The sequence below is a fragment of the Ictidomys tridecemlineatus genome, chromosome 1 (assembly GCF_052094955.1).
Source record: "Ictidomys tridecemlineatus isolate mIctTri1 chromosome 1, mIctTri1.hap1, whole genome shotgun sequence".
In the NCBI taxonomy this organism is placed as follows: domain Eukaryota; kingdom Metazoa; phylum Chordata; class Mammalia; order Rodentia; family Sciuridae; genus Ictidomys; species Ictidomys tridecemlineatus.
This window is the reverse complement of record NC_135477.1, coordinates 2411185-2554224: the sequence shown is the minus strand read 5'-3', so window position 1 is coordinate 2554224 and position 143040 is coordinate 2411185. Positions and strand designations below refer to the sequence as shown.

General features: G+C 47.8%; 2 protein-coding genes and 1 long non-coding RNA gene across 4 annotated transcripts; 1 reads left to right on the top strand and 2 right to left on the bottom strand.

The window, feature by feature from the left end:
- Window positions 1-39346: 39346 nt before the first annotated feature.
- C1H10orf143 (chromosome 1 C10orf143 homolog) lies at window positions 39347-75603 on the bottom strand. Of its 2 annotated transcripts, XM_078024114.1 has the most exons (5): window positions 74801-75603; window positions 73687-73881; window positions 54109-54273; window positions 53941-54003; window positions 39347-42218 (listed from the first exon to the last, which is right to left on the bottom strand). In XM_078024114.1, the coding sequence occupies exons 2-5, from the start codon at window positions 73711-73713 to the stop codon at window positions 42189-42191; spliced, it is 285 nt and encodes a 94-aa protein (XP_077880240.1). In that variant the 5' UTR covers window positions 73714-73881; window positions 74801-75603; the 3' UTR covers window positions 39347-42188. The 2 variants fall into 2 exon arrangements, with proteins under 2 accessions (XP_077880240.1, XP_040129468.1); XM_040273534.2 differs by lacking the exon at window positions 73687-73881 and having other exon boundaries at window positions 74801-75244.
- A 14073-nt stretch (window positions 75604-89676) lies between these two features.
- On the bottom strand, window positions 89677-90934 carry LOC120885779 (uncharacterized). Its single transcript, XR_013426965.1, has 2 exons — window positions 90540-90934; window positions 89677-89893 (listed from the first exon to the last, which is right to left on the bottom strand). It is a non-coding gene; the product is annotated as an uncharacterized LOC120885779 (long non-coding RNA).
- Window positions 90857-117424, top strand: Glrx3 (glutaredoxin 3). The gene is made up of 11 exons (XM_078024109.1): window positions 90857-91014; window positions 97399-97507; window positions 104137-104211; window positions 104885-105086; window positions 109615-109787; window positions 109997-110058; window positions 112091-112148; window positions 113815-113867; window positions 114954-114993; window positions 115082-115174; window positions 117173-117424. Exons 1-11 carry the CDS (start codon window positions 90917-90919, stop codon window positions 117221-117223), a joined length of 1014 nt encoding a protein of 337 aa, XP_077880235.1. The 5' UTR covers window positions 90857-90916; the 3' UTR covers window positions 117224-117424.
- The last annotated feature ends 25616 nt before the right edge of the window (window positions 117425-143040 follow it).

Genomic DNA, 143040 nt, shown 5'->3' with positions numbered 1-143040 from the left:
TTGTTTGAAGTGTGATCTCATGGAACCTGGTAAGGGCAGGTGCCCATGTGTGATGATTGCACTGTGCCCAGGTGATATCAGGATTCCAGACCATGGCTCCCAGAGCTGGCCAGAGGCAAAGGCTTGGCTGGCTGTAACAGGCTTCGCGAGCAGTCACAGCAGGGCTGGCATGCTTTCAGAACGAGCCAGGCTGGTGACTCTTGCCTGAGGGTGAGTGTACCAGCCCAGGGAGGGATTGGGGCACTGTGGTGACAAGACAGGAAGGTCTGCATGCAGATGCCGAGAACCAGTCCTTGGATCCAATGGCTCTCCTTTTACCACCATCATCACCCCCTCTCCTCTCCTGGGGGCCGTCGGCCTGTCAGCACCCCCCCACCGCTGCTGTATGAGTCAGCTCACCCTGCACAGGCCCCATCGCATGGCTCTCCCCATGTGTCAGGCCTAGCCAGCCCTTTTGGTCTGGGAGATTCTGAGTGTTCCACCTGAAACAGCCTCAGACCTGGTGTCAGCCTGTGGAACTTCAGGATATCATGGATTAAGGAAAGATATCGGGGGATTCGAGAGAGAAAACCAGGCCAGCTGCAGAACGTCTGCTAGTAGCACCCTTTCATCAGCCACAGTGGGAGCAAGAAGACAATGGAGCCGAGCTTCAGAGTTGTGAGAAGAGTATTTAGAGCACAGAATACATGTCCAGCCAACCATTGAGGGTTTGGGGTGGATTCCTGGATGTTCGAGTCTTGTGGGAATTTTTATCTTTTGTGCTCTTTCTGAGAACTTGCTTGAGGATGTGCTGCCATAAAGCCAGTGATGACCAGAGGAGTATAAGAAAAAGAGAAATGGGATCCAGAAAACAGTCGCATTTTCCCGAGTGCATTATGAGAAAGATTCTAGCCTGAGAGCCTGGAGAGCTGCTGTTTTCATAGACGTCAGCCACTCTAGCAGCACAGGAAGAAGCTGGCTTCCTGCCTCACGCAGCAAGGAATGCACGTTTCTTCCATCAATATGGAAAAACAAAGGCAACTAGCAAGGCCAGGAGAAACAAAGAGTTATGGATGCCATGGTCCTATGGAACATCCTGATGTGAGCCTGAGCAGCTCATAGACACTTAAAAAGTCCACTTTCAGGTGGGCTCCTAGATTGTCCCCTGCCAGCTGCCAGGCTGGGTGGCATAATATTTATATTTTTCTGTATTATTCCTTCAGAAAGAAATAATTCAGATGGTTTCCGGCATATGATGGTTTGACTTATGATCTTTTGACTCTACAGCATTCAGCAGACACTGTACTTCAAATTTGACTTTTGATTTTTTTCCCAGGTTAGTGATGGTGAGTCCAGTACTATAAGCCACAGCCACACAGTGATGGGGAGCAACTGACACTCCACAATTGGCTGTGTTGCCAGCATTTTTTTTTTTATTTTAGGGTGTTTTTGTGTCCCATCATGTGTGAGTATATGAGATAATCCATATTTTATTGTAAAATAGCCTTTGAGTTAGAACATTTTGCCCAGCTGCGTAAGTTCTCTGAGCACATTCCAGGTAGGAGAGGCCAAGCTGCACTCTTCGGGAGGTCAGGTGCGCGGAATCAGACACCTTCTCCACTTGTGGTGACCCCAACTTCTGATGGGTTGACATGCCCCTCATGGGCCAAGGAGATCTGAGTTTACAGAACCATAATATGTGCTTTCTTCCTTAGAATCACAGCGCAGCACACTGGCGATTTCAGAGGAGACTTCGTCACGGGTTCCGGGCAGAGGGTCCATCGGTCCACCGCGGCCTCGCTTTTCTCTGCGCCTCCCTTCGTTTCCTTCTCCGTCCTGGCACCACCGACGACAGCACCTCACTTACTAGTTCTGTTCATCTTCTGCCTCCCCCAACAGGGAAGACTCAGTAAGGCCTGGGTGCTGCTCTGCTCCCTGCCCACACCTTGCTCTGGGGCTCGAAGGTGCTGCTACTTCTTGGTGGGCGAAGGATACTGAGCGATGTCAAGCTAAAGGATGGCCCGGGACATCTGAGCAAGCTCAGGCCAAGGGGACATGACAGGCCTGCCCAGGTGGGACCCTGAGCAAAACTTGGCCCTGCCCCTGACACAGAAGGGGTGGTGAGATGGGAGGTGGGACAGGAGGGGAGGCCTGTGCCGTGACTCCAAGCTATGGGTGGAAAGATGAAGGAGCTAAAAATAATACAACTAACACAATTAAAGAGATGATGTGGGAAGTGGAAATGACTCAAATGTCTCTCATACTGGGACATCAAGTGGAAATTGTCTAAAATTGATCAATCCAGAAACAGAAGTAAAAGCATTTTATTTAGAATTATGGTGGTAACAACAAGATCTGAAAACATAAACTGTTAAAATGGTTTTCTCCTGAGAGTGGGACCAGGGGTGGGAAACTTTCCTTTTTCATTTAATATCAGTCTACACTGCTTTAATATTTTTACTTGGTGTGTTTATTACTTTTATAATTTTAAAAAATGTGGGGAAAAAGCCACGTACATAGACTTCAATATCCTTGTTTCCTGTAAAAATGTCTTCACTTATTTATGATTTAGTATTATGCCACTGGACTTTATAGAGGGTCAATATAAAAAACAGCCATCTGAAGAGTATATCCAGACTGTTTGAAAACTGCAATAAAAGACGTTCATGTCCATTATGTCACCTAATGTCCCTTACATGAGGATTCATGCTGCAAACCTCCAGAATTTCACACCTGAACCAAGTTTGTCTCAACGGGGGAGAAATATTTGCCACAGTTATGAAGGACAAAGGGGTTGACATTCTTCATGTAGAAAAACTTTTTCAAATTAACATGGAAAGTTCCTAAATACCTCAAAGGAAAAAAAGAGAGAAGAGACACAAATGCTGTCACTAAAGAAGAAATTTAAAGTAGCCTAATGGAGTGGTGGAGTGATCTTCTTACCTCCAGGAAAACAGGGGGGGCGGGGAGAGGATCCCTAGCATGGGGCTGCAGAGGCCTGCCCCTGGGCTCTGCCTGGCAACGGGAGACACCTGAAAACCTGAACAGAAGACACCATGGGCCTGGCAGTTCCTCTGTCAGAATCTGGGCTCAGAGAAGACTTGGGCAGGCCGATGGCACAAAGGGCCAAGAAGTGGGTGACCCCAGCAGCAGGATGGCCTTTGCCGTCCTGGTGTCCAGGGTGGCCTTGTCCGTCCTGAGGTGAGGGCCACCCCTTCTTCATGCCCCCGGAGGCTGGGGCACGCTGGCTGCTGAGGTTTCCTGGCTCACAGCCTCTGACTCTGTCCTCCACGTGTTCCAGGAGACCAGTGGACTGGCCCGTCCAGTGGCAATCCCCACGAGTGCCACACACCCAGAAGGGTCCTGCTGCAGCTCAAGGTGCTGTCCCTCAAAATGGCAGCCTGGCTTAGGGGACACCTGTGGGCTCCAGGACAGGGGACTCCCGGCCACGTGGAGGCCTGTGCCTTCCTAGTGTTTCCAGAAGTCGCCACGTGACGCGCGAGTCCTTGGTCTTCACAGCACCTTGGCTAGACCAGGGCTGAGCACCAGTTTACCTACTGTGCATGCCCAGGGCTCGCCGCGGGCTGCCACCATCATCCATCCACCAGTGATGGCTAGACACAGCGACTGCGGAGACCTCGGTTCTTGTCTTGGTTTTCCTGTGCTGGATTTCCTGTGTCTTCCACAGTGAACACGCATGGCCACTTTCATAATGAACAACAATGACAGGCTCTTCCCTTTCAGGTTCATGGTGGTCCGTTTCTCTGGGAGAAAGATCAGCTCCCTGTAATGCGCTAGTGTCTGGAAGACATCTGTACTCTTCCCTCTCCCTCCTCAGGGTTTAGGAGCATCCATCCACATCAGAGGGCAGCGGTGGGTCTGAGCCTCCCACCTCGAGAAGCCAGTATCCTAGCATCCTGGTTCCGATGGTCCAAAAAGGACTTTAAGGCCTCCAGTGGGTCAGAGACCAGGTGATTTTTTTTGACGTTATTGTTTTAGGGTGCCTGCAGAACAGGAGGTTGAACTCGGGTGCTTTACCACTGAGCCACATCCCCAGCCCTGTTTATTTTTTATTTTGACACAGGGTCTCACTAAGTTGCTCAGACTGGTCTCAAACTTGCCATCCTCCTGCCTCAACTCCTCAGGAACAGGGATTACAGCTGCGCCCCTGAACCCTGCAGGATCCAGATATTTTTAAAAGCGAAAAAACTTCCGCAATGTTTCAGCTTCTAACATGTTGTGAGTTACATCTAGTGGGTGAGATTTTGGAACTTTAGCTAGAGGAAGGTCCTTGGAGAACAGGGAAGTAAGGGGAAGGCTGACCATCCCTGCTGGACCAAGGGAAGAAGTGGACAGCAGCTAGCCAAGGCAGAGGAGGGACATTCTGACCCAGACACCTTGACCTGGACTTGAGAGGAACATTGGGAGGTACTAGAGCACAGGAGCATTTACCCAAGTCCAGCTGCAGGGTGTGGGACCCCTTGGTGCAGGGAGACGAGCCCCCCACCCACATCTCAAGGGCAGAGTGGCAGGATAAACAATCCTCTGGACCCAGTGGCACCAACCAAGGCCTGTCATGGAGGGGATAGAATATTCCCTGCAGAGGCTGCACCTTCTGGGCCAGAGACTGAGGAGAGACAAGGCAGAGACTGGAGGGTCCTGAGGGTCCTGTGAGCATGTGCGCTTTTTTTCCCCCCTGGTAAAGATGCCTCATTTCCTGAGTTTGCCCATCTTCAGTTTATGACATCAACTCCAACCCCAGGTCCAATTTGCAGGGTTGGAGGCAGCAAGATTGCCACTGTCTTTCATTTCCACTGGCCACTGTGTTAGGGTACAGGTTATATTGCTGTCACGAAGGATTGGCAATTTAAATGAGATGAAGTTTGTGTTTCTCGCCCTGTACTGGATTGCATAGTATTCCTGCAATTCATGCCCATCTGAAACCCAGAATGTGCCCTTACTTGGAGATAGGGTCTTGGCACTTGTAAGTACTTACAATGGGGTGGTACTGGGTTAGTGTGCCCCCTAACCTAGTGACTGGTGTCCTTATGAGAGAAGATACATGCAGCAGAAGGTCGTGTGACAAGGAAGGGTGAGCCAGGAGCGCTGCCGCTGAGAACTCCAGCCACCGCTGGAAGCCCGGAGAGCCGCGAGGCAGGGCTCTGCTGGAGGGCCTCACGGGGAGCCGCCCCTGCTGACTTCTGGCCTCAGAACTGAGAGGGAACCCAGCTCTGTTATAGTAATCCCCCTTATCTGGGCTTTTGCTTTCTGTGGTTTCACTGACTGCATCAACTTTGATCTGAAAATATTAAATGGAAAATTCCAGGGAAAAAAATGCTTCTTAAGTTTTAAGTCACATTCCATTTTCAGTACTGCAGTGAAATCTCTGCACCATCCCACCTGGGACGTGAGTCATCCCTTTGTCCAGGGTATCCACTCTGTATATGGTACCCACCTGTTAATCATTTAGCAGCTGCTGTGGTTATCAGACTGACCATTACAGTATGACAGTATCTTATTTTACTTTAAAATGGCCCCAAGGTACAATTATGTACTGCAGTATATTGTTATAACTATTCTACTTTATGATTGCCATTAGTCCCTCCCTTGCTTAATTTATAAATTAAATATTATGTTAGGTATGTATGTATAGGAAAAACAGTATATAAACAGGATTTGGTGCTATTTATGCTTTCAAGCACCCTCTGGGATCTTTTTTTTTATTTTTGGTACCGGGGATTGAACTCAGGGGCACTAGATCACTGAGCCGCATCCCCAGCCCTATTTTGTGTTTTATTTAGAGACAGGGTCTCACTGAGTTGCTTAGCACCTCACTATTGCGGAGGCTGGCTTTGAACTCATGATCCTCCTGTCTCGCCTCCCGAGCTGCTGGGATTACAGGCGTGCACCACCACGCCCAGCACCCTGTGAGATCTTGAAACATCTCTGTCAATAAGGGGGGACTACCTGTATTATAGGCCACAAGCCTGAGGTTCTTTGTCCTGAAACCCTGGGAAATGGTTATGCTTCCCCAACAGTCCCAAGGTGGGCAACAGCTTCCACTACTGCTCTCATCTCTTGGTCAACAGGTAGAGAAAGAGGATGTTGTTTGGGTTTTTTTGGTGTCAGGGAATGACTCAGGGGGCCTTAACCACTCATACATCCCAGCCCTTTTTAATTCTTATTTAGAGATAGGGTCTCATTAATTTGCTTAGGGCCTCACTAAGTGGCCGAGGTTGTCTTTGAACTTATGATTCTCCTGACTCAGCCTCCGGAGCAGCTGGGATTACAAGTGTGGGCCACCGTGCCCAGCTAAGCTACTTTGACTTTAAGAGCCTGCTCAGGAGTGGCACTTCACTTCTGCACAGTCTCCATGCATTGACCCTAGTCACTCCAACTGCTGGGGACTGTAAGGGGCAGTGTCTGCTGAGACCGTGGGCCCACAGGGACCCACAGGTTTCCATTCTGCAAAGGAAGACAAAACCTAGGGTGGTTTGGGGCAGTTTGCTCCCTCTCCCACGAAGGCCTGGGAGGTAGGTCAGGTGGCTCCTGGGGTCTAGGGGGCCGGGTCAGGAGGCTGGGTCCTCCAGGAAAGAGGCCTTCCCCAGTCCGCTGCAGCAGTGAGCACAGAACACGCACACCAGGACAGACTTCGAAGTGGCTGTGGTGTCTTAAAACCATGGTGTCCCTTTACTTCCTTTTTTTTGAGAAATAGGCCATAAAGGAACTTCGTACCTCATAGAAGGTGATGCATTGTTGTCCTCTGCAGCAAAAAAAGGAGAAAAAGGCCATCTGACTGTCTCTCACTGGAAGCTACCGCATGTGCCAGCACCAAAATGTCACTGCTGCCCAGCGGGTGCCCCAGGGGATCTGGCTGATTCTAAGCAACCTTCCAGGCTCAGGTGCAGGCATGTCCCTTTGACCTTTGACCTGGCTGTATAAGGGTGACTTGGTCCCTTCGTCAGTAGGGCCACAGTGCCATCGTCCAGCCCCTTTGCTTTCTACCTGCAGATCGGGCTGGGACAACTGGGCTATTTCCAGCTGCTTGGAATACGTAGCCCATCCCACAACGGAAACAACCTGAACCAAACCTCCGTCAGCAGAGGAGAGGTAAGTCAGGACTGCCATGCCCACGCAGAGGACCCAGAAGGTACGTCAGGCCAGGGTGGCAGGCAGAGGGCTCCTCAAAGCTGCTGTGCCACAACCATGCCATGTGGGGAGGGTTCAGGTGGCCGCCTCCTCCCAAGTTTGCAGAGAAGTCAGACTTGCAGACTGCACACCCCGTGCAGCCCTGGGGCAGGCTGAGCAGCCAATGGTGGCACCTGCCTGTCTCCAAGACGGAGGTGGGCATGGAGGGGCTGCCACGTGGCCAGGAGAAGCAGGGGGTTGCCTCTCCGCTTCCCGGCAGGGCTAGTTCCCCAACCTGCCAGGACACACGATCCCAGGAAAAACATATGTCTGTCTGTCTGTACGTGGCTGCACTCACAAACTGTGGTCGGGCCACTCAGGGGAAGACGTTCAGCCATGGAAAGGGCTGCAGCCTGATGGGCCCAGAGGACCGTCTGCGCGACCCAAGAGTGCACAGCCTGCACGGGTCGTGCTGTGGGACGTCCCCAGTGGGAAGATCTGAGGAGAGAAACAACACGCCTGTGGTGGCTTAGTGGTCAGGGTGTGGGGAGGTGATGGCTGCAGGGTGCTGGTTTGCTTCTGAGGTGCTAAGAGTGCTCTGAAATTGGCTGAGGAAATGGTGAGCCATGAATACACTGAAAACCACCGAGTTGCGTGTTTTGAACGGGTGAGCGCCTGTCGGGGGAACTGTGTCTCAACAAAGCTGTTCAGAAAGAGAAGCACGTGTGTTGGTGCAGACTCAGACGAGAACTGCTAAAGCCTCTGCCCAGTGATGGGCTGGAGTTGACAGAGGGGCCGTCACCTTGTTTCAGTCTTAGGCGAAATCAACAATGCCTGGACTTCTGCAGTAAGCAGCGACTCTTGTTGCTTTTTAAGAAGAACCAGAAGAAATAGACACATGATGGATTTGTGCCCGTGTGGGGTTCTGTGGACTCACTGACACCCTCTTCCTGGGGTTTGGAACAGCGCGGGCCCACGCGGGTGGCTCTCTGTGAGCACCTCACTGTCTGCTGGCCTGGCGGGGAGAGGGCACCTCCACTCCAGCAGGGCGACAGGTACCTACCTCCCTGTCTCCTAAGTAAACAGGCCAAGTCCCCTTTCTGCGTGTTCATCACAAACCGAGTCAAGCTCCACATCAGTCGCAGCATTTTGAAAGGAGCTGATGTGGACCCAGTCCTTGGGAAGGATAATTAAGACAGATGAAGCAGTGCCGCTTCTTTTTCTCCGAGCAGAAAGCTCACATGTGGGGCTTGGTGGCAGCTGGCTGGAAGCCTGGGGACTTGGGGGTCTTGGCAGGATGAGAGCTGCTGGAACAGAAGTTAATAGCGAAGCCGGCTTGAAGTCGGAAAGGTGGCAGGGTCTGCGTAGGCACTGCTCTATAGGAATGCAGCCCTGTCTCCCTGTGGTCACCCCATCAGGCTCCGAGGAACGCAGATGGGCTCAGTCCACCTGAAAGGACTGACAGCAGGACAAGCAGGAGACACTGACTGGCAGTGCAAATGGGGTCTTGCCAAGGCCTCTCTGTGCCCTCAGGAGGGCTGGGCTTCCATGTCTGCTTTGCTCTTGCTTTTGGAGTTTAGGGAGAAAACAACTGCCTGGCATATTTGTCACCGACATCCAGCCCAAGATAGAGGCTGAACATGTTCCGGTGACTCCTGGGGCCTCCTCTGGTGAGGCCCCTTGAAGGCCCTGGCTGACTCCCAGTGCGGGGCGCTCCCGGATCAGGGCCAGTGCTCAGGCAGATGGGTCGACATGGAGGGTGGTGGGGCAGCTCTCTGGCATGACCAGCACAGGCCACCAGGCCCTGGATAGGAACGGGAACTGCTCCCAAATGCAGCTGCTCTGTTGAAGATTCCAGGTCCAGCCTCTCGGAGCCCGGGATGGAAATTCACGAGCCAAGCGATGGGGCTTCTCAACTGGCACAAAGTGTGGGCTCAGCAGAGCAATCACCGTGTCCCATGGGAGGCTGACCCAGGGACACAGGATGTCTCTGCCCTGTCAGCCAGCTGCCACAAATGGCAGGCTACTGGCCTACCAGGGAGCCTTCTCTTGCATCATGGGCTGCACATGACAGCAGCTGTGACAACAATAACCCACCTTGAGTGACTCTGTGGGGTGCTCCCTTGCTCCGAGAAGGGACAGCTCCTCTCCACACCTCAAAGACACAGGCAGAGGTGCACCTGCCCACAGCTGGAATGTGGTGGGTGAGACGCACTCAGGATCTCCACTGTGGACGCCACACTGTCAGTGGTCATCCTGAGCTGCCTCCCCGAGTTGGTTTAAACTTATCACAATAAGTGCTTCGTTAGAAGACTTGCATTTATACTCAGTTTTGGTTTTTTCCCATTACTTGGTGTGTTCTTAGATGTGAATGGAAGCCCTGTGTCAGAGGCCAGAACTGCAGAGAGGAAACCCTTCTTGCTCTCCGGGCTGTGTGGTGCGCAGAGAGGGTTCAGACTCCACCCCGGCCGCCCAGGGGCTGGGGAAGAGGCAGCGCCTGGGCAGTGCGCGGAGACCAGGGCCGTCTGGGGTGCTCTGCCATTCCTTCCTCCAGACTCTGCCCCCCCCATCCCTCCAGCCCTCCCTGGCCCTGGTGGAGACTCCCATGTGCCCCAGAGGACGTGAGCAACCTGCCAGGGAGCTGGACAGCGGTCAGTGTCCCATTTTCGTGGGTGCCAGTGCTCCTCTCCTGGCCCCAGAGTCCTCAAACTGGACAGGGACTAGGAAGGCAGGAGGCCACACCTGGGCATGAGGACAGGGTGGCCGACAGGTTCCACCTGGAGCCAGACCCCTCCTCCACACACCCCTCCTCCATCTTCCGACCCTCAGAGCCGTTCAGGTGGGGCCACGCCTGGCAGCCAGATCTGTCTGTGGCCTTCCTGGGGCAGTTGCCACAGCAGAGCAGGAGGACTTTAGGAACCTGACAGTCCCACAAAACCCAGCGATGAGCTCATCTGCAGCGGGAGCTGTGGAGGTAGCAGCCCTCGGGGGCCCCAGCTCTGTGAAGGGGCTTGAGTTCCACATCTTCTGATGCATAGGTGGATTCTGACGGATTTTCCCTGTGAGGTCTAAATCTCTCCTTTGTGTCATACCATGCGGTGGGCACGAGTGGCCCACATGATCAAGGGGGCGGTGACACATGTCCACTTTCCAGGGGGGCTTTTCAGCTGGGCTGTAGCTGGCCGACCTCTTCCCAGGCGGAGCCAGGGCCACAGCTAGAGAGCCAGACAGGCCGCCCCTCCCGAAGCCTCTGGCCAGGAGCTTGCTCAGGCCCATCCTAGATGTCATGGGTGCCATTCTTCAGACCTAGCCCTTTCCCCTCCACTGAGCAGGTGAAAGATCCGAAGCCAGAAAGGAAATGACTCTTCAAGGCCTGCCTCGCTCACCATGCTAACGGCAGCTAGGGCAAGACCTTCTGTGTGCCGCTGCTGTGCCCCTTAACCCCATAGGGTCGTGGCGTTACCCCCTGGGGGGAGGACACGGAGGCAGGAGACAGCCAGGCGGGTGGAGAAGTCTGCCTGAGGCCTCCGTCCAGCAAGTGAGGAGCTGCGTCTTGCCCCAGGCCGCCTGGGCTCCTGCTCACCTCCTGAGCCCTCCAGGAGATCCACAGGGACCCTCCCTCCTGCCCCCCCAGGGTCCAGGGCAGCCTCTCAGCAGGGCACAGCTCCCACCGAGGCCAGTCAGGGCATCGCAGTTAGGCTCCAGGGGTCCCTGAGAAGGCGTCCTGCGGGGACCTGTGCTGCCTTGGAGCAGCACTCTGAGCCACCCAGAGCCACCCAGAGCGACTCAGTACGTGGGCCTGATGTCCTTCATCAAGCTGCCACGTGTTTGCTCTTTATTGATTTTGTTGTCTTGCTACGTGAGACTTTCCTAGGACTCTACCCTAACAGTGTTTTCTAGTCAGGCCCATGATGTCTCCCTTAAGGGGCATTAATATTCGAATAAATTGTTCTTAAGGTGCACCTACTTATGAAATAGACTATAATAAGCGCACTAGAGTGTTCCGTGGAGCATAGTATGCATCATAATACACAGAAAGCTATCGAATATTCATAACTTTGCTTTAACTTCCCGACTCAGTCTGCAGGGAGCGGATGCCTTCCAGAACGATTTCTATCAGAGGAAGCTCACCAGAGCCTCTTCCAAGGCAGCAACGTCAGTGGCCAGCTGGGTGGGGGCAGCTGTGGAGGCCGCGGACGCCAACTGAGAGAGGGGCCTCTGTGCAGCCACAGCTGAGGTGCGTGTCTGAGCTCCTCCCCCTGGTCTGGACGTCTCCCTGCCTGGCCCGGGGACTACTGCACGGGGAGGACTTCACTGTGCCAGAGCTCCCCTCTGGGGTAGGTGTCAAGTGCATCGCCTCCAGATAGTGTCTTTACTGTGTATCAAACGTCTGCTCTGAACGACGCTTCAAAGTGTGTATCAGACCTTAAGGTAAAATCTGGAAGCCACCCAGGCCTTTCAACCTCAGCCTAACGCCCCTTGCCCAGGGCTCACCACCAGTGTCACGGCTCCACAGACTCTTCCGAAGAGTCACAGCATCCAGGTTGTGGGGCCTCCTGGAAAGATGGGAGGCAGAGGCAGGAGGATGGCAAGCCTGAGGCCAGCCTCAGCAACTTCATGAGACCTGTCTCAAAATAAAAAGGTCTGGGAAAGAAGCTTAGTAGCAGAGTACCCCTGGGTTCAATCCCCAGTAATGAAAAACAAAGAGAAAGAAAAAGAAGGAAAGAAAGGAAGGGAGCAAAGAAGGAAGGAGAAAAGAAGAAAGCTTGGGCTGGGGTGAGAATTGCCAGTCACCCAGGGAAACCGAAGACAAACGTTGCTTGATTTGTGCACCCCAAGAAAGCGAGGTGCCCAGTTCAAAAGAGTCTCAGGCTTCACCACCTCGTAAGCCCCTACCCCCAGCCTGAGGACTCAATGGCTCCCACAGCCTGGGGCAGGGCAGGGTGGTTGAGACCTGTGGGTTCCCCAGGCCAAGTAGGGACTTGCAGAAAGGACTTCCAGGCAGCAGGGCCCCCTCCCTGGGCTCCAGGAGGTGGACCCACCATGCTTACCTGGGAACCCTCAAAGCCAAGGAGACACAGGCTGGCCAGAGTCCGGGAACCCATCCTTCTCCCTACACAGGTACTCGGAACCATGTCCACAGTCTCTCTGCAAAAACATGAGGGACACCTGGGCCTGGGCACAGAGGAGCCTTGGACACACTGGGCAGCAGTTGGCTGGTTGGTAGGTAGCTGTGTTCTCGCTCCCTGGCTGGTCTGTCTCCACCCAGCCTGTCTCTGCAACCACGTTACCTCTCCGCTGTGCACTCCATCACGGACACCACCTTTACCCTCCATGCCGAGTGTGCCAGAGTTGGCACTTGGAGGGTTCCAGGCCCTCCCCATGCCCACCTTCTTGCCCTCCGTGGCTGCCTGTGTCTGGCTTGTGGTAGATGCTCACTAACTTTTGAACAAGTAGCGCAACACAGGCCTTTAAGATAATCCCTGAGCTGTGGGCCCAGAGACCACATCCCACCCTTTCTCCAGCCAAAAGCAAGTGGCGCATGGGTGGAGACTTTAAATTCACTTGGTGGGCCACACAGAAGGCGGCTCTTCCCCCTGCCAACCCTTTCCTGCCTGCTCCTGAGGTGGGTGCCCGGGGCTGACCTCAGGGATTGGATGGGGAGTGGCACATGATTTGGCCTCCGCCTCCTGAGGCCTCGGGGTGGCTGTTTCAGAGCACTGCAGAGGCTAGGACTTGTCACTGGGAGCGTTTCACAGGCATGGCACCTCCTAACTGTGTTTTGCAGAGTCTGCGCTGAGAGTGCGTTGACATGGACTGGTGCTCTCCGTCTACGTTGACTTACTCTATCCCTGTGCTTCGCATCACTGGTTTGCTGTTGTTATGTTTGTTTGTTCGTTTCGCGGTACTGTGGATTGAACCCAGGGCTTTGTACGTGCTATGCAAACACTCCATCTTGTCACCTTTTAAAGCATCTCTGAAAACGTGCTCTCTTGCAATTGAGCCTGCCTGGACAAAGGGTCACCGTGGGCTTGGTAGGAACTTGGCCACAGCTAAAGCCTTCTTCCTTGCTAGAGATGTGCCTGCTTTCAGTGCCACACGGGTGGAACTTGGACATTGTTAATGCCTTCCAGGAGACTGATTTGTACGAGGATGCTGCTATGCAGAAAGTCAGTGAGCAGAAATCCATTAGTGAAGCAATATCCACCTCTAGTAGAAGGACCCCGAGGCCCTGTGCCTTTTTCAGAACCACCTCTAAGTGCTTTATGAGCAAGGAGAGGTGATGGGACACACAGGATGAGGTTCATTGTATTTGGTGACAGAGACGTGTGCAAAGATGAGCTCCCACGTACCCAGCAATGCAGCTGGAACAGGAGCAGAGGCCAAGGCCCTCACAACATAGGAGAAGCTCAGCAGGAAGCTGCTGGGATGGATCATGTTCTGTTTGAATGCTCTGCAGGAGGGCTGTTCTCTTCCCTGTTCATGAGGTCATGTACATCTTACAACTTATAGTGCTTGTGCATGAAACATGCCTAACAGACACCGAATTTGTGAGCAGCACCTAGCTGCAATGTGCAGTTCATGCTGAACATCTTCATTCTATTTCATTTTATCGAAATTACAATCATGGTCTACTCAATAGATTTCCTGATCTGCTATGTGGTCTGTGACCTGCAGTTTGAATAAGAAGGTATGGGTGCCATCAAGTGCACCTTGTAGAGGAGCCTACTTGGAGGCATGGCAGAGGACAACGCGATATTTTTAAGCCAGCACTGTCTAATAGAAGAAGACGCAACAGGATTACCTTGACCTCAGCTTATGTCACCCCCAGGGCAGGGGCCAGCCAACCGTGCGTCTAAGGGCTAAGACACAGATACCTTGGGCTTTGTGAACCAGTGGTCTTTGCTACAACCAGTCACTCTGCCATGGGGTGGGAGCAGGTAGAAAATAGTGGACCAACTATCTCTGGCTGTGTCCCAGTGGGCCACAGATCAGATCTGGCCAGGGGTCCATTGTTTGCTGGCCCTCCAATGGTGACTCCATTTCTAGACTCCAGTTCCAACCAACAAATCCTCTTTTCAAAAATGTTTAAGATATCATAAAAAAATTCCCACTTAAGACAACCACGTTTGATCTCTCGGAGATATGCGGGCAGTTTCCTGGGGCTCTCTTGTTAGCTCCTGGCTCCTTCTTGGCCGGCGCCTGTGTTGGCCCCTCTGCTCCCTCCATCACCCCTTCGCTGTTTATTTCTCTCAACTCCCGAGTTGCTGGCTGGGTCATCTGCTATGATGAGCATGTGGGGACGTGGCGTTGGCTTCCCTGAGGCTGGCAATGTCGGCTCACAACCTGCCTCCCCAGGAGTGGGGCAGTTGTCAGCTGGTGGAGGGCAGGTGGCCAACAGGCAGAAAGGCCCTCCAAGTGCATGGCTTTTGGGGTGCAGAGGAAGCCTTCCACAGCCCCCTCTCGGGTGGAGTGGCCCCCCAGATTCCTGATTTGCTGGTGGAGCCAGCAGGGGGCGTCTCCCTCTTGCAAACCCAGCAGGTGTCAGCCAAGCTCCAGCTCCAGGTGAGGCACTCGCCCAGCCCTGCAGAGGAAACTAGTTTCAGATGACAAATACTAGCCTACTGGTGGCCAGATGCCATCCCAGGTCAGATGACCTCTGTGTAATGGCAGTGTGGATGGACCTCAAGGGTTTGCCTGCCTGTTCCTCACCTTCTTCTGGGGACTCTGTTCCAGCTGGTCTCTGCTGATTCACACCTGACAAATGAGTCACGTCTCTGGGGGTTTTGACCGTGGAAGGGTGTGGCAGGTTGAGTCCCTGGTGGGTGGCTGTTGGCAGCCATTGGACTTGGAACCATCCTAATCCAGTAGGTCTTCAGTTCTCCCTCCAGAGTCCTTATATCACACAACACATTTGGAGGGGACATGATTCAGGGACACTGTTCAGCCCACTCCACTTGCTTCAGGAAGTCGCAATAAAGGGAAGCCCCCAACGCCCCAGCTTAGACCTGACATTCCTCAAGCCTGGTCTCTCATGGCCCCAGAACACCATGTGAGGCTATCAGATGTCACCAGTCACTACAAGCTGATTTGCAGTGAGAATGCAGAAGTCAATTGTTGAGACGGGCACAGTGGTGCACGCCAGTAATTCTAGTGGCTCAGGAGGCTGAAGCAGAAGGATCGAGAGTTCAAAGCCAGCCTCAGCAAAAGCAAGGTGCTAAGCAACTCAGTGAGACCCAGTCTCTAAATAAAATACAAAATAGGGCTGGGGATGTGGCTTACTGGCCAAGTGCCCCCAAGTTCAATTCCCAGTACCCCCTCCACAAAAAAAAAAAAAAAAAAAAAAAACACAAAGGATGTCGTTTGTTGAGGTGCTCGCGGGAGGAAGTAAAGAGGACAGCAGGCGTGGGCATTCAGGACCTGGAAGTGTGGTCTGTTCTTGTTTTTCTGAAAGTGCTGAGGCTCTGAGAGACTCCTGCAAGCTCTCTCGGTGGGTTCCCTTCTGATCTTGCTGGTTCCAACTTTGTTTCTTCCATTCCAAGCATGCACATCCTGTGAAGTCCCACTGAACAAGTCCACTCTAGATCAGGTTGAAGTTCCTGAAGGCAGGTGGGAGAGCAAGGGCCAGAAAGGAGAGTCTGGGGACACCAAGGGCTCCGTCCTACAGCTGGAGCTGACCTGAGGCCAGCAGCTCCCGACCTGCCCATTGTGCATTCTCTTGGGGTTTAGTTTGCGCTGGTGAGTGGGATGCTTGCTGAGTCACAGAAGGGGGCTGTGTGCCCAGGAATTGAGGGGTGACCAGCAGGAACTCTGCCCACTGAGACCATAAGCCTGGATGGATTCCTTTCCAGGAGAGTTTTCTTTGGGAAACACTAATGACAATCAACAAGATCACGTGATGCTTTGGTGACATGAGAGGCTGGTCTTGGGGAATGGAAATCTAAGGCCCTGCGAGCTGGAGCACTGGGTACTCTTCATAGTAAACTTGCTGAAGGACTGAAGTCGGTTGGACAGCGTCCCCCCATCATATCCACCAGAATGTGGTGTGGGAGGCAGGGATCCTGTAGGTCTAATGGAGGATGTGCTGGATTAGGGTGGCCCTAAGTCCAAGGCTGGTGTCCTACAGAGGAGAGGGCACCCACTGGGGGACAGCCACACACGACAGGCAGAGTGGAGTGAGGCGGCCTTGGATGGCCAGCGAGCTCCAAGCCCCTAGAGGGGGAAGGCCCTCCCCAGACACCATGAGCTTGGGCTTCCGGCCTCCACACTGTGAGAGAATGCACTCCCGTTGTCCTAGCCAGTCGAGGTTGCAGCAGCCTGTCATGGCACCCGAGAAGCGAACACAGGAGCAGTGGACACAGTGAGCTCCCAGGCCAGCAGCCTCCGCAGCCCTGCCCTGCTGCCAGCCCATCCTGCTACCAGCCCGTCCTGCTGCCAGCCCCACCCTGCTGCCAGCCCCGCCCTGCTGGGTCTTCCTTTCTAAGCAGCAGGGGCTATCCCTGGTCCCAACACCAAGCCCTTGCTCTGTCCTTGTTCTCTGACAACTCCCTGCCTTCCAAGAAGATCCCCCCTGTCACCCTGAGAGGCCAGCCCTGCCTGCCTTGCTGGACCCTGCCCCTTCCTCTGGTCCTCTGGTCCTCTGGTCCCTTGCACTGCGGTCACACCACCTGTATGATGGTGTCAAAGAGGCCGTCATCAGTGTCTGTGTCTGCCCCTCCTGCTGGTCCAGCTCCTGGAGGTGCCAGGGCCAGGGCTGAGTCCACCCTGAGGGAGTTACCATGCAGGATCTTTCAGCAGAGCCAGACAAGCACTGAAAGAAGAGCCCCCGGGCTTTGTTGGCAGGAATTTGAGAACCAACCATTCCAGCCTCAGGTCATGTCAGAACTTCTCTACACTCTTACTGCCGGGAGGGTTTGTTTCTCCCTCCCCAGCCAGTGGGGAGATGATACAGGCCTGCTTGATGGCCCAGGGTGTCAGTAGGCGGTCCTGCCAGAGGGTTGGGACAATCCCCTAGTGTCACCCCCAACTTTGGTCACACCCCTGCCTCTCAGACCACATCCAGCCTACACCAGAGGGATGAGAAGGCTCCTAGCGGTTCTCCTCTCTGGGGTGCCGGGGAGCTATCTCACTCTGCTAATGAGACAGCTGCTTCACACCTACTCATGCCAACAATTTCTAAAATTCTGACATAAAACTCGATTTACCTAAACTTGAGTGATTGCATACTTCTGAAGCAAAATTGCCCAGCTGTAGACCAAGATGGCAACACGTGCACTTAAAGTCACACTGCTCCCTCTTCCCAGAGGTCCTGAGTGGCTCCTGCGTGGAGGGCAGCATCAGGGCTGGCAGTCCTGGGAGCCTGGGCAGACATGGGGTGCAGAGCTGAGCAGGCAGGACAGGACCAGAGCTGGGAGACTCCCGAAGGTGTGGGGTGAGCAGGCCTTGTTCCCAGGGCTCACTCCCCACATCTGATGTGGCTCATCCCTCTGCCTCCTCCAAACCCAGCCCGGCCAGTGGCCCCTCCTTGGGAGGTGCCAACTGTGGGGGCAGGCTTCCTCAGACCCCTCCAACCTTAGAGTGTTTCCTTCACCTTCTCTGGCTGCCGCTGCCTCTGCCCATCTCCTGCAAAGTCCTGAAGTGATCTTACCTCCCAGATTCACCTAGGTCTCCTGATGAGGTCAGCAAGTGTTTGTGAAGAACAGAGGTGAGAGGTGGCTGGAGGCGCCCCTTCTCTCACCTCCATCACGTGACATCACAGAATGTCTTCTAAAATATTCCAACAATGCCGATCGGAGACAACATGTCACATGAGGCTCCTGACACCCCCTTCATGCCTGTTAACGTGGCCGTTCAACACAATCCACAGGACTCATGAGGGCACTGTGCTCACCTCTCCTGCTGGACAAGGCCACAAGCTCTCTAGCCCGTCTGCCTCCAGGGCCTGGACACACTTGATGGGCCTTGGGCAAATGGCCTCCTGGAAGCCCAGTTCCATCCTCTGAAAATAAAACCGTCACCCCTGTCTCATGGGTGCAGGAGGGCCAGAGACAGTGGGGGAGACCCTCACCGCTGTCAGACCCTCAGCTGAGTGCAAGGTGAGTCTCTCTGCAGGCTTTGTACAAGTCTGTGGCCAAATCAAACCAAGATTCATGCCAGCAGAGAGTGCCAGCAAGCCTTCTAGAGGGGTCTCGCCCTCGCTCCAAGTCCTAGATCGGAGCTTGACCCCTAGTGTGGGGCTAAAGGGTACATAGGGTGGGCCTTGATCCAATAGGTGTCCTTATAGAATGAGGGAGAGGCACAGGGACGCATGTGCACAGAGGAAAGGAGGAGAGGTGGAGGTGGCCATCTGGGCCAGGAGGAGTCCTCTCTAGCACCTAACCCGGCCAGCACCTGTGTCTCAGACTCCCAGGCCCCTGCACGGCGAGGCCAGGAGAGGCTGTCATCTAGGCCGCACAGCCGTGGCATTTGTTAGGTCAACTTGAGCAGGACTGGTACAGCAAGCCTCGGGGCCTATTCATTTGTCCTGGAAACTCTGTGTTGACTGTTTTGTTGATGGGGCCCTGCCATTTCCCAAGATGGACGTGAACATTTTAAAATCTGTGTTTGCAGTTAAATGACCGTTGGCAGGCAGCACGTGAGCGCTGCAGTACACGTGGTGTCTGTCGGTGTCGTCAGCCCTCACCTGCCTGAACCACACAAGACGGAGGGCTGTAGTCTCCAGGCTCTTCAAATCCTCCCTCCAGAACTTGGGATAATCCACGTGCCCCTCCAGAGTGTTCTCTGCCAGGGATTTCAAGGGATATTCACAGAGAGTAATTTTTTCTCTCTCTTTGAAATGTGTTTGGGAATGGCTGTGCTGGTGGGGCTGGGGATTGCAAGTGCTCCCAGTCACCAGGATGTTCTCCCTAATCTGAAATGTCTCTCCTCCAGCCCCTATTTGCACTCTATGCAAACGATCCCAGTGCTCAGCTTTGGACGAGAGCTCCAGCTCTGGCTGGTGCGGGGAGAGGAAGAGCAGGTGATTTGGGCAACACATTAAGGCGATGAAAGCCTCTCTGTGCACATCAGCACACATAAAGGAGCGGGGCCTGGGCGGGCAGCAGCACGGGGCTGTTTGCTTGTGGGCTGCAGCAAGAAACAGGTCTGGTGGTCGGCTGGATGATCCATGGGCCAGGGCTGACCTGCAGCAGCAAGTGACCCCAGGAGCCAAGACTGGGCCAGCCCCTGGCCCAAACACCTCCCACAAAAGTGGGAGGCTCCCTGTGTCTGGGGCTCCTTGGCCATAAAGAAGGACCACCAGCTAGGGACAAGTGCCCGGGGCAGGACCCTGTGCCCAGCTGCCATGGGAGTCCCACCTCCTGTGTGGAGGCAGGGGACTGATGTAGTGAGACACCTGCTGGCCTCCTGGGCCACACGTGTTGCCCCAGCAAGGCAAGGGCTCCCTGCCCAGAGGAGGACTGAGCGAAGGCACTGCCACCACGACAACAGGCCGCAGGCTGCTCTGGGTGAGGAGAGGCGCCCACCTCTCTGCTCGCTACACACCTGTCTGTACCGCGGTGGACAGGCTCCTGGCTGGAGAGACGCACCAGTGCCCTGTAGCCCGCAGCCCACTGCCCTGGGCCTGCCCTGGAGGCTCAAGTCCTCACACTTCCTTTCCCCTGTCTCACTTCTCTCTGCAGACAGCCCACATTGGTGGGCCTGACACGGGGCGGGGGGGACCCTCACCCCACATCACGTGCCTGTCTACTCCCCACCCCCACCCGGGGTCGCACTCTAAGGCTGAGGCCTGGCCAGTGGGGGGACAGGGCCAACCCTCTGCTGCTGAGGCCTCTGGGACAGGGAAGGAATGCCACGTTCCCACCCGTGGGCCTGGTCCTTTCAGGATAAAGGTAAAGGTGGAATTGTTTAGGATTCAGCAGGAGCCAGGGTTAGAGGGGGGTTAGAGTTGGTCATGGCTAGAGCTGAGTCTCTAGTAGGTTCCATTTCAGATCTGGATGGTGCTGCTCTGGGGGCACCCTGAGTCCCTCATGCCCTCCCCCAGTCCTGGACAGAGCTGCCCCCTGACCTGTGGTTTTTATTTGTAGGTATTTGGAGTAACCAGAACATCCCTCACAGGCCTAGAGGACACTCTGGGTGCCTCAGGGCATTTCCCACGCCCTGGGTGTCCTGTGGGTGTCACACACAGCTTAACCTGCATTTCCCTCCCCAGACTCATCTTGGCAGAAAGCCCTGGCAAGGGTGTTGCTGGACACAGGGTTCCAGGACCTCTCTCCAGCTGCCTATCCTGTTGAAGGGATGGCCCCCAGGGAGGCCTGAATCCTGGACAATGGTGTCTTCACAGTAAGGGCCTCTGCCTCCTGAGGCCTTGTGTCAGCCTGGCTCCACTCCAGTGTGTTGTCCCCAGAAACTGCCGACCAGGACTTCCCCTTCAGTCCTGCACTTCACTTTGTCTCCCAGGCAACAGTGCCAGGACCCGCCTTCCTGGGTGAGCCTGGCCAGCAGGGTGCATACTAGCACCTTCCACCCTCCCAGGAGTACCCGGCCAGGGTGAGAGGGGGCTTCTGGGCCTCCCCACCAGTGGGCCAACCAGAGCAGGGATCTCCTTAGGCAATAATGTACAGTGCATGTGCAGCTCTCTCTGGCCTGGCAGGAAACCAAAGAGAAAGGGCAGACACTGCCTGTGGATGGCAGACCCAGGGCACAGGCCCAGAGTTCATGTCCCCACGTCTGCGGACCCAGGTGACTTGGAGGTATAAGATCTGATGTGGCCCTGATCATGACGTCATTCATTCCCACAGGTAAGTTGCTCTAGCTCCTGGTTCTTGGGGCCACCAGCACGCAGGGAGAGAATGGGGCTGGAGGCTGGGCCAGCTCCTGGGCTGGGGATGGAGCGAGTCCAGAGAAGCACAAGGAGGAAGCAGGTGTGAGTCCAGGACCCGGCTCCTGCCAGCTGGCCCTGGCTCAGCTTTCCCTGGAATCCTTGGGCACCTGCTTCTGGCTGTAATAATTCAAGCCCAACACTCTGGGCATATCAGTTTCCTGTGACTTAACACCCAGTGAATGTATTCCCTCACAGTTCTGGAGACTGGATGTCTAAAATAAGGGGTCCCAGGGCTGGTTCTTTGGGAGCCTCTGGGGCAGCATCCATCTCACAGCTCTCTCCCAGTTTCTGGTGCTGCTGGCCATCCCTAGTGTTCCCTGGCATGTGGCCATGTCACTCCAATCCACATTCATCGTCACATTCCCTCTCTGTGTCTCATGACACACTCTCATTGGATTTAGAGTCCACTAGTCCATTATGGTCTCATCTAGATCCTTGGATTGCATCTGCAAATCCACATAAAGTCCTGTCCTGAGGTTGAGTGGACATGGAGTTTTGGATAGACCCTCCACAACCCATGGCACTGGGTTTCAGGGATGCTTGTCCATCTAATTGTGCAAAGTGAAGATTGCTGTCCAAGGCCCATCCAGGGCCAGCGTGGGATGCACGGCAGGAAACAAGGCTCTCTCCTGCCAGACGGACACACTGTCAGTTGCCTGTCTCTTCGAGTTTTATTTTTAGTTTACTCTAATTGTTGAAACAACCCTAGTGAACTGAAACTGGGGGTTGCTTAAATTCTCTATTGCTGCTGTAATAAATTACACAATGTTTTAAAGCAACCCCCAATTTATTATTTGCAGTTCTGTTACATTGGAGGTCTGAGCCGGGTCTCCCTGGATGAATGTTTCCCCTGGTAGCTCTGGGGGGGACCCCACTCATTGCCCTCTCCGGCTACTGGAAGCGGCTGTGCTCCTTGGCTTGTGGCCCCTTCCCAGTCCCCAAGGTCAGAGCTGGCCCCTGGAGAACTTTTCAACCACAGCTCTCAGCCTCCTCTCTTCCCTTGGCCTCTTTAATGGACTGGTGATTTCATCACCCCCCACCAGATAATCCAAGATAATATTCCATCTTACAGTCAGCTGATTAGCAGCTTTAATTCCATCCACAATCTTTATTCCCCTTTGCCATATCAGGCCACATATTCACAGGTTCCGGGGATTAGGATATGGATCTCTTGGTGGGGGGGCCTCATTCTGTCTACCACGGGGGTTTTCCTGGATACCTTATTGTTATTGATTGCGAAGTTAATTCCGTTTTTATTAGAGTACACTTTCTGCATTATTTCAATCCTTTACATTCATTATGGCTTGCTGCCTGGTCCAGCACACGGCAGCCTACCTTGCAGAACACACGGTGAGCTCTAGGAGTGGGCACTCTCAAGTTGCAGGGTCAAGGTCATAGATGTTTTCATATCCCCGTGTTTTAACTGAATTTCTCTCCATTGGTTCTATCAATGGCTGAGAAATGGCTGTTAAATCCTCTAAGATAGCAGAACTGTCTATTTCTTCTTTTACTAGATGCATATATATTTATGATTGTTATGTCTTCCTGATAAATTGACTCTTGTCATTATGAAGTATCTCTCCCTATCACTTTTAATGCCTCTGTCTTAAACTCTATTTTTGCTGATATTAAGGTATCCACTCCAGCTTTCTTGTGCTTACTAGGTGCGAGGTATATACCTTGTTTCCAAGTATTTATGTTCAATGCATTGAAAGTAATAGACAAAATAATTATAACAGCTACATCTTGCTTTTTTAAAAAATTAATTGTGGCAGAGTACACATAACATAAAACTTACCATCTCAGACATTTTAAATGCCCAGTTCAGCAGTTTTAGCTGTATTTACATGATGGTGCAACCAATCTCTAGAAGTTTTTCATCTTGCAAAACTGAAATTCTCCCCCAGTTAAGAATGCCCCCTTTCTCTTTTCCCTCCCTGGCAACCACCAACCTGTCCCCGTGAGTCTGGCTGCTCCTGTGCGTGAAGTCTTGTGTTGGTGTCTGTGACTGCCTTACTTCACTCATGCAGTGTCCTCAGGGTTACCAACCTGGAGCATGTGGCACGACCTCCTTCCTCACTGAGGCTGATTATCTCACTGCACACACACCGCACTTGACTCACCCTCTTGTCTGTCCCTGGACACATGTGTTGCTTCTGCCTTTGGGGATGGCGAATAATGCTGTTATTACCATGGATACAACTGTCTTTATGTCCCGGCTTCAAGGTCATGGGATACTCGCCCAGGAGCAGAACTTCTGGACCATACATTCGATTTCCCATAGTGACTGCACCATTTTACATTTCCACCAACAGTGTGCAAAGGCTTCCAAGTTCTCCACATCCTCCCTGAGCCTGTTACTTAACTCCCTCTTTTCCTCTCTCCCTTTTTCTTCCCTTCCCTTCTTCCTTCCAAGAGCAGCCATCCTAATGACTGTGAAGTGTAGGTCTTTTTAAAAAATAGGTAAAGACAAACTGCCTTTTGGTTACAGTGACCTGACCACTAACATTTAACATGATTATTGATATGGCTGAAGTTACCAATTGATGTGCTATGAAGTTACTAATTTATTGTTTGTTTTGTTTCTTCCATGCTTTGTGCTCCTTACTTTCTGCCCTTTAAAAAATTCCATTCTGTTTAGTTGTTTTAGTCAGCTTTCTCACTGCTGTGACTAAAAGGACCCAACCAGAGCAACTGTGTAGGAGGAAAAGTTTATGTGAATGCTCGCAGTTTCAGAGGTCTTAGTCTACCACAGAAGACCAGCTCCACTCTTTGGGGTTCCAGGTGAGGCTGAACATCATGGTGGGAGAGTGTGGTGGAGGGAAGCAGCTCACATCACCATCAGGAAGCAAAAAGAGACTCCACTCAGCCAGATATATACCCCAAAGCCACACCCACAGGGACCCACCTCCTCCAGCCACACCCTACCTTCCTTCAGTTACCAGTTAATCCCACCGGATGATTGATTCATTGGTTGAGCTCTCGTAACCCAATCATTTCTTCTCTGAACTTTTTGAATTCTCACACGTGAGCTTTTGGGGAACACCACATCTAAACCATAACATTAGTCCACTGTGTTTTAAAATATTTCTTTATACTATGCTATCAGTGACTGCTTAGGAATTAAAATATACATAGTATATATCCTTAACTTTTCAGCTTAATGAACCACTTTATATAGAATACAGAAACCTGAGAATGTCTTTTGCCCATCCATTCCTTGTCATAGTTGTCATTATGTATTCTATCCGTGTACATAATAAACCCCACAAGGCAACATGGTGAGGTTTTTTCACTTTCTTTCTTTTCCTTTAAAGAGTTTTGGTCTTTCAAGAAATTAAGATATTAAAAGTCTTCTATAACTGCCCACATCCTCCCAGTTTAGACACTATCCATTACTTCCTTAAATTTGGATTCCAACTGGTATCATTCCCCCCCCCGCCCCCAAAACACCTCATAAATAGTGACAAATTCTCTAAGCTTGCTCTCATCTGAATCCCAACTTCACTCTGGAAGGATACTTTCCCTGGTTACAGAATGTAGTCAGCAGCTTCTTTAAGAACCTTGATAAACAGTTCCATGGCCTCTGGCCTCCATAGTCTCAATAAGAAGTCTGCAGTCACTCAGTCAGATTCCTCCCTGGATAGCAAAAAAGTCTAGTTTTTTTTTTTCCTTTCAATGTGCTTAAGGACATCCTCTTTATTTTTTAGTAGTTTGATTAAGATGCTTAGGCATCTTATTTGTCTCATTTGGGATTTGCTGAACTTTTTGAATCTCAAATTAATATGTTTCACCAAATTTGGGGAAAATTTTGGCTACTATGTCTTTAACTACTTTTTCTGCTCATTTTGTTTCCTCTACACCTGGAATTCAAATTGCATATATGCTATACTCTTTGATATTGTCCTCCAGGATCCAAAGCCTCTCTTATTTTCCAGCTATTTTTCCTTCTCTGCCTCAGATTGGATATTTATTTGTATTCAAATTCACTGACTCTTCCATCCATTGAAATGGAGATTCTGCCAGTAGACCAATCCAAAGAGCCTTTAGTTTTACATGTGTTTCAGTTCTAGTATTGCTATAGCTTCTGTTTGGTTCTTTATTTTTAGTTTCTATTACTTGGCTGAAGTTTTAAAATCTTTTTTCATATCATGTTTATTATAATAATATTATATATAATTATATATATTATAACATATTTTCTAAAATCCTTGTCTTCTCATTCCAATCTCTTTGTTATCTCAGAATAATCCTTGAAACCAGGGTACATGTCCCTGGTTCTTCATCTGGCAGGTAGTTTTAGATTCTACTCTGAATATTGGACATGTTATGAAGACACATTGGTTGGGATATATTGCATTATGCTGCAGAGAATCTGTTCTAATTCTCCAGAGCATATTAAATTTTTCATTTTCTACAGATAGTTAACATGTTGGACAAAACTACAAATTTGATTTCCTTATTATTAACTTGAATCACAGTTCGGGTTTCTCATGCTTAGCTAAACTGCTAAAAGCGTGTGTGGTTCAATGGTCAGCCAGAGCCATAAGTAGAGCTTATGTTTCTATTTTTCGTCCAGAATTTATAGTTTTTATTTGCAAGAGGGTCAGGTCCAGTAAGAGTTACTTGGCCATGCCCATATGTATTTTGTTACCTGACACAAAGGTGGAGACCTGTGAGAAGGTGATTCAGTGATGGAGAAGGGCACTTTCAGAAAAGGTGAAGGAAAATAGAGGCAGCTTTAGACTGAGGGCAGAGGCAGCTATGGCAAACTCGCCTGTGCAAGTTTGCTTAGGCTGCCATAACAGAGTGCTGCAGACTGTGGGAATTAGCCAAGAGTCACTTATTTTCTCCCAGTTATGGAGGCTGAGAGTCCAAGATCAGGGTGCCAGCAGGGCTAGTTTTGGTGAGAACTCCCCTCCCTGGCTTGCAGACACCGTCTTCTCATTGTGTTCTCACCTGGTGGAGAGAGAGGTGAGTGAGCACCCTGGTGTTTCTTCTTATAAGAATATTAACACTATCATATCAGGGTCCCACCCTATGGCTTCATCCAACTCTAGTTATCTCCTTGCAGGCGCTTCTCCATGTGTGGTCCCACCAGGGATTAAGGCTTCATCACATAAATTTGGGAGACATAATTCCATTTATAGCAGCTCCCATGTCTCTGCTGAGTTGAAGGCATAGAACCGTTGACTGGCACAGCTGGGTACCCCTTTCCCACCCCAACCATTCTGCCAGGAATTCTGAGCTCTGTCTTCTGAGTGGGCCATGGACTCTGGGATCTCCTGAAGTCAAGGTCCACAAATCATAGGACTACAATAAGGGAAGTCTCCATGATGGCTGGTCAGAGGGGCAGACAGTTCTCTGGTTCATCTGAGGCTCAGCATCAACTCCTGTAGCTCCGAAGCCCAACCTGGAGGCAGGCAGCTCTGCCCAGATCCCAGGCACCAGGGCCCTGTGACACTTTACAGTCCCTAACAGGGACAGTCCTACCCCCACTCACTGCTGCTTGGCTGCATGGCTCCAGAGCACCCAGGACCTGCAGGTCTCTGCTCAACAACCAGAGGGAGAGGCCCGTGTGGCCCCATGGTAGCTGTGATCCTTGTACAACAAGCCAGGTGCATAGCCCACCTGTACACACACAGCCCTCCACTCCCGGGGACTCTTAAGTAGTCTTATCAGGGTCCTCAGAGTGTGGTCTGAATCACCCTGGGGCACCAGTGTCCCACTGGGGCCACACTGGAAATGAAAGCCTATGCAGAATTATGGCCCATGTGGAGCGGGGCTGGTGCTTCTGGGATACACATGGACATAGCAGCAGATGGAATGAAAAGAATTGGACTGTTTGGGAAAGTTTGGCCTTAGTGTCACATTAGAGTGTAGGTGAAATGGAAGAATGTTCTTGAGCCACCAAAAAGCCTGGGTGGAGACTGGGGCCAGGCAATGCCCTCTGCACATGGAGCGAGTGGGTGGGCAGAAAGCCTTCCTGAAGCCAAAGTTCCCCAGCACCAAGCTGCTGGGCTGTAGCGTGTACATGTCAAGGGGGTTGTAACTTGGCACTGCCACTTTCCCCTGTTGAACTCAGCCACACTAGATAACAGCCCATAACCCATTAACTTCCTGATGAAGTATTTGATAAGCAGACAAATTTAGAGAAGGATCACTCACCACCCTGCACCTCAGCTTCCTGTGTTGTGAGGGGCCCAAGGGCCCAGCTAGAGGGACAGGTGGTTGGCTGTCCTTCCCACAAAGGGAGATGCAAGCTGTGCATACCCTGGGAAAAAATGAGGGTGGGTGTACCTCTTGACATCGGGTAACTATAGCTCACACGCAGCCAAGGGTAAAGTCGCAACAGCAAGATGTGCAATTACAGGGACAAAAATACCCCAAGGAAATCAACACGGGACTTATTAATATTGGACCCATAGGTGACAACTGTCAGACAATCGGTCAACAAGGGGCCTTGTGTCTGTGTGATCCCGCTAACCCGTTATGATCTTTATGAAGTGTCCTTCTGGGGGGTCCAGATCTTCAAATGCGAGGGGAGACCCTTCCCTTTTATTAGCAGCTAAGCTCTTCATACTTTTACTATATTGCGGCAGGTTAGAAGTCTAAGCTTTATTGTCTTATGTTATTGAAAATCCAGATTCCGGCAGGCTTCTCCCTCAGGTCAAGCTTTGTCTGAGAATACATTCTCATTTTCCATGTACAGAGACCGTCTGGAGAGGGGCAGAAAAGATTATGACTGTAATATACTTAAATCCAATTTATTTGCCTGGCCAGAAACTTCCACCCTCCACAATTGCTTCCTACCCAAGATGTTGTCTTTAATTCTTTGATGACAGGGAGAACATGCATCCCTGGGCTTCCAGCTGATACAGGCTCAGAGAGAGACCTGGGTCCCACAGCAGCTGGGCCAGCGGTGACAGGTGGGCCAAGAGAGGGGTCCAGGCACTGGCCAAAGTTTCTGGTTCAGAACTTCCCATTTGTTTACGAGGAATGGATCTTCAGCCTCACGCTGCTGACTGGAAACATTAGAGTGTTGCAGGTCATTGGCCAGGAAACCATCCCCAGCCTGGAGTCCCTGCTGAGCCTGTGCGGGTGGCCTGCTCAGCTCCTCTCTCTGCCTGGGTCAGGGCAGTCTTTATCAGCCTGTGGACATTTCCCTCCAGTCCTAGTCTCAGAGGGAAGTTGTTTGGAGACTGTTTTCTTAATTATTCCCGGTCCATTGGAATGATGGGATACAAAGGCACCACCAGGGCAGAAGGAGGATTGTAGGTAGGGCTGCCAGGAGGGTGCCCTCTTGCTGCCAAGCTCTCTTCTGACCTCCACCCCGACCAGGTGGAGGGATGCCTGGTGCTGGCCTTGGCCTTGGCCTTGGCCTGCCCAGCTTATGAACTTGCGACTGTGGCGCCCTCTTGATAATTATCTGTGGGCCCTGCCAACAGCCGCTTCAGTGGGTCACAGGGCACACCATTTAGCCCTGACTGTGTGTGCTCCTTCCTGCTAGGATGGGGAGGGAGGAGGCTGAGATGGCAACTGGAAGGATACCTGGGGCTACTGCCTGGGTGTGCCCCCAGCCTGCCTCTTGGCTTGGGCATGCACCAGGATTGGGGCTGGAAGAAGCGAGCAGAGGCTGACTGGATTCCAGAGAGACTTCCTGTGGCTGGCCTGAGTGGACCCACGGGGGCATCTGGAGAAGAGTGTGGGTGGGCTGGGCCTCTGGCCCACATCGCAGACCTGGCCATCTTGGTAATGGGAGTCCTAGAAATTCTATTTTTCAGTGGGTTATGGCCGGCATTTGGGAAGAGTTTTAGAATTGACATGTTTGTATCTAACCAACTGATAACCCTTCTAATGAGTTTTAATATTTTAACAAATCAATTATCTTAGATTTCCTCAGAATACCAAAGTTTGTAAATGTTGATAATCTATTTTAAGTTTGTAGACTCCTTAATTTCCTCATTTTAAAAAGTGTCACTGTTGGCAGGTGCTTTAAAACCTTCCGTTTGTACGTTTGCTCTGCGCTCACAAGCAGAGACCAGGAGGTGAGCCCTGTCTGCTGCACCGGCCACCATGCCACTCTCCTGGCCTAGGAGCCCCTGCCTGCGAGCAGGAGAACCCACGCGTTGCTTCAACTCATCCTGAGGACGTCGGCCTGCGTCCTCAACAGGTACGGAGGTCGCAGCTGCCCTGCGCGTCAGCACCCTACCAAGACTGGCAGCAGGCCTGGCGTGAGAGACCCCAGTTGTCACCCACTCTCCTCCAGGTGCTGTGGTCGCCCTCTTTGCTGAAGCTTCCTTCCCTGCTCCTGGTCTGCTTCCTGCCTTCCCGCATTGCTGCACCTGGCACTGGGAAGTTTTGGTTGGAATGCCGGACAGTGTGGCCTTGAGCAGCTACGGGCCTCAGCACCACAAACAGTGAGAACAGGTCTGCGATGTCCTCAGCCCTCGGTGCAGCAGAGGATGATGTTGAGGGACGACGGAAGGGCCGCAGTGTGGAGCCTCCCATTGAAGGGGCCGGGCTTGGGGGCCTGGAGCCCAGAGGGCCAAGGCTCCAGCTCAGACACATGGGCCCCTAATTGTCTTAATTGTTTCCTTCTGCTAGAACACAGGTGGTGTAATCAGTTTCTTCCGAAAAAGTGAGCCAAAGGAACTTATTTATCCATCTACAAACTCTTCTAAGAATGTAAACATAATCAAATTAGCAGAGCTTTCATTTTCTAATATATTTCCTTGGGTAATTTAGCTACTTCCAAACTGTTCTAAAGTGGCTGATGTTTGCAAAACGATCTTGATCTTCCGTCTGCATGGCAACTCAAGTGCTGGCCCAGCTCTGAGATCCAGGAAGCCACAGCCTCCCTCACAGGGGCTGGTACAGTGTTCGAATTCCCACTTCATGCTACCACCTAGCACAGGGGTGTGTGTGTATGTGTGTGTGTACACGAGTTAAAGTGCATGTATGTATAGATGTGTGTGCACATGGGTGTATATGGGTATGTTTCTGAGTGTATGATTATGTGGCGTGTGTATGTACACGTTCAAGTGTGTGCACAAGCGCACATGTATTATGTGTGTATATACCCTATTAAAATTATAAACTAAAGCCGGGCACAGTGGTGCATGCCTATAATCCCAGTGTTCTGGGAGGCTGAGGCAGAAGGATCACAGGTTCAAAGCCAGCCTCAGCAACTTAGCAAGCCCCCAAGCAGCTTAGCAAGACCCTCTCTCAAAATATTTTTTAAAAAGCTCTGAAATTATCTGTCCCTGGGTTCAATCCCTGGTACCAAAAAAAAAAAAAATCATAAACTAAGTTTTGCAAATTAGTACCACCAAAAAAAAAAAAAAGTCAAAACAAACAGAGCCAAAAAGGTGTCAGGCATCCAATACAAGGCCAGTCATGACCACACTATTGGCCAGGAGGCCACAGCTCAGAAGTCACATCATGTCCAGTGCAAGTGGTGAGAAACGGCCAGTGTGAATGCTGGCACCTCTTCAACCATCAATTGCTCTCTCCCAGTTGAGACCCTGCCAACCGTGGTTGGCCCTAGATGAGATTCTGGAAAGCACATTGCCTAGGAAATCCACTGCACCTGCTTTGGTTTCTGGGCTGGAAAGTTACCTGCTGGGTGCTGGGAAGTGGCACTCCTTCCTCCCTTAGGCTGGGGCACCCTTGCATTCCTGCTGGCCAGGCAGTCCACCCACTGCCACTCGCCACTCACCCTGAGGTCACCTCCCTTGGGACGTGCTTGGGAGGTGCCAGCTGCATATGGCACATGGAAGGCAGTCACTTGGTGGATCTCACCGCGATTCATTTTAATTATGTGTGACATAAAAAGACCACCTACAGATGAGACAATGCTGCCATCAGAGTCTCAAGGTGACTTGGGGAATACTTCATAACGGAAGTGTGTTTTCCCAAAGGAATTGTACACCATTTGATTTAATTTTTAATTTTTACATTTTAATCAAAAATAGATCAAATGGTGGTGGTCTCTCTGGGGAAACATACCTCAGATAGGAAGCCGGCCATGCTCCTTTTAAATATGTAAAGCAGCTATCTCCCTGAGTCACCAGAGGCTGCCTGCGCCCCCACCTCCCCTGTGTGTGGTTCCAAGGGGCTCAGGCCCAAGCAGCTGTACCTGCTTCACACAGCGGATGGGAGGCTCACACAGTGCACTGGGACCCCATCTACCCAGAGACACCTGACACCACCCCCCACCAGAGTGTCCCTGACCCCTGGAGCTAGGGCGGGGGGTGGGCAGCATGGGTCCCGCAGGCATGTGTGTACACCTGAGCACACTGACTCTTCCACGCTCTGTGTTCTAATCAGTAGGTAACACACGCTAAGTGGCATGTAAAGGCGCATGTCTGCCCAGAAGAGATGTCTCTCCCGTTCTCAGGGCTCACCTGGCTGTCACTGCAGCTCTGAGTTTGGCCCAGATGCCTGCTGATGGCCAGTGGGCCCTGAGGCAGACATCCACACCGCTGTGCAGCCTTGAGGGCTTCATGTTCTCATCCTGAAGTGGGGACCAGACTGGAAGGCCCCGCGGCATAACGGTGAGGAGTGTCTTCCCCTCAGTACACTGCATCAGAGTGCAGTGCCACAGAGCTGGCTGCAGGCGGGACGTGCTCAGCAGGTGCTCTGGGTTCCCGACCTTGCTGTTGCCCAGGGAGTACTGGCAGTCTGCACCCTGCTCTCACCCTGGGCATCAGGTGCCAGTCACGGAAAGGACGGGAAGCTCCCTGGGAGGCAGTCGGAGCATGTGCAGGCCTGGGCCTCGAGATGCCCCACCAAGGCTGCCTTCTTGCCCCGACAGTGCCCACCACTGTCAACCTACAGCTTCCTCCTTGGGTACCTAGATCTCCTTCACCAAGTAACCCAGGACCCCACAATCCAAGTTGCCCCCAAACCTGACTACAGAGCTAGGCAGCAAAGCTGGTGGAACTGAATGGGGTGGGCAGGAGACAGAGAGGAAGGTCAGCCATACCCTGGCCTCTTCAGCCTGGACCTGAGACATGCTTTCAGATAGGTACATGCTACTATAGGAGAACCCAGGCCAAGGATGATACCCTGTGTTGGTCAGCTTTTCCTTACTATGCTAAGTGCCTGAAACAAACAACTCAGAACAGGAAAGGTTTATTTGGGCTCAAGGTTTCAGAGGTCAGCTGGCTCTACAGTTTGGAGCCTGAGGTGAGGGACAAGAAATACACTTTCAGAGGGAGGGGGCATAGGGTAGAAATGATGGTGGAATGTGATGGACATTATCATCCAAAGTACATGTATGAAGACATGAATCGGTGTGAATATACTTTGTATACAACCAGAAAAAAAGTGTATTGTTATCCCGAAGATTTAATAATAATTAAAGAAAGAAAAAATGTATTATTAAAAAAGAGAGAGAGAGAGAGATCCTCCAGGGGCACACCCCTACTTCCTCCAATTGGACCCCACCTCATAAAATTTACACCATCTCCAATAGTGTCATCAAATTATTAAAACATCAGCTGATGAGTCCACTGATGAGGTCACCATGCAGTCACCCCCTAAAGCTCTACCTTGGGACACTGCTCAATCTGGGACTAAGCCTGCAGCACATGAGACTGGGGAACACTTCAGACTTACAAGAGAACATCCCCAGCTCTCACCAGCGTCCAGATCTGGTGGAAATTCTGACGAAGCACCAGGAAGAGCCGGGTTCTCTCCACGAGCACTGTGCTCCCTTCTGCAGGCCACTCATTCCCACACTGGGCTGTTGCTGTTTATGTCTTAGAAGCCCAAAGACAAACAGAATGCCCAGCCTGTGTCCTGGGTTTTGGCTCACTCGTCTTCCCCTCAGTACATTTTAGTGCCTCGTGCCTCTACCTCTGTGGTCATCAGTGGTCATTTGAAGTTGGCTGGCCCCCACTCCTGGAGCTTTAAGACAGGAGCAGTTAAGGTTGGCTGGGCTATGCCCTCCTGGCCCCTCCTGCCAGGGCCCAGGGTAGAGTCTGTGTCTGGGCACCCCACTCACTAGCCAGATGGGTGCAGGTTGCTAGGAAGCAGGTACCTCCTTCCCTGGCTCAGCATCCCCACCTCCACCTGCACCATTACCTTGGCCAGACACATTAAGTCCCCAGTGCTCCTTAGCAGAGACATAGGTCCCTCCATGTGCCCTGGCTGGGGCTTTGGGACAGCTGCACCCGTCCTCAACTCCAGATACAATTACAGACTCACAGGGGTCCAAGGAAGCGAAGACTGCCAGGACCTTCTCTCTCTTGCTCCAAGGGCCACCCACTAGCCCCATGTTTACACAAGTCCCAGAAGCCCTTTTAAAGCTCATAGGAGAAAGGGACAGCTGAGAAGACATTTTCTTAGTATACTTCATTCCTGATTTGGAGGCCCTGGAATGTGCTAGCTGGAGACTCCTGTCCCAGATGTGTCTTGAAGGTTGGGGGCAGGGGTGGATACCATCCTGGCTTGTGCTGCAGCCAACCACTGCCTGGGCTTCACTTGGCAACGTCAGGAGCAGGTGCTGGGGCTCACTCAGTGCCCCTCACATGTTTGATCTCAGCCCCAGGAAGTCATCCAGGAGGTCGGGGGAGCAGGCATCTCTCAGCGAGTAGGGCCGGGGCAATGCTTGCCATGGGGTAGAGAGAGAGCAGGTGGTGGGTCTGGCACAGAGCTCTCTTTCCACGGTCGTGGCTAGTTCATCCATTTGAGGACCAGAACACCAAACATGGCTTCCCAGGTAGAGCCCTGCACCTCCAGGGCAGGACAGGCTGGTGCCAGCAGCCTGTGCAGCTCCTACGAGGCTCAGCTCTCCTCTACCCGGAGGGCCCTTGTCCCACCAGCTCCTGGAAGGTGCTCAAGTACCCCTTTAGTTCAGGGCAGGACCTCGGGCACGGGGTGCTCAGCGGGGCATCCCAGGCAGAGAACCTGGGCAGCTTTCAGGCTCATGCTAGGGCCAACGTGAGGCAATGGGCATCGCAGTCACTTTTTTTATTTTGCTGCCACAGTTCCAACTCTTTCACTTAACATGTAGCGAGAGCCACCTCCACCCCCAGTAGAAGAGCTTTCCACTGGCAGGGTCAAGTGCTGGGCTTTGGAGATTTGAGCACGTAGAGAGTTTTAAAAGTCACAGGACGTGCTGAAAGAGTGAACTGAGAAAATACGCGATGTGGAATTGTGCCTGTGATACTGCTCAGGAGTCAGAGGAAGGCAGAGCAACGTTCCCCAGGCAGCCGCCCCACTGGTGGCACGGGCTCTAGATCTCACCTCCGCGGCGTCCCTGTTCCCAGGGCTTCTACAGGACAAAACCTTCAACCGTGGGAGGGAAACTGAGCTGCGACAGGACTTGGAAACAGGAAGCAGTGATGGGACCTGCCTGGGAGCACCTTCAGGGAAGCTCAGGCACCGGGCCAAGAGGCAGAAAGCAGACCCAGGCGCCCCTCCTCTGGACGGCCAGCACCTCTCACCCCCGCCCCAGCCGGCCCTGTCAAGTGCACCGTGTGCCAGCTGAGCAGGCCGCGGCTCCCCAGGCGCTGGAGCTCTGTAAAAGTAAGTTCTAACCGACCTGGAAGTAGGCGTGGGACTCTCCTGCTGGGGTCACCGCCTGGTAGGGCCCTGTCCTTGCCTCCCATTGAAATCCAGTGCCCAGATCTGCAAACCTATGGAGCTCTGAGTTCAGTTTTCCTCATCCCCCAAACCAATGGCTGCTCTAGAGGCCCCAAGGCCACACTGCTCTGCAGAGGCTAAGCTCTAGAGGCAGGGGGTCTGCGGTTGGCACAGGTCCCACTGTGTGACTTCAAATGCCACGGGCAACCTCCAGAGAAGGTCGCATGGGAGTTGACACTCAGAAGTGCCCGTCACATTGACTGCCCCGGATGATGCACCCAGGACAGTGGGATGTGCTGTGGGGCCTGATGCCCCACTGGCTGCCCAGCATGTGCAGCCCACAGCAGCAGCTCCTGGACTCCACTTGGCGGGATCTTCACACCCCTCACCATCCGAGTTTCACTGCGCCTGTCTACTCACACATCCAAGTTGCTGTTCCAAAGTTAGGAGCTATTTTAATAAAAATACAGGAGGAAGTAAGAGCTTAGACCAGGATGCCAACAGATTAGACCAGTGGCCAACGCATCTTCCATGCTTTCTGGTGAGCTTCAACAGCTTTGTGGATAAATAAAATTATTAGTAGAGCATGTCAAAATTCTTGTATTAACTTTAAAGGAAAATTCATGTTCTAAGAGTGTTTTCTAGGTGTTGCTCACTATTGTTAAATATTGGTGGACATCATTTGCATAACTCACCTTTGAAATCAAATACACATGCCACACCTGGGATAGTCTTACACACTTACCTGACTGTGTGCAGAGAGGAATTGCATGGCAGCGGCGGCGGCAAATAGGGCTTTTGTCGTGCCAGAACCTGAGCTTTCCAAGACCGACATGCGGCACACAAGGAAGCAAGGAACACCTGAGTTTCAGGACCTGTTACCATAAGGCAGGGCCCCGGTCAGCCTCCTGGCTCTCACATGGCTATGGCGCTGCTTTACAGAATGAGGCCCAGCACAGAAGGGCCTCTCAGGAGATGGTCACTTGTGCAGAAGTTGCTGCTGAGCAGGGAACTGAGAGGACAAATGGCTCATTGAGGGACTCTACACAGCTTGGAAGGAGCCCGCAGCCAGCAAGGCCTTCTCTAAGCCTCGGCTTTTGGACAGAGGATCTCAAGTGCATCTATCAGTCACTCCAGAGCCAGTGGGACCATCCGGAGAGACAAGCAGTTCTGCAAGGACTCTCCCACTACAGCACAGCACTGCTCGATTCCTTCCAGGAAGAACTGGTGGCCTGGGGGGCTACAAGACCTTCCCAGCAGCCACCAAGGAAGGGGTCTTCCCGGCAGTGGCCGAACCGAACCCTGGAAAGAACTAAGGGCCGTGAGGCCTTTCCTTCCAAGCGCCACTGGGGGCTACTTTATTTTAATTTTGTGCTAAGGATACTAGCCATGAGCCAGGGGCAGTGGCATATGGCTGTCATCTCAGCTACTCAGGAGGCTGAGGCAGGAAGATGGCAAGTTTGAGGTCAGCCTGGGCAACTTAGTGAGACCCTGTCTCAAAATAAAAAATAAAAAGGCTGAGGGTGCAGCTCCGTGGTAGAGCACCCCTGGTTTCAATCCCCAGTACCATGGAAAACAAAGCAAAACAAAAAACCCAAACTCTAACCGTGGATCCTCCTCACACATTTTTTTAATATTTATTTTTTAGGTGCAGTTGAACACAATACCTTTATTTTGTTTATTTCTATGTGGTGCTGAGGATCAAACCCAAGGCCTCACACGTGCTAGGCGAGCTCTCTGCCACTGAGCTACAGCCCCAGCCCCCCTCACACACTCTGAAGTGTACAACATGTTAATGTTACCTATAGACAGGACAGCGGACCTCCCGATGTCCTCGTCCTGCAGAACTGCAGTGTTACCACTGACCCACCACCCCAGGCTATCTTCTGCCTCGCCCCAGTCAGCCTTTTGTGCTCTCTGGCCTGTTCTGGGAGCTTGCAGCACCCCATGCTCTATGGGCTACAGGGGAGTAGGGTCTGGAGGAGGCAGAAACGGAGGCCCAGAGGTCAGGCATGGACCCAGTGGTCTGACTGTGACAAGTGGCTCAGCCTCTCTGTCCTTATTAGTACAGAGAAGGAAATTCTCTCCAGGGTTTTCTGAGAGTGAGACATGATGAACTGTGTAGAGCACGCAGCACAGGCACTCTGGGTGCTGCTCAGTTAAGATGGGCTGCCTAATCTTCTCACGGGGGCCAAGGTGCTCCTAAGTTTTAAACAGCAGTTTTGGGAAATGGCCTGGTGTTGATCTTCTGTTACAAACAGAAGGTGTCATGGAAACATGTTATCTGAGATCAAGCTTAAAGAATAGGACACATGGTAAGGAAATAAAGAAAAAAATGACCATTGTAGCCAAATGCGCCCTGTCTGGGTAGTGCTGTTATTGTAAAGCTACCTGTGTCCTGCAATCAATCAATAAAGGCAGCACCAACCCAATCTTTACTGTGGCTTTCGTTTTCAAAATTTGACAAAACAGGCCTATAGTTGACCTGGAAGAACCAACACATGAGAAGAGCGGAACATTATGTCAAAGAAACTAATGAGGGAGATGGAAGTAGCCTCACCAGCCATGCACGCTCACTAGACCTGGAATTCACCTTCCATTTTGTGCATGCGTGCTGTGCTTTGATAAAAAGGCTACACACATATATGTGCAATTGTGTGTGTGCACATTACAGCCACTGAATGAGAAGTTCAAAGAACAGAAAAGTGTAGAAACTGTCCCACATATGGAAACACAGATCTCATAGTCAGTGGAGTAGGTAGGCTAACTGGTAAATATCTGGGGATGAAGTTAGATCCATTGACCTTTCCCCTAGGAGACTGTTGTGTTATTCGGAATCATGCAAAATGTAAACATTTAATTCACATTCACACAATGTATATGACCTTGGGGAAAGGAAGGCCTTTCTTAAAATGATTATAAGGCTAGAAACCAGCAAAAAGCCTACATAGAAGAGTAAAAAATTATCTGTGGCAAAGGACAGGAATATCACTGCACACAGAAAGTGAAAAATAACAAACTGGGAGAAATATTTGCAACATATGAGGAAAAAAATCAGTCTTGATAGCCTTAATATATAAAAAACTTTTCAAAGTAAATAGCGAAAACACATCCCCAATGAAAAACTGAGCAAAGATGAGAAGTTCACAGAAGACACACATGGTCCATCTGAATATCATAAATGTCATGCATGGCATGCAAATTAAAACAGCAAGTCAGTAGCAAAGGTCATCCTGGAAAGAGTCAAAAAAGAAGTGTCCCCCCGCAATGAATCTTTTCAAGCTTCTGGACCAGGTACCAATGTACAGGAAATACAGAGGTCAGAGCAGCACACAGAACATGAGAGAGATACCATTAACAAAATCTTAAACTAAAGTTACCAACTAGTTTCGAAAAATAAACTGTTAGGAGAAAAGATGCAGGGAAACCCCCCACCAGGAGACTTGGGAGCATATCCACTGGCCACAATGTGTGCACCGTGCCTGGGTCCAGATGCAAAAGCTGTAAAAAGTAACGCAAAACAATCTTTTGACAAAGCGTGTGAAATCTGCTCAAGGACTAGACATTTCACGACAAAAGGAATTATTGCAAATTTATGTGAAGAATGACGATCATACTGTGGTTATGCTTCCTAAATGTCTTGTGGGACACACATTAAAGTGATCATGGATGAAATAATATCACATCTGGTATTTGCTCTCAGTGTAGAGGGGAGATGTAGGTGCAGAGTGGCTGAGCAGGACTAGTCATGAGCTGACTGGCCGCTGCTGGAGGTGGATGAGTTCAAACTACTTAGAAATATTAGAAAGATTCCCAGTTTAAAAAAAAAAAAATAACAACAACAAAAAACTCTGCCCAGTGCTAGAGAAGGGACAGGGGAAGAGACATGGGTTCTTGGTATCCCCTTTCCAGAGGGCAGAAACCGGAATATACCTTCTAGCAATTCTACTTCTGAAATGCTTTTATAAAACTTACAAAATGTGTGTAAGAAGGTTTATAAAGCAGTTTTTGTACTAATAGGTCAACGGATACATCATACAACCTAAAGAGGCCTGGGTAAATAAACCATACATTTCCATTCAACGGAATACTATGTAACCATTTTAAATAATATTTATTGACATAAACTATGCTCATGACCCTAACAGTAAAGTCTATTTGTGGGAAAACATGTTAGATGAAAAATTTGTGAGGATGCACCTTAAGATGTTAACTGTTATGGTTCAGGTGGGAGGTGTCCCACAAAAGCTCCTGTGAGACAATTCAGGAGTTTTCAGAGATGAAATGATGGTGAGCTGCGACCTAGTCAGCAGACAGAGCCACTGATGTGGATTAACTGGGGGTGACCGCGGCAGGCGGGTGGGGGAGAAGGAGGTCGCTGGGGCGTGCCTTTGGAGTTCACACTCTGTCCCTGAGAGCGCTATCTCCACCTCCCGGCTGTCAGGCCTTCCGCTGTGATATTCTGCCCCTCTCTGGGCCCAGAACCGTGGGGTTAATGGATCTGGTGTGCACCTCTGAAGACATGAGCCCCCTCCTCCCCTCCATTGCTCTTCTCGTGACTTTTGGTCATGTGACATGAAAGCTGACTAAAACAGCAATGTTAGTTATTTTTCGTAATGAGGTTACAGGAGACTTATTTTTCCTTTTCACTTATCTATAATTTAAACTTTTTCTTTAATAAGTATGGATTTCGGGTACAATGTTTAATGTTTATAAACAAATATGGAAATAAACTTTTAAAAGGAGGCGAGATATTTCAAATGATGTTAATAGGTCTGTCTTTATTAACTTGGCAGGCATTCAAATTTTCTGAAATGATTTTTGTTTTATAATTTGTTGGTTTAGAAGCAGCTATAAACATTTTGTAGAATTATCAAAAGTATACTTTGGTATTTTCAGCCCCTCCACAAACAAAACAATAGTGACAGATTAGAAAGAACAAATTGAAAATTGATCTAATGGAATACAAACAAAAATGCCTATCTGTTTCCTCAGGGTGTGAGAAAAGGTCTTTTTCTTTTCTTATCTTTTAACAAGAAAACAGAGAGGAAGTGCTTTAAAGGGATAATCAGATTTCATGCTTGTCATGGGCAGCGTCAAAGCCTAATTTAGCAAAACCCATGCAAGTTCTGCCTGTGAGCCAACCTGCTTTGGTACCTGGGGTGTTGCCAAGTCAGTGTGGCCAGGAGAACGGTCCAGGGTGAGGACCTGCCCTGCCACAGGGCTGACCAGGCCACCCCCGCAGGGTGCAGCCTCGTCACCCAGCACCCAGCCTACGGCAACTGGGCAGCCAGGGAGAGACGGCCAGGTGACAGTCTACTCAAAGGTGGGACTTTCCTACTCAAAGGTGAAACCTTCTGCCACCTTTTAAGATGACTTTTGCATAAGGTGGTGTGGGAAGGGTTCGGTACATAGCAGCACTTAAGGACCAAAACAGAAGTCCATGTTGGGAGGGCCTGTGCCAGGAGGCCCGTGGTGGCCGTCGGGGAACAGTATGCTGCTTTCCTTTCTGTATTCTCTCTGTTTGTCCACAAGGGCAGGGGTTATTTGTAGGAAGGTGAGAAGGCACTTGAACAGGAATCCACCCAGGCCTCACACCATTTTGGCTGTGGGGCCTTAAAGAGAGAAGCTGATTAGGGAGCAGACACTGAGCTTGTGGCTAGGGTGACTCTGGAACTGGTAAGGTGGGCCAGAGGCCAGGAGCATCTGTGACAACCAAGCAGGTAGAGGTGGGCTGGGGGTCGTGCTGCCAGACTGTCAAGCTGCCAGCTTGAGGACAGCATGGCCAACGGGGATCCTGCTGCGAGACAGGCCAGAGTCGGAGGGTTCCGAGGGGGCACCAGTGAAGGGAAGATGGGTGGCAAGACTGGGGTTTCAGAGCATTCTATTTGTGACCTGACCTGCACTGAAAATGCAGACAAAATACAGACGTCACATCCTTCACTGGCTGTCACAGCTCCTCTGTTCAGGGCTCTTTCTACCACCTGAGACATGCAGGTGCTGCAGTAAAACTGGCAGGCCCCCACTTCTGGCTGGCCTCTTTGCCCGCTCTGGTCATTTCCATGCTGTACCTTGCAGGACCTTGGGCCCTGTCAGAGGGAAGGCTGCTTTGCATCTGGAGGGCTGTGCAGCAGGGAGCAGCCACGCCCTTTGACTGTGCTCTCATCTTCAACGCCCAGGACAAATCCTGCGGCTTCCACCCGCACCACACAGATGGGAGAAATCACACAAGCCTTATGTGTGACCCTGCAGATTCTGGCATGGGGGTATCTTCTATGGGGCAGGATGATGCCCAGGGGCTGTTTCATCCATTCATATCAACAGCCAAGGTGATTTCTGTGAGGCTGCATTTGCCAAAATACACAGCCATGGATATAGGGGCATCTCTGTAAGTTTGAGGGAAAAGGAAGAGTTTACACACAAGAATAATGTGTTTTTTCCCCCCCATAAACTCCAAGGTATGTATCTCATTTTGAAAAGACAACAAACTACAACTCTTTGAAAACATTTTGCTTAAAGCACAAATCCCAACACCTTTTCCTGCTCTGACAAGGAGCCATGGTTGTTTGGGCATGGGCTGGTGTTCTCCAAGCTGCTCTCGGCCCTGGCACCTTACTCAGGGTTAATGGCACTGTGTCCTGTGATTCTGGATAATCCAACTGCAAGTGGCACTAGTGTCCCCCCGCTGCTGTATCTTCCCCTGGTCCTCTTGGCACCACTGAACTCCCCCCAGGACTGCACAGCACGGCATTTATGGACTGGGCTCTTCCAATGTCAGTGCTGAGGACGTCCCTGACAGGGAGCATGGCCTGTGGAATAAAGTGATAGAAACATGGAGTGTACCAGGGACTCGGGCTCTCCTCCCGCTTTAGAAGGTTTATAAGAACTTGAGATCAATTCTCTAATCCAGTGATTTCTTTAGGAGCTTGTCTATCATGCGAACAGGCCATCTTGGGAAGCTTTTAAACCTGGAGAAAATAACACTAGTCTCCACAGTTCGATGATACATCCAAAACCCAAGAGAAAATAAGCAATTTCCATTTTAATATGGAGTGGGTCCTGTCCCTGTTAACTTCAATTGTAGAATTACATAGAACAGATTGGATACTAGCATTTAATAAAATCCACTTCAAGATTATAGAGCATTTTAAATATAAAAAATAAGTCTTTTAATTAAAAAGAGTATGTGAGTAGCCCTGGATACATCTACAAAACAATCCCAAAGTATAAAAGCAAGGCAACATCTGGATATGATTCCCTGAGCCACAGGGCTCCCAAACCTCACAGGGGGGTCGATACAGAACTTTTTAAACTTTTAAATAATGCAACTGATTTCCCTCTCCAGCAAGACACGTTTGAAAGGCAGCTATAGTGAGTCATAACGACTTAGGGGCTCTCTAGAAGTAACGCAGGCTCTGTAGGCTCTTGTGCAGAGGACGCAGGGATTACCTGAACGAGAGGGCAAACAATCCCCCAGCAGAGAGCGCCAGGCTGCTGTTTGAACAGGTGGGCGCCCAAACCCATCTGCAAGGGATTTACATTTGCTGTCACACAGAGGATTCAGAGCCAAAATTGGAATCTTCCCTTTTCCAGTTTGCATCTTCTAACGGTTCTCAGTGTGGTTAAAATGCCCCTGCAAAGATAAAAGAGCACATTGTGCAAATTAAGTGACCTTGGCCAGACCCACACACTTTGGCTCTGTGTTCACTGACACAATGCACTAACCCTGGTAAACAATGCCTTAACTTCTGTGGTGACTGTATATTTATAGATGTATTAATAGACATACATCGCAATTAAGATATTTAGAGCACTTCCAATAATGCCTGGCACATGCAATGTTCTCAATAAATATCACACCCCAGTTCTCCTACAGAGTGAAAATGAAAAATCATTTATCTAATCACAAAATAAATTTTAAAAAATGATGTTGCCTTAAATGATGGATCAGGATTCAAGATCAGAGAAGCAGAGCATGCTCCTTACCAGGGACATCTGGAAGGGGCCCAAATGCACAGCCACCCTGTCAGGCCACGCTCTCCCCCTCTGCAGCAGGCCTCCCACTTCTGCACCTTCTCCCACAGGAATAACTGGGAAACCAGATGGCTGGGATGAGCTGGCCAGAGGCTGACCGGCTGCACAGGGAGAGGACTCGCCAGCAGCCAGCAATCTCTGTTACACTTGGCTGATACGTCAGCACACAGCAGTGTGGCTCCTGGCCCACAGGCAGAGGCAGGCTGAGCATCCCGCCTGCAAGGACTGCCCCAGAATGGTAATGAGCTCCCTGGGCTGGCTGAGGCCCAGGAAGGCTGGGACAGGTCAGGTGGTGAGGGGCAAATCAGGCCAGTCCACAATGGCACCCATTTCCCAGAAGGCAGGTGTTGCCCTGAGCCCCAGAGGCCCGACAGGAGACTCAGGCCTTGCCTGGGAGACTCACAGGTGGCAGCATACCACTGCACACTGAGGGCTCATTTGGGCAACCAGAACAAAGAGCCAGGGAAGGACGCTCAGGAGTCCACCTGACTGGGGTGAGGAGGGCTTCACACAGGAGAGGTGTCTCGGATGGGCCATGACAGAGCAAGAGGATCTTACACGGCCAGAGGGCCTCCCAGGCAGCAAGAACAGCATGAGGTCAGAACATTCCAGAACTGGAGAAGCCCTCACAGTGACAAGGGCCAGCAGTGCTAGCACATGATGGGGACAGGACCCGTCATGATGTGCTGAGGCCGTGGCGCACGCATCCCGAGGAGCACGGGTGCTGCACCAACGCCAGGCCAACTCCCACGCCACTCTCACGTCACCAAGGACCTTCGGAGACAAGCTTCTTCCCTGCAGTTCTCGAGTCATTCACAGACCTGGCATTGTCCCTGAGTGGGCAGAGAACACAACACTTCCTGGACTTCTCCACCAGAGGCTCCTCAGCCACAAGGCCCTCAGGGCTGTGAGGATGGGGAGAGGAGGCTGGGAAGTCACACGCAGGTGCACAAGAGGGGAGTGGCAGGAGCCCAGTGCTTTCCTACAGAAGAGCAGGGTCAGGGCCGGGGACGAGGGACGATGCTTTTCACTTAATTTCATCCTCATCACTACCAGGGCTCAAAAAACCATTTTAAAAGGTATTCATTGAGACCTGTCACTCTGGCCCCTGCCCCTGCCTCTTCCTGTCCAAGGAGGAGGACATTTGGAAGACACGCTAAAGGCAGAGACTTGGGGACCAAGACAGCTGCATCCACGTGAGGCCTGATACCTACAGAACCTTTAGAAATGTTGGTCTAATCTCCCCCGTCTCTGTGGCCTCTTCCCTCTGCTTCACACATGCAGTGTGCTGTTGTCTCTCCAGCCTGGGGCCCACAGGGACACCTCCAAGCAGCTTGATGTCCCTGATGGATGTGGGTGGTCCCATGTGGTCTGCAGTCCTGGGGTGCTGGGGCCCCCAGGCGACACACACCAGCTACCAGAGGGGCATCTGATGATGCCTGTCAGAGCACAGGGTCCAGGGAAGTGCAGGCTCACTCTGCCTGGAGTGGACACTCACTCCAGAGCACAGCACCTTGCCCTGGCTGGCTGGCCTTCCGCAGGGATCTGACAGCAGCAGCAGGAAACATCGCTTTTGGTAAAATGCAATTCCAATGTTTCACCACCAAGCAGGAGAGAAAGGCGCTTTGGGAAGGAGTTTTCATCTGCTTCTGATGTGGGGATGAGAGGGCTCAGGTCTGGCTGCTACCAGCCATGTTCCCTGCACAGCCCACCCTCTCTGCTTCCTCAGGGCAAACTTGTGCAGCCTCAAGGTCTCCTCCTGCTCTGTGGCAATCTCACTGGGTGCTCTCCACAATTAACACCCCTTTCAAAGTTCCCACTTTGTGTTCTAGAGACTTGCCTTCATGGGCTCCCCATCCCCAAGGGGCCTGCAGAGCAAGCAGGGCCAAGAGGAGCTCGCCTTACCCCATATGGCACTGTCCCATGAGGTACCCATCCTGAGACCCCATCCATGGTAAGTCCAGTTACACTGTGACCTGTGCATACTGGGAAGAGAGGCTTTGCCACATACCATTTTGCCTGTTTGCTAAGGCCATTTTTCATTAATATGCAGAACACTGGCTTTAGGGTTTCCACCTATCCCTGAATAACTATCAATGTGATAAAACAGCAGCATTTATTTGTGAGTTAAAACTGTCCATGATTCCTGCCATTGCCTGAGGAATCATTTCTTTCTTTAATAGCAGATTCGTCTTTACTGCCACAGAACAGGTCTTTCCTCAAAGGCTTGGACAACTTCAAAGGCTACAAAGAAATCTTGGACTTCTAAGATAACCATCCTTATTTTGCTGGCATGAGCCTTTGTATAATGAAATATCTTTATCATACCCCTATCTGTCCATGCTAAGTCAGCATGCATTATGCACCTGTCCCATCTTCCTCCCTTCCTTCTTGGAGGGAGTCGCTGCTCTAAGACAGCACGCATGCATCCTTCTGTATAAGGAAGTAGATGTATGTGAGAGCAGAATCACCACAAAGGGATTAGCCACAAAGCTGTAGAAGAAGCCACAAGAGACCATGTAGGCCTAGATCACAGGGAGATGAGGAGCAAGCAGTCACCAGATCTGGAAGACGATGTGTTATGGATTGCTGGCCCCTTGAAAGAAACAGTGACATTGGCCGTGGCACACGTCAAGCACCCTGCCCTCCCTCTCCAGTCTTCTGCTGCCTTCCCCTAGGGTCCCCAGTGGCTGGACTCACAGACAAGTCAGAGAGCCCAGCTATCCCACTGATACGGACCAAACAGCCTGGCTCTGAGTAGAAGGCAGAGAACAATGGAAAATGGATCTGGAGAGGAAAACAAAATAGAAATCTCAGTCGTTGAACATACAGGACAGATTTTAAATCGGCTACTCTAAGTATGTTCAAAGAACTAAAGGAAACCATAATTAAGAATTAAAGAAAAGCAGAACAACAATGTCTCACAAAATAGGGAAGAAGTATCAATAAAGAGACAGAAGTCTCTCTCTCTCTCTCTCTCTCTCTCTCTCTCTCTCTCTCTCTCTCTCTCTCTCTCACACACACACACACACACACACACACACACACACACACACACACACACGGACACACCAGAAATTCTAGAGTTGAGATATATAATAACTGGGATAAAAAACTTACCAAAGAGAACTTAAGCAGACACAAGAAAGAGCCAGTAAACTTGAAGTCAAATAAAATTATCTAGATTGAGAAACAAAGAAAAAAGAGGGGCTGGGGTTGTGGCTCAGTGGTAGAGCGCTTGCCTGGCATGTGTGAGGCCCTCTGGGTTCACTCCTCAGCACCACATAAAAATAAATAAAATAAAGGTATTGGGTCGACCTTATTTTATTTAAAAATAAGCTTTATTAAAAATAAATAAGCTTTATTAAAACACTAAAAAAATTAAAAAAAGAAAAAAAAGTGAAAAAAAAAAGAAGAGAGCCTCCGAGTGGTGGAGTGCCATAAAGTGTGCCAACACGTGCACACACAGGGGCCTCGGAGGGAAGAGAGGGGACGGTGCAAAATGACATTTGAATAATGGCTCCAAATTTACCAACTTCGTTGAAATGCTTACTTATATATTCATGTCAATGAATTGTAACTAACTTGGGCTGAGATTATGGCTCAGCAGTAGAGCGCTCGCCTAGCACAGGCGGGACCTGGGTTCGATCCTCAGCACCACATGAAAATAAAGGCATTGTGTCCATCTACACTTAAAAAATAAATATTAAAAAAAAAAAAATAAATAAAATAAAAACTGATGTGTGTTTAAAAAAATGAATTGTAGCTAGAATAAACCAAAAGGCATTCATAATCAGACACATTATAATAAAATTATCAAAAATCAAAGACTCTTGAAAGCAGAAAGGGAGAAATAACATATCACATACAAGTGATCCTCAATAACATTAACAGCCAATTTCTCACCAGAAATCATGGAAGCCAGAGGCAATAAGATGACATAGTTCTGAAGCACTGAAAACCTGTCAGCCAAGAATTCTATACCCAACAAAACTATCCTTTAAAAATGAAACAGAATTAAGACATTCTTAGGCAAACAAAACCAGAAAACATACCACTAGTAAAATTGTAGAAATACTTAAGGGAGTCCATAAAAGGACATTAGGTAGTAACTCATGTCCACTTGAAGAAATAATATGAATGAGATTTTTCTACTTAATTATCACCAGAGAATAGGTTTTTGTATGTGCATCTTCTATTCAACAACCCTGCTGAATATATTAGTTCTAATAATTCATCTGTACATTTTCTTGGATATTTTATGTAGATAATCATATCATCTGGAAATAACAATTTAGATTTTTTCCCCTTATTTCTTTTTTTTTGTCTTATTGTGTTAGCTAGGAACCTTGGTATATAGAGCAGAAGTAATGACAACAAGCATCTTCTCTTTTTCTCTCCCAACAATGGCAATATTGCAATAAGTACCTTGTTCCTCAACCTTTACCAGGATAAACTCTTCTACTTATGGTTTGCTAAGTTGTTGTGTTGTTGTGTTGTAGCTGCCATTCTGACTGTAGTGAGATGAAATCTTCGAGTAGTTTTTATTTGCATTTCTCTAATTGCTAGAGATGTTGAACTTTTTTTTTTTATATTTGTTGATTGATTGTATATCTTCTTCTGAGAAGTATCTGCTCAGTTCCTTGACCCATTTGTTGATTGGGTTATTTGGTTTTTTTTTTTTTTTTTTTTTTGGTGTAAAGATTTTGAGTTCTTTATATATCCTAGAGATTAGTGCTCTATCTGATGTGCATATGGTAAAAATTTATTGCCAAATTGTAGGCTCTGTATTTAATTCATGGGTTGTTTCTTTTGCTAAGAAGCTTTTTAGCTTGAATACATTCCATTTATTGATTCTTGATATTAATTCTTGCACTATAGGAGTCTTATTGAGTAAGTTGGGGCCTAATCCCACATGATGGAGGTTAGGGCCTACTTTTTCTTCTAATAGATACAGTATCTCTGGTTTAATTCCTAGGTCCTTGATCCACTTTGAGTTGAGTTTTGTGCATGGTGAGAGATAGGGGTTTAATTTAATCTTGATGTATATGGATTTCCAGTTTTCCCAGCACCACTTGTTAAAGAGGCTATCTTTTATCCAGTGTATGTTTTTAGCATCTTTGTCTAATATAAGATAACTGTAATTATGTGGGTTAGTCTCTGTGTTGTCTGTCCTGTACCATTGGTCTATGCATCTATTTTGGTGCCAATACCATGCTGTTTTTGTTACTATGGCTCTGTAGTATAGTTTAAGGTCTGATATAGTGATGCCTCCTGCTTCACTCTTCTTGCTAAGGATTGCTTTAGCTATTCTGGGTCTCTTATTTTTCTAGATGAATTTCATGACAGCTTTTTCTATTTCTATGAGGAATGTCATTAGAATTTTGATTGAAATTGCATTAAATCTGTATAGTTTCTTTTGGTAATATGGTCATTTTGAAAATATTAATTCTGCCTATCCAAGAACAAGGTAGATCTTTCCATTTTCTAAGGTCTTCTTTAATTTCTTTCTTTAGCGTTCTGTAGTTTTCGTTGTAGAGATCTTTCACCAAGTTGATTCCCAAGTATTTTATTTTATTTGTGGCTATTGTAAATGGGGTAGTTTTCCTCACTTCCCTCTCGGAGGATTTGTCATTGATATACAGAAATGCCTTTGATTTATGGGTGTTGATTTTATATCCTGCTACTTTGCTGAATTTACTTACTAGTTCTAGAATTTTTCTTGTGAAATTTTTGAGTCTTCTAAGTATAGAATCACATCATCAGTAAATAGTGCTAATTGAATTCTTCTTTACCTATCCATATCCCTTTAATTTCTTTCCTCTGTCTAATTGCTCTGGCCAGTGTTTCAAGAACTATGTTAAATAGAAGTGGTAAAAGAAGGCATCCTTTGTTCCAATTTTTAGAGGGAATGCTTTCAATTTCTCTCCATTTAGAATGATGTTGGTCTGGGGCTTACCATTGATAGCTTTTATGAAGTTGAGGTAGGTTCCTATAATCCCTGGTTTTTCTAGTGTTTTGAACATGAAGGAGTGCTATAATAATACAGCTAATTTTTAAGTAGTTTTAGGATACCCAAAGTCCAGAGAAAATATTTAATGCCAGATCCTGTCAGAAGCAAGATCTAAAGATTTATCAGTGGTCTCTTCATACTTGCATAGCTTGGCCTCATTTTTGACAGAGTGACACAGCCGAACTCCTCCGTGACCAGCTTTCTCTCTTAGTTTAAACAAATCAGCCTGGGTCTTCACCAAAGACCTCTCATTTGCCTGGGAAGGAAGTCTGCTAAAATTCATGATGTGGCTGCTACTACTCTCAGTGATATGAGGTGGGCTGCAGGATTGCCAGTATGGGCAAGTGACGCTGGCATGCTGGCTTGTGCAACCAGCAGCCAAGAAAGCCCAGCCCTGGCTGTCCTGTGGACCATGGGCTTGCCAGGCCACCACTTAGCCCCAAGGATCACATCCTTCTTATCTAACTGGCAGGTTAGACTGATGAACTCGTGGCACATGGCACAATTTGGTTCTTGCGCAATGATCAAGTGAAAGTCCTGCTGATCCCTCCATGACTGTTTTCTGCTCTAGGGACATACGAATAAAGGACTGCCAAGAATGAGTTATCACTGAAATAGACCCGAAGAGTAAACCACTGTGCACTGATCCTCCTCATCTATGTCAGAATGCTACAGCTCATCCCTGGTCTGATCCCAGACCTGATGCTCAGCCTGCTGCAGGAGGCACAGGCAGCGTTTCTGAGTAGCACGTGAGGAAGGACAGCATCCAGAGGCTGGAGAGTTCCTGTCTGAGGGTGGTGTGCCACAGTCTGGCTGGGCACAAAATAACCCAGCCGCCACACAGCATTGTAGGTTCAAAACAGGAACTCCTTTATTCTCGGCACTCCCTCCAACACCACACACAGGAGGCCACACCACACACCAACCAGAAATCCTTCCTCCGGAAAATCCCTTCTCCGGCACTTCCCCAACCAATGGGAACTCTCCGGGAATCCCCACAGAACTCCAAAGTGGCAGGCTGAGGCGGACAGCAGGGGTCTAATATGCAACTGAATACACAGCTTAACATAACCATTATCATCTCAATGGCTTGCTGGAGTCACCTCTCAACCACTCTGTTCTGGCAAAAATGCCATGGGACTCAGCTATGGCTCTCAGCAGTGGTGATTGTAGATGGTATAGATGTAGGAAACCATCACCAGTAATTTACAGATATGTAAATGAAATAAATCCAAATATCTGAAAGTCACACACTTGGAGGTACAAAGAAAGAAAGTGGCCATTCAGAATTAGAATGATCATCCTTTGGCACCTCCTGCTGACCCTACAGCAGAAAACTGAACCAACAATGGATTTGTCCAAACACCTCCCTTCCTTTCCCTCTAGTAGTCCTTCTATATTTCCCTCCTTTCTGCACTCAGGCACTCCACAAACACACACCACACACACGCATGTGCATACCTCACCCCCACCACAAACAGGTACACACACACACACACACACACATACACACACACACACACACATACACACACACACACACATATACACACACACACAGTTGTCAGCAATGGATTTCAGTGTCAGATACTGAAAGTTAAAAGTACAGAGCCCTTAGTATTTGCACTTAAATGAGAAGGAAAAAGGAAAAAGCTCGATAACATTCATGAATAGGCTGGGCAGAGGCAGGGAGGTCCACGATGCCTGGAAGCATCAGGCTTCGAGTGCTGGCTTTTATATGACAATTCACGCCAGTATTATACCCCTAACCCAGATACAAGACAGTGAAGGAACCCAGGCAGAGCACAGGGTGGCCTGCTATAGCCTTGTCTACACGGCACGTAACTGGGCTAGGCTCTACCTGCACCTGCCCCATGCTGAACTGCTGCACCAAGGACCTGAGCCCCGAGGAGGGATAACAAGGCCCACAGGCCCACAGCTCTTCTTTACCCCAGGAGAATCTGCCAGCTCATTAGGACTCGCCCAGGCAGGTACGGTTCAGTCTGAAAAGAGGGGCCCACCTAGATATTTCCAACAGAGGGAACTTAGCCCAGAACTAGATCCCACAAGTGCTGGAGCTGATGAGAAGCCACACGGGAAGGTGAGCCAACCAATGCTTCACCACAAGAGGAGGGCCCCACGTCCTGGTGGTGGGGAGGAGAAGGGAGGAGGCAGTGGGACCACAGGGCTCTGTGACCAGGCACCAGTAAGAGGGGACCACTGCAGTACTCCCTACAGGAGCCAGGGTACTGGAGGGAGGGCTGAGGGGACTAGGGAGAGGGAGAGGGAGAGGGAGAACTGCCTTGCTTCAGAATTTTTAGAAGAATTCAGAGGCTAGATGGTCCCCACAATACAGAATTGGGCAGGGAAAAGGGGGAAGGACAATAAAATGGAGAACACAGCTGACAAAAAATAGCAGCTGACTAATAAAGTCTGAGGGTGCACCCCAAAGGAGGCCAGCCCTGAGGCGCTGTGGAGCACCAGAGACCAGAGGCCCCCTGGAAACACGGTGCTGAGCGAGCATCACCTCCCCTCTCCACTTGTCCAATCTCTTTCTCCTGGCCTTCTTCCTCGTAAGGCCCCCCTCTCCTCCTCGAGGCTCGTCTGATTATTCTGGAAGGCTTTGGCAGTTTGGTTGGGTTTTGTTTAATTGGTCTGAATTTGCAGAGAACGGCCTAATTTCCAGAGCCAGGCTGATCCCAGAGAGGAGGCCTGGTGCCTGGCAACACCTGCTCTGGGGCCATTTGTGAAGGAAGGTCAGGGCCTCACTTACACCCTCAGCATGTGCAGCCAAGGCAGCGCAGCCTGTGAGAGCAGGCAGCCAGGCACCGGGCAGGGCACCCGCCATCACTCTGATCATCAGAACATGAGCAGGGTGCTGCCGGGCTGAGAGGAGATGCTCCTAAATATTGCATACCCTGAGTTGAACCTTGATAGCAATTAGTGCAAGACAGCAAAACCTGAAATAAAACAGTGTAACAGTGAGCTAGACTGGAAACAGAAGAGAGGGAAATGCAAAGTTAGAAAATGAGTTTGTAAGGTCTCCAGAAAAAGTCCTTTCATGTGAGAAATAACTCAATGATAAGAAATAAAGAACAGAAGGGCCGCAGGAGCTCAGGCACCAAGGCAAGACAGTGATACGGAGAATCTGAGCAGAACCCATCAGATCACTGAGGTCCCAGTAAGGTCAGGAAGACCAGAGGGTCAGGGTGCCAAGGAGCTTTCAGGAAGCCTCCCCAAATAAGCTGAGACTCACAGGCCAGCGTCCTGATAGGAAGTCCTCCGACCACCACTGGCGAAACCTTGGCTGCTCTTTGATCCACAGCAGCTGCTCTGAGTCACCTCGGGAACTAAGGCCAGGAGGGGGACAAGCCCACAGCAAGTGGGCAAGTGACTATGCTGGGAGCCTGAGGTTGATGAAGTCTTCTGAAATTTGGAATTGCTGCCCATTGGTGACTTATTGTTAAGTACTGCTCCCTGGGATCTTGCATTTCTAAAAATACTATTTGCTTTTTATTTAACACTGAACCTTTGATGTTTTAGAATATAAAAATAGTGTCTTATTATTTTAAAAGCTTAGGAGAGAAACTAGCCGTATTATTAGAAAAAGAAGATATACGCAGCTATAGTCTGTTCAAATATCAAGAGGTGTGACTTTTCAAACCCACATTTCAATCTTTATTTACATAAGACTTTTAGAAATAGTGGGTGTAAATATTAAAACGCCTGAGCCTGGGTGAAATTTTATTGAGAATAACTACAAATAAAAGGAAACTGATTTTTTAAAGTCAGTTTCTGAAATTTAGATGAAAAGAATATTCAGCATTAACCAAAAATGATATTTACATATCAATGTAGTTTTTCTGCTCATAGACTCATTTCCTATGAAACTAACAGAGAGGCAAGCTCGGGGAATTACAAAGGAAGGAAAAACCCTAATCAAACAGGTACTGTTGTTCTAACAGGATATCAGCCAAAATGATCCAATCAGTTGCTTGAGCTAAATTTTTTTCTTTGAGCCATTCATGCCAGAATACAACCTCTGAGAGCATTAGGAATCCACACTGCATTCCAAGTGTTCGTCTCTAACAGATGGGGGGATTTGAAAGATACAGTCCATGGAAATGGGGCAACAAGGAAGGGTACCAGTCAGTCACTAGCACACAGGTAATTGAGCTATAATGGGGTCCTGCTTTGTATTTATTTGTATTCCAGGGTATACTTGGCAGCCATATGAATCAACCTAAATGCTAAATTCAAATTGCTAGATGTTCAATTTCACCACAATTCAGAATTATGCAATATAACATGAAAATTTTCCCAAAAAGCACAAAAAGAAACAAAAGTACACCTTGAAGGAAAGAATTCTACATTAAACTTTGTTTTGGTATTTGTCTAATGACTTAGCATAATCAGAGGTTCACTTGAATGACAGCTGTCATGGTGTTAGGTCTTCATTTAAACAGCATCAATGTGCCTCTGTAAAACAGCCTGCAACATGTCAACTAAATCTCCATAACTCACAGTCTTACTCTCTCACATACCAAAAACAGAGTAATGCACTTCTCTGAAGATCTTTAGGGGGCAATCTCAGAAATACACACACACACACACACACACACACACAAATTCCTGATTTCTGTGTGGAATTTAAATACGATTCTATTTTATTACAATATTAAGATTTCAGACTTAAAATAAAAAAACCCAAGAATTATAGAGGTTATCAAAAACATATTAACTTGTTCTTAGAGTAAGTTCAAAATTAATAACAAAGGTATTATTATGCTAATATATACTTTATGATATTCTGCCCCATAGAGGAGACTGAGAATTGAATCTGGCAATTTTTGACCTCCCTTTACTTTAAATTTATGGTGTGAACACTGTGTTCCCTTCTGAAATATATGATTTATGTAAAGTTTATAGAAACACGCAAGGAAAACTTAAAAAGAAAAGAAAAAGAATAACGTTGATTCCTAATTTGGGCAGTAAATAATATGGTCAGGCATGTTCTTGAAGATGTCATTATAGGACTCTCTATTTCAGCCAATTAGAGTAGCTCTTCCCTTCCTACAAACTGCTATTTAGGAAGAATTTTAAATGAATTTGTAATTTCTACCTCTGAGCTGAAGCTGGAAACAAATCAGCTTGTTCCCCAATAGAATGCTAAGAAAAGCTCAAATCCACCATTACCTTTATTTACCTCCCTCATTCCTCAGACCTGCGGCTGCAGTTTTTACTTTGTTTTATGGATCTAATATTTAAGAAGTCTATCTCTTATGTCACAGGAGGTTAGTGAACTTACAGATTCCCCCGCGATACATCTTGGGCAAGGCTGGGCTGAGCTTCTTCCACCATTTTGAGAAATCTATTTAACAAATCACAGGCACAAATGGATCAGAACAATGATTATTCATAATTTTTATTAAAATATTTAAATGGGTTCAAAACTGGTTGGGTCATGGGAACATACCACTGAGCATGGTCTGCCCTGGGCACCTTCTGGCCACAGTGCAGAGGGGCAACCTCTTGATTGAGGCCCCTGGTCCTCTGTGCTCCAGGACGCCAGGGTGCATGTGCTCTCCTGGTGGCAGCCAGGCTCCTGCCCGCTGGCTTCTGACCTCTGGCATGCCCGTTTCTGAAACAAACAGAACTTCACTTGAGATGGCCTCATAAAGCACACAGCACTAATTGAATTTGCTTTCAGAAAACTGCAGCTCCAAATAAAGACCCCTGTGGAGCCGGAAAACTTTATAGGACATTTGAGGAGATGACTTTAAACTTTATCTGCTCAGGAATAACAACTATCAATTACATTTAACCTTATTATTTCTAGCATTGTCTGATGGTTACTTAGCCTCATAGATTTAACATAGTCATTTTAAACAATTTTGGTCGAAACTCTTATAATAAACTATTGTGACTGGTTTATTGAAAATGTGCAAAACCTATAAATTTTGTTCAAGAAACTAGTTATATGCTTCAACACATTTTGTTTAGAATCAAGTTATGTACTTCTTAACACAATATGAATAATTCACATGTGAATAACTCTCTGTCTTACTGGCACTGAAGAGCAAATTAATTTTATTGATTTCAAAATCTGCACACACAGTCCATAATGGGTAACCTTGGGGAAAGACGGTCTTTGGTTTTTGCTTCCACATAAAGTGAAGAAAGTAATTACAAGAGTAATCTTCCAATGCTAATGAAAACAGTATTCCACCCAGTGTCCCAGACTTGATGTGTTTCCAGGGTCACGAAGTTTTGATGGACACAGCATTCCAGAGGGAGGAGGACCTCTGTAAACAGTTACCCAGTCCCCTCATGGTCCAGTGCCAATGTCCCCCTAGGGAGCAGTGGTGGTCACCCTGGAGGTCTGCTGCTGGACACTTCTCAGGTGCAGTTTGCTGGTGCCACCCCAATATCTAATTGCTCGCAAACCACCGTCTTTGCCAAATTTGGTTTTCACCAATGTTGTTTAATATCTATAGCATTATTTATTTTATACAAATATATTACATAACATGAATAATTACTTGTTGCACTTAATGGATTTATTCAACAGAGAAACCATATATCATGGGTCTAAAGTGCTAGTTTTACCATTTTCTAATATGCTCTTAAGGAAATACTTAAGGATTGAAATTAAAAATGCTGAACTCTGAACCACCTGCATTAAATCCTTGGCATAGGCAGACCCTGCCTCCCAGGAGGTGGGGAGGACATGGGCAGCTGCCCAGCTTGCTGACCTCCCCACAGTCCTTACAAAAAGGACATGAAAAAAGACAGGGGGGAAGTGAGTTCGGCACCCAGGCCTACCCTTGGCCAAGCTGGATGATAAGGAGTGCTGAAACCTGACAGGACTCTGGCGCCAAGAGAAACACCACCAAACCCCAGTGTGCGTGTTCCCTCGCGCTGTCGGCCCACACCCTGCTCAGGCCTTGGGGTCAGCTGGCAGAGGCAGAAGCACGGACCTAAGCTGACCCCAGAAGGTCTACCCACAAGGATGAAAAATAGAGAGGCTACTCCAGACAGGCTTAAATACAAATAATCACTAGAAAATACACCCAAAATTTTTAAATTTCAATGAAAGAGTAAAGAATATGCATCTCATAGAGAAAGAAACAGAAAATGTAGCAAAGTATATATGATTATAAAATACAGGGTTGCAAGTACACCTGCCAGTTATATCAATAAACACGAGCCGCCTGGGGGCTGGAGTGCAGTCAGTACTGGGGGCTTGCCTAAGCCCCTGTTCAATCCCCACTACTGAATCAGAAAGTTTTTAAAAATAGGTGTGTGTGCGTCTACATATGTGTGTACATAGGTGTGTGTATCCACACATATCGATACTGAAGTGCGTGTGTGTGTGTGTGTGAAATAGGCTTGACTCACCTGTGACATGAAAGGGCTTCTCCTTGGGCTCACAGAGTGGACCCAGCACATGCTGCCTCCAAGGAGCCCACTCAGATACGTGGCACTGACAGGCTGAAGATGAAAAGACGGACAAGCCTCCAGCAAGGCACGCAGGAGGAGCAGCAGCGGACCCTTTTTAATACTAGAAGCCACTATTCATGTGACAGTCTGACACTCAGGATGTCTACAAACCGAGTAACCAACCACCACCTTAGGAAGCGAAGAGTACAGGAGATGAAGCCGACAGAAACACACCCAGGAGGCTCAGCACGAGAGGCCATCCCCACCAGACCTTCAGTGTGCAAGGAGCAGTCAGCACTGGGAGCGTGGCACACAGGCAGAGCATGCAGGCGGCCCTGGGCGGCCCTGGGTCCCATCCCTGGTGCCATAGAGAGACAAGAAAACAAACTAACCCAAACCACCATCACCAACAACAACTAAGTGGGAGACACAATGTTCCATGGTCACACTCCACCACGGCTGATGGTGAGGATCCAGGTGGAATGCCACATCCTGATGAGGGCACACGTTCTCCTCAGGGTCAGGCAGCATCACAGCAGCCCTCAGCAGTAGAGGGACAGCACAGCCTTCTGAGGGCAAGCACTGCACACAGCACCTCTGGTCACAGTAGGGACAGCACAGCCTTCTGAGGGCAGCAGCACTGCACACAGCACCTCTGGTCACAGCAGGGACAGCAGAGCCTTCTGAGGGCAAGCACTGCACACAGCACCTCTGGTCACAGTAGGGACAGCAGAGCCTTCTGAGGGCAGCAGCACTGCACACAGCACCTCTGGTCACAGCAGGGACAGCACAGCCTTCTGAGGGCAAGCACTGCACACAGCACCTCTGGTCACAGCAGGGACAGCAGAGCCTTCTGAGGGCAAGCACTGCACACAGCACCTCTGGTCACAGCAGGGACAGCACAGCCTTCTGAGGGCAAGCACTGCACACAGCACCTCTGGTCACAGCAGGGACAGCAGAGCCTTCTGAGGGCAAGCACTGCACACAGCACCTCTGGTCACAGCAGGGACAGCACAGCCTTCTGAGGGCAAGCACTGCACACAGCACCTCTGGTCACAGCAGGGACAGCAGAGCCTTCTGAGGGCAAGCACTGCACACAGCACCTCTGGTCACAGCAGGGACAGCACAGCCTTCTGAGGGCAGCAGCACTGCACACAGCACCTCTGGTCACAGCAGGGACAGCAGAGCCTTCTGAGGGCAGCAGCACTGCACACAGCACCTCTGGTCACAGCAGGGACAGCACAGCCTTCTGAGGGCAAGCACTGCACACAGCACCTCTGGTCACAGCAGGGACAGCAGAGCCTTCTGAGGGCAAGCACTGCACACAGCACCTCTGGTCACAGCAGGGACAGCACAGCCTTCTGAGGGCAAGCACTGCACACAGCACCTCTGGTCACAGTAGGGACAGCAGAGCTTTCTGAGGGCAGCAGCACTGCACACAGCACCTCTGGTCACAGTAGGGACAGCAGAGCTTTCTGAGGGCAGCAGCACTGCACACAGCACCTCTGGTCACAGCAGGGACAGCACAGCCTTCTGAGGGCAAGCACTGCACACAGCACCTCTGGTCACAGCAGGGACAGCAGAGCCTTCTGAGGGCAAGCACTGCACACAGCACCTCTGGTCACAGTAGGGACAGCAGAGCCTTCTGAGCGCAAGCACTGCACACAGCACCTCTGGTCACAGCAGGGACAGCACAGCCTTCTGAGGGCAGCAGCACTGCACACAGCACCTCTGGTCACAGCAGGGACAGCAGAGCTTTCTGAGGGCAAGCACTGCACACAGCACCTCTGGTCACAGCAGGGACAGCAGAGCCTTCTGAGGGCAAGCACTGCACACAGCACCTCTGGTCACAGCAGGGACAGCAGAGCCTTCTGAGGGCAGCAGCACTGCACACAGCACCTCTGGTCACAGCAGGGACAGCACAGCCTTCTGAGGGCAAGCACTGCACACAGCACCTCTGGTCACAGCAGGGACAGCACAGCCTTCTGAGGGCAAGCACTGCACACAGCACCTCTGGTCACAGCAGGGACAGCAGAGCTTTCTGAGGGCAGCAGCACTGCACACAGCACCTCTGGTCACAGTGAATGGACTGATTTCAACAAAACAGCAGGAAGATTTAAAGTCCTACAATTAAGTCATGTGAAAGAGGAAATATAAACTAAAAAGTACAGAATTAAAGCAGTTACAAGAAAACACTATATGGCAGAATCTATAAGACACATTTAAAGCAATAATCAGAGAAAAAAAATAACTGCACTAACATTTTTATCAGGAAAAATGAAAAAAATGAGTTAAGCATTCCCAAATCACAAAAAATAAAAGAACAAGAAAGTAGACCAAAGGCAAACACAAGGAAGGAAATAATGAAGAGAAAAGTTAAATTAACGAGGTAGAGAATAAAAAAAGAATATATCCAATGAATAAAATCTAAATCCTGGTGTGGGAAGTAAATAAAATAGACAAACCACTAGCTAATCTGATCAAGAAGAAGGGGGAGAGCACAAATACTTAAAACAAGAAATGCCAAAAAATATCCAAAGAAACAGAAGAGGTTTAAAAGCATAAGAGAGAACTTTGTAGACCTCTATGCAAAAACACTTGAAAATGCAGATGAAGCATATGACTTTTGGAGGAAATCCACATGATCCAAAGGGACCCCATTAGAGTCAGAAGCTGAAGCAGATCACTTCCAGGTTCACTTCCAAGGAAGAAACAAAAATTAGTAAGCAACCACAGAGGAATCTGGGCGGGGCAGCTCTCTGTACAAATGCCTCCAGGGCTCTGAGAAGGAAGGGAAACACCCTACCGCTGGCTGGGACTGAGGCAAGGAAGACAGATCCCCAGCCCTTAGGATTTTTCTTTCTTTCTTTTTTTTTTTTTTTTGTTTAATTTTGAGATAGGGTCTTGCTAAGCTTCTAATGAGGGCGCTAAGTTGCTGAGGCTGGCTTTGAACTTGCGATCCTCCTGCCTCAGCCTCCTGAACCACTGGGATTACAGGTGGGCACCATCACACCTGGCTCCAGTGCTTTTCTCTTAACCATGATAAAATACACATATGTTAATCCTAAACCAGTATTCCTACTAAGGTTGAGGGGAAGGGAAAGAGGTCCCTATCCCCATGTCTTTTCACACTGTACTAGAGTCTGACCTGAGATGAGAAGGAGAGAAATCAGAGGCAGAAGGAATAAGTACTAAAACTATTGCTGTTCACAAATGACATCATAATAGACATCTGGATATCCCAGGAAATCAATGATAAAACTAACTCAAACCACATGAGAACTCGCCAATATGAAATTAGTATACTAAAATCAATAGCTTTTGCCAAGCATGGAAATGCATGCCTGTAATCCCAGTGACTTGGGAGGCTGAGGGAAGAGGATATCAAGTTTGAGCTCAGCTTCAGCAACTTGGTGAGATCCTATAATCAAAAACTAAAAAGGACTGGAGATGTAGTTCAGTGGTAAATCTCCTGGGTTCTATCCCTAGTATCAAAAAGAAAAATTAATTAAAAATCAGTAGCTTTCAAATACAAAAAAAAAAAAAAGCCATGAGAGAAAATCCAGTTTAAAATGATTGCAATGGACTAAATATTTTAAAATTAAATTATTTAACAAGTATTGCATGAAATGTATATAGGTGAACTTAAGGCATTCTTGAAATACACAAAAAAGTATTTATGTGGGCAAATGAAAAGACATTCCTTGGGCTGGGGATGTAGCTCAGTGGTAGAGAACTTGCTTAGCATGTGTGAGGCACTGGGTTCGATCCTCGGTACCACATTAAAATAAATACATAAAAATAAAGGTATTATGTTCATCTACAACTAAAAACAATATAAAAAAATTAAAATCCTATTCTTGGATAGGATGACTTGGCATTAACAAAATGACAGTTCTCTATAAGTTAATTTGTAAATTTAATATAATACCAGTAAAACATCAATAAACTATTTCATATTTATACAAATTGATACTAAGGTCCCATGGAAGAGCCAGCCTGCAAGTATAGCCAGAGGAACCTGGAAAAACCGCTACTGAGCAGGAAGAGTGCCAGGAAGACGACAGTACACAGGGTGGTGGCGGGTCGGCTCACACGTGAACACACAGTCCGGCGGACACATGAGGAGTCCAGAAGGGAACCCGGTGAGGGGGAACTTGGGCATTTCAAACCATGGGGCTGAATGTGGGCTTTTTAACAAATGAATGGCGCCATGCAAACTAGGCAGCCATTTGGAAAAAGAAAAAAATTAGACCTGTGTCTCACACTGTACATGAAAAATAAACCAGATGGACCAGAGACCTCAGAGTAGAAGAACTGAGCATACAGAACTCTGTAGGCACTAGAAGAAAACACGCAGGAACCCCTCTCTAAATCTCTGCAGGAAAATATTTTCTATTTATGACTTAAAACCCAGAGGCAACAAAACAAAGATTGATAAATTTGACTACATAAAAATAAAAGCTTCTACAGGGCAAAACAAAACAAAACAAAAAAACCCTAAACAAAGTTAAAAGGTACCTGAAAAATAAGAAAATAATTGGAACTTATAACACACACACACACACACTCACACACACAACTAACATACAAAAATCGGGTGAAATTTGAGAGCAAAAAGCCCTAAATAATAATGAGCAAAAGGTATAGTTTACAAAAAAGTTATTAAAGTGGTTCTCACACATACGAAAACATGTTCAAACTCACCCATATTTAGAGACATGCAGATCAAGACATTGGGACGGGGCTGGGGTTGTGGCTCAGTGGTAAAGTGCTTGCTAGCATGTGGTAGGCACTGGGTTCAATCCTTAGCACCACATTAAAAAAAAAATTAATGAAAAACAAAGGTATTACAACTAAGACACCATCTAGTGGTGCCATTCCAAGTTTTGAGGAATCTCCATACTACTTTCCACCAGCAACATATGAGCGTACCTTTCCCTCCATCTCCTCACCAACATTTATCGTTGCTTGTATTCTTGATGATCGCCATTCTGTCTAGAGTGAGATGGAATCTCAATGTTTGATTTGCATTTCTCTAATTGCTATAGATGTTGAACATTTTTTCATATATTTGTTAATTGACTCTATTTCTTCTGTGAAGTGTCTGTTCAGTTCCTTTGCCCATTTATTGATTGGGTTATTTGTTCTTTTTTTTGGCTTTAAGTTTTTTGAGTTCTTTATATATCCTGGAGATTAATGTTCTATCTGAGGTGTGTGTAGTAGATATTTTTTTTCCCATTCTGTAGGTTCTCTCTTCATGTTATTGGTTGTTTCCTTTGCTGTGAAGAAGCTTTTAGTTTGATTCCATTCCATTTATTGATTTTTTTCTTAATTTGTTCTAATTAGGTATCTATGACAGCAGAATGCATCTCAATTCATTCTACACAGATGAAGCATAACTTTTCATTTCTCTGGTTGTACATGATGTGGAGTCACACCATATGTGACTATGTACCGAGGGCACATTCATGTACCTAGGGTAATGTACTCCCCTACTTCGCCTCTGCCCAGTCAAAGTCCATTTATTGATTCTTGATTTTACTTCTTGTGCTTTAGGAGTCTTGTTAAGGAAGTCAGATCCTAAGCCGACATGGGGGAGATTTGGGCCTACTTTTTCTTCTTCTGTTAGGCACAGGGTCTCTGTTTTAGTGCCTAAGGTCGTTGATCCATAAGAGAACTTGGAAGGAATCACCATTTGACTCAGTCATCTCACTCCTAGATTTACACCCAAAGGACTTAAAATCGGCATACTACAGCAATGCAGACACATCAATGTTTATAGCAGCTCAATTCACAATAGCTAAACTATGGAACCAACCTAGGTGCCCTTCAACAGATGAATGAATAAAGAAACTGTGGTATATATACACATTGAAATATTGCTTAGCCTTAAAGAAGAATGAAATTATGGCATTTGCTGGTAAATGGATGGAACTGGAGAATATTATGCTAAGAGAAATAAGCCAATCCCAAAGAACTAAAGGCTGAATGTTTTCTCTGATACGTGGATGCTAATTCAAAATAAGGGTGGAGGGGAGAATAGAGGTATTTGGGACTAGACAGAGGGGAGTGAAGGGAGGGGAGAGGCACGGATAGGAATGATAGTAGAATGAATCGGACATTATTACCCTTTGTGTATATATGATTACATGACCTGTGTAATTCTATATCATGTAATGCCAGACAAATGAGAAGTTATATGCCATTTATGTATGATGTGTCAAAATGCATTCTACTGTCATGTATAACTAATGAGAACAAATAAAAATAAATATTAAAAAAAGACATCATCTGTCATCCATTAGACTGACAATTTTAAACATGACCAGTTCCCTCTTGGCAAGGTTCTGTCCAGCTGGTGGGAATGTAAACATGGTGGGGAAATCTGGCAACACCCAACAAATCTTGGCACGCTCTACCCCAGGCACTCACCTCCAAGTACCTACCCTCAATCCACCTCCAGCAACATTATTATTTAAAAATAGAGGAAACTGGAAGAGCTCAGTTATACTACTGTACAAGGGTTGATTCTAAGGCTTGCGATCATACTCTAGCTTGCTTATTAGGTGGAGGTGCATTTGAATTCTGTACATTTGAACTCTGTAAAAAAAAAAATAGAGGAAGTCAGGGTGTGTATCCTATTGGAAAGGGGCAGCACTGCTGAGTTGCAATGTAGTGGGAGAGGTGCGTGCCCTGTGCAGAAGAGGGGACAAAGTCTGAACACACAGCAACACGGCTCTTCACTGCTATAAAAAGGGGGAAATTTCTATGGACCAGTCTGCATGATTTCTAGAAGTGCAAAAGAGAATCTATAATATGCTATCCTTCATATAAGAGATATAGGGGCTGGGGTTGTGGCTCAGTGGTGGAGCACTTGCCTCTCATGCATGAGGCACTGGGTTCGATCCTCAGCACCATACAAGAATAAATAAATATATTGTGTCCATCTACAACTAAAAAAAATTTTTAAAAAGAAAGAGATATAAGAAGGATACATGAGAAATTAGAGATGGCTTTCCTACGGGGGGTGGATGGGAGAGAGGAGGTGGGAAGAGGCATCAAGAGGAAGTCAAGTGTGTATCCTAACAACTGAGTAATGTTTCAGAGCCAAGTAAGTAAAAATTCAACTCAATCAGGACGTCAGGAGAAGGGGACCCCAGATGGATTGCAAACAATAATAAATGAACCTAACTACTCAGAAATGAAAACTACACCACCATGAAGAAAAGAATCACCCTAAGTAGTTTTACAAAGTACTGTTGTGACTAGAAACGCAAAGGCCAAAACCAAAATGAACTATTATACAAAAAATGTGCCCTGGTTGGTAAGTCTGTTTCTCACGAGGTCAGCAATTTTGAAACTACATTATACTTGCACTGAATAAATAAGCAAGTATACTATAAAAGACCAGAGCAAGTTTCTCACTGTTGAAGAAATAAACTACAAACTCAGAAAGGGAGAATGCTACAGTGAATCTGGTCTGTTGGATTGGAACTGGAGGTGTCTGTCAGACATACTGATGCAGATTCAGAAATAATACATGTACAGATGAGTGTGCTTACACGTGTATGTGCATACACACAGCTGCAGAGAACACCGCAGCCCAGCAGCACATAGGTGCTGACTGCTAAACGCCATCCTCCCATGAAAGGCATCCAGGCTCCATGGGAGCAGCTGACCCAGGGACAGAATGAAGAAAATACAATGAGCCTGAAGTGCTTTGTGGAACCAAAAGCCTTAGGGAGTCCTTGTAAAGGACAAGGGTGTCAAAAGGACATGGGTGCCAACCCAGAGCAATTCCTAATGGCCAAATCCAAAATAATTGTAGTAATACAGTAAACACCAGCATTGGATTCTACGTAAGCCACAGAAGAAAGGCCCATGACACCCACAATAAAAACAACAATCAGTAAATGGGGAAGAAACAAGAGTTCTTTACAGGCAAATTTTAATAAATAAATGTAAAAAAAAGAGGACATTACAAAATTTTGATTAAGTAAAATACAATGAAAATCATTTCAGATCAGATGTATCAATAGATGCTAAAATTGGTAGGCAGAAATTTAAGAAACGAAAGGGATATTTGCAGTCTGTAAGTTATCTTCCCAAGATTTATATAAATCATAAAGAGAAAATAATAATGTTAAGTGGATAAAACACCTTTACTAAGTGCCAAGGCTGACGTACCAGTGGAGGCACACCTTGGGCTGGGGTAAGTGGGTGGGAGAGTGTTTGCCTAGCTCGTGCAAGGCCTCGGTTCCACCCCCAGCAGCGCACACTAACAAACAAGGAAAGCACAGCACCAGTGCTACAGTGCTAATGCCCCAGACACGAGACCTTTGTCAACTCATGAGGAAACACAAGGCAACCAAGTACCTGATCCACACTCATTAAATGTGTGAAGATCCTAAAAGTCTGATGCAGGTCACAAGTTGTAAGAGACAAGGAAACAACTAAAAGCAACATCAGATCTTGGATTTGAGCCTGCAGCTGAAGAAGGGCATCACTGGAACCTGGAAGAGCTCAGTTATAATTCTGTACCAGGGTTGGTTCTAAGGCCTGCGATCTTACTCTAGCTTGCTTTTTAGGTGAAGGTGCATTTGAACTCTGTACCTGTTCTTTGCAACCTTTCTGACAGTCTAAAACTATTTCAATATAAAAAGTTTTTATTGTTATTTTGGTACTGGGGATTGAACCCAGGGGTGCTTACCATCCCCAGCCCTCTTTATTTTTTATTTTGAGACAGGGTCTCACTAAGTTGTTTAGAGCCTAAGTTGCTGATGCTGGGTTTGAATTTGCGATCCTCCTGCCTCTTGAGTCACTGGAAATACAGGCGGCCACTACCACACCTGGCAAAAAGTTTTGTAATAAACAAAACAAAACCCCCATACTCCCAGTGGTTGGTATATCACACTCGAGAAATACTGATTTAAACCAAATTCCTTTCTTACAACTCCACTCATGATTCTTATTTTTCCCTCTTGAGCTTGTAAAGTAAACAGCTGTTCCTGTTGGACATAACATCCTCTCGTGTTTGAAGACAGACCTCAGGCACTTTCCGTGGCTGGTCCCCCTCACTATCCATTTCAGAGGTGCTTCAGACCCTTGCCATCCTGTGCGCTCTTCTCAGTATTTCTAAACTGTCCACCTCCCACTTAAAATGAGCCACCTACAATGAATGCCCCAATGCCACACAACTACTGTAGAGCAGACCCAAATCCCCTAGCCACAATTTGGCACCTGTGTTTCCAGAGAACCCTGTATCGCTTAGCTGCCCTCACAGCTGCACGACATCCCGGTCCGCTTCCTCCACAGTACCAGCTCTCCCCTCCCAGGTCTGTGGTCACTATGGTCTTCTCCCCATTGATGAAACTGCAGGTCTCCCACACACCCTCACTGAACTGGAGTTCCATGTCACGTTCTAGTTTATCAAAGTACACCCACCAACGTCCTGGGGACTTCTGCAAATCAAGCAGCCCTCCTCTGCCTTCACCTAAGTTAGAGGATCAAGACCAGGCCTTTGATCTCCAATTATCCAGAACGTGCGCCACCTTCACATTGCAAAAGAAGCATGTCATGCTAAAACTAGTGTGCTGCCAACTCTCAAAAATGTGGGCTAAAGGGGAAGAACAGAAATACTGACATCCTCCACACCATTTAATACATGCGTTTTAACATCTCCATCGGCAGCATCGGAGTGGTGACTTCCCTCAACAACCTCACACTTACTAAAAGGAGAAGCAGAGACAAGCAAATGGAAACTGGAGCCTACACTTTCTGATGAAATCGAAGACACTTCTGTAACTGTGTCCTAAACACTGTGTGGTTAAATGACATGTGGTACCTAAAGTTGGGAGACCTGTCATCATCCAAGGTGACAAACCAGTGTTCTTCAGGGAACTCACACCCTGGGGTGGGGGAAAGGAGAAGCCATGCTGAGGTCCAGGTCAGCAGGGGTGCTCCTCTGGGGAGTGGGAGATTATGGCTTGGCAGCCCTCAGCCAGTAGAGTGGATTAAATTATTCATGTTTTCTGCTATTTACTGCGGATTATTGAGAACTGACCACATATGACATTTTACCATATTAATTTATTATGGATATACAGAATTCATTTTGACATAACTAAAGGAGCATGGAAGATGCTCCAATTTTGTCCTCAGTACAACCCCTCTGCTTCCTCTCCTGCCCCGCCCACCCCTTCCCTCCCGCCTACCTGTAGATCTTTCCTCTGTTTGTGTGTACTTGTTTTCAACTGGTGCATAAGGACATACATAAAGGTGGAGCTCACTGTGGTACACTCACACGTGTATGCAGGACAGTCTGATGGCACTCACTCCACTCTCCCTCCCTTTCCCCATTCCCTTCCCTCCCCTCAACCCCCTTCCTCTGCTCACTGGGAGGACTTCCATGCTGAATGGCCTCTGCATTTTCAAGGGACCCTCCTTCCTTTTCCCCTCCCCTCCACCCTTATTCTGGAATAGCTTCCAACACATATGATATCCACCTAGACACTTACTTAGCAATGGTCAAATATCAGGGACTGGCCCAGACCAAAGAAAACTCTGTAGTGTGGGGGCATGTAACTCTAGGACGGCCTGTGAGAATCACTCGGTTCCCTTCTCCTCCCTTCCAGAGGGGATCTGTCAGCCTGCATAAAGCAGATGAAGATTCACCACCAAGCTGAAAGACACTGCACTGTATAAACAAAATGAAAACCCTGAGTGTACTCAACGACCCCATTACCTAACAGGCATTGAAGCAGATCAAGCAACGGCAGCCTCGCAGCGGAAACAGGAGCACAGTTCAGGAGCAGCTTCTTCATAAGATGTGTAAATTAAACATAAATTATGTATTTTGTGGCTTCAATGATGAAACCAAGTTGGCACAAGTCTTAAAGTGACAGATGCCCTGCCCCGAGGAAGCAGGACCACCCTGTTGACGTGGACTTTCCCTTTATTAGAGGTGATGGACCTACGTGAGCTTAATGAGGAGGTGTCTAGGAGGACGGGATTCCATGATGAATGCGAGCAAGCCCTTGTACAAGCCAGATTGTGGACTTTTCCCTGATGCTCCCAAGAATGCACCAAAGGACAAGCAGCTTGGGAAAGAGACCAAGCGGCAGTCCCACTACTGGGGGCTCAGCCATGCTGACCACCTCTAGAAGTCCACCTCTCTGCTCCATGCCTCCAAGGAATGGAGAGACTAAAATGTGTGCAACCCTGGGAACTGTCACAGAAATGCACTGTGGACACGCTTCAATTAGCAGAGCAAAAAAATGACACATTCTTCATATCAAACACCCCTGATTAAGCACATATACTTAGTATGTGAGTTAAGTATATATATTATATATTAGAATATCAATGTAAGTCATTAGATTTCAGTAATGCAAATGATAGGAAGTCCATGAGAAAATATATTTTATACAAAAATAAACAAAATAAAAATAATCGAATCCTTCATCTTGAAAGTACTTTGAGAATTTTTTTGACTAATGGCCTTTTCCTGAAGATCATTTGTATTATAAATGTCTGAGACAGTTTGAGTCCTAGTTACAGGAAATAGTTTGCTGAGTTTCATTTTTTTGAGTTTAGTTTTATTTTAATTCTACCGTAATAAAGAAGTTTACTTTTGCTGGAGTTGCTGATATGGATGACCATTGGTCTGCATATAGAACAGGAACACTGGATGGACCAAGATTGATAAGGCCCCACAGACTACCATTTAGAAAGAATGCGTGGTTTCCATCAAGTAAAGATTCCTTCCAATGACATTTTCATTTGGAAAATGACCTTGCATTCTTGGAAGGTGTACTTTCTACGGCACATTGAAATCTGGCACAATGTCAAGCAGAGAGAGGACCAGAGTTAGGATTCTCACACTCAGCTCCCACATTGCTAGGGCAAACTGGGTTGTGACCAAAGGGTCCTGAACACCTTGATGCTGTCTCATTTAGCCATGGCCATTTTTTTAAGACTCCTTAAATCAGTTTGCGAGATCATTCCGCCTACTCTCTTAACCAAGTCTAGCTTGGCAAAGAGTAGGCAAGCTGTGCGATGAGCGAGTCATGGGTCAGAGTAAGAGACCAGTTAGCTAATGCTAGGAGGGCTAGCTATGCTGAGGAGACACTGCACATGAGCAAAGAAAAACTGTCACTCTGACTAAAGGAAATAAAGACAGCCCTTTCCTCAGCTGCTCGGCCCTTCTGAGGAAGCTAAGGCTGTGTGGGTGTGACCCTCACCGCACACTTAGGTATTGCCATATCTGGCCACACAGGTTAATTAGTTAGCTGTAAAAAGAACATGCTACTGAGATAATCTTCATCATGGGTGAAATTCAAAAACATGATCAGTAAAAGAAATCAGATATAAAAGACCACATATTAAAAAAAAAGACGATATATTATGATATTCCACTTCCATGAAATTTGCAGAAGAGGCAAATCCAGATAAGGAACACAGCAGTGGAGTGACCATCTCTGAGGTGATGAGGAAGTCTCAAACCCCATGGTGACGGTGGTGATGGCAGCACTTAAAGAAACAACACTGTTTTGATGACTACAAGAGAGCACCTACCACCTGAGTGGCAGTCTCAGGGAAGGGTAATCATGTGGCCACTGGTGGGGCTTTCCCCAACTGAATAGTTTTCCTTAAATAAATGTCTTGAACATGCCAACAATTCGCACATTCACATAACCCTCCCTTCGTTTCTTCTCAGTTAAAAACATCCGCATCCGCCTAAGTCATCACGAGCCATGCTTCCCGAATACCTGCTACGCACCTTGCTTGGCTCTGATAGTTGCAGAAGAGGCAAGTCACTCCCAGAGCAGCTGCAGACACAACAGACTCCAAAGAGGTGCTCCAACGAGGAGACCTCCTTCCTGCTGGCCTCGCTGCATACTGACTCCGTTCACTTACAAAGAAATCTGCCAGAAACCAGAAATGACTGAGGCTACGTGTGGCTGACAGAGTGAACATCTGCATCAGGGCTGTAACTAGAAATGAATTATTACCGATTTCCTTTCTAGAATAAAAACTGTGTGCAAAAACTAACTTGTTTCCTGAGGAGTGGGTCACAATTACTTCAGTGGTAAGAGTAACCCCTGGAAGACAATGGGGCTTTGCTGGGGGTCTGCTTCATCAAGAGGGATTCCCAATGTTTCACCAGGGAGCTCAGCAGATGAGCTAAAAAAAAAAAAAAATCTGGGTGAAGCTAGCAAAGTTAACTCCCAACATTCTTGTTTTCTAGGTTGGACTGCTTAGGGTCACTGAATGAAGTTAAAGTCATCGATATGTCTAAGTGGTTTTGCTGACAAAGGACTACAAACTTTACTGGATAATTTCCCAAGAGTAGCAAAGGTAGGTCCAAAAGTAATCCACAGAGCAGAGTAGACCTGAAATATCTTCTGCCTCTGTTTTTTCACCAATTCATAATATCAAGGATTCATGGAAATATCATATAGCACTTTACAGTTTATTCATATCAAAGTTTGCATAGTTGCATCAAAAACATTCCAGGTGGAGACAAGGAATTACCTGTCCTTTTCACAGCCTCAAGCTTGCTCATCCTGGCCTGGAGACATGAACTGTGTGGCTCTCACTGGAAAAGCATGTCCGCTGATGGACTGAGCCCAGACTGCTGCCCACCTACAGAAGAGTCTAGAGGGGTGACAACGTTCCCAGATAAACAGACTCATTAACAGCAGATGAGCTAAACTGCATAGAAAATAGTCACACTGCTAGTTGTTTTTATGAAGCTGTTGCTGCATGTACAACTTACAAGAGCTTTTGTCATTTAAAGACAACCTTTAAAACATTCTAAATCAAAACAGGGTAGAAAACATTTAGAATTAATTTTCTTGAACATCTTAAGTCCTTCAAAGTTCAAACTTTATTAGTGCATGTGCTTTTCCTTTTTTAAACCTTTAATCAACCTGTATTATTCAACTTCTTTGGGTCAAATTGGAGCAACAGAATTTACTCTCCTTCATGACATGGACAAAGTAAATTAAATAACAGACTTCAGGACACTAACCAACCAGAAACAGGGTGCTGACCCCTGAGATATGGGATGCAAATGAGGTTAGCCCTATGACTGCCTGTCCACGTTGCCTTGACCACTTCCAGGCTGTGGCACAGGAGGTGGAACCCAGGTGGAGCCTGGTGAACTCCCTGAGATTAGGACACACTGATGAGAGGTTAGGGAGGCCAAGGTGGCTGGATCTCACAGAGCAGACTACTACAGAAGACAGTGGCTTGGAGAGAGAAAGATGCATTCAGCCGAATATTGATCAACATGGATAAGGGATGAAATTACCTAAGGCCATGGAAAGAACCACCTGGAAGGATTAGAAATGACAATTTTTGATGCTCAAACATGGCTGGGAATATTGCCTGACTCTACCAGTAAAACCAAAAATCCTTGTGATCTTAAACACAAGACTCAAAGGACTCAAGTACTTCCAAGTAGCTTATTTGTGTTCCAAAAAGAAAGCTCAATCATATTCATAGGAATCCAAAAATATCCAGTACCCAAAATATAAAACTGACAATGTCTGACATCCAAACAAAAATTACTAAGTCTGCAAAGAAGTGGAAAAATGTGATTTGTAATGAGAATAATCCATTATAGCTGGCCCAGAAATCACACAAGTGCTAGAATCGGCAGAGAAGAACATTAAAAGGTCATTATAACTGCATATGTTCAGAATGTTAAACAGAGACAGGGATCCAGATCTGAGATGGAACATGGACTGGATATAATTAATGGCAGATTAGACACTGCAGAAGAAAAGGTTAGTGAACCTGAAACAGCTATACAGAGTATAGAATCTGAACACAGAGAAGGCTTTAAGTAGGCATCACAAGACAACTTCAGGAACAGATGAATAACTGAAGTTTCAGAAAGAGAGGAAGTAAGGGAAACAAGAAAAGTATCTGAAAATACAATAGATAAAAATGTTGCAGATTTGGGCCAGGAATGTAGCTCAGTTGGTAGAGTGCTTGCCTAGCATGCACAAGGTCCTGGGTTCAATCCCAAGCATCACCAGATAAAAGAAAAATGAAGGAAAATGTCAAAAAATCTGATGAAAACTATAAACTCACAAGTTCAAGAATCACAATAGCACTAAGCACAAAATAATAAGGATTTATCATGGTAATAAAGCACATGATAAACAAATTGCTCAAAGCTACTGATAAAGAAAGGTTTTGAAGTAGCCAGAGATTAAAGAAACATGTACATGGAGAAACAAAGAGAGAGTGACTGGAGATTTCACCTTGGAAGCAATCCTACAAAACAGGAAGCAACATCTTTTTATAATACTGAAAGAAAAAAAAAAAAAAACCTTTCTATTTAGAATTCTGTGCACAGTGGAAATATCTTTCCAATATGAAGGTGAAATAAAGACTTTCTCAGACAGATAAAAGTTGAAAAAAAATTACCACAAGTCGACCTGTCCTATAAGAAATGTTGAAGGGGGCTGCAGGTGTAGCTAGGAGGTAGAGCACATGCCTGGTATGCACAAAGCCCTGGGCCCAATCCTCAGCACCAAAAAGGGAGAAAAAAAAATGAAGGAATTCCTTTAGGCAGGGGAGGAAATGAATGTCAGAAGGAAATAGAGACCAACATAAAAGAAAGAATTGTAGTGGAAATGGAAACTGTGTATAAATATGTGTTTTTTTTCTTGTTATTGAGCCTTTTTCAAAATATGATTGACTGTTAAAAACAGGAAATAGTATCAATACAGAATGAAGTTTATAGCATATGTCAAAGTAATATATAGGTCTATAAGGCACAATGTTGAGAGGAAGGAAGAGAGAGGTGTTCAAGGGTGAGGTGGCACACCATCACCTGACGATGCTGCAGAGGAACACTCTACATCATAAAGCAAAGAGCAAAGCTACAGCTGATAAGACAGTGAAGGAAATAACATGCAATCATAAAAAGAGTCCCTTAAGCCAAAAGAAGGGAGAAAAGTAGAAAAAGCATAGGGAGCGCACAGGACCACAAGGGCACACCAGCAGAGGTCTTTTGGAGAACAGCCCTAACAGAGGTAGAAGGCCGAGTGACACGGAGCTTCAGGTGTGAAGCAGGTACCATTACTCTAGAAAGTGTGTGCTGAGCAGGGGAACTGATGTGAGCAGGCGCAGGTACTACGTAAGAAATCTTGCCAGGAGTTCCAAAGGTCTCCACACTTCTTGCCAAGTGTCACACCTCCTGTGCCCACCCAGGACCCAGGCCACAACAGGGGCTCAAAAGATGTCTGCAGGTGGAAATGACCCAATGCTGCCAACACGCAGCTGCCAGTCACCACACTAGCTGACTGCCTAGCTAGGAAACTTCGACCAGGACCAGGATGCACCTGACTGGCTCTGCCAGGCAATTTTCTGGACTCTGCTCATGGCTATATGTACTCAGTATAGAGCCACTGGGCTGACAACAGGAGGAAAATAGTTGGAGTTCTTCAGAAATCAAATGCTGGAGAATTGTGTGTGTGTATGTGTGTGTGTGTGTGTGTGTGTGTGTGAGAGAGAGAGAGAGAGAGAGAGAGAGAGAGAGAGAGAGAGAGAGAGAGAGAAAGAGAGAAGAAAACTTGGAGAGAACAGAAAACTTGATACAAGCACTCGGATACTTTATTGAACTCAATCTGGATTATTAGATCAAAGACTAGGACACAGTACAATATAAACAAGAACTTTATCAAATTAAGAAGCAGTACACACCATGGCTCTAAGATACCCAAATCGTTATTCTTTGGTAACAGTCAGGAAGCACTGCGGTTGCAACCTTGGCACTCAGTTTCAGCAATTCCAATCTGATAGATCATTCAAGGTTTCTTCCATTAAGTCTCCTCCGTTCTTTCTGATCAATAATGACCTCTGGCTCCCTGTCCCTGACAGCCTTCAGCATCACACTTCTCATCATTTTATGATGGCCAATTTAGGACAACACTGTGAAACCCTTATGTTTCAGCTCCAAGATCCCCACACAGAAAGCTGTGTAGCCCAGCGGTTAGGAGGAGAAGCTCTACAGACTACAAGCTCTAGTTCCAACTCTGGCTTGCTGTGGGCCTGAAGGACAGCTAATGAACCTCTCCGCACCTCGGTTTTCTCATTTATAGTATGGGAACCATAAAACGTTGTTGTGAAATCCAGATGATCCACATGGTGACTGCTCAATGACTAGCAGTATTTGCCATATCACCACTAAATGTCCCAGAGTCACAGAGAACCCAGTCTGCCATAACAGGAACGCCATTTTCTCCCAGTACCACACCAGCTTTCTCTCAGAACAGGAACCACTGCCCTCCCAGGTGCTCAAGGCCACCCTGAGAGGGGACTCCACCCTTCCCACTGCCTTCCCATCACTGTCAGCAAGACTACAGCAGGCTGCTCTCCCCACCCAGCTGTCTAATGCACCAGGCAGAGAGCCCTCACTCTGACCCCACCCTACATTTCCCACAGGGCAGTGGCAGAAAGCTCTTGAAGTGTCCTATCATCCTGAGACTCCACCACTTGCTTCCCTACTGTCTGGAGTGTGAATACTGCAGTGATGAGCCAGCTGACAGTGACCGTGACACGCAGGGGATGGTGTTAGAGAAGGTACCTGGATGTCCTTGGATCTGGGTACCATCTGCCTTACACCTAAATCCAGGGAACCAGGTTTTCACCACCGTGGACTGGCTCATCTCCACACTTGTTATGTGCAGAAGAACCGAACTCCATGTTGTCTTCACCCACAATAGAGGCTCGCAGCCTGATGTATCCTGGAAATACAATAACTGGCACCTGGAGGTGGGTGCTGCTGACAGAAACATAAGTGGCACTGGTTCCACATCAGGTAGTGAGTGGCTAGTGAGGGAACAGATGCTGCAGGTAGAAAGCTAGTCACTGAACCCAAGGGCTTGTACATATTAAGCACTCCCTTTACCACTCCAGCGCCCCTAGTCACTCATGTGAAGGGGCCTGGGAAGTGAGCCCGGGGCTAGGGAACTACACCCCAAACCCCATACTCAATTTCGATAATCTACAAAAACGTCTGAAAAAAAATGTTGCCTGCATTATCTGAAAAAACAGACCTGGCACTTATCAAGTCTGTAGCTCTCAAAGAAATAACTAAGGAGAAGAGCAAATGTTGGGTATCTTGGCTGCTCTTAGCAAGGGACCACAAAATAAGTGAGGTCAAAAAATAACTGCCCCCTTTGCCAGCAGAGGGAAGACGCAGCTCTGCACGAGGCTCCATCCCTCCGGGATCCTTCGCGACCCGCTACAGAGCCGGGCCCTCCGGCCCTCCCGGGGCTGCGGCCGGCCGCACCCTGCAGTCCGGCACTCTCCCACACAAGCCCGCGCTCTCCCGGCTGAAGCCGCGCAGCACTGGCACGTGGACCTGTCCAGAGTGCGGGAAGCCATCTGATCTAGACACCGAACACCCGGGGTCGAGGGAGGGGTCCCCAGTGCATATTTTAGGGAGCGGGAGCCGGGTCCTGGAGAGCTGGCGGGTCTGCGGCGGCCAGTCTCCACGAGTCCGCGCAGGCGCGGGGGGGGGGTGGAGCGAGGCCGCGGCTTCGCGCGTGGCCACGCCCCCGGACACGCCCCGGTGAGGCGCAGGCCGCAGGGCCAGTCTGCCTTACAGGTGGTGCTCTGCCCGCAGCCGAGGGTGGTGGGGGCCGGCCCAAGGGCAGGCGCCTTTCCATTCCTAACACCCAGGTCCCGGGGCTCACCGCGTCCCCCGGAACCGGCAGCTCCTCCGGCTTCCGCCGTCGCCACTGACCCAGCGCCAGGCTGTCCATGCGGCCTCAGGCCCGAGTCAGCCGGCCTGTCAGGCCCACCCGGAGGCCGGCCCCGGGCTCGCCACGCCCAGGTTCCTTCGCAAGTGTTCGGGGGAGCCTATGAGGAGGCTGGGGGCGTGGCCCGCGGGGAGCGCCGAGTCCCTGCACAGCCTGGGCCGCAGGCCGGGGTAGCGGAGGCCGCAGTCTTCTCGGAGACAGGTGCTCGAGGGGCTTTGCCTGTCTGCCCTAACGCAGCTGTTTCGTAGGGGAGGGGTGGCTTGACCTTCCCGGGTCATAGAATCGGCTGTGGGGCCCCGAAGGCCCCTTGGTTTAGTATCCGCCATACTTGAGCCACGGCCTCGGGATCGGCAGGCGGGCCGCCCGCCTCCTCTCTCCTGTGATTGGCCGTTGGGCCCCGTCGGCAGTTCTTCCTGCTGTTGGTAGACTGATAGATGGCGCAGCGGGCCAATCCGCGTGGGAGATTTCCCGCGGTTTCTGGGAGTTGTGGTCCGGTTGACGCCTCGGCTCCCAGAGTTGGACTCCGGCCTGCGCCCTGGGAGCCACCGAGGTCGTGGCCGGGTGCTGCGCTGGGCGCGGTTGCGGCTTTTGGTGGCACCTTGTGGATAAGTTTGGGAGCGCCCCACACCTCTACAGCCCCGAGGGCGCAGGTGCCGGGCCCCTGGGGCTGTGCACTCGGAAGCCGAGGCCCAGAGGCGGGGCCGCTCCGCTCCGGCGCCCAGGTCCTCCCGCCTGAGGCTCCAGACCCCTGCTGTAACCAGCTGCCCCGACTCCGGCCCGCCGCTTCCTCCCGCTCCGCCGCCGAGCTCGCGGCGGTTCCGCACCGTAGGGCCCAGAGCCAGGGCCCTGTCGATGAATTAAAGCGGGGCATTCCTTCGCCAGCCACTGGCGGGGGACCTGTGATCTGGTTTTGGCCCATGAGAAGTAGGAGGTCAGTCGAGCAGAGTTGGGAAGGACTGTCCTTCCTGAAAGGAGGAGGTGGGTGTGTGGATCTGCCTTCTCTGCTGTTGCCCAGTGTAACTTGCGGAGCTGCTGCAGCCTGGCCGCACCACGGGAGCCGCTGGGGCAACCCCAGTGGAAAGTGGGAAAGCACCCAGGGCCTTGCGAACCACCTGACTGCCCGTCTCCAGATTGGCATGTCTGGGTCACAGTGAGCTTCCCGTTCTGCTCAGTGGAAGGCATCATCTGTCACAAAGCCCTGTTTTGATGAAATGCATGAAACCGTACTCAGGCTACTTGCTACATGATCTTCAGCAAATTAAGGAGCTAACCTAACTCAGTTCTCTCCCTTGTAAGAGATGATGATGATGACTGATAGGGAATGGTGAGGACTTGGGGAGACGTTTACATACAAAGTACCGAGAAGCATGTCTGACACAAGTGCTCTGTTAAACAGTACTGCCACGCTGGCTCACAATCCAGTATCAAAAACCCTTGGGGCCAGATGTGTTTTTAGAATTCAGAAATGTTTGAGTTTTTTAAAGGGGGAGGTATATATGCTGCGTTTTATAAAATCTTTCAACGGGATCTGGGCTAGGGCCCTACAACCAAGCACTTCTACAGCAAAAATGTGTGACTGTTCAAAATATTTATCCTGACTGTGATATATAAAGATTATAGTCTCATCAGTTCACACAGGCTTGCTCCAAACATGGGAGGAGAAAAAAAAACTCATGATTTTCAGAACATTTTCATTTCAGAGTTGATTGAATGCATTGTTGTGGACTTATACTACTTCCTTCTACTTTCAAAACATGTTTTGTCTTGCTCTTTAGGTTGGATGACTTGCCTTGTTATCCAGTTTCAGTATCACCAGCCTTTGTCCTTATGGCTACTTTACAGATGTGTGAAAGAACAAAATTTCAACAAGTTTTAGTTCTTACTAGGAAGTCATGAACTAGGCAGCATCTAGTCTGCAAAATAGAAAGGGGTGCCAATGAGATATACAGAGTGGGTGGGTTTTACAGGTCAACAAAAGTGGAGGAAATCAGGCACCATAAATAGCAGATTGGTTCATTTCAAGATTCCTTATAGGGGTGCAAATGAAATCTTGTTGGATTAATAGGATTTGGCTTTTTCTCCTCCGATCTCTTAGGTCAGATTTTACAATAAACAACTTAGGTTTCTGTGGTAGCATGGAATATTCGAATGAGCCACTCCATTGGAACACCCTTTCTTCTCTAGCAGGTGTTTGAATCATCCTCAGAGCCATTTCCCAGGCAATGAGAGGAAGAAACTCAAGTCTATGAGCCAATAAAGCAGTGGGTATGTTTAGAAGGATGCATCTTAGTCTGGGGATGTAGCCCAATGAGGGAGCACTTGCCTTACTGAACAGGGACCCAATTTGATCCCCAGCACTAAAAAATAAGAAATGCAGTTTAGCTTAGCACACAATTTACCAACATCACTCATTTGGGAGCTCACTGCAAAGGGTATGTATGTTAAACCTCTCTTTGTTGTTTGTTATATATTAATTTAAATTTTCAACGTTTAAATTTTTGAAAATTTAAAAAATAGTACATAGCATTTATAAAATGATGGTTTAAAATGCTCATTATTTAAATGTTAAAGTGAATATATAATCTATTTGAAGAAAATGTAGGAAAAGCTTCATGACATTGGATTCTTGCATATGATGCCAGAACAACAGTGAACAAAAGAAAAAATAGATAAATAGGACTACATCAGAATTTAAAACGTTTGATTAAAAAAAAAATTTAAGGGCTGGAGTCATGGCTTATTGGTATTATTGGTAGAGCGCTTACCTGGCATGTGTGAGGCCCTGGGTTCAATCCTCAGCACCACATATAAATAAATAAAACAAAAGATTCATTGACAACTAAAAAAAAATAAATAATTTAAAAATGTTTGTATATCAAATGGTATTTGGTGAAAAGGTAACCCATGAAATGAAGAAAATATTTGTAAATTATGTATCTCATGATGGGTTAATGTGCAGAACTTAAAGAATACCTACAAATTACCAGTAACAAAAAATAAAGACTTAGAATAGCTTTTCCCCAAAGAAGATATATAAATGGCCAGTAAGCACTGAAAAGATGATCAACATCATCAGTTATTAGGGAAATGCATATCAAAACCATCTTGACATACCACTTCATGTCCATTAGGATGGCTAGGGAAATGCATATCAAAACCATCTTGACATACCACTTCATGTCCATTAGGATGGCTATCAAAAGAAAATGAAAATAACAAAGTATTGGATCAGATATGAATAGGAATGCTTGTGTGTTGAAAGGAATATGAAGTGCTACAGCTGCTACTGAAATTGTTTCCTCAAATATAAAATCACCATATAAGCCATATGTATATACAGAAATCACTGAAAGCACAGGAACGCCCATGTCCATCACAGAATTTGCCACCTTATCCAAAAGATGGAAGCAACCCTAGCTCCACTGGTGGATGAGTGAGGGCACAAGGTGCAGTACGTGCAGTGATGTAATGCCATTCTGCCTTTCCCCCTTTTGTCACATCGTCTCAGATGTGGAACTCCTATACAAACTTTAAAATATATAGGATTTGAATGTAATCAGCTAATAATCATACTATTGCTTAAGTTAGTGTATAATAATATATGGGCTACGATGCACCAATAAAATGGAAAAAATAGTATATAGTTTCTAGATTATGATTTCCAACCTATTTTAATGTCTGTTTCACTGAAATATTGGCAGAATTGTAAAATTGGGACTCAGTGGGTTTAAAAGGAAAGAAATGCTGGCATGTGGATGGACATTGACGACTAAGTGAAGTAAGCTATCCATAAAAAGATCTTTGAGTCCGATTGCATTGGGCACTGTGGGCAAACAGTAGAAGGGTGAGTGCCAGGGCTATGGCCAGGGGAATGGAGACAGGCGTTTAGTAGGGAGTTTCAGTTTGGTGAGAGAAGTGGTCCTAGAAATGGGTGGTGGTGTGGTGGCCCATCATTGTGAATGTACTCAACACTACTGACCACCCACTTAAAAATGATTAAAATGGCAAATTTGGTGTGATACATATTTACCACAATGAAAATTCATTAACTATTAAAATAGAAGTAACTTTTCCATGCATCATTAACTCCTTTTGCACCCACCTTCATGGGAAGTGTCTCAGGAAGGAGGTAGCTGAAGCCCTAGTCCTTCTTTTCTCTATTTCCAATCCTGAGTATGCTGCTTTAACTGCCAGATCACTGTCCCCTTTTTGCTTTATGAAAGTGAGTTGCTCTCTGCTCTCTGCGAGGTCCCTCTGGAGTAGCCAGCACTCTCTTTGGTAAGCCCTCAATTGCATCTCTGCTGTGGACAGCATTGGTTCTTCATTCTGGACACATGCCTTTGTATTTGAAGTGGCCTGTGCACAGCAACCCACAATTAAGGGCTTCCGCCTTCCGAAGGGTGGGTCTCCACCTCCCTCCTCCCTGGCCACACTTACTCCTGAAGTTGGTGGACACTTCCAGTAACCATTTTCACGCAGCTGTTGCAAAGACATTACTTCTGTTTTTCCCCCTTTCAAACTCCCAAGGACTTCCTTTAGGAACTTCTACCTCTGCTCATCCTGTTGGGAAGTAGAAGACAGCATATGGAGAATCTATAGAGCAGATCCTGGCTTACAGTAGGTGTGCTGTAGAGTTCCTTCCTATTCTCTTCCTCCTCCTTTCTGGGCACTAGTATAAGGTGTTGTTTTTTTTTTTTTTTTTTTTTTTTTGAGTGTACTGTTTCTTTAGCTATGATATAATACTGGTTGTCATTTTTGTCTGGGATGCTCCCCTATGCTACACCTGGTCTGCTTCCTGTTTTTCATTTTTCAACTGAAGTGTCCCTGCCCAACAGGAGCTTTGTCCATCCGACCACCTAATCTAAAGCAGCCACTGGTGTTCCTCTTGCAAGTGCCTACTCCCAGTCTCCAGCAGTCCCTGCTGTGCAGTAATATTCTTTTGACTGATTGAGTTTTTGTATCCTCCACATACCAGAATGCTTGTTCACTGTGCAGGGCCAGGCATATGGTAGGCACTCAGGAAATAGTTGTCTAAACTAGAGACTTTGCTGGTCAATTTGGCTTCTTTGATCTCAGGGAATCCTCCAATGACACTGCAGATCTATCTTCATGTTCAGATAAACAAGACTGAGTCACAGAGATAATTGCCCATTAGTTTAGGACTGCAAAGTGATCCAAAAGCCTGCCTGAATGCAGACCACACGGTCTCCTTTCCTACCTTCCTGCTGTTCTATGGCTTCTAGTTCCTGTGGGATAACTTCTTACTAAGCGGCAAGGTGGCTTAGGTGAAAATAAAAGCAGCTACAGCTCCCTTCGTTACCCAGGGGCAGAAGTTCCAGGTGCTCTCCTGGGGAATGCAGGTCAGAGAGTGGCTTTCTCCGGTGTATCTCTTGTGGATGTGTGCCTTTGGGTGTGAAGTGGCTTGCACATAGAAACCTGCAATTAAGGACTTTTGCCTTCCTAAGGGTCTGCAGGTCAGGGCCTCCCTCCATCTTCCCTGGCCTTCACCTTCCTGGAGCAGGCATGTACCTTCAAGAACCAGGAGCCCTTGGCAAATCAGGCTTCTCCTCCTTCTGTGTTCACTTCAAGTCATCCCTGCCCTCTCCTCCCACCCTCCATTCTTGTTGCTCAACATCCAGACAATGTTCATCTCTCCCCCAGGCCTTTTCCGTGGAAGAGCCATGGAGGCTCCAGGTTTGTTCCTCTCACTGCTCCTAGCACTGGATGCTCCACAGAATCTGCTGGCTTTCATGGTGCCCCCTGCTTGCTCATCTGCCTTGCTGGTGAGCCGAGTGAGCTGAATGTTTAGCCCTGTGTCCTGTGCCAAGCACAGGGGCCCAGTGTGGGTGCTCAGCACAAGGCTGGTGAGTGAGTGGCCTGTGGTGTTGGGAGGGCCTCCAGGAGAGGATACCTCTGCCCTCCTGCCCCCCCTGTGACTGTTAGTAGTTAAGGAGGCCCTGTTGGAGCAAACATGGATGGGATGTTAAATGGAAAAACAGCATAATGAGAATGTGAAAGCCATGCACAGACCACTTCTCATCTTTATAATTGTTTTTTATGTTTGCAAGTCAGTATTGCCAAAGAATGGCTGGTTGGCTTGTCTCCAGGGGTCCTAAGCTTTGCTGCCTCTTGTCTCTCACCTTCTGTGGGGGCTTTAGCACTGTTCTCTCACTATGGACAGTCTGGTTTTTCTATCCCAAGAGGATTAGATCAGAAGGATGTTCTCCTTAGGTCAGCCACATGCTTGTGTTAGTGAAGGTCAAGGGTTTGTCCAATGTCATTTTAGCTTAGGCTGTATTTTTTTTTTAATGACAAGACTCAGTACAGATTGTTCTACATGCAAGCCTTATAATAATCTAGCATGCTTTATTGAGGAAAAAAATAATAATAAAATAACAACCCACTGTTTTTCGACTCCGTAAATACCTTTGTGGAATAAATTTTTTTTTTTTTTTAAAGAGAGAGTGAGAGAGGGGGACAGAGAGAGAGAGAGAGAGAGAGAGAGAATTTTAACATTTATTTTTTCTTAGTTCTTGGCGGACACAACATCTTTGTTGGTATGTGGTGCTGCTGAGGATCGAACCCGGGCCGCACGCATGCTAGGCGAGCGCGCTACCGCTTGAGCCACATCCCCAGCCCCCATGGAATAAAATTTTTAAGTGTACTCTGTAAGGATGACCCAAAACAGGAATTTAATATTGAAAGACTTTGTGACTCATGCAAATTAGAGATTTATGTGATACCATATAATGTATGTGCCTACATCCAATCCGTAAAGTAACTGTAAACACTTGCTACGTATAGTAGGCAAGGATTTTACAATCTCTCATTTTGCATTTTCTTCATAGGTTCTGTAGATAAATAAAAACATTAATACTCTGAAAATATGCCTTCCAAAATCAATAGCTTCACATTCGAATGAAACTCATTAATTGTATCTCATTTTAATCTATTTCTGCTTCTAATAGCCTGATAATGTTTGCTAAATGCCACACAGCAGTGTACTTTCTGTTAGACTTTGTTTTAACAATAGATTGAAACTTTAGCATGATGTTTTATATTTCATCCTAAATTTCTTTATTTTCAAGTGTCTGAAGTCACATTGGTTATGTTTGGTAATCCATTTTTGGTATGCATTTTCATATAAATTAGAGGGTGTTTTTCCCTTTCAGCTTTCATAACATAGTAAGGAGGAAAAAACCCAGCATGTGGAAATATGACTGATGCTGCATTAGTGTGTGGGTTGGAAATAATAAGGATTATAAATGACTCACTAGGTATAGAAAATAAGAGGAGAAGACTTATTGGGGAGAAGTAAAAAGCTTGCTCTCTTTATGCACAGCTGAAAGAAGGCACCATGAAAGATATATTACTATTCACCTTCTTTTTATTTCTAAGGGAGTTTTTATTAACCCCTTTTTATCAATCAAAATAAATTGATTGCCAGTGAATGCAATATTTCCTGACTATTTGAAATTATAAAACAAAAGCAAAGACAGGCAAACTCACATACCACATTCTCCAGTAAGTAAGAGATCAGCCCCTTCCAAAGGGATTGCTAAATAGTGCTGAAGATGTTTATCGCCATCTTTTAAAATGGAACATTTTACTTAGGGAAAGATTAGGACTTGGGATTCATTTGGAATTCATGCAGCTCTCTGAGTGACCAAGTATTCATTCCAGAGCATTGTTATTTAATATTTATACCTGTCATAAAAGGACATGTTTCTGTAGGGTAAATACAGTTATGGCCAATAAGAACTCAGCTCTGGGTAAGGAATGATATAATAACCTGATTCAAGAGGAGAGAGAACTCTGTGGCCAGGAATACATCTGTGAATCTCCCCCCAAGAGGGAGTCTGGTCTCCTCTAGTGTCACTATGATGCGATGATATAGTGTGTATGGGAATTAGAAAATAAAGATCTCCACCACATTCATGACAACCTCACTTTGCTGTCCAGCAGTCTCAGAGAAGGCTGAAGAGTTTGCGACAATAGGAATAAAATAGTGGTTAAGAAAATGGGGCTCCCAGTCAGAGGGCTGGGCTGGTTGGCAGGCCACTGAAAACCCCCGAGGCTGCAGGCAGCCCTTTGCCTCCTACCAGCAGCCCCCAGGATTGCCACCTGCTCACAGCCAGACTTCTGATGGGCTCTGGCTGGCAGAGTTGTCACTGTCCTGTCTCTGCAGATTCAACCAGAGAAGGCTGGGCATGGCTCTATCTTTTAGCTCCATGGAGAAAAGGGACACCTGTTTTGGGGTCCAACCCATCTGCCTCATCCCAGGAAGATGACTGACTCCCCATTATTGTTTCCTCTTATTCATTTCTCAGTCATTGCAACTGGTGTGAACTGAAAAACAAAAACAAAAAAACAATATTGTAGCTGGAAAGTCCAAAGGTAATGTTGCCACCAAAATATGTGAATAGTTCTTCTGATGAAAATAAGCCCTGTTTCACCAAATTAGTGACTTCGTCAGGAGAATAGTAATACCAACCATATAAATGGTTTACACGTTTAGACAGATTCTAGGGTCGTGGGGCCTGTGTGGCCGGTGACATTCAGTGGCTTGCTTTTCCTTTCTTTTTTGTTTTGCCTTAGAAGAAGAAACAGAGCCAGCCATGGTTTCACAGAAAATGCATCCCCGCCATTTAAATCCCAAGTAGGGATGTGTTTGAAGCCCCTTCTGTTGGGGAGTCCCTCGAGTTGAAGCAAGTCCAGAGGTGTTCACATCTTCCAGGGGCGTTTCCTTGTTTCCCACCTCTCTGATCTGCCCCAGCTGTAGTTAGATGAGCTGCTCACACTGCCAGGGCACTCCAGGGCTGGATGGGGAGGGTGCTGAAACCACCCAGTCCTGTGGCTCCCGCCTGCGGGGCTCCATGTGTCCGTTCACGGTGGGACAACACTCACACAGCCCCAGCTGGACAACTCTGGAAAAGATGAGAAATAAATTCAGATGATAAGTAATAATAATCGGTGATCCTTTTCCTGCCCCCAGAGGAAAACCTCTTATATATCAGATAATGGGGCAAACGTTGGAAGAAGTTGGGCAGGTGGGACTGTAGTGGTCATTGATTTCACTACATTTCAGTGGATTGGGTTTCCAGGCTGTGCTGGCCTCTGCCACGTGTCAGCACCAGCTACTTACCCTACCCTCTGGTCAGAGAGGAGCTGTCTCTAAGGGGTGTGTTTTCCTGACCTCTACCCAGAATCCCGTCCGCAGGGAGGAGGGGCAAATGTGCCTGGTGTCTGCTGGACACTCCAGAGGTACTCTGGGAGGGGGCATCTTCATACCAAAGCTGTGCATAAAAGAGGACCTGGGTGAGTGGGAAAGAGGGGCCTGTGTACCCAGGGAAAGAAACGTGGGTGGGACCCTGTGTCTGGAAGGGCCAAGGAGTGTTGGAGCCACGCAGCCTGAGTGTATCTGGCTAAACTTCTTAGATCCCTAAGGGGTTATTTCTGATTTTACAAGTGGTCTTATTTGTGACCTAAAGCAAGTTCATCTGTGTCCTTACTTTCCTGTCCTTACCTTCTTAGATAGGAAATAATTAAAAACAAGAGGAGAAAATTGACTACCAATGGAGTTGGAGAACAAACACGCACGCACGCACACAGCACTTTATTTGTGAAACATTTTGACTCAAAAGAGGACACAGCTGCATATAAACACATGAGGAGGCTCTGCACGCTTGGTGCTGTGAACTGTAGTGGAATGAATGTGTGTCTGGATGATCACGGCGGTGGCCCTGGGGAAGTCAGGATGCATGTGGGAATGGTCGCTGCACAGCCCTGTGCCGAGTTCCCCATCCTGTCTACCCCATGCTAGCATGCTTTTGCAGGCAGGGTCCAGACTAGTGACATTTACAGGATCTCAAATACACAGCTGGTTGGAACAAAAAGGGGTGTGGAAAGTGTTAAAAGTTTGGGGGTTAGGGGAAAAAGCAGGTGCTCTGGGTGGCTCAGCAGAGCCTCCAAAGAGACAGCAGACCAAAGTCAGTGTGTTAATTCTCAACAGTGGTCTCTCTGGGGTGAATAAAGAAACCGCTCAACAAAGGCAGCTCCTTCTCCAACCTGGAGAGGCAGCGATGCCACCTGCAGCCTGGAAGCTGCTCTACAACCTACAACAGTGACCAGCTCCGGGGCTGGTCCTTGATGGGGAGAGGTGATGAGAATTTACATAGGGAAGAGAAAATGGGTGGTCAACTACCAAGATGAAATTTTTTTTCCCTAGATAAATTGTAAACAATTAAAAACATGTTTAAAATTATTTTTACTGAAGAATTTTTGGAGACTGCAGTGACTGGGTTAAGATTTATGAACAACATTTCTCACGAATGTATTCCTTCTAGAGAGTGCCTTATGGGACTCTATGGGACATGATCACAGTTTTTTTTTGTTGTTGTTGTTGTTGTTTGTTTTTTTCTTGTATAGCAGTCCCACAATGTTGAAACCAAAGCTGGAACTAGATTAGGTTAGTGGGCACATGCTGATGCAGCTAGTCTGATCTTCTTAGGGGGAAACCAGATTACTGTGAAACCATCAGATAGCACATACTTCTGAAAAGAAATGGAATGTATTTTTATTGGCAGAGTCAAGATGAAGTATGTCTTGAAATCTGTTTTACAAATAAACTTGCACATAAATTGTCCATTCACTGCTTGGAAATCTTTTTTCACGTTTGAGGAGCTGTCAGAGGTCCCTAATAAACAGTGAGTCTTATTTAGTTTACTGGATATGTAATTCTTCTTTTCTTTGAAAATAATTATTTTTCAAGCAAGTGCAGCAAGAATACAACCAATAAAAATCTAGCTATGACAGAATAAACAACCTTTATAGCAAGCATATGCATCAGGTTCTCCCAATAAAAACAGTTTCTGGTAAGGAAGAGAGTACAGGAAATTGGCTGACTTGTAAGGGTTAAGAGAGAAGGCATGGCGGCCCACCCCACCTCCACACCTTAGGTTGGTCCTTGGTTATCAGAATGACAGGAGAAGGAACCCTATTGCCAGGTGGCCCTTGGGCCAAGGGTAAGGAAGGAGCTGATTGCTTGATTTGACCCAGTGTCCAGTCATCTCAGAATGGTTTAGTGAGACATACTTCCCAAGTCCCATCCTGTGGAGGGTGCTGTGCCGGGAGAGCCATTCCTTGAGGCCAGAGAAGCTGAGGGGTAAAATTCCCTGTAGGACTCTGGTGACAAGGGGAAGGTGAGGGAACCATCCATGTCTGGGTTCCCCCATTGTGGGTCCAGGCTAGTTGTCTGGGGCAGGGGACTGGTGTCGGTCATGCCAGGTAAGTAGTAGGGCTGTGACCTGGGACAGTGGCCAACTTAGGAGAATCCCATCCAGGGATTCCGCTCTAGACTGGGTCAGCCTGATCTAGGCAGGTCAAGGGCTTTGTGGGGAGGCACATTTGCTTTGGCCTTTCCCAGTCCTGTGCCCAGGCCATGGCCACTGCATCTTCAGCGCCTATATGACCCAAGCCCAAGCTGGCAGCATGGGGGATCAGTCTCCTGCTGGGCCAGGTGGGCTGAGGCTCCCCCAGGGAGCTCTGTGTGAACAGGTTCTCAGCAGACGTGCTGGGGCTCATTTATGCTTTTATAGTAGCTCAGAAGATGTTATCGCAGCTTGAGAACTGAAATTAAAATATGTATCCTTCAGGTGCAAATCTGCGGTACTTACAGCTTTGCTCGTTCTCTGCAGGGGGGCTCCATTAATCTTGTACTAGTGAAATTCCTAAGGAAATTAATTCCCTCTAGTTGGGGTTATTCTCCACTGGTCTTCAGGGGCGGAGTAATTGGAATTTTAGAGTCTTACAAGAAGGGAACTGTTGGCCATTTGACTTGAATGACAACATGTTTTAATGTCCTGCTTTTTGGTCTTTCCTCCAGCACCCCTTTGTGTTTCTCAGTGTCTCTCAGTGGGGCTTAGAGACCCCCACCAGGAGGGAGTTGGGTCCCAAGCCTCATTTAAGATAAGTATTCCTCCATGACAGGTTGTTTGTGCCTCTGCAGTACCAGGCCCTGTACCCACTGAGTAACACACAGCCACAGGAACTAATGACTCATCAGAAATTCATGGTTTAATATTACCTTGTCTGTTCAGGAACAGTAAATATTAGTTGTTGTTATCCTTCAAAATAATCACACTGCACATACACCTTCAAAACAGACAATTCACAGACACTAGATGGTGCCTCTTTGCTGCCCCAAAGTTCAGGACATCCCTTTCTGGCCTTCCCCCCTGGAGCTTGGGCCCTCCTAGGCCAGGACTTCAGCCCCTAGGCCCAGAGCCTCAGGTTCTGGTTCTTATGCTCCTGCTCCTGAAGGGCCACATGGCACCTGTGGGCAGCTTACTTCTCCTGAATGTGGCCCTGAGGAGGGTGCTGTGCAGGGAGAGCCATTCCTCACCAGGCAGGGCTGTCCCAAGAGGGCCCCCCTCCCCCATGGAGTGGACAGACACCACTGAATAATGCTTATACATGGGGTCAGCAGAATGTCATTGTCCAGGACGAACACACAGGGATATGGACCCAAATTAGCCCACTCTTTTGCTGTTTTTGAGCTTTTGGGGCATAACAGGGCATAAAGGAAAGCCAAGACCACCGTGTTCTAAAACAGCTCAAAATCACTGAGCATGGAAACGGCCAGCATTTCCTCTGGCCCTAGCGTACTCCAAGGGGGATGACCAGACTCTCTAGAGTGGCGGTGGGCAAGAGGTGCTTCTGGCAGTGCCTGGGTGAGTCCTGGGCCTGCCCTCCCTGTGGGGTGTCTGGGTGAGTTCCTTAGGTATAAGCTGGGGGTTAGGCGCTGATGGTCTTCACATCAGCTTGAGGGACCCTGAGTGGAGAACATGGACACTGGGCAAGCGCTCTGAAAGGCCAGCAAGCACTGCCTATTATCTACACACATCCATACCTTGGGTGTGCCCCCGCCCCCCCCCCCACCATGCAGCTTGGCTCTGTGTGGAGTCCAGCAGCAAAGAGTCAGTGCATTCTAAAGCCAAGAGGTAGTCTGCAGCCCCCAAGCCACTTGATAGCAACAGTGGTAACTGCAAGAAGGGCAGGGTTGGGGCATCATCCAGGAGTCTTCATTTTTCTTCCAGTAGGGATCCTCACTCTCCCGCTCTTGGTGCCATGTCCTGAGCAGCTTTCCTCCATCACTCCCTTCCCACACCTCAGCCCACAGTCTACATGGACTGAACCTCTGAAACACTGAGCTAAAGTAAACTTTTCCTTCTCTACCTTGTCCTCATCAGGTCTTTTGGTCACAGTGATGCCAAGCTGACCAACACGTTGAGGAAAAAGGCATTGGTCTATGGTTTCTTGCATTACTGTGAACTCCTTCAGACTGCACAGGAAGCCTCCATTCTTCATGTAGCAGCCTGCTGTTTCTCCTTGGAGCTCTACCTGGATGTCCTGGTTATAATTCTGGAGAGAGTGTCTCGTTTCACCTCCTCTAGGCCAAGACCTGAGCAAGGCAGCACATGCCCAGCTAGACAAAACTGGTGCTTTTATTTTTTATTTTTTAAAAAATAGTATTTATTTTTTAGTTATAGGTGGACACGATGTCTTTATTTTACTTGATGTGGTGCTGAGGATCGAACCCAGTGTCTCACGCATGCTAGGCGTGCGCTCTACCTCTGAGCCACAACCCCAGCCCCAAAACTGGTGCTTTTAAAGTGCAATTTAAAATTTGAATAAAGTTACACACAAATTGAAAAAAAAAAGTAGGGAGCCTTCTTCACAGCTGGTGTATGCTACTTTTAGCAAATTCTATTTAAAGGAAAAATCAGGATTTATAAAATAGTCATGTCAAAGAGATGATTATTCCTTTTTAAGAAAAAAATTATAACATACTTCATTCATTATAACATACTTCCTTCCTTCATTAAAATTTCACTAAATTTCAAAGCAATCCATGTTCTTTGAACACATGTAAATGACACAAAGAAGTGGACAATTTCTGTAGCAATCTCTGAGGCAATCTCTCCTAATGCTTGGGGGGCATTCTTCTAGAGACCTTTTCTATGCCACATTCAGTTATATAATTATATTTTATTTACATACAATTCAATGCTTAAAAATGGTAACCAGAGTAACCAGAGTAAGATCCTGTTTTTTTTAAGTGTTTTTAGTTATATATGGACACGTCTTTATTTTATTTATTTTTATGTGGTACTGAGAATCAAATCCAGTGATTTGTTTATTTTATGTGATTCTCAGTACCACATAAAATAAATAAAATAAAGACATGTCCATATATAACTAAACCCAACCCCAGCTTCTCAGAGTAGGATCCTGTTTTTACAACGTGATTTCCCTCTTCCTATTGCATTTTTCCTCACGGTAGTATCTAAGCTTTTAGTTACATTTTTTTTTGTTTTCTATAAACTAAGGTTTTTATTTTAAAATAATTATAGATTCATATGCAGTTGTTGAAAAATAATACAAAGACATTTTGTGTATACTTTCCCCATTCTAACATTTATAAAATTGTAATACAGTATCACAATCAGGATATTGATATTAGCATACAATCTGCCTTTTCCAGATTTCCCTAGTTTTATTTGTACTCCTGTGTATTTATTTCTATACACTCTTGCCAAGAAACAAAACAGATCCTCATTGGCTCTCTTGTTGCATTTTGAATAACATAACTGATGTTTTCAGTAACCTCTATTTCTCAAGGTGAGGCACACATGTAAACAGGGCTCCTAAGGCTACTTTTAATCACTAGAACATTGCTGCCAATAGAAAATATAAAGTGAGCCACAGTGAGAGTCGTCTGTAACTTAAAATGTCCTAATAACCAGAGATAAAGAAAGATAAATTTAATATAGTTCACAAAACCCAATATATATTCAAAGTGTCATTATTTAAACATGCAATCAATACAAAATTATTAGTGCTATATCGCATTCGTTTTTTTGTGCAGTCTTTGAAATCTGGTGAGTTGGGAGCATGGATCTGTGGCTGGCTCCAATGCAGGCGCTTGGGATGGAGATTCAGCTCTCATCTTACCTAAGAACATGGCTTCAGGAGGAGACAAGCACAGTTTAGGACACGAATGCCCATGTTAGAAGCATACACAGGTGGCCCTGGGACACCCAACTAGTACAGACAAAGGCTCCACAGTGCTTGACGCAGTGCGCAGTCAGAGCCAGAGGACCAGCCAAGAGTCCTGAATGTTTGGGCAGGCGCCAGGATATTAGGTGTTGAGTGAAAATGGAACCATAAAGGAGAGGGGCTTTGAAGGGAAGGCCTGATGTGGTTTGGGGACATTCTACAAGTGACAGTGTACTTCCCGAAGCAGATGGATACTGGACTCTGTGCTAGCTGTTGAGGTTTCCTTGGAGACTGAAAAAACTAGGAGCATGGGGAAATTTATCCAGGCCAAGAATCTATAGGAATCACGTAAGACCGGTGCAGAGGACTGCACTTGGAGGGCCACCTACACGGGAGGCCAGAAGGTCTGAGTGACAGGGAGGCAGGGGTCATGGAAATGTGCATCCTGGTGCTCAGAAGAAGCAGCGCCACCCTGGTTTTGAGGCACCAAGGTCGCAATGGGGATGGGTCCGGCAGGCCTCCGTCGAGGGAATGGCACGCGGAGGGTGGGGGTCGCCCCCAGCCCGACACAGAGGGCGTGGGGTCGGGTGCTGCAGGACCCAGCTGTAAGCACCTTGTCAGTGCTGAGGTTCCAAGACCGCTACCCTGTTCCCAGACTTCTCGTTTCATCCCCACCTTGATGCAATTCCCTTGCTGATCGATTCCGGCTTGCCTGTGCTGTAACCCACCTTCACTCGCACTCACTTCAGACACTTCTCGCTATCACAGCCCCGGGCTTGGTCTCTAAGGTTACAGGAAGTGCGAGGAAAGTTCGGAGGCTGGCGGCACAATCCCGCCCCGCGCCAGGTTTCCGGGTCTCCGGTGCCTCGGGCGCAGCCGGGGGCGGGGCCTCGATGGGAGAGGCGGGGCTTCCTCGCGCGCAGGCGCTCTGGCCCCGCCCCACCCCATCGAGTCGCCCGCGCTCGACTGCTCCTGACTGGCGGCTGCAGCATGGCGGCGGGGGCGGCTGGAGCTGCCGAGGCGGCGGCGGCGTTGGTGGAGGTCCGCTCGGCCGGGCAGTTTGAGGAGCTGCTGCGCCTCAAAGCCAAGTAAGCTGGGCGGTGGGGGGCGGATGGCGGGTGGTGGGAGGGAGGTCGGGCCTCGGGGCGGGCGGCCCCTTGGCGTCTGGCGGGCCTGGGCCTCGGGCCGCGCCGGCGTCGCCCGGCTCCCGAAGCCCGCCCCTCCCGGGACAGCGAGCAGGCGGCCGCCCGGCCTCACGGCGGCCCGGGCCCGGGATCCCCCGCCGTCTGGCCCGGGCGACCGGGCTGGGCCGTGACTCGGCGGCGCGGGGCGGGCAGCGACCCCCGCGGAGCCTCCCCGCCGCCGGAGAAGGGCGCGCCGGGCCGCCCGGGCCGCGCTCCGCCCAGCCCGTTGCCGTTTCGGCTTGCGGCCCGGCTGGGGGCGCCCGGGCTGCGCACGTGCATCTCGCCCTTGAGCGGACTGCGGAAGGAGACCCTGGGGTGCGTGGGGCGCGAGGGCGGGCAGCTGGGGTGGCTGGACCGCGGTGCAGCCCGACCCGGGTCGTGGGGGCCACGCTATGCTGTGCTGCTGGCGCTTCGCTCCGGTGTCCCTCTCTTGGGACCTCAACTCGGCCGCCCACCAGCGGGTAACCCCGGCAAGTGTAGTAACCGAGCCTCGGGCTCAGTGCCTGCCTCGGGTGCAAGAAGACGGCGAGTGTAAACTGGTGCGGGACTGGCAGCAGGAAGCGCCCTGTGCTGCAGCGACGTGAGGAAGTTCAAGTGTGAGTTAAAACTGGTCTTTGGGGGCCGCGGGTGTGGCTTAGTGGTGGCTCTGGGTTCCACCCCCAGCACCAAAAACGAAGGAAACAAACAGTTCTTTAGGCGTTTATTTCAGTTTTACCTGCGATTTTTTTTTAAGGGGATAGATGACATTACTCATTGATGGAAGCTGGGTTCTGATTCATCCAACTAACCAACACATGTTCAGGCAGCACAACAGTGGAGGACACCAGAGGTGGCCTAATGAAATTTAATCCTTAAATAACATTTAAGGACTTGTGTGAACCTGTCCTTAAATGTTTTGAATTTACCATTACATTGAGAAGACTATTTTTTGTATGTTTCACAATCCTCAATGGAAAAAGTTCAAGTTCATATACTTTTTGGATGTATGCTTGCTTGTGGTCTGCCCTGGAGATGACCCAGTAGTCTAAATTCTTCAAGGTCACCAGGCTAAATGGGCACTTGGGAAATGAAGTGTGACATCTGGGGAAGGAGGGAACCTTTGCTGCTCTTTGTGAAAATAGAAACATTTAAGAACATTAAGTAGTATTCCATGTAACACTTTAAATGAACTTTTCAAGTCATTGCTTTTCAGTTTTAAAATTTGATAGGAATTGAGATTTTTGTCTTGGCTTAAGCCACTTACTAGATGTATATGTAAGTTACTGGAACCTCAGCTGGTTATACAATGGGGATATTTACACATTTGCAGAGTAATTTAAGAGGTTTTACCCATTTTAAAAATACTTGAGTCTAGCATGTGGTAGTAAATGGTAGTGTTAACTGCAGATGAAAAACTGAAATAGCAGAACCTGTAAAAACAGAAAAACAACTGTTGTATTGATGAAGAACCAAGATTCATTATGTGGTCTGAAATCTCGCAAGTGAGGATTTCATCCTGATCTTTCTCTAAGTGTTTTCTTTAAACAATGCATTAGGCATATTGAACAATCCATGAAGATGGAGATAATACTGTTATATATAATCCAAAAGAGGACATTGTTTTGTTTGTTTCAGGTATATGTCATTATAATATTGGATGTATACATATATGATATAATATACTTAATTGATACTGAAAGTAAAGCATGATATGTGAATATCATGGCTAACTACTAACATTAAAATTATGCTTTTAGTATAACTAAGACACTTTTATGTTTTTGTTTGTTCTTAACATCTCAGGGTGTTAGGTAATGCTATTCACAGATGTGGGAGTGCAGGGAAGTTAAACTACTCTTCAAAGCCATGTTGGTGGTGATGTAGCTGAAACTTGAATTCAGACTTGTTTGCATATTTTTTTTTTTTTAAACTCGTGTGGGCTTATAATATTGCAAAGCCTAGTTACCTATTCCAATTTTTAAAAAATGTAATCAGATTGTGATATTTTACCCCATGGCATTAAAAATTTCTTGAAAATTTGATTTTTAGTGGCTTTATAATATTTTGTTATGACCATTAGAAAACTACCTTGTTGAACATTAGATTTTTCCAGTTACTAGCTATGTAAAGCAATGGGAAATATTCATATTCATAAATTTTTGTCTTTTAAATTGTTTCCTTGGAATAGGTATCAGCATATATGTGTGGAATTTCTGGAAGATCTCAGTTTTTACCAGCAAGATATGGAAGTGCTTCTCTCACCATCTTTTTTATCATTAAATATTTTGATTTTAGAAATCCTTTTGTCAATTTGGTGAAAATTGATGTACCAGCTTTAAAAAATTGAGATATCAATGCACAGATCTTCATTGTCAGATGTGATGAATTTTGACAATTGTATACATATTAGTAACCACCATTCAAAATAGGAAAATAGAACCCCAGGGGTTCCTCTAGCCCCTTCTCCAAAAACAGATTTCTTCTGTCACTATAGATTATAGTGCTCTTGAACTTTCTGTAAAAGAGTCACATTTTCTGCTCTCTGTTCCTTCCTTCCATCCCTCCTTGTCAGTACATTTTTAATTGAGGAACTTCACATGTTTCGATTCTTCTACTGTCCAGCAAGGACACCTTAGTTCTGCAAAAGCTTGAGTCAGGGTTTATCTCAAGATGACCTTGCTTCAATTCTTTTATTTCCATTTGAATTATATAAGTACTGATGACAATTTCAAATCCACACCTAGGATTTTTTGGGATATAATTTTTTGAAGCAATTTACTTTAGGGTCATTTTTATTTTTATTTTTAAAATTTTTTGCTGGGGAGTACCAGGGATTGAACTCATGGGCACTGAACCACTAAGGCATATCCTCAGTCCTATTTTGTATTTTATTTAGAGACAAGCGTCTCACTGTTGCCGAGGCTGGCTTTGAACTCGAAATCCTCCTATCTCAGCCTCTCAAGCTGCTGGGATTACACCCAGCTAGGGTCATCATGGCTAGGGTCATTTTTAGAGCAGATGAATCTGCCTGATTCTCAATTTCTAACACCCCATCTAAACAAGAATCAGTTATATGGTATTTGTTTCTAGCCTATCACACTGAAGAATAACACAGATCAGAGATATTTTAGTACCCTCAACTTTAGTCATGTTCTCAAGATAAAAGCCTTAAAAGACTGTCTTGATGTATTGTGTCAACATGAGAATTATGATACTAAATCAACTTAGCTGAGATTTTCTCCTTTCCTATCCTTTTTAATTTTCACCTCTTTAGTCCTGGAGCTGACCTTTATGATTGTCAATATTTGCATCATTTTAAAACTGTTAAGTATCACTGTTGCTTCTTAAATGTTTCAAAGCCCATACTGAACACCTGCTCACCCTCCCCTGCTGCTGCCACCATCTGTTGAATGCAGATCATGATCTGCTGGGTGGGGGCTCCACAATATGTCCTTTGCTGCCATAGGTGGGCTTTCCTTTGAGCCCCTCCTAGACTTGTTGTGCAGCCAGCAGTTCTCCCCTCTTTTTCAGTCCTACCTGTGATTCCTGTCCTTCAGTTTCTTCCCTTCAGCAGACGGCCTTGCTTTGTACCTGAGAGAAAAGAACTTTAAGCAGCATCTGCCTGATCCCCCACTCCTTATACATGTCTTTATCCATCCTTTTTTTGAGGGGGGTGTACCTGGGATTGAACGCAGGGGCACTCTACCTCTGAGTTACATCCCCAACTGTATTTTGTATTTTATTTAGAGACAGGGTCTCACTGAGTTGCTTTACCTCTTGCTTTTGCTGAGGCTGGCTTTGAACTCAACAATCCTCCTGACTCAGCCTCCCGAGCTGCTGGGATTATAGGCACCCAGCTATGGCTTTACCCATTGTTTATTCCTTGGCTCTGATACAGAGGATACTGCCCCTCTCTCTACTCTGGAGGCCCTTTTCCTGCCTCCTTGCAGACCATGCATTCTCAGCTGTCTCTCTGGTCCTCAGCCTTTCCCTTTCCATTTGAATTGTCCCTGCACAAAATACGCACATGAAGGTTTCCTTGTATCAAGAATTTTTTTTAAAAGCTGATTCCTTAGATCTGTCCTTTTCTTGTGCATGGTACAAATCTCTTGAAGTAGATTTCTAGCAGCTTCTGCTTTTTTACCTTCAGTCCGCCTCTGCTGCTGACTGATGTGCTTCTGTTAGCCCATTCATATTCCTCTTGGTAATGTTAGTTGCCCTTTCTTGATGCATTTAATGGTTGTCACTCCTTTTTGTGTTTTGTAGTGCTGGGCATTGATTCCAGAGACTTGTGTATATTAGGCAAATGCCATACTGGTGAACTGTAACTTCAACCCACTCTTTCTTCTCACACCTCTCTGAGACCCTTTAAACTCCTCCTACTTCTAGGCCTCCTTTCCTTGTCCTCCACTTGGCCTGACTTGGTGTTGGTCAGCCCTGAGGTCTGACCGTTGGTCCTGTCTGTCTCCTCTGCAACATGGTGTGGCTTTTTTTCCCCACCCAGATCTGTAGGTCAAATGCAGATATCTTCACTGAAAGCCCATTAGACTTCTCTCCTCCCAGGCTGACAGCTTTGTGCTAGAGACCATTGCCACTTCCAGCCCTCAGTCTCTAGCCAGAGCTGGAGTTAGCCTTGGACTTCGACTGTTCCTGGACGTCACTAAACCCTGCCTCTGACGGCCTCCTCGTCTTCCCTGTGCTTCCACTTTCCTCACATGGGCCTGCTCTTTTCTCACCTGTTATCTCATTGGTTTTTATAGCCCTGGGTTCAATTCTCAGCACCTCATAAATAAATACATGAATTAAAGGTCCATCAACTTAAAAAAAAAAAAAAAACTAAAAGTTTTTTTTCCCCCTCAAACATTGGTTGTCCTTGGTTCTTTCCTCTATGTAACTTTTTTCCCTCAATTTTTTTTTTTTGAGGATAGTGTTTGAATGTAGCATCCTATAAAACTAAATTAATTTAGATTGGATATGAGGATAGAAATAAAGATAGCTATTTTTGCCACAATTATTTTGTATGAAAATGATTAAGGGCTGGGATTGTGGCTCAGCGGTAGAGCGCTTGCCTAGCATGGGCGGGACCCAGGTTAGATCCTTAGCACCACATAAAAATAAAGGCATTGTGTTGGGTCCATCTACACCTAAAAAAAAATATTAAAAAAAAATGATTAAGGTATATATGCATTTAGGCTCTTAAGAACATAGCCAGTAATTTATTAATCCGCTATTCTAACTGTTCATACTAAATTACTTAGAAAATCATTAAAATTATAAGGGCTGGGGATGTGGCTCCAGCGGTAACGCGCTGGCCTGGCATGCGTGCGGCCTGGGTTTGATCCTCAGGACCACATACAAACAAAGATGTTGTATCCACAGAAAACTAAAAAATAAATATTAAAAAAAATTCTCTCTCTCTCTCTCTCCCCCCCTCTCTCTCTTTTAAAAAAATATTATAAGAGGCTGTTTTTGTAAGAGACATTTTTGTTTGTTTGCTTTCAACATTTTATTGTTATTCCTATTGTCACAATCATACCCCCTTTTCCACACAATACTATGTATAAAAAAAGTAAATATGTTAATAATGATATTCACAAACATGGTGCCCCTAATAAAGAAATTCCTTAGGAGTCTGAAAATAGAGTTGATTTATATACCTATTAATTGAGATGGATGGACATTCAGAACCACTTTATGCAGGCTAGGTTTTTTTTTTTTTTTTTTTGGGTGGGGGCAACTGGGGATTGAACCCAGGAGTGCATAACCACTGAGCTACATCCTCAGCCCTTTTTTTAAAATTTTTTATTTTGGGGCTGGGTTGTGACAGTGGCAGAGCTCTTGCCTACCACGTGTGAGGCACTGGGTTCAATTCTCAGCATCTCATATAAATAAATAAATGAATTAAAGGTCCATCAACAACTAAACAAAAATTTAAAAGTTATTATTTTTTTTAAAATTTTGATCAGTCTTGCTAAGTTGTGGAGGCTGGCCTTGAACTTGATCTTCTTGCCTCATGCCTTAGCCTCCCAAATTGCTGGGATTACAGGCATGTACCCCATGCCTAGCTACATGGGCTAATTATTAATTTAAGAAATATCATTGACTTGAAAATTCATCCAAAAGGGTCTCAGGCTGTGCATAATGTTCTTGAATTCAGTCTACTTATAATATACCAAAATCCTACAGTATTAAACAATTTAGGCAGTTCTTTTAAAGGTTTTATTTTTGTAGTGGTATTGATCTACATCAGTATTTACTTATTTCCAAAGTTAATATAATTTTTAAGAAGTTTGTTTCATTAACTCACAGGTCCCTCCTTGTGATCCATTTCTGGGCGCCATGGGCTCCACAGTGTGCGCAGATGAACGATGTAATGGCAGAGTTAGCTAAAGAACACCGTGAAGTTTCATTTGTGAAGGTATTGTATTTTCAGTTTTATGTTGTGGATTTGACTAGATTTTATTAACTAATACAAAGGAGTGTTGTGGAATGCCAAATATTTATAAGTAGCATTGGGATATTTGCAGTAGATTATAATTAAAACTCTTAAAGTCATTTTGCATTTCTCAAGTTAGTATAGAAATCACCACACTTTCCTTGGTATACTTGGATGGGAAGTATCAGGTTGGACAAAGGTAGAGTTATTTGAGAGAAAGGTCAGGTGAGATAATTCTCTGGATAATTGTGGCTTTAGGATAGTTAAGGTATTAACCAGACTTAATTCATGGAAAGGCTGGGTGGGATGTGTAAAAGGCTTCCTGAAGGGTCTGTACAGGTTGCTGTAGCCTGGGGAAAGGATGAAATTGCTGTCTTGGACTGGGTAAATGCAAACTTGTGGAAGCTGAAAATCTAACCTGTCCAGGAAGCAGAGGAAAGGGAAGCCAGGCAGTCTCTTCCTTACCTCCCTTTCCTCACCTTTTGATGCTGGGCGTTGAACCTGGGCTACCATATACTGTGCCTCTGAGCTCTGCTCTCAGTCTCCTCCTTTGGTTTTTATTCTGGTTTTGTGTGGTTTTGTTTTTGAGCAGACAAGTACTAGGAAAATGATAGTTTTGACTGTGGGTTAGCTTACTTGATTTAACACATTTAATGTTGTCATTGAGGAGTTGGTACTGATTTAGGCATCAAGGCTAAAATATGAGTTGAGAATAATGAATAATTGGGAAGGCAGGCATATGTGTTCAGAAGTCTGAATCCTTAAGATTCAAAGCAAGCAGAAAAGCCAAAGCCTTTGTTTTTTAAAACCAGAATTTCTGAGTTCAGACTTCACATAAACAAGTATACCCACATGTAGGCTTAAAAATGAAACAAACTATTTGAATGCCTCTTTTTATGTGAATGGAAAACACAGAATTCTATATAGTTGGTGATAATATTTTCAGACAGTTTCTGTAAGATGTTGGCTTTAAATAGGTATTGTACTCTGATGGCTCAAAAATCCAAACAGTGTATGCTTCTCACCCGTGTCTTGCCTATCAGCTCTGTTGTCCCTTCCCATATGTAACTGCTTACATTAATTTTGCATGAACCCTCCCAGTGTTTCTTTATGCATATGGAACAAATATGAATATAATAGTCAGCTTTTTAAAATTTAAGGACTTATTTAAAATTCCAAAGAAATGTGTAATGTAACCTTAGGATGTAACCCTAAAATGTCCAATATAAATAATAGAAAGGGACATTAAAGCTGCATGTTTGGTCAGTGATAAAAGATAATGATTACCAGTGAAATGAATGATTAAACATCCAATCGTAAGATTAATCAAGATGATGGTAATTGTTTGAAGTCTGCTTTATGTGTATAGTGTTACTGGTTTAGGTAACACATTGTTCTCAGCTGCCATCTGAATGATTTATTTAAAATGACTATAGAATTACTGCTCACATTGGTATCAGAGTTGGTAGTGAGATTTTAACTTGTTCAAGTGCTTAAGTGTCTCAGTGAGCCAAGATTGGAAGCCCTGGGTGTTGCTGGGTTATTGGGGCACCTGAGCCTGACTGCCCTTGTGGGGTGACAGCAGTGCCAGGTTGCTCATTCTTTCAAGAGCCACCACTTTGCAGAAACTCATTCTGTGGTATTTCACTAGACATCGAGGGCAAATGTAACTTTCATGGAGTTTGTAAAGTAGGTAGTTAAAAGGCAGTTGCTGAACTACAGTGAACAAATAAGAAATGAAATATTTGAGAAATCATTGACGTTTTCCAGTAAGAGTCATGCAGTTCATTTTGAAACAGCTTTCTTTTGTTAATAGGGGCTTCTAAATATTTCTAGATTATAGGACTAATGTTCTGCTGCCTTTATCTGGTCTCTTTTGAGACAGAGTCTCAGCATGTTGTCCAAGCTGGTCTCTAATTCTTAGGCTCATGTGATCCTCCTGCCAAAGCCTCCTCAGTAGCTGGGACTCCAGGGCATGCTGCCCAGCTTCCCTGTCTGTGTCTTTTAATGTGATTTGTTCATTTTTTTTTTTTTTTAAGATAATACAGTAGTTTGGCATTTTTGACTTGTAAAATGTAGGGATTAGTTCATTTTTGTCAGTGAGATTTACAGTCACTTAAATAAGTGATCTTTTTACAGAGTCATTTAAATAAGGTGCTGTCAGACTTGGGTGCTCTGACAACCCAAGTAGCTCCAAGGGCTTCCAGTCCTTGGCTCACTGAGACACTTAAGCACTTGGAACAACTTAAAACCTCACTACCAAGTCTGATACCACTGTGAGCAGTAATTCTATAGTCGCTTTAAATAAATCATTCAGATGGAAGATTATAAGGTAGTCTGACTGCCAACAATTTCTTATTTTGTAGGAGAGAATACAAATATCACCTTAGAAAAGTTAGTTGTGCAGTTTTGGTGTGAATGTTGAAAGGCAAGGCTTTCACACTCACTGTCTCTGAGCCTCTTATTGTCCTGATGAAGACTAGAAAGTGCACTGATGCCCCCTGGGTGCCACAGCTGTCTAGGATGGGTGGTCCTCCAGCTGCCTGAATGGCTACTTTGTTATCTGGTTGGAATCCTAAGGTGTGGGCCCTACCCAGGCTCTCAGACCTCCAAGATCTTAGAGGACAGAGATGAGTTGTTTCTGTTGTATAGAAACCTTATGTTTATTCAGAATAGAATTAAAAACATGTCAGATGTCTTTTCTTTTCAAATAAAAGATTTTGTTAGTACTTTACCTAAAATGTGCATATACATTTATCAATTAATTAGTTGATAGAATCTTTCAGAATATGGTATCTGGCAGAGGAGGTGAGGAGGAAGTAGTACATGGTGATGAACAAGTTGAGTGCTGCTGGGTATATCTGAGAAACAAATCAAATGGATCTGAAAATGGATTTTTCCCCTGTGGTTCTCTTTTATCATATAATGCACTGTACTACAGAATTTCCCCAGATCAGACTTAGCAGCTGGCTGATTGGTTAGTTTTTTATGCTGTTGTGTTTCATTTAATATTAAGTTTGTTTGTATAATAACTGCTATACTTATGTCTGATGTACATTATAATTTAAGGTAAAAAGTTAAGGGCATTGAGGAGTTAACATACTGAAATATGTATTTTTTTTCTCCTTAATAAAAGAGGAATCTTTATAGTTTTATTTTTAAATATTTTGAAATAGGCAACTAACTTAAAGATACAGTTCACAATGTCTAGTTTCTAAATGTCTGTACAATCACGATGTGAAATGATTCTAATGATAGTACCTGTAATTGAGAGGATATTGAGTCAATACATGAAACATTTGGAACTGTGTCTGGCCTAGAATAAATTGTGGCTGTGAACTGTAACTGTCATGCCAGTCTTTGGTGACCCTGCTAAATTGAAGTGAAATAGAGAGTATTCCCCACCTCTAGATTAACCTCATGCTTCCCTGACTTCATTCCTTCTCATGCATACACAGAATGCTTGGTGAGAAGAATCCAGGGCTTGAGATTCTTGGAGTAGAAGCAAGTGGTTTCCACCAGGGAGATTCAGATTTCATTCTGAAAGTGTTCATGTTTGTTTGGTCTCAAAGGCACATATAAATCCAGTTCTTAAAGTGTTATCTTTTTGATTGTAGTAGAAGAAAAGTTAACTGTGGTAGTGGAAAGAAGCATAGATTTTATGGTTTCTCAGCTCTGCCACTTATTTTGTTTGCTTGTACTAGTGGGTAGAGATCTCAGGGATGCTCTACCACTGAGCTACACCCCCAGCTCTTCTTTATTTGTATTTTTGACAGGGTCTTGCTAAGTTTCCAAGGCTGGCCTGGAACTTGTGATCCTCCTGCTGCAGCCTGCCTAGTAGCTGGGATGACAGGCGTGCACACTGTGCTTAGTTCTACCACTTATTAACTGTGTATCCGTGGACACAGGTTACTCCGTGGTCTTCTATATTAGTCAGGGTTCTCCAGAGAAACAGCCTGTAGGATATATGTCTACAGAGAGAGCTGTATGAGAGAGCATTTACTGTGGAAATCTGCTCACCTAGTCATGGAAGCCAAGAAGCTGCACCACCTGCCCTCTGCAAATTGAAGAAGCCGAGAAGCTGCTCTGGTCTGAAGGCCCAAGAACTGAGGAGCTGATGGTGTGACTCTATAGTTTGGGGCCCAAAGCCTAAGAACGTGGGGGTCACGGGGACAAGTGCCAGAGGCTAGAGAACCTGGGATTCTGATGGCCAAGGGTTGGAGATGGGTGTCCTATGACTTTGCCTTTTCTTTGCATTTTTGTTTTATTTGGGGCTTTAGCCTAATATGTGGCCCTCACACATTGTGAGGGTAGATACCCCTTCCTTAGTCCTCTGATTTTAAATGCCAGTCTCTTCAGAAAATACCCTTGCAGACACACCCAGAATAATGCTTTATTAGTTAAATTTTATTTCTTATAGGTATAATGTGAACCCAGTCAAATTGATGTCTAAAATTAATCACACCTCCTCTTTACCTTCCCAGCTTTAAAGCTGGGGTCATAATGTGCTGTATACCTTTCAAAGTAGTAGGCTACAAAAGGGTCATAGTTTACAGTAGGCTGTCTATGAAAGGTAGCTATTGTTAGTTATCTTTTGAGTTCTTTTGACTGCAGATCATTTAAAAATATTTATTTGTGATTAAAATTGTTATGTTGTATTAGATCCAATATTTTCAAAGAATTTTCATGTTGAAAAGGGTTTAAAAAAGCAAAAAGAGAAACAGTGCTGGGGATTGAACCCAGGACCTTGTGCTTGCTTGCCAAGTACTCTACTGCTGACCTTCATCCCCAGCCCTGCAGAGTCTAGGACTTTAGGTGCCTTTGACATTCTGGAGGATGTTGTGCCTTTTTCTGTATTCCTATTCCTTGTTCTGTAGGAATTGTTTGTTACCGTTACCTTAGATTTGTTTTCTGGGAGCTGATTTGAAGGGAGGCACTTGTGGTGATCCTTCGACTTCAGTAGGTACAGCAAGTGATTTGCTTCAGGAAGAGCTGTCTTAAGACCTTGTGGGAAACCAGTAGGAAAATCAGAAGAGATCAGATTTTGAAAGCATGTAGGAGTTTGTACGAGTCGGATGCTGCCTATATTTTTCTGATTTAAGACCACGCTACCTCTTTCCTGCATGGCATTGCTTGGTGATGGGATGTCTGTCTCTTCTGTTAGACTCCAGTAGTACAAGGGTAGGAACCTTTATGGCACAATACCCAGCATGTGGTGGGTGCTCCACAGATGGTAGCCAAAAGGAAGGGCTAATGAGCCGAAGTGACATTGGACATGCCCTTGTTTTCAGCCTCTCTGGCATTCTTGTTCAGAGTGCAGAATTGCATGTCTTAAAGAGAGTGGTGCACACATTTCTAAAATCAAAGAAAAAGTGTGTTCTGAATAGCTGTCTGAGAAAAACTTCATCTTTTTTTGCACTTTTTTCAGATTACTGAATGGTTGATGTTAATTGAAGATACAGAATGCATTTTTTAAAATGGAAATTAATTAAAAATATTGTTGCAAAAGGGTGCTCTAAAGAGATAAAACAAGATAGTGGAGCAGCACCTAAAAATGTGTAAGGTGGAAGGCATAGATCACAGACAGATGGCTGCCTCCCTCTGCATTGAGTTTCAATCTAATGGAAATCACCTGACTGGTAAAGCTGTAGATAAAAATAGTATTCCAGGCCCAGTGGAGATATCTCACTCTTGAAGAAATTCGGTGTATATATTTTAAGCACTTTTTAACAATTTATCAATAAATTTTATTTCCTATAGGTATAATGTGAATGTAGGTTTTTATTGGTTTCAAAAAGTTTATATTAAATTGACAGTCCTGTGAGATAAAAATATATCTTGGTTTTCTCAAAGTATAGTTTATAAAGACCTACATAAATAGCTTATAGTAATTGTGTTCTAATTATTTACAAAATTGTGTTTCTAAATGTCCTTCATATCCACGTCATCAGATATCACATTATATCTTGAGGAGCCTCAAGGAAATCATCAGACAGAGTATAATCATCTTACAGTGAATTTCCATGTATGAATAGACCTGAAGCAAGTAACTTGGCAAGATATCTGCCTAGTGTCCAGCAGCCTTGTAGGAGTTAAAAGTAAAATTTATCAGACATCAATAGTTTATTGAAGAAATACTCCTTTTGCTTCATAATTTGCAGAAGGCTGCAACTGTCAGTCATGATGTACTGCCTCTTGAAATTAGTCAATAGAGCAAACAGCAAGAATTGCTGTGGGCAGAAAATAAGCACTGTAATCATGACATAACTGGGGTCAGTGATTTATGGATTTCAATATAGTAGTAGCTGCATATGATTGAAAATTTACTAGGTCACTAGTGCACCAAAAATTTTATTCACAGCCTCCAGGCATCTTTTGAAATGTGCAACAAAATAAAAACCTCTGAACCTGTTTTGACACTGCAGACTCCGTGGATGGCATGCCAGCCCAGTGAGTCTCATTTCAATGTAAATGTGTCGTAGACTTTTCTACCATATTCTTAAAAACGCCAGCTACTTGGAGGGGTATTACAAGTGAAACTGATTTACATGTTGAAGCAGTAAAAAAGGACCTTGTAATAATCAAGCTTAAATTCTTTTTTTATTTTAAAGTTGGAAGCTGAAGCTGTTCCTGAAGTATCTGAAAAATATGAAATTATTTCAGTTCCCACCTTTCTGTTTTTCAAGGTAAGGATAAAGGGTGGTACAAGAACATCCATCTCTAGTGGGCCATTGGACTGTCCATGTTGGTTCCTTTTTACTCTTTCTGGACCCCTTTACATGAGGCATTTGGTTTTTCCCGGCCTTGCACTTTCCCCAGTGGTCTCATTGTTTGCCCTGATGCTGATGAGAAGGCCAGAGAGAAAAGCCAGGTGGTTACTTCTTAACCAAAGAACATACCCTTGGCTGCAAATTGTAATGTTCCCTTGTGTTGAATCAGAAGTTGCTTGTTTAGGACATGTGCCTAAACATTATGAAGCATGTAGCTGGTTCTGGCTTGATTGATGATTTTTAGGAAGCAGAGGCAAATCTTTGCTTCAGGGTACCCACGGTATTACCATAGTTCTTCAGATACTTCATACTTAGTAATAGATGCATCTCAGCGAGTGTGGGGGAAGATTTGGATGGTTTGACTGTGGTGGTGCAGTATTTTCATCACACATTCTCAATAAAAGGGCTCATGTATTTCTAAATTGAGTGCCTTTCAGGCAGTTGGTAATCAGGTTTTTATTTCTCCAGTAACAGAGTTGACTTGTTTAAAAATTGACTAGAACTATGTATGTACTCGCTATAATTTGAGTCTAAAATCTTTCTGATGAAGGAATGCCATATGTATTCTAAATGACATTTTAAACTTTAGAATTCTCAGAAAATTGACCGATTAGATGGTGCACATGCTCCAGAGTTGACCAAAAAAGTGCAGCGACACGCATCTAGTGGCTCCTTTCCACCTAGTGCTAATGAGCATCTTAAAGAAGATCTTAACCTTCGCCTGAAGAAATTAACGCACGCTGCTCCCTGCATGTTGTTCATGAAGGGAACCCCTCAAGAACCTCGCTGTGGTAAGAAGCTGTGCTTGAGAATGGTGTAAGCCAAGCAGGTGCTTTGCCAATGTAGGGTGCAGTTGGGGTAGACATCTTTTGCTTCTGTTCACATGCTTGTAGAAAACCAGACAGGTGCTGATTCCCAGGGGCATCAGACAAGTAGATGAGAAGAATTAGTTTGCGTTGTAAACTCGGAGAAGGTTGGAACCAGAAGGGGTCCTAGAAATTATCTAATTCAGCACCTTTGTCTAATCCATGTAGATGGGAAGGTGATTCACCCAAGGCCAACCAGTGGCGGAGTTGAGATCAGGTTACTGCTGCCATGTTGCTGTCTCTGTTGATGGGCCTTTGGCCTGTGTAGTTTTGCTCTTAACAGCTTCTTTCTTGGCCACCTTCTTTTCTTCACTCATCAGATTCAGTAATTTAAAAATCTGCAATATTTTCATAGTGTTCGTGGGCCTGTGTTGTGTACTCTTGCCTTCCCAGTTGTTGATTTCTAATGATTGCATTATTTGCCCATTGCTGTCATTTCCAGTTTATAGCGGCTAGTAATTTAAAGACTCCCAATTCTTGGCTTCTAGTACCCTTATTTTCTATACACATAGATGCTCGTAATTGTGTCCTTAAGTAAGTTTTAGAGTTATTTGACCCCTCTGGTATTGGGTTTATGTTGTTTTCTTTTTACTGTGCCTGGTACAACATTATTATGCTTCATAATTGAGCATTCAATGACTTTTGATGATGCTATTGAGACTCTTAAGAGTATTTGTTTCAACTACACAAGAGGGAACTTATTAAGATAGGTAGCAATAAAATTGAGGATGTAATTGATATGGTTTCTACATGTTCAATGTGACTTTATAAAAATAGCCTAGCTTCCAATATAAATTCCAATTTTAAAGTCTTCCCTATATGGTTATCAAATTATATGTTAAGTTATGAAAAAGTCTACTTTTAATCGTAAAGTTTCAAGATAAATTCTGTTTTAAAAGTTGAAGAAATGATTCTTTTATTTCTTAGTTCTACCTAAAAAATTTCCTAGTCAGTGTCTTGCGTTTCAGGTGACACCTTCTCTGAAGGGACTACAGGCTAACCTGGTCTGTTGCAGGATTAGCTAAGGCAGCGACAGACGTGTTGCATGAAAACCATTTCTGACAGTTTATGAGCCCACCTAATATGAGGACTCACGTCAGTCTCATGGATTTTATTCAGTACCTTCATTCCAGTCTGAAGGGCAATATAACGGGCTATAAAATGTGGGTGAACCTGTCTGCTGGTTTTTACATAGCAAACCTAATGCTGTGTTCTCCTCTTTGGGATCTGAATGATGACTTGGTGAAGCTGGCAAATGGCAAAACCAAAGCTGGGGGAAGGGATGCTCAGCCAGAAGAGGAAAGGGTGTGCTGGAAGAGTGATGGGCATGGTCAAGTGAGTGAGCTTCGTTTGGCCCTGCTTAGTAACTGGGCACAAGTAACTACCCCCATTTCCTTCTGGGGGTGTTGGGGTAAAGTCAGTCTTGGAGGGCCTTTTCAATGTAGATGTTATATTCAAGCAAATTAGAGGTAAACTTAGAAATATTCATTTTTCTTCACTTCATTAAACTTCATTTATGATGTATTAACTGACATTTAAAAGATTACACAAATAAAAATCAAAAAGTTTTAACACATTTTAGAGCAATCTGAAAAACACAGCATTATAGATATTTAGGGAATGAAATAAGTAACTAGGAAATTTAAAGGAAGGTTTTTAGATGCAGATGGTGTAATAGTAGAGTTTCTTCTGTTCTAAGACTTGTTTTATTCTTTACGACTTTGTAACTCCATTTTTAAAGGGCTTTTCTGTTTCCTGATATTTTGGGTGTTGTCTTTCCTACCCAGCAGATAGAGTGAGCAGATTGCCTTAGGGCGTTGGTTCTAATAAAGTGTCTGCTTAGGATACTTAGAAAGCATTTCCTATGTGTCTGAGCCCTGCTGCTTCCTTCCCTGGCTCTTTTTCCCCTTTCTGTGTGCTTTGCTGCATAACTTCATCCTGAAGCTGGTTTCTTTTGGGAGCAAAAGCCTTTCCCTCTTCTGTCTTTTTGAGCCTGCCTAGAAGAGAATTGTTTTTGCTCCTTTGTTGACACCTCAGAGAAGAATTGTAGGTGAGCTCCTGTAATTAAAAACCAAGTTTTTTTTCACCTTGTGAATTCAAGTGGCCACTCTCCTGGTTTGGCAGAGTTCGCTTTGAAAGTACTTCGCTTTAGTAACACCGTTTTGATGTCCACTGTAGAATATGGCTACACTTGATTTTTAAATTGATGGCCCCCATCTCCCTTTTTGAAAGTCAGAAAACCATGAATAAATAACATTTAAATTTGAATCCAGGAAGCTGGAAAAGCCATTTCTGGAGCCTGTCCCTGGCTCCATGCAGGCCACAGCTCTGCCTTCTCATCCTTTGCTGTGGATTCTGCCTGTAGAGTCCTGTGGTGTATCATGAGAGAGCCTCAGTTGTCAAAGACTTGGTTGTCTCTGTTCTGTGCAGCTCGGGAGGATAGAGAGGACACGTAGGTGTGAAGGAAGAGTTTCTACAAGCACTGAGATGTCTGTCTAATTCTAAAACAGAATTGTTAAGTCTTAGAGCAAGTTAATTAAGTAATTGGGGAGTTCTTACAGCTGTTGAAGTTAGACTTGTAGCAAAGCAGGTGTCTGACCATAGAAATTTCTCCTGCAGTGAGAGTCATCTGCCTTGTTTCAGTCACAAAAGCATATTGCAGAACTATTCTTTAGGGGTTTATTGTTAGATAGTTATTAAATGTGGCAGTTAGGTGTATTACTCATGTCATGAGTAGACATGACTGCAGATAGAAATGGTGACTTTGTGGCAGTTAATTTATTTTTTTTTACTTTTAAGTATTTTTATTTCTTGCATGCATTTTTCTTCAAACTGTGTAAATATTTTGTCATTAGAATAAAGCTTTCTTACTACCTTATCCATGAGGAAAACATTTCCAGTCTACCACTTTAACCCTTAAAAATGAAATACTACCAATCAATCTTTCTAGTCTGCATGTAATTGCCTAAAGCTAAAATAAAGCTCTTTCTCAGCCAGTTACAGTAGAAATGAGTTAATATATTGGCAGCAGAATAACCATCAGCAATCAGCCGTTAGCTGTTTACTAATGAACTCCCAGATGAATGAAAAAATTTCAGAATCAGTGTTTTACTGCAGGCTGTACATGAACTTAACACTTCTGTTGTAGGAAAAGAACTTATAGCTGTACAAATAAATACTAGTGCTTCATCTTCAACTGCAGATCTGGAAAATGAAGCTCAGTTGTAGATCTGTTTTAATTCTAAACATGCTTTTGGGTGATATCAGGTTAAGCTTATCTTTCAGTTAATCTTATGCTGAATATTATGATTTGATTTGAAAATAATTGCAAATGCTGTTAAGTCTTATAGGAATTTGAATCTGAAGAATAGATTATTTTCTAGTGAGTTACAACTATGTTTGGAAAGAAGAATGATGAGATGAGAAAGCATAGGGTGGCTCAAACTAGGAAAAAAAGATTGGTAAGAATTAGTTTATGGAAAGAAAAATATCCTTTTTTCAGACTGGACTAACAGGTTTATAAAAGACTGATTCACACTCTTATCTTCAGTACTAATGTTATAATAAGATGATGATGTCAAGAAAGTACAGAACAGAAATGTGTCACAAAAGTATAATAAAATCATGGAACATAAAATTGTCACTACAGTGTAGCAAGAAATTACATTACACACTTTAGGGAATGTAAATAGTTTTAGAAAAGAAACTGTCAAGTGATGACATGAGATGAGAAAGAACACTGTCAATCTATTGACAGTTCATATATAATGACAGAGAAGATGGCTTTAAAATTCAATGTGCTGTGCCCATTTCAGCCTGAGAGAGAAGATGTCCCTCCTTGATTTCTCATCTGTCCTTAGAGATGTTGAGGACTGAGAACTGCTCAAGTGGGCACTCAGGAAGCAGGAAAGTGGCAGTGGAAGTACACAGTTGGGTTAAAAATAACTGCTGTCTTGAGTTTTTCCTCTAGCTGGAGCTGACTCTCCTCCGCTCTCAGCATGGGAGAGTGGGAGGGGCTGTTCAGAACGTCCAGATCAGTCCCTCCACTGGGAGGAAGTCCTGGGAGGTGGCTGTCCAGGGCCTTCTGCCCTACGGTAGATGAATGGTGCCAGAGCTTCAGATCTCTCTGCTCTTTAGCCACTAAATTTCCTTCCACAAAAAATGTTCCTAATGGTAAGAGCAACTTTGATTAATACACATCCATTTTTTTTTAAAGCTTCCAGTTTTGTTAAAGAGTTAAGTCATATCTGAACATGTGTGGTTCAAGGTCAAATGAGAGTTTCTTGGGATGTAACTTCTCTTCACATATTATTCAGCTGTGCCAGCTAAATCTCTGGCAGAATAAAGGCAGGCATCTGTGTTCACTGGGTGATATGTACTCTCAATTAATTTATAACCGTGTTTATGTATATGAGAGACATGCTAAATTCTTGTTTTCTTTTTCTGTATGCAGGTTTCAGCAAGCAGATGGTGGAAATTCTTCACAAACATAATATTCAGTTTAGCAGTTTTGATATCTTCTCAGATGAAGAAGTTCGGCAGGGGCTCAAAACTTACTCCAATTGGCCCACCTATCCTCAGCTCTATGTTTCTGGAGAGCTCATAGGAGGCCTTGATATAATTAAGGTGAGGATTGAGAAATTTGTACCTTGTAAAGAAATTCCATTTAGAGCATACTTATAATTAGTCTAAAGTACACATGAATCTCTGCATTTACTAATATCAATTTGGAATAAAAGTATTTCTGAATAGATAATTGATCAGTGTTATGGTGTGATGGAGATTTATGTCATAGTACAGGTTTCTTAAACTGATGTGTATGTTATTTATTTCAGGAGCTAGAAGCATCTGAAGAACTAGATACAATTTGCCCCAAAGCTCCCAAATTAGAGGAAAGGTAAGTGTTATAGAAGTTTCACAGAGTCTACTCTTACTTTAAAAATATTTTTAAATCCTGTTTTTGCATTGCTTTTTCTTTAAAGAAATCAAGGATTTGATGTTTGCCTGCCAGGGGTCATTGTTTCCTGTCAAACTAGTTATAGAGACTTGGGAAACTCTAATTTGAACAGTTTAGTGATTGCTTAGATATTCTTTGCTCTTCTGGAAAGTCATCGTTTCAGGTGGATTAACCAAGTTTTCTTCCCTCCCTGCATTTGGAGCCAGGATCCTGTTATTTGGTTCTTGCCTGAGGATGTCAACACAGCACTCTTGTTTAGAACCCTGAGTGTGTGCAGTGTGAGAAGCTGATATTCCATATGTGTTAGACTTCCCATCAGACCCTGGATACATCTCATTGCCTTTCTAACTATGACACCTTAAAATCCAGCAGATTTTGGAGCTGGAAAATTTTTGTCTATTTTATGGAGGATCTCAGTCAACTTTAGAAGAAACTCATAGAAATTTTGGACTTTGGTATGTAGGGAGAATTAAAGGGACTTTTATTCAGATACAGATGGATTAATGTAGAGGTTTAAAAAGGAATTGATTTTGAAATACATCAAGTCAGCCATTTGCAGTCGGGCTTGAGTTTGTAAAATAAACCTCCCTCTTAAAGTTTTCTTATCATTTAATATTTTGAAAATTTCTGATAGTGTTTAATAATAAATACCTTGTTCATTTGCGCTTGAGTAGTAAAGTGGTCCTCCGTGGGTAGTAGGACTGTATTAATGCTCCATGGGTGTCCATTTGACCCTTACTGCCTGTTTTCTCACAGCCAGCACCCTTCCTGCCTTTTTTTTTTTTTTTTTTAAATTTTAATTGCCCTTCTTGCCTCTTAATGAGAAAGTGGTGTCCTTTTGTTGACCACACGTCCTCACTTGTTCTTTCCTATAGTGTGGTGACGCCCTTGGCTTGTGGCAGCTGTAGCCTCTGAAGACAACTGTTCTTTTATGTCTAGATTTGCTGTTCAGTACCCATTTTCCTTCTCAAATAGATGCTCATTGCTGTTTATGCTCTTCTGTCCACTGGACCTTCCGTTTTCTGAATGTACTGCTTCTAAATCTCCTGTGCTTTAGACACAGACAGTAACTGGCCAGGATTATATAGACCAGCAGAGTTTAGTGTATTTTGAATAGTAATTTAAAGAGTACATCGTGAGCAGTGTTTGTGGGCTTGTGACGTGTTTTGACAGTACAGAGTGGTCTCGGTGAGTGATGCGGGCCAGCGTCCTGTTTCTGCATCTGCTGCTGTGTCTGAGAATGGGCTAGACTTCATTGGAGGTGAGATGATGTGGTCATGTTCATGATCTGTGCATTTCTTTGTGACTTTTCTGTAGAGAGATTTTGAGCTGTGGATTAATTACCCTGTGGCACCAGTGGAGTGAGAATATGGTGGTGTGACCCATTGTTCCCACGCTGACTTTTTCTGAGATTTGTGTGACTAAACTTTGGGGCTAACTACAGATGATTAAAGTTCCTGACAGGAGTTAGGTTATTTGGTTTGAAAGGTGGTATAAAGTCATTATTGCATTGGTTTTTTAGCAGCTAGCATTAGTTGATGTTCTGGGATTTAATGCTTTCATCCTCTAGCCTGCCCTATGAGCCTTAGGAGTGCAGAACTCTGCAGAGTGGTGAGACACAGGGCTCATGGATCTAGTTCTGGAAATTCTGCCCGATAGATGAGCCCCCTATTGAATAATTCCTTCCTGACTTGGTTATTATTATTATTTTTTTTTTAGTACTCTGAGTTGATGGGCTTAAATTGCAACTTGAAGGAACATTCGTTGCCTAGGAAGCCATATTGTGTTTTACAGTGGCTCAGGGAGAGCGTGAAATAAAGGAAAATGTCAGTACATTTGCTTGTTTAATACCACTCAAAGCTGTGAACTATCATCCTGCTATCCCTCAAATACGCATGTTACTCATGATGCAGAGCAAAAGTGGTGTTTAATAATTGAGCTGAGCCATTTTATATCAATTTTCTCTCTTCAGGCTTAAAGTGCTGACAAATAAAGCTTCTGTGATGCTCTTTATGAAAGGAAACAAACAGGTAAAGAACTCAAAAATGGTTTTATTTGTAATTTCTTTTGATGTTAACATCTGCAACAAGGGGACAGTTAAATCTTCTTTTCCTAGCTTTAGCTAATGAAGCTATAGCAGTATCAGGAAGTTAGCCAGGCCTTAATTGGTGCTTATGGAGATCAAGCAAAGTAATCTACATTTTGCTTGACTTCATCATCAACATCTCAGCAGGGTGCATTTCTTTCTGCTGCCAAACTTTGTCAGCTAACATGGTCAACACTATTTTAACGCTTGCTGGTCTGCTAGTTGCTGTCCCATTACCCTTTGTTTGAGTGTGTGGGCTGCTTTGGTGTACTTTGTGTGGGGAAGCTGGTAGTGCTTGGGTTCTTACAGTATAAGTGCCCACGGTGGGAAATAAACCCTGGCTTTGGTGTGTGTGCTCCTCATATGTTTGATGAATGAGTAATTCTCATTTATAATGAGATGGTTCTTGTAGTATTTTTGATGAAATTAATTTATTAATTTTTGCATCATTTTGAATATCAAGTTTGATAGATCACCCCCACGGATGGCTTGAGTAAAACTAATTAACTTTTGGATTGGGATTAAGATGGTAATTTTCCCAGACTAGCCATTGCATTTATATTGTATTTTACTGGTTTTGTAGCAATTGAATCTCTCTTAAATTTCCTGAATTCTCAGCCAGTCATTAGGATAGGCAAAGCTGAACAGGGTTTGCCTTACATTGGAGGTGTGGAAACTGCCCAACACATAGGACAGGACACCTTGGGCATGTGACTCAGCCATAGAAAGCTGCTTTGCCCCTTGTAAATGGGCTTCATAGGATTGTTTTGAGAGTCAGGTCACCATAAGGAATTTGAAAGCTAATATTACAAATATAATGAAACTCATTAGTTAATGTAACGCAAGTAATAACAGCAAGGAAGATCATAGGAATTTTTAGCATGTTGAAATCCATGCTATGTTAGGATCTAGATTCTTTCACTGGTTCAGTGTATTTGTTAAAAATAAATGGAGGAAATGAATAACTCCTAGTAATGATAAAGCGGCATCCCTCCCCCGCCTTTTGAGATTATTTAAAGTAGATTTTTATTTTCAACACTCCTTTTTTTTCTGGAAGCCCAGAAAGAATTCATACATTTCAGAAACACTATTGTTGGAACTTTTAAAATGTTTTCTGTGTATCAATTTTTTTCCACAAGATTCTTAGGATTTGGGGTCCTGTGGCATGAAAAAAAGGCATAATATTTCCATAACCACCCCCCAAAATTGATGCCATATAATGTAAAGATGAATTTTTAAAATGGGGTCAAAGTTGGGAACATGACAATGATTATTTTAGTTATTGCAGAAAGGTTAAGTGTGTTCAGATAAATCAAGTAAGGAAGAAATTCTCTAGAAGGTCTAGACTTGATTCAGGCACCTTCTAACCACACAGACCATGAGCCACTGAAGCACATGTCACCTTATGAGGCTGCATGCCTGAGTAGGTCTATGGGCTGTGTCTGGGAAGATGTCTAGAGGGTCAGTGCTTGAAGGAGAGGGCTATGAAGAGTCAGGAGCCGAGCAAATGTAGTGGCCATGACATTGGACAAGCGCTGCATTGATTGACAAAGCATTAGCTGCAATCATGACAATTGGGACATATAAAAAATGTAATTTTTTAAATTTAGGAAGCAAAATGTGGATTCAGCAAACAAATTCTGGAAATACTGAATAGTACTGGGTATGTAAATCTTGTTTTCAAATGGTGTATTTAAAAAATTCTAATTTTAGTTCTGCCACTAATGCTTTTCAGTTTTAATGTCTGGATTTGTTCATACTTTTAAAATCTATTTATTTTTGCTATAATGTTTTATGAATGCTTTAACTTAAGACCAAAGTAGAACTTTTTGGGCCAGTGTTCTCACCATGCGTAAAGATAGGACAGGGAGAATATTATAGGTTGTTTTAAATTTTTCTTTTAAAAAAGTTGTACTTTCTAAGCAACACATGAAACTGATGGGCACACATAAGGTCCATCACCTGGATCTGAGAGGGGTCCAGTTGAACTTACATTGCAGCACCTCTTCTTCTGATGTGCTCCGTGGTGAAGCTGCCAGGTGAGAACACTGCTGTTGACTTCTGTGGTTCAGAACAAAACCACTTACCTGGAGATACGTAGCAAATATTCTGTTGGGCTTGTCAGATGCTTCTGCTTACTTTTACTTCTCTTCCTTGTTTCACAATTGCTTTTTTAAAAAATTATAATTTGTATTTAAATCATAGCTTTAAATAGATTATATTAGCCTATCCTATGAAGTTATAGGGAGGGTAATCTTAAATACTTCAGCATTCTTTAGTAGGATGGAAAGCATAGACTGAATGTAATGTTAGAGGCAAAAAGAAAAATGGTTAATTTCTTCAAATTATTGTGGCATTTTATAAAGGAAAATATGGTCAAGTTAGCGTAATTACTACCTCAGGCCCACTCTGTCTTCCCCCTTTTCCTGGGCCTGGAGGGGAGGCTGGCTGGTTTTAGGTCATTTTTTTTAATGGCCCCTTTCTTTGTTATTTACGAACATTTTTCTAACCCTGGGTCTGACCCTTTATTGTCTAGAGAGAGATCCAGGTAGATCTGTGTCCTGTGGTGATTTGTTCTTTGTCATCCCTGGCAGATCTAAGAAATGAAACAGTTTCCATTGGCCTAGAACTTAGGGCATTTTGTTAGCAATATCTACTTTTCTTGACTATTTTTAAAACACCAAATAGGTCTTATAATTTTTTCTTTTACAACTGTATTTCCTGTTAAAATGTTCTCTCCTTTTTGTAGTGTTGAATATGAAACGTTTGATATATTGGAAGATGAAGAAGTAAGTTCTGGGTTTCTGTTTTGTTTTTTGTTTAGCTTTCATTGTAGGATGTTGTAGGAAGGTTTCAGCATCATGTTTTTTTCTTTAGGTTCGGCAAGGATTAAAAGCATACTCCAATTGGCCGACATACCCACAGCTGTATGTGAAAGGGGAGCTTGTTGGAGGATTGGATATTGTTAAGGTAAAGACTCTCTATCCACTACCCTCCAGCACTGATAAGTGGGACACATTGAATGGAAACTTTGGGGTTGTCGGACTCCTGTTTTCTCCAGCCTCATAGTTTGCCTGTTCTGGACTAGTACTTCTGTTTTGGAGTGTATAATGTCTCATCCTTTTCATAGTCTCTGCTGTTTCAGACTGTTCTCATCCTCTCCTACCTGGATTAGCCAGCGATTTCCTTCCCTGTTGCTCTGGGCCTTCTATAGAACCTCATCAGCTCCCATCCAGCTGCCAGCCAGTATCCAAACTCTCGCGTGGCATTCAGCGAGCCCTAGACTGTGGCCAGGCTTAAAAAAACCGTAGTGCACTAAGTCCATAGAACTTTCTTCCATATTTTTCTGCTTTTCAGCATTTCTTCACCTTTGTCCCCTTGGTTTTGGATTTTCTTTCATAGTCTGTAATTAAACTTGTTTTCTTTATCCTGTAAAACTCACTGGTCTGTAAATGTCTGGCTCCCTCCAGCTAGAGACATTTGCTCCTACTCCTGAAATTTTTGTGCCTCTTTTTATGTTGTCATGATTTTCTTCCTACATTTTCTTTATCCTCCCTCATTTGTTCACGGTGCGTGTAGATGAGGCAGGAGCCTGGAGGCCCAGAACTGGCCCTGCCCTGCGCACCACAGTGGCTGCAGATCACTGGCCTCAGTCAGAGGTTATTACTCTGTAACTGTTGGATGGTAAGAATATTGTACTCTCTGAAACCCTTCTGATGCTCTGTGTACTTTAGGAGCTCAGTAAGTGATTGATGGGTAGACTAATTTACTTTTTGGCTTGTTGGACTTAACTTTTCTTACATTCAATGTCTAGAACTTAGGGCAGCCCCACATCTAGCACCTGTGTGCTGCACAGCTCTGTTGATTAGCCCACAACAATAAAGGGAAGCTGCAGCTTTGACACCCTGAAACCTTCAACCCTGCTGCTGCCACTCTGGGAGTTGGCTGTGATAGGTCAAGTGGAGAGCCAGCTGGAATGCTGGTTCCTGAGAAGCTGGGACTGTCAAGAAGGCGGGCTGCTGAGCTTCCTCCAAGGCCCAGACTACCCTCAGGCCTTCCTCCTGCTTGCTTTGTTAGCAAGTCTTCTCTGTCAGATCTCTGACTTTGAAGTGGAAGACAACTAATAAGAAGTGCTACTTCTGGTCATATTGTGAAGGGAAGGTTTTTAGCATGCCCTTTCATGACGTGGAGGAACCCCATTCCAGCTGAAATGGCACTAGTGCACGTTTACAAAGCCAGGGCTTTTGAGCACCTTGACTGTGGGGCCTTCATATGGAGGTTGGATCTGTTCCGGCTTCTTTTCTTGCTGAGTGCTGCAGCCATGATGGCTCTGAAACACATCAGTGAGGTAGTTTTGCTGATCTCGTTCCTGGAGGAAAAAAATGTTTAACACTAGCTTTTGGATAACCCTAAAGCAACAAAAATAGACCTACATTTTTCATTTTACATGCTTGCATGCGTAAACACACAGGGCCATCTGCACCTGCGGTTTTCCATATACAGATTCAACCAATGGAGAATTGAAAAGTATCTGGGAAAAAAAAGCAACATACTGATCACGTCTAGACTTAGCTCCCGTTGTCACCATTCTCTAGACCATTCAGCACAGCAGCTGCTTATGTAACACTTCTTTGGCATTAGGTATTATAGATCATCTGGAGATGACACAGGTAACATGGGAAGGTGTGGGTGGCTGTATGTGATACTGTGCAGTTCTGTGCAAAGGACTTGAGCATCCATGCTTTCTGGCGTTCTGGGAGTCCTGGAACTGCTCCCCTGTGCATACCAAGGAACAGCTATATTCAGTTTTTGTGACATAATGTTTAGTTTGAGAATGTTGAAAGACTTGGGGTGTAAATGCAATAGGAGTTCCTTTTTGTTCTCAGATGTTGATGAAAGCTGTGTCTTGCAAAGCTGTTTTCATTTTTTATATGTGCATTTACATTATTGTTACTTTTTTATTTTTAGGAACTGAAAGAAAATGGTGAATTGCTGCCTATACTGAGAGGAGAAAATTAACAAGTGTGGTGCCCAACTATTATAAGAAATATTTAATTACAGTGGAGCAGTTCATGATTTAGTCCTCAGAAATGGACTAGGAATAAAAAATGCTTCTTACTCAGTTATGCTTTGTGCATTTCACAAGGTTGTACTAAATAAATATATGTTTCATTTTTTCCACCAAAAATAGAATGCAATAAACATCTTCAATTAAAATAAGTGTGTAAATAGGTGTATTTTTGTAGGGATGTTAACCATGTAGTTACTGTAATGAGTTCCTTTTAAATCTTTCTTTCTTAACGTGGGCTTTTGTAGCTGGAGGAATATCAGTATTGAGAATTTGAGAGCTATGCTGTGCTCCCTCCCCATCAGCCTTTGAGCAGCTCACATACCAGCCCAGCAGCTCCCCTCACTGGCGAGAGTTCTCTCTGCAGCTTTGGGAAATTGAGATGAAATCCTTTTGCTGGCATCTGAGCCCCGCACTGTGACAGCGTGGAGGCAGTACAGGAGGTCTGCTTTCAGACCCGATGCTCAGCTCGAGGCTGCACACCAGGCACATTCAGGAGGCATGGAATTCTCATGGAGCGTGTCACAGCAGGTGCTTTTCTCAGTATGTAGAAGAGTGAGTGGTCATGACAAAGCAGGAAAGTGTCAGTCCGTTTGCAGCCTCATGGCTTGTTTTAACCATTATAATGAATACTGGTTTAGCCTTTCAGATCCGTTGAGAGCTTTTCTCAGGGCCATGAAAATTCCAACGGTGTTTTGATCCTGAATCATTTGGGATAAAAGCTGCCCCACTGGTGGAGACCTTTATCAGGATTTTGAACTCATCTCTGAGTTGTAGGGTTGTGATACCTCAGACACATACTGTTTTCATTAAATTCTCCTAGCCTGCTGATCCAGGCAGCTGGAGTTGCACAACACTCTTAAGGTAGGAAGGGTAGTAACTGAGGTGAAAGGGGTAGAGGGGTCGCACACACAGCCCATCACCGGAGTTCTGCTGCTGCCTCTGCACTTGGGCTGTGTGTCTCTCCTGTTTGATGGTGTAAGGACCAGAGAGCTGATTGATTGCCTTTGTGCGTTGTAGAGGTTGGTCTGTTCTGTACCAGTTGGAAAGTGGATGTGGCTTTGTTTCCTGCTAGGACCTGGGATGCCTGGGATTGAAGTTTTTCTTGCCACTATGTATAGAGAAGGCTCTTTTGAGAATGACTTTTTTTCTGTTAAAATGAAAATCACTGTGTAAGCAAAAAATACAGGTGGAAGTAGAAATCAAACAGATTCTATTAAGCCATTAGCTTCAGGGCTGTGTGAGTCATGGAAGAAGGGTCTATAATTTTTTTATATCCTTCTGTCAAACTGGAATCATTTGCATGTGGCTTTTATGAAATTTCTGTATACAAGGGCCTCCTGTTCTATTTTCTACTATGTCAACTTTTACCCTCACCTTGCTAAGCAAAAATCTCTGCTACCACAAATTTGATAGGCACCCCTCACCCCATATACACTCAAAAAATGAAATGCCATTTAACACGAGCACCTACCTCCATCCAGCTTGGGAACACATGTGGCCAGAGGCTGTAGCTCTGGTGTCACAGGTTAGTGCACTTCAGGAAAACTCCCACCTCTGGGATGATAGTTGGGTGAAACCCGGTGTCAGAGATATCATTCTCTGCTCAGCCTCCTGGGTTCCGTCAGGGGAGTTTGTGGGTGGTTGCCTTTGTGTCCTTCCTGGTTTATTCTTTCTTTGTTGGTCTTGTTGACTCCAGGGGCCTTGCAGGGGATGGGGGGATGAGGGGCTGGACACAGGAATATTTATATTTACCCATGTTTGACCACAATTGCATTGGTCAGAAGATCTTGTTCGTGCAAGCTGTTTTGAAAGCCATTCCTAGCCTGGTTTTATTAAGTAAATTTTACAAAGTAAGTATCTTGGGTTGAACTTCCTCTGCCAAATTTTCTAACAAGAGGGAGTGAGTGAGTGAGTTTATAGTTGAGCCTCAGGGGCCCACTTGTACAAGCAGATGTGGTACCCAAACCTGAAATCCACCTTTCCCAGGAGGCCCTCACTCAGCAGGCGGCCTGGGTTAAGTGCCTCTGTACCTGTGGTAAGGAGCTTGGGCAAGTGCCAGGCAGAGTTCTAGCTCTTGTCTTTCCAGGCCTCAGTCTTTCTGACCCAGACTTCCTGAAGCTCAGCAGTTGGTTTGGGGATGCCTGTAGGTGAATGTGCTGAAAGTCGATTGAGACTTTTAAAATAGCAAGCATTTGTTTTATAATTAGAAGTCTCGTTAACTTAAAACTGCGTTCTTTTCAAGAAAATGAGTTTAATCTCTGCAACAAGTGTAGTATGATCTAAGCACTTGGCTTTGGAAATCATTACCTGCCTCATTGGAAAAAATTATACAAATAAGGCCTGTCCAGCAGTCATATAAGTTGAAAGCTTAAGATTGCAATATGAAACACGATTTCTGGTTTTAATTTTTAAAGTCAGTTTTCTTAAATTTGACAATAGGGACTTACTATCAAAATTCAAACATTTTCTTTCTAGTTATTGGTTCTTTGCAGATAAATTGTTTTTTAATACAAATTTCAGATGTTAAGTCCTAGGAATGAATGTGCCTATTAATGCCTAATTCAACCAAATGGACAGGTTCATATAACAGTTGTTACCATCTTCTGATGTCAGTCTTGGCCTTTTCCACACAGTTTTGTCTTAGTTGCAGATCTTCAGACCTGGAAGATACCAGTTCACCCAGCCTTTAAGGAGAGTCTGGGGCTGGGTATGGGCTGGGCTTGCCATGCATCTCCCCTACCCCCCACCCCACCAACACACACATACACACACACTCTTCCAGGGCAAGGAGCTGGGGTTTGAACCAGCCCCAAGTCCAGGCCTAGGCACTGTGCCAGAAGTGTCCTGGGTATCTGAAGTAGACCTGTGTCATCTAGCTAACTTGGAGATGTCTTCAGCTTCTGAAATGTGATCTTTTTTTCCTTAAATGTGGTACTGGAGTTTAAATCCAGGGGTGCTTTACCCCTGAGCTACATCCTCCAGCCCTTTAATTTTAATTCCTTCCTTCCTTTCTCCCTCCTCCTCCTCCTCCTCCTCCTCCTCCTCCTCCTCCTCCTCCTCCTCCTCCTCCTCCTCCTCCTCCTCCTCCTCTCCCCCCCCCCCCCCAAGGTCTTGCTGAGTTGCTGAGGCTGGCACTGAACTTGAGATCCTCCTGCTTCATCCCCCAGAGTCATTGGGATTATAGGTGTGTGCCACAGTGCCTGGTATGTTGTGGCATTTGTGTTAGGATTAGCGTGGCTTTTAAAGTTTCATGACTTAGCAAATTCTGACTCTAAAAACCCCCTTATTCTCTCCCTCCATTATCTAAATGGTTATCAATAGTAGATAATGTATTTTTCTTATGAAATGCCACGTTTATTTTAAGGAAATTGTAGATTTACCACATGAACACTACGGGGGAGAGCCTGATCTTTGTGGGGCCCCAAGGTGGGGGTCAAGGTGTCAGGACTATTGCTCCTCAGATATGTAACCTGACCTGTGCAGGGAGATATCTGGAAGAAGGGAGGGTTGGGAATTTTTTCATGGTAATTAAAATGGTTGTATGCTGTTGTTCCATGTTTGTGCCCTAAAAGGAAGAGTGGGGATATAATGGCAGGGGGGAGGGCAAAACCCAGAAGCAGCTTGGGTACCCTGAGAGCCTGGCCACCTATCCTTCCCTCTTCCCTTATTTCTTGAATTCTAGGTGAAAGTTCCCAGTTGGCAATGCGGCAGGGAAGAAGTGCTCACTGGTTTTGGAGTAACCTAGGGCACTCGCCTTCCTGTGCCTCTTGGTGTCACGTCAGGAGGGCCTGGTCCTGGAGCCATGAGCTCCTGATGGGCAGGGAGCTTGTCCCACAGCCGAGTCTGGAAGTGGTGGCCTGTGGTTCCCGTGCTGGTTTCTGGCCAGCCTTCACAGCACTGCTCTGTCCTTCCCTCCCTCGCCCCATCCTGAGTGCGGTGCGTAGAGCCACAGGTCTGAAGGAGAAAGCACATTGCTATTGATGGAGAAGACATCCATAGGGCAGGGCTTCTTGGCTGCTTGTGTTTCTTAGGATGCTCTTGCCCTCTGCTGAATGCATGTGTCTGCTTACCTGGGAAGCATGGCAGGGCTGGTACCTGCTGTTTTGGTCATGGGTATGCCTTCATGTCCACTGGGATTCTGTGCTCCTGGGGCATCAGGAGCACCACAAGCCCATGGATTGGCCTCCTGCTCACATGCTATTGTCCCTTCAGGGTTAGAGAGCTTTGAAGATTGGAGCTGGGCACAGTGACTCATGCCTGTAACCACTGCTACTTGGGAGCCTGAGGCAGGAGTGAGCTTGAGAACAGCCTGTGCAACATAGACTGTCTCACAGTAATGGGGTGTGTGTGCCAGAGATACAGCCTCGCCATAGGGCACTCCTGGCTTCAATCCCTAGCAGCACAAAAGAAAAATATTTTGAGATGACAGTATTACATGGGAGTCCTGTCTGTGGCTGCCCGGGCCAGAAGTAGATGAAGCAGCTATGCTAGGGTGTGGTCTGGGGATGGCTGGGTAGGGGTCGGTGGCCTGCCTGGGTGTCCTCTGGAGATGTGTGGGAGGTCTCTTCATTCACCTGGTGCTCTCCTTGAGACTTTCCTGGAGCATGAACAAGCTGTTTGCTGGAGAGGCTTCACATAATCTAGTGTGGTTATGGTCAGCATCGGGGGGCCCTGTTGTGTGAGCTCTCCTGCCGTGACAGTCCGCATACCAGTCACCAACTTAGGAACCTCTTAGTTCTCACGACAGTGAGGGGAAACTGCTCACGGTTACACTGTCTGGTGGGGTTGGGGTTTGACCTTGGATCTCCTGGTTCCAGGGTCTGGCTTCTACTCCCACATTGCATGAGGGGTCGCTAAATCCACTCCTGTGGGTTGGGAAGGAAGACAGCCCCAGGTGGTCATGTGAAGGGCACTGAGCAGGGTGGAGGGGAGTTGATTCTCATGGTAGACAGAGAGGGTGAGGCTAAGAGTAGCTCCCCTGGAGGGAGAAGTGGCCAGAGAGCTGCCCTCTGAAGGCCAGGCCTTTGGGAGCACAGTACTAGAATCGAAAGACCCAGTGGGCCCAACACTAGTGTCTTGGGTGCTGCTTGTACCTGTGGGAAACAGGCTCAGAGGTTTGCACCCTGTCACCTAAGGAGTGTCATCTAGGTTTACCAGGCTGGGAGCCTAGGGCATTGGACCACAGGGAGTGGTCATTTTAGCAAGCACTGGAGTCGAGTGGGGAGATGCGGCCACTCATCTTTGGGAGCACAGTACTAGAAACGAAGGACCCAGTGGGTCCTGAGCTTTCCTGATGCTGTGTCTGTGTGGAGATGAGATTTCCCCGCTGATTAAGTCTAACACTGAGGTGGGGTAGGGCCAGACAGGACGCCCTTGTCCTTAGTTTGTCTCCTGATCTGGTTGTGGTTGCCAGGACCACAGGCAGGCGCTCCCTGGGCAGCAGGGGGAAGCAGGTCCACGATCACCGCGAGAGCAGTCCAGTGGAGACCCTTTACCATTTGCAAACACTACACCACCGGGTAAAATCTGCCCTGTGTTCTTACCTTGACAGATAAGCCTGCCAACGTGAATTTAGAATGATCAGGCTTCGGGGGCTGTTCTGGGTCAGGACAGGCGCAAGATCTGCCTCCATTTCCACCCCCACTTCCTCAAGGACCCTGGATCGATGCTGACACGTGTGCCCTCTGGGAGTCCCTGCGGCTCAGGCTCAGGCCTTGAACCCTGCTGGGGCGGGTACAGCGCACTTCTGTCCTGGTGACACAGCATCCCTTTTGGGCCTGCTCAGGATCCACCCTTTCCCTGTGCGCCTTCCTGGGAAGCGAACCGATGTAATGGTGGCCTTGCTGGGGAGAGCGCGCACCGAGTCCGGCCAGGCTGGATGCTCAGGGGTCCTGCAGGGGCATTCCACCTCAGTCCTAGGGCCGAGCTCTTAGGAGTTGATTCTAATGGTAGAGAGAGAGGGTGAGGCTAAGAGTAGCTACCCTGGAGGGAGAAGTGACCCGAGAGCTGCCCTCTGAAGGCCAGGCCTTTGGGAGCACAGTACTAGAAATGAAGGACCCAGTGGGCCCTGAGCTTTCCTGACACTGTTTGGCCGAGGCCGCGAGGGACTTGCAGGCTCTGAGCAAGTGCCCTCCTTCACTGGTCACTGCTCTGGAGCGCAGGCCCCACGGCAGGCGGTGGCGGCGGGTGCCCACGCGAGGGCGCTGATGACCGCGCTCCGACCGGCCGCACCGCCTGCAGGGGCGGTCTCCGGGCGCCAGGGGGCGTGCCAGGACCGAGGATCGCGCTGGAGCCGGGAGCGCGCCGCCGTGTGCGCGCTGCCGCGCGCTCGCCCGGGTTTTGTGGGCAGGTGTCGGGGCTCTCCGCCTTCCCGCTCGGGCCTTAGCCCCTGGAGCCCCTGGAACGCTGTCGGAAGGGCGCCAAGCCAGGGAGTCGCCCCTGTACACCGTGCGGATGTCACGTGCGTCCGCCCGGGGTTACCTGTTGGAACTGCAGGGCGGAGCCCGTGGCGTCCACGCGTGAGCGGTCCCAGCCTCCGCCCTGCAGGGGCTGCCCGAAGCCCGCACTGCACACCCGACCCCAGGGGGCCTGCACACCCGACCCCAGGTGGCCTGCACACCCGACCCAGGTGGCCTCCACACCCGACCCCAGGTGGCCTGCACACCCGACCCCAGGTGGCCTGCACACCCGACCCCAGGGGGCCTGCACACCCGACCCCAGGGGGCCTCCACACCCGACCCAGGTGGCCTCCACACCCGACCCAGGTGGCCTCCACACCCGACCCAGGGGGCCTCCACACCCGACCCCAGGGGGCCTCCACACCCGACCCCAGGGGGCCTCCACACCCGACCCCAGGTGGCCTGCACACCCGACCCCAGGTGGCCTCCACACCCGACCTCAGGGGGCCTGCACACCCGACCCCAGGGGGCCTACACACCAGAGGTGCCAGCCCCGCTTTTGTTATTTAGTCCAGTGAATCTTAAGTGTTCCCTGAAAGCGGGGAGCCAAGAGACCTTGAGGGACAGCAGTGACAGTTGGCGGTTATGTGCTTTTATTTGTTTTTAAAGAAGATTTTTAGATTTACGGAAAAATTGAGTAGGTAGTTGAGAAAGTTATCGCGTCTCGCTCCAGTTTCCCTGTGGTTGGCACCTTCCATTAGCGGGGACATTTGTTACAGCCACTCACTGACCAGTGTGGGCACGTGGTCATCACTGAAGTCCATGCTAGACATCAGCCCCAGGTTTCCTGCGGTCCTCCTTTGACCTCACCTCGTTCCGTGCTGCCTTCTCAGCCCCTCCATGTCTGAGGTCCCCACAGTTTGAAGAGTCAGGGGAAGGCGTTTCTCGGGGTGTTTCTCTACTGGGATTTGTCTGAGGATTTTCTCTTGGGGGAGAGGTTTTGGGAGGAAGGCCACAGGGGTGAAGTGTCCTTTCCTCACCTCCTGTGAAGGGGACCAGCTGTCCCTCAGACCTGTCACTGCTGCTGTTGTCCTTGGTCAGTTGGCTGAGAAATTCCTCCTCTTCCCCTCGGCTGGCTGGCTGCACTCTGGTCGTCAGCTTGCAGCCTACGCTGAAGGGGCAACTTCGAGGGGGAGCTTCTACCTAAATTCCTTGGAATTCAATTTGGAGATTCATGGGTATTTATCTCTTTTCTCATTTATTTATTTACACAACCACGCATATCAGTGTGCACTCATGAATATTTATTTTATAAGGGGTAGGAGAGTGAACATGTGGGCATTTATTTTGTGGATTCCACTTCTTGTCTGTGGAATATTTCAAATGAGATGAAAAGATGATGGCTCGGGCCCACACTGGGGGTGAACCAGGCTGCCCTTCATCATTTACTAGAGCCTGGCCCGGTGGCCAGGAGGGCTGGGCTTGGTGGGTGGCTGCTCTGGCTGCATCTGCCCCCTGCCCCAGCTCCGAGTCTGTGCTATGGCTGTGGTCATGCCGGGAGCTCCTGGGACATCTAAGCCAGGTCTGCCCAGGGCCCTTGCTTGGCTGACACAGACCAAGAGGGCAGTTCTAAAACTCTCTGGGTTCCCTGCCCTCCCATATGGGCCTGCTGGGCACATGCTCTGTGCTTTCACTGTCCATTAGGAACACTCTGCCGGGCGGTGTGGGTCCACAAAGCCCTGGTCTGCTGGGCACTGGCTGGGGCCACCCTGTTTCCTGCATGTGCCTCCAAACTTGTGCTCAGCATCTGTGCCCATGTGACATTGAGGGGTGCGTGTGGGCCTGGTTCCCTTCTCCTGAGCCTCCCCAGCCTCTTGGATGGTGCCTGTCTGGGACAATGGATGTGTGCACATTATCTAGTCTGTCTTGGGGGAAGGCATTAGCTTGGCAGTTAACAAAGGATTTTAATTAAAGAGGGAAGAATCATTTTAGCAAACTGGCCTGGTTCCCAAACTCACATGACCTGTCAGAGTTATAAGTTTGGTTCATTTCCACAAAACCTTGCTGTTTGGGTGGGATTTGGCTGGGAGTCTTGGGAGATGCAGTCCTGGGGAGACTGGCTTCCTTCTCCTCCTTCCCTATGAATGCCCCACAGTCATCCTCCATCCCTGTTTCTCCAGCCTGCCTTGCACCCTCCACCAGGCTGCCAGCAGGTCCCAAGGTTGTCCCTGAACCCTTCTCCGTGTATGTATGCATGTTTCCCTGGTTGGGGCTCTGCCTGCTACAGAGTGGCCTCCATCTGTCCATCTGTGCATCTTCCTGGGTTCTTGTATGGTTTGTCCAGACACCAGCCAGTGGGACATGAAAAACACTTTTTGAGATAGTTGTAGGTCCATGTGGAATTGTAAGAAATCATACAGAGAGGCCCCAGGGAACATTATACAGAACTGTAGCTGAGAGCTGGGGCATAGCTCAGTGGTGCAGCATGCATCTAGCATGTTGGAGGCCCTGCGTGAGGTTCCCAGCACTGCACCAAGGAAGGCGGAAAGGAAGGAAGGAAGGAGGAAGAAAGAAAGGAAGAAAGAAAGCAGGAGGTAGGAGGGCAGGCTGCAGGGTAGTCGCACCGCCAGGGTATTTCCCCGGTGCAATCTGTTAACCTCACTCAGATTTACCAGTTCTGTGTGAGTGGTTCTGTGTGACTTTGTTACATGTACAGGCTCATGCCCCTTCCTCCACAATCAAGCTACAGAGTAGCTGGTCCCCACAGGGCGCTCTTCTCCTGCCACAACATCCCCCGGGGGAGGAGCTAGGTGATCTGTCTCTTAAGTCCAAAGGTGGCAGGTTATCTTTCCTCCTAAGCACCAAAGTCAACCTAGTGACAGGACAAGTGGCAAGATTTCTCCTGGGAACATGTTTAGTTACCTATTCAAAAATCTGGATAATTGATTTCAAATGTGGCTCAGCATAGAAATGAAAGACACGGAGGTTTTGACCACCGAGGGTTGGGTGTTCTCCAGCAGCCCTCGGATTCTCTGAGAAATGTGCCGGTTTTATCCCAGTGAGTGGTGGGGAAGGGACATTTTGTCTAGAGGTTCCATGGCAGGCTGGATTCATTGTAGCCACAACCCTTCTAAAGAGGTGCTCAGCAAGATGATACTTCAGTAAAAAGCTCTCTGGTTCTCAGTGAAAAGTCAGAGCTGCAGAACATTGAGAAAGCAATTTGACTTCATTACCTTTAAGAGCACTCTGCATCACAGACGGGGTGGAAACCAGAGGCACGTGTGAGTTGATGGAAAGGCCCTTTTACCTCAGGGACCATTCCACATGCTTTTTCATAAACATAAATATAAAATCTTATTATTCCTAAAACAGTCTCTGCTTTTAATCGTGAATTCCCTGGAGCCCAGGTTGCAAGGAAGCGCGGCTCCAGGACCACGTTCCAGGATGGTGGAGGGCTCCCCGTATCTGGGTGGCCCTGACTGGGCCTTCTGTGTCTGACTCCTGGACGGTGGCCAGGTGGCTGCTGAAGGGCGGGCCCCTTGGCCCGGTCAGAAGCTCACGTGGCTTCACTTCTGGAAGTGCTGTTGTGAAGGCACGGTTTCAGTCTGGGCTTCCCTCCGAGTGACACTGGAGCCTTGTAAGCCACACACTTGCCCCAGAGGGACTCACAGGAGCACTGGAGAGGAAATCGAGGCATGCTTTAGTTTCGTGTCCTAGAGGGATGCCAGGCTGATGAACGTTTGCCTAGCAACATGGCGGGCTGTTCCGGGGTGCGGTTCAGCGTCTCCACCCTCCCTGTGTGTCCTTCACCCACTTCCAGCCGGTGTCTACCTTTCATTGCTTCCTAGGACTGTCTGTGCCAGGAGGGCAGCCCAGTCCTGCTCCCCAGGGTGAGGAGGAAGAGGAGAGGAGAAGAGGTCCCTGAACAGGATCCCTCGTGGCAGGGGAATCCCTGGTCTCCCACACGGTGGCAGGGTGCCAGGGGGCAGCTCTGGGTGTGGAGGGAGACGGGGTGGCTGCACCTGGGGCACGAAGGCTCTGTGGGGCAGGGCAAGGATGTCCCCAGTGGGGCTGTGACACCAAGGAGCTTCTTCCTCCAGACATCTGGGCCTCATGTTGCTGTGTGCTGAAAGACAGGTGTTGGTGTCTGTGGCCCCGGAGCTGTGAGCTGAGTCTGGTCCCTGTGCCCACTGGCCCGGGCTGGGGCTGCTGCTGGCCCTCCCCCACCTCGTACCTGAGAACGTGGAGGCGCACAGCGCGCTCTGCACAGCGGCTGCTGACCTCACCCGTGCAGACCCTGCCCCTTGCTGGTGCCCTCTGCTGGGGTTGGCCTAGCTGCCTACCGCCACAGAGCAGATGTGCCCGGTCCCTGCAGTTTCTCCATGCTCCCCACACTGAAGCCCTTTCCAGCTGAGAAAGGGGTCCCTCCTTCCTCCTCTTGGTCAGATTTTAACATCTGAGGAGACCTTACAGGGACCCTCCCGTGAGGGAGTTCTCGTTCACCACCCTTAAAGAGGCCTCTTGAAAGTCTGAACGATTCCCACGGGTCACGAAGGCGCGTCCACGCGGTCCTGTGGACACCCAGGACTCAGCAAGGTGGGCGAGTCATTGCCTGCTTCCCTGGCAAGAGAAGGCATCAGAGCTGGTGGTGGTTGCTGGCGCCGTGGAGGGCCAGGCCCCTGGCGGGGCTGTGCTGTGGCAGCTTGCTGGCCTGTGGGAGGGCGTGGGGCTGGCACAAGTTCAGAGTCAGCTGAGTCACTGGAAGATGCTGCTCCATCGCAGAGTGAGGAGGCGGGGAGTGCATGGCCAGGGTCGTCCCAGGACCCTGGTGGTCAGGAGGGGGTGTAGCGTCTGGGCTTCCTGCTGGCAGCCTGCCCAACTTCAGAGATGTGGGCGACCCTCACGACTGACTATCTGCGCCCCGAGAAGCAGCGGGGCCTCGGGCTCCCTCGGGTCTCCCTTCAGTCCTGCAGAGACCCTGGTTCTAAGCCCCAACTCCCAGAGTGTGATGTCCCCCGGACACTCCCTCAGGCTTTGGGCGGTTCCGTTTGCTCTGTTGTTTTGAAGATGGGCCCTGGCCTTCTTCCTGCCCCGTCTCCTCCCCTGGCCGATCCTTCCTCCTCTGTCCTCCTCTCCCCCTCCAGGTGTCCCTCCCTCCCTCCCTGGGGCGTGGGGCCTCGTAGGTGTCAGCTAGTGACAGTGTGGTTCTGTCTCGTGTCTGGTGCTCTGCATGTCAGAGTGTCACTGGGTGCCCTTGCGGTCTGTGCATTGGGTGGTGGGTGCCCTGCTGTCTTCTGCCTGCCGTGGGCCCAGGGTCCGACCTGTTTGGGATGCCCCTCTCCATAGGCACAAAGCACCCACCCTGTGCTGATGAGCTTGCCAGGCTGTCTCAGTTCAAGCGCAGCGGTCAGAAGCCCAGCATCCTTGAATTGGCCTGGGCTTTCTGTGAGTCTTTGGACTCTGCTCATGTTTGAGGAGACGTGCCCTCAATGCTGCCGGTCACAGAGGGCAAAGGGCAGGGCAAAAGATACCCTTTCTTTGTAGCTGGGGGTTAAGGGCATGGCCTGTCGACCAGCCCTGGGCTTCTGGCCAGGGGGCAGTCACACAGCCACACATGGAGTGCCTGCAGACCCTGGGGTCCTGCCCCCAGCCTGCCTGTGGGTGAAGCCGCTCTGGCACTGGGCCCCTCTGCTGCCTGACCTCCGACTTTGTCGGTCAAGGCTGTGAAACGTGCTGAGAATCCTATATGACAGAGTCCCAAAGTACTGTTATTCCATGCCCCAAATCTTGGCCAGTAGATGCTGCCATGTTCTATAAGGTCACAGAGAGTTTATGAAGCCAACTTAAAAGGACGCTGGACTTGAGCACACACGTAGGGGCATTTTTGTGTTTCTGTGGATTTTCACTGAGATTTATCTTGTGGTTTTTGTCCTCATTTTCCTCAAAGATGATAACATGGGGTGCGCTTCGGCATGCTGTGCTTCCTTTCTGAGTTTCTTGACTTTGAAAATGTGAAGGTATTATAAATAAGTGCAATAAGAAGCCGATTCTGCCTGAAATGAAACAAAAAGTCTCTTTCTAATTGCGTCTGTTAATCTTACACGCATCCTCATCAGGGTTCTAGGATATTGGAAGATGCGTCACAGTTGGCAGTTACAGTATCCTCATCAGTATGGGCTCCTACGTCTTCCTCTGCCAGCAGCTGAGGGAGGGGGCCTCAGGAGACCAGTGTCCCTGCTGGCCCTGCCTCTCTGAACATGGACCATGCCGAGGGTTTGCTTCCTGGGGCACAGACTTGGTCACAGGGCCACTTTGGGGCCAGTGTCCAAGCACCAGCAGCTGATGTGCACTTTGCCTGCAGCCAGGCTGCGGGTGGTGGGGACCCTGCTCTGCCGACAGGTGCGGCAGTTCAGGAGCGAGGACAGGCACGTGCGGTGCCCGGTGGGTTCTTGAGCCAGGCCTGTGGGTCTGAGCCCAAGGCCCCTGCCGTTTCCCTAGAGCACAGGCCTCCCTGAGCCCAGGCAGGGTGGCGGGGCGGGTCTGGGCAGCGCGCAGGCCTTCTCCCGAGGCCCCGTCCTCACTGCAGGCCTGGGCGTGCTGTCCCAGTTTGCCATGTGGACTCATGTTCTGCGGTATCCCTGGTCACCCAGCTGGTCAGCAGAGGGGCTGGGTTGGCCTTCTTCCACCAGAGCCCCTCGAGCAGCAGACAGGCTCAGCCACAATAGACGGCAGACAGGAGGCAGGGGCGAGCTGAGATGGAGGGGTGGAGAGGCAGGGAGGACACAGGACGCAGAGCTCGGCCGGCCACCCCCGTGTCTGGCTGTGGGCTGGTAGTTTCAAGGTCAAGAGAGGAACTGGGAAAACTTAAGGGAACCACTTAGGTAGCAGGTTACTGGCCTGGTTGAGGGGAGGATTATGGAAATGTATTTGCCAATGTCACTTAGACGCTGACCAACTGTGCACTCTCCTGTGCAGAACTGGGAAGGCTTGTTTTCCCCCTGCTGCTGCCATGGTGAGCAGTGTTGGCTTATTTTGTTTTTGCCGTGATTCCGTTCTGGTAATTAACTCAGCAAGCCAGATGTGGCATTTATAAAAGCCATCAGGAGTGCTCTGTGCAGGAACATTCATGTCCACCTGAGAAGGCCCCTGGGCTGGGACTTGCTTTGGGAGGTGGCTATGGAGGAGAGAAGCCTGCGCTCCTGGGCCAGCCCTGGGGGCCGGAGGCCGGTTCTGCAGGCATCCCGAGGGGCGTCCTGCCCCAGGCGGGTCTCCATCTCGGTCAGGGCAGACAGCAGGTGTGGAGGATGTTTGGTGGCAAGCGGAACCTTCTGGATGGAATTCACTTGGACGGCGATGTCCTAGAGGAGCACTGGGTGCAGACATGGGGCTTGCTTGGCCCTGCCTTCCGGGCCTTGTGAGGCTGCTTCGGGTTCCTACCTGTCCCCAGATGCCAGTGACACTTCATGAAGCACTGACGTGCCGCTGCCCCTCGGCCTCGGCGAGAAGCTGACTGTGTGTACACACCCACTGCTGGACTCAGGTGCGTCGTATTGGGTCTTTCCACGCCCATTCCCACTCAGTGTGATTGTCACATCTGAGAGGAGGACACGGAGACCTCAGGTTTGAAATCTTCATCCAGGCCAGGCACGTAAAAGGTCCCAGATTCAGGAGCACCAGGAATTCAAACGTCTGGCTTCAAACGTGATACCCATGTGTAGATGGAATTTGTTCTGGAACATTCTAGCACGTGGGTTCATTGAGTGTTTTCTGCTCTCAGGCACTGTGTTGGTTTCCATGAGCAGCTACGATGTGTCGAGGCCTGCTGACCCTTGGGGCTATGTGGGAGAGGTTGGTGGTGGCCTCAGGCTGGGCGGTGGGCTTCTTGCACTGAGGGTAAAGCTGTCTGCACTGGTCCAGGGGAAGAGACCCTGAGCAGACAGGAGTCCCTGGGCCACACAGACAGGGCCTGTGACTTGGGTTTGGACTGGACGCCAGCCTGGACTCTGCACACTTGCAGCCGGGTGGCCTGGTTACTTCCCATCTGTCGAGGAGGGTGGCAGGTCCCGTCGTGGAAGCTGCTTTGAGGCTCGGCACGGGTGGACACGTGGTTATCTTGCGCAGGTCCACTGGGCTTTAGGGTGCTTCCTCGTCTGCACAGGGCCTTGGAGAACATTCCCCTCTGTCCTCATAAATTACAAGAGTCACACATGCTCCTTGCAGAGAGTCAAGCCATGTAGTGGCCTCACTGGAAGCCAGCCTCACGCTGCCTGCCCCTGGAGCCCTGTGGAGAGGGGACCCCTGTCAGGACTCCTGTCGTGTCCCAGGTCCCCATTCCTCATGAGTTTACAGAGCAAGAGACACTTGCTTTTCTTCCTGTCTTTCTTCATCCACATCATTCAGTATGCTGCTCCCCTGCCTCACTGCCGGCCTGCACAGGGCTGTGGCGTATGCTGGACACGCTGGTGTCACTGGAGGCTCACTGTCAGTGTCGGTGCCTTTTCTTTCCCTGCCGTGACCGACCTCAGTTGACATCATCACGATTCCTTCTTGGTGGACCTTCAGGTAACTGTCTCCACCCGCCCTGCCCCACTTTTCAGGAGGAAGGAAGTGGGGGCAGACGCACTGGGACACTCACATGCAGTTTAGAGCAGATTTGGTTCCAATGAGAGAAAAACCCGACACGTTTGGCTTCTGCCCGGGGGTCCATCCCGGGATACTCCATCAGGCCAGCCGTCAGGGGTGTTCCAGGGTGCACTGCAGGGGGGTGGGTCTCCAGCTCTTTGTACATGAATATTTTGGCAATAAACTCAGCAATCTCAACAGATTTGTCAATGGAAAAGGAACTAACGAGAAGTGTAGGGACAGGATTAGATGTCATTTGTCACCTAGGAGAAATCCAGAGGGGATGTTGTTCTGGTTTGGATCTGGAATGTCCCCCAAAGCTCATGTGTTGAAGGTCAGCCCCCCAGTGCAGCGGCGTGCAGAGGTGGGGCCCTGGGAAGTGACAGGATCATGAGGGCTCCGTCCTTGTCAGTGGGCCAATGAGTTGGGTTAATGAATCACTTGAGTGGATTCTTGGGAGGTAGGTGGGATGTGCCCTGGAAGGGCATTTCTTGTGCCCAGCCTGCCCGACTCCCCATTTGCATTTCGGGCTGCCTTGGGCTGAGCAGTCCCTTCCACCGTGTGTCCTGCCTCACTTCACACCCACAGCAGTAGCCAGCTGACCACGGACTGCAACCACGAGCCAACTCGGTCTTTCCTCCTCTAGATCGGTTCTCAGGTTTTTATAACAGCCACGAAAACTGCCCAGATGTCCAGCTGCTGAGAGGTCCGGTGCCATGCTTCCAGGGGTGTGGAGCCAGCAAAGGTGGGGCTCATCAGTCATTCCAGGCTGGAGGGCCGCCCAGAGGGGGACAGGGATTGTCTCAGGGGCGTCAGAGGACAAAGGTAAGGCTAATTGAGACACAGAATCTGCGAACGCTTTGTCCAGTGATTTAAAGAAGGAGATCCAGGGGCACAAAGGGTAAGGGCAGAGAAGGAGGATCTGGGAAAGCTAAGAGCTCTGCCGCAGGAGGGTCTCCAGGAGGGTGCCGCCCGGTGGCTGTTGTCAGGGGTTTCTATGACGAGGTTAGGGGGAGGCAGGTGGTCTCGAAGGCCATAGCTAGACACGCTGGAGAAGTGGGTCTTTGAGTCCAGTCACCAGGGCACCCTGTGTTCACGTTCGCGTACCCCCTGTCTGATGAGGGTGTTGATCATGCGCGGTTTCACTTCTGGGCTGGCTCAGGGTTCGGGTGCACACCGCAGGCTCCCATGGAGTCTCTGGTCATGAGTCGTCTGCTCCATCTGCAGACCCCTGTCTGCCCGGCACCTTTCCACCTCCTGCTCTGCTCTCCTGACGAGTGCAGCCTGGGGGAGCTGCCTTGACTCAGCACAGAGGCCTCTGTTAACCTGCAGCACTGTCCACTGACGACTCGCTGGAACTGGGAGAAATCCTCTCCCCTTTGCCCCCAACACAGTGTGCCACAGAAGCCGTTCAGGAAGAGAGGGAAGAAACCTGCACTCCACGCAAGAGTGAAGGTAGGGAGGAGCGGGAGAAGGCCAAGCAGAGGCTCAGGGGGCCCACAGGGGCCTGGTGGAGCCACTGACAAGGCTGTGGAGTCCGCATGCCAACCAGGGGAGCTGCCATCACCACACAGCTCCCAGGGCCAGCATGAGGCCTGTCAGGCGGAGGGCCACAGTGTCTACACAAAGTTGAAAACTAGAATCGCAACTCACAGCCGAGAAGCCATGGGGCGGCCACAGCCTGGGCAGATACACACCCTGGGAAGGAGCAGTGATCCCACATCTGAGACCGCTTCCGTGGGCGGGTCTGGGATCCTCCGGGAGGACCAGGAAGAACGGAGGCTGCTGGTCCAGGACAGGCCTGGGAAGCATTCCGAGGGGCAGACCCGCGCAGGCATTTCTTTCCAGAAGATTCAGGACATGGCCCAAGAGAGTGCAGGGCAGTCAAGGCGCAGGGCACAGGGAGGGGGTGACCGTGATGCTGCTGTGATGACCTGGGGTGAGCCCTGAGGCGCTGAGTCGGCCCCAGCAAGGCAGGGACACGGGTGCTCCCGGCAGGACAGCTGTCTTGGACCTGCTCCGGGGCTCAGTGATTCTGACCCACTGACGCTGACTGTGGACCAGCGAGGTCCCCGGGGCCAGCTGCCTCAGTCCTGCTGACCAATCCTGGGCTGCATGGTTATTGGATTTGTTTTCTGTAATGTTGTTTCTCTTGTATTGAAGCCTAATCAAACCGCTCCCAGCAACACAACCCGACAGCTTTAAACTAGGAGGACGTTTCCCGCTAAAAGGCCAGGCACAGCAACGTTCATGCATATTCTGTCACTGCTTTTGTTTGAAATTATTCACATTTTTTTAAAAATAGAAGCCTGTTACTGGGGAAAGAACCCCAAAGCAGCACAACCTGAGTGCCCGGGAACACCGGTGGTGTCTTCAGGGCGCCTGCCCGCCATCCCCTGGGCCTCTCAGACCACCTGGTGCCTGGAGGCCAGCCCAGCACCAGCTCTGGGCACTGCAGTGGCCGGGACGCTCCAGTGTTCCTGGCGGCTCAGCAGTGGCTTCCGAGGCCCCCCTCCGGGGTGGAGCCCCTTCCCACGGGCCTGTTGAAGTAATAATGTACAGAGTGCTCTCTGTGGCGTGCCAAGGCCATCCACTGGGTTCCTTGGAACTCCATACAAATAACTGCAATTTAGGTGTTTTGAAACCACAGGAATTTACTCCTCAGTCCTGGAAATCAGAAGTTCAAAATCAAGGTGGCAGGGCCACACTGGTCCTGGGCTCTGGGAAGGGTCTGACCTGCCCCTTCAGAGCCCTGGGCAGTTGGTGGTTGCAGGAAGGTCACTGGATGGACTGCACTGGCTGGGGCATAGTTTGGGTTGAGCGTGTGGGGACCACCTCCAGGCAGGAGCACTCAATTCTCAGAAAGGAGGGTCGGAGGTGGGAGGAGTGTGCCCGGGGCTGCCACGCTGCGCACACCTTCCCTCTGATCAGATTCCACTGGGCGGGCTGCAGGGGACCTGGGGCTGTGGGTGGGGTGCAGGCAGTGTGAAAGAGGGTGGCCGTGTTCCTTCCAGAGCTTGGTTTTTGATAAGACTGGGTCTAGAACCCCTTGGGGCGGCTGGCTCAACTTCAGGTGTGGCCGGGTGGGGCTTCGCCCAAAGGTACTTGTGTGGACACCCCTGTAGTTCAGCCTCTGGCCTGCAGTGACTGAGCTGGCTGGGTGCTTTTCTACAGAGACATCAATCGCTGGGGAGGCTGATGGGGCGTCTGTAGGGATGGCCTGGGGTCTGGGGCTGATGCGCACCATAGCCATGTGCAGCACTGGTGAGGGGGACATCTGGAGGGATGGCATGGGGTCTGGGGCTGATGCGCACCATAGCCATGTGCAGCCCTGGTGAGGGGAGTGTCTAGAGGGATGGCACGGGGTCTGTGGTGCTGATGTGCACCATAGCCATGTGCAGCCCTGGTGAGGGGAGTGTCTAGAGGGATGGCATGGGGTCTGGGTACTGATGTGCACCACAGCCATGTGCAGCACTGGTGAGGGGGGCATCTGGAGGGATGGCATGGGGTCTGTGGTGCTGATGTGCACCACAGCCATGTCCAGCCCTGGTGGGGGGACATCTGGAGGGATGGCATGGGGTCTGTGGTGCTGATGTGCACCACAGCCATGTGCAGCCCTGGTGAGGGGGCATCTGGAGGGATGGCATGGGGTCTGTGGTGCTGATGCACACCATAGCTATGTGCAGCCCTGGTGAGGGGGCGTCTGGAGGGATGGCATGGGATCTGTGGTGCTGATGTGCAGCCCTGGTGGGGGGACATCTGGAAGGATGGCACGGGTCTGGGTACTGATGTGCACCACAGCCATGTGCAGCCCTGGTGGGGGAGTGTCTAGAGGGATGGCATGGGTCTGGGTACTGATGTGCACCACAGCCATGTGCAGCCCTGGTCAGGGAACATCTGGAGGGATGGCACGGGTCTGGGTGCTGATGTGCAGCCCTGGTGGGGGGACATCTGGAAGGATGGCATGGGTCTGGGTACTGATGTGCACCACAGCCATGTGCAGCCCTGGTGGGGGAGTGTCTAGAGGGATGGCACGGGTCTGGGTACTGATGTGCAGCCCTGGTGGGGGGACATCTGGAAGGATGGCACGGGTCTGGGTACTGATGTGCAGCCCTGGTGGGGGGACATCTGGAAGGATGGCACGGGTCTGGGTACTGATGCGCACCATAGCCATGTGCAGCCCTGGTGGCAGTGCAGCGTGCAGTGGGCTGGTTTTCATAACTGCATGGCTGGTGGGCTTGCTGCTGAGCGCATGTTGGTGGGCTTATTCTCTCCCTGGCCCTGGAGGCCCTAGGGTGGATCTGGTGGCAGGATTGTGCTCAACTCCCAGGCACAGAATAAGCCCTGGCCCTTCAGTCCCCAGGGATCTCATTCCCTCTCCCACAGTGTCCCCATGCGGGAGGCTACCCCCATCTCTGAGTGGCATCTGGTCCTTCCTGTCCTGTGCTTTCCCTAGGGCTTTCTGATGACTTCCCTGGGCCTCTCCTCCATAAAAACCATGAACAATTGTATTTTATGACTTTTGGTGTGAAGAGGAACAGAATGAAGAGGGTGGGTGAGCCAGTTATTGTAAGAGATGGAATGAAAGGTGTCCGTGGGCCCTGGCACCCCTGCAGCACCTGCACAGGCTGGACTCGGGGGACTGGTCTGCCTGTGGAAGAAACCAGGTCGGGGAGATCCTGACTCTAATACTTCAGCCCTGCCCCTGGGTCTGGGTTCCTCCGCTCTGCCTCCAGCTGTGCCTGCATTGGTTCTTGTTGACCACCTGCAGAAATGCCCTCGTGCTGGGTCACCAGGGGCCCATGACGGGGACTGAAACCCGTTTCTGATGCTTCCCACAGAAGCTGTTTCCCAGGGGACTCTCAGGGGACCTGTGTGCTCCTTGGGAGAGGTTCCTGCCCTCGTAGCGTAGGTGCTGCGGCACCAGGCACTGCCTGGTACCCGCCTGCCCTGCTGGTGGGAGGTGGTGGAGAGGGCAGTGTCCCGGTGCTTCTGGCTTCGATCCTGTGTCCTGCAGCCCAGAGACCAGTCTGCAAAGGCTGTGGAGGGACGCATGAGATGTGACATTCATGACTGATGCATCCCAGGGTCGGCTGCAGGACCGTCAGCTGGAACAGAATTCTAACTTCTGACACAAAATCAATGCCATCCAAACCAGCAGGGCCACCCGGGAGGTGGGGCCTTTGAAGTACCCCAGTGGGCTGGAGTCATGCAGTCTGCCTCGTGCTCTGTCCACTTTGTCCGAGCAGCCCTGGATCCCCTGTAGGCTGGGAGGTTGCAGGAGGTGGCGGCTGGCTGGGCCACCCAGGGGCCTTCTCCTGGCCTGGCCTGGCCTGGGCTTGGCTGGGGAGGCGGGACTGTGCTGTGCGAGGCACCTCCCCTGGAGTGGCTGGCTGACTCGCTGTTGTAGGTTTGCTCTGGACATCAGCCACCCCATGGCAGATGGGACAGATGGCCTCGGGGTCCCCAGAGGTTCTGGAGTCACCACATCCTGTTGGCTGCGCCTTCCTTTGCTCCCCTTGCCCCATAGGTGTTTGCTTAGCACATTTGACCAAGTCCAAGTTGGTTTCCTCTAGGCCTTGTCACCCCGCGGATGGAGCGCAGCGGGGTAGATTTTCTGGGGGTGTTTTAGCCACTGATATCAAGAAGCACGCCCTGCCCTTTGACCTAGGGACTTCTCAGCTGGGAATTTATGTCCTCAGCATCTGCCACGAGGTCGTGCATCTCTGCAGTGCTGGTAACTCAGAAAGTGGGAACAGCCGGAAGGTTCCCAGTGCGAATCAGTTCAAAGCAGACGTGGCGGGTCAGAGACCGGCCCTCCAACGTCACTAAGAGTCAGCACTGAAAAACAGAAGCTAATTATGTGGAAAAATCTAGTAGGAGGTAGAGTTCTAAAAGGCATCAGAGGAGCAGATATGGTGGATCTCAGTTTGGTTCAAAATAAGACATGGAAACGCATTCCGGAATGTCCATGTGCGTATGCATGTCCCGTGTGCCCAGACAGGTCTCCAGAGCACACGGGTATTTATCCAACATAATGCTAGGGGGCCATTCTGGGTGGTGTGGTCACTAATAACTTCCATTTTCTTGTGAGTTTTCAAGTTCTCTAAAATAAAATGATAGGTTTTAAAAACTGCAATGTAAGGAACACCCACAGTGAGTGTTCTCTTGTAGGATCCACTCTATTTTGCAGAGTGGGGGTGGCTGAAGGCTGGGAGGCGCATCTGTGGAGTCTTTCTCAGAAGACCTTCCTGCAGGGCTGGGGTGGCCGCACCTGGTGCGCACCCTTTGGTCACTTCTGTGGGCTGCTGTTTGGAGCCCTGTGCTGAGCTGGAAGACGTCTTGGAGCCTGGCACGAGTCTCCGTGGGGGGCTGTGGTCCAGTGCCGGCTCTTTTCCTGGGTGCTTCTGGGCTCTTGCGCCCCACCGCCTGGGGTTGGCTTTCACCACGGGGCCCCACTGCTGCCATCGTCACCGTCATCCGCCTCCACAGAGCCTTTCCATCCTCCCACACTGAGACTCTGTCCTCATCAAGCACTCCCTCCCTTCCTGCCCGGGTGTCCACTGTTCTGTGAACTGGACACACTGGAGACGGGCACAGGGACTCACACTGCCTCTGTCCTTGGTGTCTATCTCGTTTCTCTTCATGGCTGTCCTCAAGGTTCACCAGGCTGCAGTGTGTCAGAACTTCCTTCTGCCTCCAGGCTGATCCTGTGCCACTGCATGGACAGGCCACTTTCTGAGTCCTGCTGTGTATCTGGCAGAGTCCTAAGCCTTAGTGGCCAGATACTGTCACATGGACTTACTTTGTCCAAAGGAGGATGTTGAGGCACAGAGAGGGACAGTTTTTTGTCTGAGGTTGCACAGCTAGGAAGGGTCCAGGCCCATGGGCTGTGGTTTCCAAAGTGAGGCTGACTGCTTGAAATACAGCCCTCGGGTTTGAGTTTCAACCCTGTGTGGTTTCACATGCTTCAGTGTCTTGGGGGAGGAAGGAAGAACACAAGTGAATGAAGGGAGCCCGGGCAGGGAGGGCAGGCCTCCCTCTGAAGGGCCCTTGGCTGTGGCTGGCCTGCTGGCCTGAGCCCCAGGGCCACCTGCTATTGGGACTTTGGCATGTAGGGGGCAGACCACGAGGTGGTGCAGTGTGCTTGTGGGCAGGAGGCTGAGTGGCTGCAGGACAGAGGTCGCCCCCTGCCCCTGCACGTGCTGAAAGGGGCCTCCACCTCTCAAGCAGGGGAAGGGAGGCCGCCGGGGACTTAGGAGGCGCGGCCTGCACTGGGGCCTGAGGGGGACCCCCACCCCTCACTTCTGCAGAGGCTCTCCACAGCAAGTGAAGTCTTCAGGCAGAGAGAGCGCCTTCGACGTGTGTGGCACCCTGCAGGATCATGGCTGTGCCACCACTCTCCACGGGGTCTGTCTCTCAGGAACGGGGCATTTCCCGAGGTGCTGACTTGGCTGACGGCCTGGCCAGCTCTGAGCCGGTGGCAGAAGCTCTCCCAGGGCCTTGGGGAATCAGTGCCCTTGGCCCGTGGTCACGGCAGAAGCCAAGCACGTTCCCGTTGTGGACGCCTTTCCTGTGTTGCATGAGTCGTCATGGAGGCTGGGACGTGGAGGCAGGTCCTGAGGTCCAGGGGCCACATGCAGCCACACTCTGGGGTGTTCCTGGGAGAGAACAGCCTGAAGCGTGCCCAAGTCCTTCTTAGCCAGAGGACCACCGTGGTGCTGTGTGGCCCGTGGAGTTGTCTCGCCAGCCCAGACACCAGTCGGCGTTCGCTGCTAGGCCTGGACTCTGGGGTGCCCGGGATGTGTGTCTCCTGTGTGTGTGTGGTGGGTGCACACGCGTGCGTGGGTGTAGGGCTGCGAGGCAGTTCACAAGGTTCAGTTCAGGGTGTTGGGGCTGTGTGCACAATGACGCACTAGAGGGAAGTCTGGAGAAGCCCATGAGGGATCCCGGGCCTCAGCACATTGCGAAGCCCTGCTTCTGCTGCCCTGTCTTGCTCACATGTGCAAGTGGTGCGTGGACTGTCCACTCAGGCAGCGTTTCCATCCCTGCTGGTCCGTGGCTCTCAGCCTCCATGTGGGATGATGACCCTGCTCCTCCTTGCTGTGTCCAGCTCTGTCCATCCCATGCCCTGGGCTTTCTGCCTCCCTGGCTGGTTTGCAGGAAGTCCACCAGTGAGGCCAGCAGGCGCTGGCGGAGGAGGTGTGGTTGGGGATGTCCTCCCGCTCCCCCTTGTTCTGGTACCAGCTCCCTGGCAGCCCTCTGTCTCCCCGGGGCAGCCCCTCCTCACTACTAGGCTCTGGTAACTGTGCTCCTCCCCTGGCTGCTGGCCTTTGGGCCTAGGCGAGGCCGTGGCTGCCTCCAGTGCCTGCTGTCTAGCAGCTGTCTCATCAGGGACTCTTCACCTGCCTCTGATGGAGATGCTGCTGCTGGTACCTGCTCGTTGGAGGACGCAGCCACCCAGGGACAGCCGTGGAGACTCCCCCACTATGTGTGCCGGGTTCCTGTGAAGCTCACAGCTGATGGGGGCCTTGCGTGACCAGGCTCGGGGCTGTTGTCCTGGCTTTGCCTGAGGTGCAGGTGATCCACCCTGGCCCAGGGCCCAAACCTCAGTGCTAGGTGCCTGGAAATGTTTGTTTGGCTTTTCGGCCTCTGAAAGGCCAGGGCTCTTGGCTGGATGACATCCATATTGAGTACAAAAGTGTTATGTATACAGTGTGCCCAGGAGGTCCGTCCTGGCCGCGCTCTGTAAACCCAAAGCAATCTGTGTGCAATCAGCGTCCTCACTTCTGCAGGTGTGTGTGTCCCCGACCCAGAGGAGCGGGTCGCCCAACATGCGGTCAGCACCCTCCGTGTTCCCTGGTTGACCTCATCCTTTGAGCTAAAGCAGACCCCAAACCCACCTATCTGCCTTTTGGCTCAGCTGAGGGAGGGGACAGAGTGCCTGGGTGGGTCAGTGGGTAGGGGGACAGGTGGGGCGGGGAGCTGGTGGCTTCACTACCCTTTGGTGATGCGTAGGGAAAGAATCAGCGGTGGCTTTTGGAAAAGCTTGACTGAAAGGTGACTCAGGTATTCCAAGATCTCCGAGTTTTATTTTTTTATTTAATTTTTTCTTTCTGAGTTTTATTTTTGAGAACTTTCCACTTTGGAATAACTTTATATTTACAGAGAAGTTCCAAAGATGAACAGAGGGTCTCAGTGTGCCCCTTACTCAGTTCCTCAGCACGGCCCTCGAGTCACACCCGGGAAGTCAGCTCAGCGAGGACTGTCCTCTGGGATATGAAGGAGTCTGGCTGTCAAGTCTCCTGAGTCTCCTCTGATCAGTCGCGCTGTCTCGGACTTTTCCCTTTTGTTGTCACTGTTGAGTCTCAGCAGGTGTGGGGAGCGCTGGCAAGAATCTCGTGGAGACTGCCTCAGTTTTGCCCTGCCAGGAGGCGTGGGCATTTGGGGGACGAGGGTCAGAGAGAAGCGCCCTTCTTGTCACAACTCACTGCTGGTGACCTTCTCACTTGTTTAAGGTCACTTTCCCTGCTGTCAAGCCTCTGCTCTTTGGGGAAAGTGACTGAGCTCAGCCTCACTCGGTGGGGAGGGGCACGGGTGTGTCCCTTGGAGAGGGACAGTGACCTGGATCCCTGGGTCTTGGCACAGAAGGCTGGTCTCCTCTGCCTCCCGTTTCATGCATTCGCTGGTGTCATGGAGGCTCGTGCAAATTCAGGAACACGTCTGGCTGGGATTCAGCCCGGGCCACTTATTTTGTGGCCCCAGGTGCTCCAGCATTGGCCACCGGAGGTGTTCTCAGTCGGTGCCTGAGTCCTTTGGCCTGTCCCCATCTGGTTTGCTGGACCGCCTCTGCTCTCTGACGCTACCAGATACTCCAGGCCCACCGTACTTTCTTCGTCCCGAGCCTAGAATCGGCCATTTCTTCAAGGAGCCTCAGTTCCTTTTGCTGCACAGCAGCCATCATCCGGGCCTGGGTGTGCTGGTGGCCACTGGTGTGCTTGGTGGCTGGTGCTCCCAGGCCTCTCTGTGGTCTGTCCTGGGATCAAGCCACGCACGACGTCCGGCTGTCCCTGGTGCACTGCGCCCTTCTCCTTCACGCCCATGCAGTCTCACTCCTGATACCCCCCAACACAGGAAAAGCGGTTTCAGAATTGTGAACCCCACTCCTGCAGGAAACACCTTTGCCAAGGAGGGTCCAGGGTGTGGGGGCTGCTTTGGCTGCCAGCCCAGAGTTTCCAGTGAGAACACCATTCTGAAGCGTTTTGGGTCAGCTCTGTCCCCTCGAGTGGGTACGCTCGGTGATGTTCAGGTTCACTGGTCAGGTTGCCTTTCGTCCCGGGTCCTCAGTGCCCCTGGGTGGGCTTCTGAAGTTCTCCTCCGTCCCCTCTTTGTGACGTGCGGTCCTGTGAGTTCTGAGGGCCACGTAGAGTCAGGCGTCCACACTGAGTGCTGCTCAGAATCCTCCATTGCCCCTGGGATCCCGTCACCCCCTTGGCAGTGACCGCTCCCACCTCTGCTGGCCCTCGTGGTGCTGATCTGGCCATCTCTTCCAGACGTCCTGTGAATGGGATTGAGCCCTTTTGGTCTGTCTCTGTCACTGGGGCCTATCCACACTGTGACTCAAGTCACTAGCTTGTTGCTTTCCAACGTAGGGTTGTCCCCTGGTCTGGATGCACCAGAGTTTGTTTATCCCCTCACTCACGGGGGACCTCCTGGCCGCCCAGGCTTGGCGAGTGCATCAGCAG

Excerpts from the sequence above, each read along its gene's own strand:
- Glrx3 (XM_078024109.1), top strand. The coding sequence starts at position 90,917 with ATGGCGGCGGGGGCGGCTGGAGCTGCCGAGGCGGCGGCGGCGTTGGTG. Across the intron at positions 104,212-104,884 it reads CCACCTTTCTGTTTTTCAAG|AATTCTCAGAAAATTGACCG; the intron begins GTAAGGATAAAG and ends TTTAAACTTTAG. Across the intron at positions 110,059-112,090 it reads GCTCCCAAATTAGAGGAAAG|GCTTAAAGTGCTGACAAATA; the intron begins GTAAGTGTTATA and ends TTCTCTCTTCAG.
- C1H10orf143 (XM_040273534.2), bottom strand. The coding sequence starts at position 74,869 with ATGGACAGCCTGGCGCTGGGTCAGTGGCGACGGCGGAAGCCGGAGGAG. Across the intron at positions 54,004-54,108 it reads AGGGCAGACCATGCTCAGTG|ATTTCTCAAAATGGTGGAAG; the intron begins GTATGTTCCCAT and ends TTTGTTAAATAG. Across the intron at positions 42,219-53,940 it reads GATGTATCGCGGGGGAATCT|GGGCATTTTAACCACACTGA; the intron begins GTAAGTTCACTA and ends TTATCTTTGCAG.